This window comes from Jaculus jaculus, chromosome 11, assembly GCF_020740685.1.
Source record: "Jaculus jaculus isolate mJacJac1 chromosome 11, mJacJac1.mat.Y.cur, whole genome shotgun sequence".
In the NCBI taxonomy this organism is placed as follows: Eukaryota; Metazoa; Chordata; class Mammalia; order Rodentia; family Dipodidae; genus Jaculus; species Jaculus jaculus.
Window position 1 is genome coordinate 4,942,276 of NC_059112.1, and position 116,351 is coordinate 5,058,626.

General features: G+C 39.7%; 3 protein-coding genes and 1 pseudogene across 4 annotated transcripts; all 4 read left to right on the plus strand.

Annotated features, from left to right (window-relative positions):
• The first annotated feature begins 21,781 nt into the window (after positions 1-21,781).
• Positions 21,782-47,578, plus strand: LOC101605548 (UDP-glucuronosyltransferase 2A1). 2 transcript variants are annotated; one of them, XM_004665365.2, is made up of 6 exons: positions 21,782-22,496; positions 38,082-38,230; positions 41,819-41,950; positions 43,549-43,636; positions 44,089-44,308; positions 47,299-47,578. In XM_004665365.2, the coding sequence occupies exons 1-6, from the start codon at positions 21,782-21,784 to the stop codon at positions 47,576-47,578; spliced, it is 1,584 nt and encodes a 527-aa protein (XP_004665422.2). The 2 variants fall into 2 exon arrangements, with proteins under 2 accessions (XP_004665422.2, XP_012805811.2); XM_012950357.2 differs by having other exon boundaries at positions 22,172-22,247.
• A 12,415-nt stretch (positions 47,579-59,993) lies between these two features.
• LOC101606017 (UDP-glucuronosyltransferase 2A3-like) lies at positions 59,994-77,818 on the plus strand. Its single transcript, XM_004665367.2, has 6 exons — positions 59,994-60,731; positions 68,751-68,899; positions 72,438-72,569; positions 75,228-75,315; positions 75,734-75,953; positions 76,416-77,818. Exons 1-6 carry the CDS (start codon positions 60,011-60,013, stop codon positions 76,693-76,695), a joined length of 1,590 nt encoding a protein of 529 aa, XP_004665424.2. The 5' UTR covers positions 59,994-60,010; the 3' UTR covers positions 76,696-77,818.
• A 6,015-nt stretch (positions 77,819-83,833) lies between these two features.
• Positions 83,834-97,145, plus strand: LOC101615565 (UDP-glucuronosyltransferase 2A3-like). The gene is made up of 6 exons (XM_045161340.1): positions 83,834-84,560; positions 87,247-87,395; positions 90,683-90,814; positions 92,775-92,862; positions 93,299-93,518; positions 96,318-97,145. The coding sequence occupies exons 1-6, from the start codon at positions 83,843-83,845 to the stop codon at positions 96,595-96,597; spliced, it is 1,587 nt and encodes a 528-aa protein (XP_045017275.1). The 5' UTR covers positions 83,834-83,842; the 3' UTR covers positions 96,598-97,145.
• Positions 97,146-99,629: 2,484 nt separating this feature from the next.
• LOC123453291 lies at positions 99,630-111,514 on the plus strand (annotated as a pseudogene).
• Positions 111,515-116,351: the final 4,837 nt, after the last annotated feature.

Here is a 116,351-nt window from a genome sequence, read left to right on the forward strand (position 1 = left end):
GGAACTAAGTTTTAATTTCTCTGCTAGAGCCCCTTGGCTATTTTTCTACATTTGGTAGGGAAATTATTTAAATTAGTTATGTATAAGTTATTTAAGTTAACACCATTTTTTTGAGAATGCCTAAGTGGGCCAAGGTAATGTGAAGCCTCTTTACTTACTACTTATTTTATATGAGCCTCTCTTTTCCCCTCAGTCACTTGTTCCCTGTATGATGCTTAGCTAATAATATTCTCTCAACCTTGGAGAAGAAGCCAAGGTTCTCCTACTGATATTAGCCATGGATATTCCTATTGATAAAAGCAAGCTTCACACTGTCTTGGAAGGTCAACAGAGGTTTGAGAATTCTAATCCTCCAATAGAGCTCTGAGTTAAAGACCAATTGACCTCATAGTCATGTCTGGGATACAAGCTTTCAGGAAAGTCATCAGTGGAAAAAAGAATGGTGATGAAGGAGAGAGGTAGTATAGCACAGTGTGGAAGGAAAGTACAAATTCTTGTATCACATTACTTTGGATACTATCTCTTCCATGTACCAATTTCTTTATCCTACATATATTAATTTCTCTCTTCTCTCTCTCTCTCTCTCTCTCTCTCTCTCTCTCTCTCTCTCTCTCTCTAAGCCACAGTTTCCTCTATTGCATGAAAATCAGAAAAATGATATCTATGAGGGAAAGATCTGAGGACTGCAAGTCGTTATTGAGATTATGAAATGGAATCATGAAATCCCTCACTCCTTCTTACATTCATCTTGGCTGGTACTTCCCCAGCTGTCTCCCTTGCCTGACTGAGATTGCCTCTCCTGCTATTTAATCGATTTTGTTATACCAGGGTTTTCTTCTGTTGTGACCACTCATTGTGAATTATTTGATAAATCTTATTTTTCAATTGATATATCTCTAAAACTTTGTTCATTGGCAAGTTTAACTGGAGCTCTATGTAAATTCTTTTTAAAAAATCATTTATTTATTTTATTTATTTGAGAGATAAAGAGAGGCAAATAGAGAGAGAGAATGGATCTGCTAGTGCCTTCAGCCACTGCAAATGAACTCCAAAAGCATGTACCACCTTGTGCATCTGGTTTAGATGGGTACTGGGGAATTGAACCTGGGCTTTTTAGCTTTGCAGGCTAGCACTTTGGCCACTAGGCCATCCTTCCAGCCCATAAATTATTTTTGATAAGAGAATGTATCCATTATTATTTGATTCTTTTGCTATTAACCTCAATTTCTCCATCATTAAAAAAAATACTTAACATACTGCTTTCATAGGAATAACAATGAAGACAAACATCTTGAAGAAAGTCACATGGTTTTTACAGTTTATGCACTCTCTCTCTCTCCTTTTTTTTTTTATTTTTTTATTTTTTTGGTTTTTCAAGGTAGGGTCCCACTCTAGCCCAGGCTAACCTGGAATTCACTATGGAGTCTCAGGGTGGCCTCGAACTCATGGTGATCCTTCTACCTCTGCCTCCCAAGTGCTGTGATTAAAGGCTTGTGCCACCTCGCCTAGCTTTATGCTCTCTTTTTATCTGAGCCCTTTTGTTAGATCATCTCAGAAGATATTGGATCTTTTCAATATAAAATTGGTACTAGATTTTTGATAATAAAAACCAGCCTTCCAAAATTTAGTAGCAGCGGGAACACAGTTACCATTTGCTTTAGAACTCCTCCAGCCCATGATGCCAACACAAATGTGCTTCTGGTACTTCTAGGAAAACACCAGAAACTTCTCCAGCTGTGTAGTCCTTTCCATCTAGAGCAAATGTCAAACGGATGAGAACATTGGCTACAACCCGCATTGAGCTGTTGATCAGAGAAACCTACGAGGCCCCCAAAACAAGATAGGCTTCTGTCAAAGCCTATCTGTCTCAGGTAAAAGACACTATTGCTGAAGACATCACATGCTGCCTACCAAGAACATTGAGAGATCAGGCTGGAATCTGGAGGGAAGCCAGTTCCCAGGTGGTCTGCCCATATAGTGCTGGAAATGAGTGCATGAGCTGCTGAGGGAAAATGGACAACAGTCTTATGTGGTAACAAGGGACACTCCTCTACAAGAATAAGCAACCTGACAAGATGGACACACGTGTGTAATAGTGTCACTTAGCCTACATGGGTAGCCAGTAGATCTCTAATTGGCTAAGAGATCTGCACAGTGGAAAGGAACCCATAGCTGGGGAACTTTATCAGTCTTCTATGGAGACCAAAATCATGGACTCCAGTGAGAAGGTCCCTCTTTGGCCCAAAGAGGGGCTACACCCATCAAAATCTCTCTTAATTAACAATGCTTATCCCATGAAACCTATTCTCACCTCATTCTCTGTTGGAGAATATTTTGCTTTATTCAGTAGGCAGAAAGAACAAGTGAGATGAACTACCCCTCACACATCATCTAGGGCCCAGGTGAAACCACAGAGGAATTGGTAGGGAAGCAAGAGTGCTGCTTCCACAGACAGCCTGACAACCTGTTCCGTGGTGACAGAGACAGACACTGAGGACACTCAAAATGCACCAAAGCAGAGATCCAGAGCCTGCTGAGAACAAAACACTAAAATTAACTGAAAACATGTCCACCATGGCTCAGAAAACTTTGTGCAGGGGGCAGGGGGAGATTGTAAGGGCCACAAACTGGAAGGGAATGTCCAGAGGCATTGCACTGTTTTACAATGACTGACGGCTGGTCTCACATCTCATAAACCATAACTCCATGGTGAATGCTGGTAATCCTGGTAAGGAGGGGCCCTGTGGAATGGGGGCAGGGAGGAGGAATGTGATGGTACTTATACATGATATGTCCATACAAACTCTCTACATCATAAACTATTAATTAAAAGATTTAAAAAAGAAGAGGGGAAATGAACAGAGATTTCTCTGGGATATACAAATGCTTCTCTGATTTTTTCCTCTCAACAAAAATAATCTCATTGTTTTATTTCTTTACCCTCTTTTACTTGTGTACTCATGTTGCTCCTAAAATGATATGCTGTAAAATATCACTGGGAACTACAGAAAAAAAAAAAAAGCTATTATTTCCTGCTAAGCTTTCTCCTACTGGGAAGACATCTGGGCTCTTTTTCGGAGGGCATGTTCTGCCCAGTTGCAGAGAGCAGATTCTGTGACTTAGATATGAAGCTCCATTTCTGTCCTTAGTAATGGTCACTCTTTGCTTTGTCTCTAACTCTTTGTAATGTTTCTCAGGTATTCTCTCTGTTTTCACCTTCCTGTCTGTGGATGCTTTCTCACCAGCAGCCTCTCACATGCCTGCCACTTGTCCTGGCCTCCTGTGATAAGTATTACCCTGTACTCCTAAGATGGTCAGGGTTATAAAATATCAATGTCCTCCCACAGTGACACACTTCCTTCAGTGAACACCCATCTCCTAAAGATGCCACACCCTCTCGAACAACACTACCTGTTAGGGATCAAATATTCAAACATGATTCTGCAGGGGACATTTCACACTCAAACCATAACCTATGACACAGTACCCCTGAAGGGTGTCATAGTCCATTTATATGCTATAAAAAATACGACAAACTAGGCAGTTCATGAACAATAAAATTGGGCAATTCATGAATAATAAAAAAATATATTTCTCATAGTTCTTAAGGTAGGGAAGTCCAAGGTCAAGGTACAGAAGTCTTTTTGTCTGCTGACCATGAACATCTATCATATATGTCATTATTTCACCAATAATGAATTTGGAGGGGTACTAAGTCCCTAGCAGGCAACCCTGGCCTTTCAAAGGCTTGTCCTTTTTATATGAAAACTCCATTCCATTACTGCATCAACTCAATATTCTAAAGTCTAGTGTCTCATATAAATTGGATATGGGTACAATTTAAGGTAAAAGTTCATCCCTGTGGAATCTCAAAACATAAAGATGGGTCAAGTAGGGCATGCACAGAACAGACATGCCTGTATTGAAAGGTTAGGTAGAAGGAAGGTATGAAATTTCTTAATTAAATCTAAGCTCCGTCAGAAACTTGTCCAATCTTAAGGGTTTGGAATTATCTCTGACTTGATGTCCTGCCAGCTGAACACCTGGGGCAGGGATTGGGTTCCCAGAAATCAGGGGAGCCTCCCTGCCACAGCTTTGCTGGGTGCAGCCCACAGAGCCACTCTTATGGATTAGGGATTGTGTCTACACCTCCGTCATGCTACAGCTGTGTGCTGATGACTCGGCATTTTAGGTCTCAGGGGTGACCCTGCCCCCCACGGTGCCACTTGCCATTGCTGTAACGGGCCTGGCACTGTGGCGCCAGGGCATGACGGCAAGTCCAGGTAAAGGTGGCCATGCTTCTGCAACTCACGCTCGCTGAGTGCCTGCGAAGTCAGCACCATATGGTCCCTGCAGAGGCTTGCTGCTTGTGCCCCAAGTCCACCGGTCCAAGCTCAGACATCACTAAGAGAACCAAGGAACAACGCACTGGAAATTGGGGAGCAGAGTCCTGACATGGTCGTACGAGTGAGCTCCCTCCCAGGTCCCATGCATGCCCTGTCCCCTCCTTTGAGAAGATTCTTCTCTGAATGATCCCTGACAATACAAACATCTAGTCTGAGACATCCTCAAAGATATCATGGAGGGTTTCTGTTTATTTATTTATTTATTTGGTTTTTCAAGATAGGATTTCACTCTAGCCCAGGCTGACCTGGAGTTCACTGTGTAGACTTAGGCTGGCCTTGAACTCATGGCAGTCCTCCTACCTCTGCTTCCTGAGTGCTGAGATTAAAGGCATGAACTACCACACCCATCTTAACATGGCAGTTTTAAAATGAACTTAATGAGTATTATCTAGATTCCTTCTGTCTGTACTAATCTCCTTGCAAATAGCAGCTTGAGTATACATAGTTATTTTTTCTCCCTTCTTTTTGCATGTGTAAGTGATGCGTGTGTGCTTGTATGTGTGGTCTTGTGTGTGTGTGCGCGCAATCTTGCACATGTGTGTGTGCATGTATGGTTTTGTGTGTGCATATGTGTGTATACATGTGTGATCTGGTGTGTGTGCACATGCATGTGGAGGCCACAGGTTGATGTAAGGCATCTTCCTCAATAGTTTTCAACATTCTTCTTTGAGACAGGGTCTCTCTGTGAAGCTAGAGCTCAATAGACCACTAAATTAGCTAGCTAGTTAAGCCCCAGGCATCCCCTGTCGCTTCTTCCCCAGTGCTGGAATTGCTAGACCTGGCGTTTATGTAAGTGTGAAGGATCCAATTTCAGGTCCTCAGACTTGTGCAGGAAGCACGTTGGGCATTTCTCTCTAGCTCTTCCACATTCTTCTTGCAAACCAGTTCCAAAGCCTTACAAACCTCATGGTCAGATTTATTCCATAATTCATGATTAATTTTTTAAACTGTACCAGTTATCATGTTTACATTCCCCACACTTTCTTTTACTAATATAATTTATGGCTTCATTTCTCATAAAAAAATTTCTCAGAGGAGCAAAGCAAGCTGTTTAGCTGTCTCGATACCATTAGATCAGACTTTCTTGCTCACTTAACAAGTTTATCTTGATGTTAAATTTAAAACACGTGCACCACAAACTCAGCTAAAACATTTCTGGAGAAGTACAGAGATGTATAATAGAAGGTTACAGCCTTGGGACCATACTAAAATTTGAGGATATAGTCAGTGAAGAGAGTTTGCCTAGCACATGTGAGGTGCCTAGATTCAGTCCTTAGTACCATGAAATATCATATGTATTTCAAAGATTTACATATCATGCTTTGATTGTGTATAATGATATTCCTCTGTTGAAGTAAAGGCATTTTTATGAGCACTAAATATCATGCATTGACATATTGCTAATTTAATTTTCTAATAAATTAAATGTGTACCTTGCTAATGATGTGTCTTTCCAATTTCTAGCACAGAAAAGTTAGAGTAGTCACAGAGTGATGGGCGGATCATTCATGAAAGTCAAAAAGTTCTGTACAAACATAAGTTGATGATATGATTATTACTACTATTCACATTGTAATCCTTTGGTATGTGTAATAATTGTTTTTACTTTGTTTAATGAAATCTCAAAAATACAGCATATTTTTTAAATTATTTATTTGTCTGGAAGCAGAGAGAGAAAGAGAGAAAAGAAACTGATGGAAAGAATGGGTCTACCAGGTCCTCCAGCCACTGCAAACAAACTCCAGATGATGTGCCACTTTGTGCATCTGGTTTCATATGAGTATTGGGGAATCAAAACTGAGTTGTTAGGCTTTGCAGGAAACCTCCTTAACTACTGAGCCATCTCTCCATCCAAATATAGTAATTTTTCCTAATAAGGATAATATATGAGATTATAATTTACCAATTGGAGGTTTTGTCTTTGGAATTTATTGGCTGGGGTATTAAGAAAACACAAACTCCTAAATAGCACTCAAAGATCCTTTTCACTATAAGAGAAATCAAAAAGTAGTATACATACCTGGTGAAATGTGAGCAATCAGTAAGTTGTCTGCTTGGGTTGCTATAGGAATTAAATGATTTTAAAACACATGCACTAGTCACACAGCTTTCTCAGGAAGGGAACAGTCATAGCACAGCACAGCTCTTTCATGAACAATGGCTATCAACTGCAGGATGAAGTGAATTTACGTACTGCAGGGGAAGTGTCAAATATATTGCCCTTGGTTCCTAATGTTTGAGCTTCACAATAAAATGATAAGTAAACCTGAGGAAATTCTTCGTTTCACCCACTAGCATACCTACTACAGAGATTAGCAGGTATCGGCAATTTGGGGAGTGTTAGTTTAAGATGTATATAGAAAGTAGTTACCACTTTGGTTTTATCAGAAACAGACAGACTACCTCTGTGAGATGGAATCGGAACAGGAAAGGGGAAGCTGGAAAAGGATCATAAAGCCTGGGCCTGGGCTTGGGACACAGGCCATGCCCACAACACCCCCCAGTGATTTCCAGAAAACTCCTGGAGGAATTGTAGGGTAAATGAACATGTTTCTGGGTAGATAAAACAAAAACAGAAAAACAAGTATTTTCATATTGCATGTAATTTACCTCTCTGACATTGCAGCCCAGCTTGATTATAAACTGTATTTATAAGCCTCATTGTATTATACTTCCTTTGACAGTTTACACAGCTGCCAGCATTGGGTGCCTTGTTCTTGCTTTGAAAAGTAATAGACACAGGTCACATTTAGTGTGAAGTCACATGACTGGTTCTCTGTACTTTGAAGATCTCACCTACAAAATGTATTTCAGAAATCTTCACCTTGGACTTGAATTTAATGTATCAATTCACTTTTGAAAATGAAGGTTTTTTTTTTTATTAGTTTTCTATTCAGCAAATACAGGCAGTTTAGTGCCATTATTAGGCTCATCCATGACCTACCCCCTCCCCTTGGCCCCTCATTGTTGAGGTATATGGGTCATGCATTGTGGAGTTAGCCCTCAGTTGTTGGTATGATAAATGTCTCTGCATATCCTAACCCAACATATGCCTCTGACATTCTTTCCACCCCCTCTTCTGCAAAATTTTCCTGAGCCATATTGGGTTCATTTTTGGTTTGCTTCAGTGATGAGGTGTTGGGGGCCTCTGAGGCTCTGGCTCTCTGATTTGGTAGGAGTTGATTTTTCTCTATGTTGGTCTCCTTCCCCCTTGTGCTGGTATCCAGTTCATCAGGAAAACAGCACCCTTGCTTGTTTTGCCAATTTTCCTTTGTTTCAGCCAGGCCCTTTTGAGGTATGATGTGGTGGCTCTCTCCTTAGGATCTGCATCTATCTGAAAAAGAGAAGCAGATTCTCCAACGGAGAGTAAGTTAGCTCCAGGACAGATGGAATAACCCTTACTTTTTTTTATAGAGAGTTTAATAGGTGTAGGCCCTCTTGTAGCCCATGATTGATGGTAGATTGATATTGGAGAGAGGGCTTATGTTTGGATATGATTCTGACTTGTTTCCCAGCTCCAGCTATGGGTCCCATACCACTGAAGGGATCAGTTAGCCAAATCAAAAGCAGTTGGTTCCCCACCATGGCTGTGTGCCACTATTGCACTTGTGTGGGCATCACAACTGGTTATTTGTTGCTAAGTAGGTTAGACCATGAGTTGCTTGGACAGATATTGGTCATTTCCCCCAGTTGCCCATGTAGCACCTTCTGGCAGTAGGTACGCTGACTGTCTGGGGACTGACTCTCTCTCCTGGCTTCCAGCCATGCCGTTCCATTTTACATGTCACTGTATATGGTGTCTTCAGCAATAGGGTCTTACCACTAACCTTTGGTGGGTCATAAAGTACTCTGACAGAAATCTGTCATTCTTTTAGGAAACCTTGTAGGTTTCTCTGATCAAAAGCTCATTGTGGATGACAGCCTCATGCTGGTACTGGGAGTTACAGGTCAGTGCCCACTAAGAAAATGCAGACAAGCATACAATAAGCAAAGCCAATAGATTACCCACAGAATGGGAGAAAATATGTGCGCGTTATTCAACTGATAGGGGCCTAATCTCTAGAATCTATAAAGAACTCAAAAGTCTAAACAGTAAGAAGTCAAACACCCCACTCACAAAATGGGGCAAAGAGCTGAATAGGCAGTTCACAGAGGAAGAAACACAGAAGGCAAACACACACTTAAGAAAATGTTCATCATCCCTAATCTTCAGAGAAATGCAAATTAAAACAACTATGAGATTCCACCTTACCCCAATAAGGATAGCAAACATCAAAAAATCAAATGAAAATAAATGCTGGTGAGGATGTGGAGAAATAGTAACACTCATCCACTGTTGGTGGGAATGTAGGATGGTACAACCACTTTGGAAAGCAATATGGAGACTCCTGAAAAAGCTGACTATAGAGATACCAACAGACCCAGTTATTCCCTTACTGGGCATCTACCCTAAACCCTTCAAACCATAGGCCAGAGAGATTTGCTCAACCATGTTTGTAGCAGCTCAATTTGTAATAGCTAAGAGCTGGAATCAACCCAGATGTCCATCAGTAGAAGAATGGATAACTAAGATGTGGTATATTTACACAATGGAATTCTATACAGCAGTGAGAAAAAATGACACAAAGAAATTTGAGGAAAAATGGGTGAACCTGGAACAAATCATTCTCAGTGAACTTACCCAATCACAGAAAAAAAATCGCTACATAGTCTCACTCATCTACAGCACCTAACCTGCATCTACCCAAGATACCTTACATACCCAGCAAGCATCTCATGGACTAGACACTAGGATGGACGGGGAGGGAGGGGAGGGCATTGAAGGGGTGGGAAACACTAATCTAGACCCAAATGGCAATGGTATCATAAAAATCTACTTCCTAAAAGGCAGATCATATGGTTGAACCTTTACCAGGCCCTTGCAGGAAACACCTGAACCACAAGACACTGGAGAGGGTAGGATCGAGTCTAACCTAAATCCTCTACATGTTCCCTCTCTCCCTCCCCCCCCCCAACACTTGTATAGTAGAAAATGAAGTTTTGATTATGGTCTTCAGTGAATTTACAATCTGGAATTTCCTGTTACCAGTTTGATTTTGAAGTATTTGTTTGGCAGCATATTTTGTACGTCATTACTGGTATTGGATTTCTTGCTTGATTTCCCAGTATATTTTTAAAGTATTTGAACAATCTTCACTGAAGCGGATACTGTCCAGATCAACACATGCCCTATTGTGCCTTCGTATCATATTGCTATGGACATGTTGGTGTCCGCACCCCTGAGAGCTTTTAAGCTTTTCATTGCTTCAGAAAACTTTCTCATAGAATGGCATACAGCTTCTCTGTAAGCGTGAGAGTCAAGGAACCCCGTAGCTGGTCAGTCCACGTGTCTGGATGCTTCGGCAGTCCCTATCTAGCCCTGAAGGACTGGAGGCTCCTGGAGAGCCGCTGGTCTTCAGTCCATGTGGAAATATTAACTGCCGTGCTACCTATTGGTTCAGGGCAGGAACAAGTACATTCAAAAGCAACACATTGTCCAAGTTTTTGTGTAGTATGTTGAATCAGTAAAGTCTTAGTGGATTTTAATGAATAGATATGTAGTTTTCCCCTTTAAAATTTAGTGTATAAATTAACATTTCAAACTACTTGATAAAAATGTCAAGATCTATTAGTTTGGAAAAGAATTGAGAAAACCAAATGGCAATGAAGGAATAGATAGAGTAAAAAGGACTTGTGGTTATTCCTGTCAAATCTATCTGCAGTATGTATATATATGTGTGTGTGTGTGTGTGTGTGTATGTAAAACTAAATATGATTGATTGAATGCAAAGATATATTCAAAACTACAGCAACAAAAATAAAGTAAAAAGGAAGAAGAGTTTTGGAAAGAAGGACTAACTCAGACAAACCTGGAGCTGGCAGCAAATCACAATTTGTGCTGTCTTAGGCCACACCTTGTTGATTTTGCCCCAGGTAATTCTCCCAGCTATGTTTCTTACAAGGTTTTTGCACTGTGAAGTTGCCAGATACTGACAGTGTTCTGACTCGGGCAGTGATGGGTCTCAGCTGCCAAAACCCAAGCTACACAAGCCAGCTCTTGAGGCTGTCACGCAGGTCCCCTAAAGAGTAGATGAAATGGATAGAAATAAACAAGAATCTAATTTTATGTTCCATGGCTTATTGCGGACAAAAGAATCCCCAGGTCTTGGAGACCAATAAGATATTTCTTTTTTCTGAAGTGAAAGAAAGCTTAGACCATATCCCAGCACTAAGAGGGGTAAATAATTTTCAAACTGAATCCAGACAGATTTTCTAATTTTGTCCTGATATCCAAATACCAGGGAAATTTATCAACAGCACCAGAATATAACCAAAAGATTTTCCGTAATTTTAAAAAATGTCTTCTTTATTGTTCTTTGGTTATTTTTATTTCATAATATTATTTCTTCCACAATATTAGTATGATCTTGCCTCTTCTTCAAACTTGTTAGGTTTTTAAAAGCCCTAGTAATATTTACATATATTCCAAAAAATTTTAAATTAAAGTTAATCTATGAAAATATTATAGAAAATAAATTTGAAATCAGTTCCCTTTAAACCTTTTTGACACATTTTAGAGCTTATAAAATTTGTGAAATTAAACACCATATGACTATAAAATTAATGAAATTTTGATTTTTTTAAATTATAATTTTGACATTCAACTTTTATATAATTTGGCTTTGATAAAATAGTTTGAGTTCAAGATCAATAAAGTGTTTGTGCTGATGGATTTAAAGAAAAATTCTGGTTTAGGAAGATGACTCAGGTAAGACCCTTGCCACAGAAGCATGAGGGCCTGTGGACGCCTGATTTCCCTGAGTTCAGTCCCTGAGGCTCCATGTAAATAGTTGGGCAGGGTCATGCTTCCCTTAGCCTCAGGCCTGTGGGAAGCAGGAACCTGGAACACACTGAGGCTAGCTGGTCACATGGAAACCGAAGATAGCAGCAGCCTGAGGTTTAGTGAGAAACTGGCTCAAGGAAACGCACATGAAGGGCGGCGGAGGTCATATGACATTCTCCTCTATTCTCTGCATTCATGCATTCTTTGTATACCCAAGGGCACAGTACACGCATGAGCCATACAATATGACACATGCAATTACTTTTCTCTTGGGCATAATCAAGTAAGAAAAACTGAGTGAGAAAATGAGCAGCATGACTTACACATGAGCGTTTAGAACTAGAATCTGCTGCCCAGTTCTGCCACGTGGCCACGGCCAGACTGCAGTCCTCTCCCGTTTTCTGTCCCTGTTTGCATTCCTCACGACGGGGTTGATGGCGTCTTGTCTGAGTGTGGTTTTGCACAGTCACACCTTGTTCTCATCATTGAGAAGAATACAGAAATCAACGAATGCGCTTCTTTTCTAAGCAGGGTAGCATCTAGAGGGAAAAAAAAGCCCTGGCATGCCCATTCTCTCTCTCTCTGTCTCTCTCTCTCTCCCTCTCCCTCTCTCTCTGTCACTCTCAAATAAATAAATAAAAATGAACAAAAAATATTAAAAAAAAAAGATTCAACACATGGGCCAAGGAAAAAGGTAGAAAAGGCTCTCTAGCAAATGTTCTGCCTGGATGTGAAAGCTAAAGTCTCTGTTGATTTGACGAAACCCCAGGCAAAAATTTCTGTCATGGAAAATTCTAAAAGTGAGTAAAATTTACCCCAGAGTGTGTTTTACTCTTTTCCTCCAAGAATACAAATTTCCAGTAGCCGGTAGCATGCCGAAAGTGAGGGAAAACAGAAAATGTAGACAAAATGTTAAGAAAAAGTAGCTGTCCATTGTGGAACATGCTGATAATCTGCAAACTGAAGATCAGAGGAGACTCGTGAGTTCCAGACCAGCCTGGGCTACAATTTAAATATTGGTCTAAAGGTACTAGATTTTTTTTTAAATATGTTTTTATTCATTTTTCATTTATTTATTTGAGAGCGACAGACACAGAGAGAATGACAGATAGAGGGAGAGAGAGAGAATGGGCGCGCCAGGGCTTCCAGCCTCAGCAAACGAACTCCAGACGCATGCGCCCCCTTGTGCATCTGGCTAACATGGGACCTGGGGAACTGAGCCTCGAACCCGGGTCCTTATGCTTCACAGGCAAGCGTTTAACCACTAAGCCATCTCTCCAGCTCGAAGGTACTAGATTTTAAGTGAGACTGTTTTGACTATATTCCCAGTCACTTCTAATGAACTCTTCCTTTATTTCTTTTCTTCTCTTCTCTTCCCATTCTTCCCTTTCCCTTCCCTTTTACCTTCTCATGCCTTCCCCTTTCACTTGCTTTCTTCCAACTCTTTCAAATTTGGTTTGGCCTCTCTCACCTCTCTCTCCATCTCTCTCTCTCTCTCTCTCTCTCTCTGTGTGTGTGTGTGTGTGTGTGTGTGTGTGTGTGTGTGTGTGTGTGTGTTTGTGATGAGAAAGAGTCATTCTATGTAGTCCAAGCTTGCCTCAAACTTGTGATCATCCTGTCCCTTGAATACTGGTGTTCTCTCTCTCTCTCTCTCTCTCTCTCTCTCTCTCTCTCTCTGTGTGTGTGTGTGTGTGTGTGTGTGTGTGTGTGTGTGTGTGCACATGCCTGACTTCCCTGTTTCTTTTTATATAGCATAGAACAAGATAGTTTCTTACATACTATGCAGGGGAGCTGTAAGACAATGGCTTTGTTGTAGATAAAGAAAAACAGTGTCTTGGTGAAAGGATTAGTTAATGTAAAAATAGGAACAAGAAGGCAAACCATTTTAACACATCTAGGAAAACTTTCGGAACAGAAAGACAAATGAAATAGTCCTTACTGCCTCAATCAACTCAACATATTCCTACCTGACAGGGCATTCGTGATGCTACATTTCTTTACATTTTGTGTTTGGCCCTCCTTAAGTGGATGAAATATATTTCTGACAACTACTGGCGGCAGCCGTCACTTTAGGGTGTCCACTCTGGCCGTTAGCCAGACTTCTTACCGTGGTTCTAGGACAAAGAGTTGAGGGATCAGGGACTGGTCTGCAATCCAAGCAAGTGAGCAGATGTTTGAAAACCGAGAATCAGGGCTGGAGAGATGATTTAGTGGTTAAGGCACTTGCCCGCAAAGCCAAAGGACCCAGGTTCAATTCCCCAGGACCCACGTGAGCCAGATGCTCAAGGTGGCATGTGTCTGAAGTTGGTTTGCAGTGGCTGGAGGCCCTGGCACAACTATTCTCTCTCTCTCTTTCTCTCAAATATATAAATAAAATTTGCAAATATTTAAAAAGCAAACCTAGAATCGTGCCCTCAAAGACTGGCCTCCCAGCAGCTCCATCTTGCCAAGGGTAGAGCTCAGACGCACTCACAACCTCAAAGGCCGATCAGGGGTAGATTTGTGTTCAAAAGGAAAGGTGCAAATGGTGCTCGTTTGTTGCTTGGACTGTCCAAATGTATTTTATGTGAGTCTTTTCTGGATGGTAAATGCAGTTGGGTAGGACTCCAAGCCAAGATTTCCAGTTATCCTTTGGTTCTGACCTTGAAAACTTTAGGAGTGGGATACTTGTAGGCCATTTATTTAGTTAAAAAAAATGAAAAGTAGTAAATTATAAAATGATTCTTACTCCCTATTCTTCCCTTTGAATCCTAAATTTATTTTTCTGACACATGAGTCAGTAAGGATGGAAAGATTAATTTATTCCAGCCCATGTTTGTTAATATCTCTCTGAAGGGAAGGTACGTGGTGTGCATCCATTAGCAGGAATGCTTCGCATCCTTGGCACACACAGTTGGAACACTGAGCTCTCACTCTAGAGAGATAGTGTTGCACAGCCACAAGGGCATATAGAATAGCTGCAGGACCACATTTTACGGATTTTGTCATCTGTAGGATCATTTTTTGTTTGGGGTTTGTGACAACAATAAAATCAGTAAAATTAGAAAATACATTCCCCAATATATGACATACAAATGAAGTTCTGGGCCAACACGCTGAAATAGAAAGTAAATCAATTCACTACTTAAAAATTATTCTGGGCTGGAGAGAAGGCTTAGCAGGAAAGGTGCTTGCCTGCGAAGCCTAAGGACCCGGGTTCGATTTCCGTGTACCCATGTAAGCCAGATGCTCAAGGTGGCACAAGCTTCTCAAGTTAGTGCACAATGGCTAGAGGCGCTGGCATACCGATTCTCTCTCTTATCTCCTTTTCTCTCTAGCTCTCTCTCTGTCTCTCAAAGTAAATAAATAAAAATAAAATATTGGGCTAGAGAGATGGCTTAGTGGTTAAGCGCTTGCCTGTGAAGCCTAAGGACCCCAGTTCGAGGCTCGATTCCCCAGAACCCATGGTAGCCAGATGCAAAAGAAGGGCCACACACATCTGGAGTTCGTTTGCAGTGGCTGGAGGCCACTGGCCCTCCCATTCTTTCTCTTTCCCTCTTTCTCTTTCTGTCACTCTCAAATAAATAAATAAAAATAAACAAAATAAAATAAAATATTTTTAAACATGATCTTTATCAAATGGTATTATGTACTTTGAACTTTTTTATGCATAAGTTTTTAAGAAGCCTTAAATACAAAAGTGGGAAAAGAAATAATGATACAGGGTACAAGCCAGTTAGATGCCCCTGGGCTCTGAGAGTCCTCTGCAAGAGGCAGAATTATCAGGGTTGAATACTTAGAGCTTTCAAGGTCATTGTAATTGATCAAGTTAACCTGGTTTTTGACAAATGATTGAAAGTCTTACCTTTCTGTCTTATTAAGTCATGTACTTCCTGAAAATGCTAAAGCTGAGCCTGAGAAATTATAAGCTAAATGTTTATTGATAAAATCAAATGCCTCTTTAAAAAGATGAAGAAAGAATCATACTTTGAAGGTGTGCAGATGTTTTGGGTTAGTTTGCAGAACAATGTTCCTACAGAAAGCAATGGGGAGAAACACACTCTCCTCTATTGTTTCACGACAAAGGAAGGAGTAAGGTAGCTCTTTTGTTTTCTTTTAGAATTTCAGGTGCTGTCATTTTCACCTTTATTTATTTTCACATCATTCTCTCTAGGACTTTGGAATTTAATAAAGGGGAAGGGAAGCTTGGTGTCTGAAGGTTGCAGCAATAAGGCAACTTTGACATCCTTATCTACTTCCAGAATAGTAACCTTTAGCCATAATTTATATCTCTGGTGTACTACAAATTATTTTTGTCCCAGGATCAATATACTTTTTAAAAAATTCTGACCAATAGTTCTAACCTGCTTTGCCAGTTTTTAATATTTCACTTATTTATTTGAGGGAGAGAGAGAGAGAGAATGAAAATGGAAATGCCAGGGCCTCTAGCCACTGCAAACCATCTCCAGACACATGCACCACCTTTGTGCATCTGGCTTTAAATGGGTGCTGGGAAATGAAACCTGGGTGGGTCCTTTGGCTTTGCTAGCAAGTGTCTTAAGTGCTAAGCCACCTCTCCAGCCCTGCAGTGTCATTTTAAATCATGTAAGAGGCTTCACAAAATTGAACTTGAGTAGGTTTCACTAGTAAAAACACATAAGTATATTAACCACATTAGTTTAGTTCACCTTCCCAACCGTTTGAATAGCTTGTGTCTAAAAATTAACATAAAGGAAAAAGAATAGGAACTTAAAAATGAGACAGAAATAAATGCAAAGAAAAATAGTAAAGGTAAAGAGATTGCTAGAGAGATTGCTCAATCGTTAAAGGTGATTGTTTGCAAAGCCTGCTGATCAGAGTTCAATTCCCCAGAGGCCACATAAAATCAAATATACAAAGTGCACGTGCATCCAGAGTTCATTTGCAGTGGCAAGAGGCCCTGGTGTGTGCATTCTCTCTCTCCCTCTCATAAGTTAAAAACAAATATAATTAATAAAAATAGCAGAGATAATGCAAAATGCCACTTTCAGAAGAAGATAATGATAGAGAACTCTCAGAAGAGACTATGGTAATGGTCATTTCTCCAGCATACTGCATTTAGGCAAAAAGTAGGTCAAAAGTTGACTTTAACTACAGTTGAGGTTTTGAAAAATGAATATGATGGAGGCTAAGAGAATTAAAATGACTTTTTATCCAATGCTTTTCATCCAATGCTTACCATACAACATCTCTGGGATAAAGCCAGTGAAATAATAACTATGATAATTCACCATGATAATTTATATGTGCCATGTGCTAAGATAATTTCATGTCATTTTAATTATTTGTTAGAGAGGCTGGCTATGTGTTTGAGAAAAGCCTGAGACTACATAGTGAATGTTTTTTTCATAAGGACATCTGATAATCAATGAGGAAAAATAGCTAAAAGATTGAAGTGATAAAATATTTCATATGAAACTTTTAAGTGTTTACTAAACATACAAAAAATATACTATAGCACACAGTATTATTGACTTAAAATCCTTCATATTTGTAAACATCATTCTAAAGACTGGTCAGTCTACTTTATTTGGTGCCAACTCATGAAATAGCAAAGAAAAGTGCTACGTGAATTAGATTACTGAAAATGGAATATCATTGACTGCATAATACACACATGTTGAGTCTCTCTCATCAATTTGAGAAGTATTTTGCCCAGTAGTTCTAAAATTAGTGACTTGAATCATACTTCTGGGAGTTGAAACGAATGTTTAGCTACTTGGAGCAAGTAAAATTCTGGATGAAGAGAAAACAGACTTCTTCCACATGGCAGTTAATATAGTTAAGTAATGAATGGTGATGGTATCATACATCTTTAAAGAAGAGTTTTGAAAATATTTTATTTATTATTTATTTATTTAAGAGAGAGAGGGGGAGGAAGAATATGGGTATGCCAGGGCCTCCTACATGAGAAATGAACCCCAGACTCAAGGGTTACTGTGCATCTGTCTTTATGTGATCAAACCCAAGCCAGAGGGAATTACAAGCAAGCAGTTTTAATTGTGAGCCATCTACCCAGCCCATCTTCTTTTTAAATGTTTTATTTATTTATTTATTTATTTATTTATTTATTTATTTATTTATTTATGAGATAGAGAGAAAGAGAAAGAAGCAGAGAGAATGGGTATGTCTGGACATGTAGCCACTGCAAAAAAACTCCACATGCAGCTGCCAACTTTATGAGACTGGCTTTAAGTGGGTACTCGGTAATCAAGTGAGGGTCCTTAGGGTTTATAGTTAAATGCCTTAACCACTGAGAAATCTCTTCAGTCCTGCATCTTTTTGATTTCTTATGAATAAATATGACAAAGTTACAACACCATGCCAAAAGACTCTAAGCACAGAACTTTCATCTACCTATAAATATTTGCACAAAGAAATGTATAATGGAAATGTTTATTGTTCAAGAAAACTGTGTAATTTAAATATTTATTGATCTAAATATTGCTTTTTTAAAAAAATGACAAAGACATAAAAAAAATCACCCATGATCATTATCATAAGGTTAGATAAAATTAGTTAATGGCATTTTATTAAAATATTTTACAGCTTTGACATATTATATGGTTGAAATATAATTTCATGTTGAATGCATTTGGAAGATATTAATGCCAAAATTATCAATCATAGTCTAAAATAATTTCTGACATTATTATGATAAATGTGAGGGCAATATTCAACATTACTAGTTTTCAGGATACCCATAACAACATGTTTAATTGATGTAGTGGATTAGTGTAAACAAATATATTTAATCTTTCCTACATTTGAGATCATATTCCTCATCATATCATTTTACCCAGCTAGGATTTATTTAAATTCAATTTCTCCCTAATGGCAAGTAAATGATACTCACACCAGACTACAAAACATCAGGTAAGACTTTGGGAACCTCATGGTTATTAATATGAAATGTGTGTTTCATATATGATTCTAAAAGAAATACCTATATAATCTTTTGTTTAAATTTCATTGATTCCCCTAGAAAACTTTCTGGTCTTGTAATAATTTGAGGAATTTTTATTTCCACTCAGATTGTAAATTTCAGAATGATTTTATAGCTATTGAGGTAGATGCATCCTAGGGTAGTTAATTTATCTATGTCAGGATTTACCTCATCACACCTCTAATTCTTTCCACAATTAACTTGTTCCTACATTAAGTAACACATAAAGTAATAAGTGAGTTCATTGTAAAAGAATGACTCCCACAGTGACTGCTATGGTCATTATGAAAGCTGTGCTTCAGTGGATTTGAAGTATTATTCTTGGTGGCACTTTATTTTCTTAATGTTGTCTAGTGGATTTAAAAAAAAACATTTTTTATTTATTTACAAGCAGAGAGAGAGGAGAGACAGGAAGAATGGGCATGCCAGGGCCTCCAGCCACTATAAATGATTTCCAGATGCATGCACCACTTTATGCATCTGACTTTATGTGGGCACTCGGGAATCAAACCCAGGATGTTGGGCTTGGCAGGCAAGCACCTTAACCACTGAGATAGCTCTCCAGTCAGCCTAGAGCATTTAAAAACAATATTTATATATTTTAAATTTTATAAGCTTCAAATATAGGTGAAGTAAGTTTTGTGCATTCAGAAATTATTTGAAAAAAGAAAGCAAAGTTTCCATAAAGAAAATTCAGTTGTGAAAGTATTCATCATGCTTGCTTTTGTATATATTCAAATTACCCTGTTATCGTTGTCTAAGATAAAAAGTTTCAATTGTCTAGCTTTTTTGCAATTATGTTAATTTTCTTTCTGAACTTACAAGATTTCAAAATAATAGCAGTCATTTTTGTTTGTTTGTTTGAGATTGGATTTTACTATTTAGCTCAGGGTAACCTTGTTCTATCATGTGCTAGGAACATTGGCATACACAACTATGCCCCATTAAATTATAATCTCTTTCTAAATTTTTCTGGAAGGCACAAGTTAACTTTTAGGTAATCAGAAGACTAATTAAAATAATAAGTTCTACACTAATTTGTGGCAAAAATTATAGCCACAATATCCTATTCTGTTTTCAGTTTGATTCAAAAATACAAGTAACACTAAAATATAATGTCCATAGTCTGAGAAACTTCTGAATACTGGCTATATTCTGAGATGCATACACAAGCATCACAGGTAATTTTTATGGCATGTCACTGTGGCATCTGTTAACCATGCTAATTTCACAGGTTAAGGCACTGCACACAACATAGTCTCATATCATATATGGCATTCCTGTCTCCTGCTCCTTCACTATATTCCTGCAGAACATAATATGGGAGAAAGCCCTATTCTGTAGAAATCTGGAAACATCGCCTGTCATGAAGGTCAAGACCCTGGACAACAAGAAATTGCAGCATAAATATAATACACTTTAAGTCTCTTTTTACTCTAAGCACTATATTTTTTACTTAATAAATATGACTTTATTTTTGTATAGGCACAATTTCATGTTGAATAAAAATATTTTGAACCTTAGAGTTATTTTCTTGCATTAGCACATTTTATACTGATTTTTATCATAGTTATATTCATGACAACATGGTAATATTTTTTCATTTTCCATTTTAGAGTTCTCATTTACATAGTACTGAATAGTACATAGTTACATAGTAATTGAATAAAATACTATTCTAATCATCTAAAGCTGGAGCTGATTTCCTGCTGTAAAAATAAATGAATCAAGTAATAGTAGTGATTCACTATCAATGGTCCATTGTAGCTCATTATTATAATTATATTTTTAGAGATTCCTCCCATGTAAGTATGGATCAGGCTGGAAAAGTGGAGAACATTTTGCACAACAGAAAGTCTGCACAGACCTTTCAGATTGAAACTTAGTACATGAATTATATTACTGACCACTAAACATTCAGGACACATTGTGAATTTCCCTGTGGTAATAAAAGTCACTGTTATTAACAATCTCCATTGTGATACAGGAGCTCAGAAGACACAGTTTTAAGAAACCATTGACAAGAAATTTATCATTTCAGATCATCTATTAATATAGAAAAATCATTTTGGGTTTCTTTATGGACACATTCTTGGAGATGGAGAATTTTCACAAGAATCCCTTTACTTAGGTGACAGGCCTCTATTATCTAATAGCTGATATAAAATCTCACACTGCACCAGCATGTGTGTGGAAGTCTGTAGTAAACAGTCTCCACATAGTTGAGACGAGGGATTCTGGTTTAATCTGATGGGGGGATCCGTCCTCACAGCGAGTAAATAGATTATGAAGAGCCAAAAAGTAGGGATGCCAAAAGTAGCACCACTTCTTTTCTAAGTTTGCTGTAAGAATTTCTGAAGCTTTTAGGTGGTAGTTCTCCATCTGATGTGAGAATAGCTATAGAGCTCAAGTTTGAAACTTTTCAACATGAGAAATGTTTGAAGTTAACATATTCAAAACACTGTTCAAGGCTGGAGAGATGGCTTAGTGGTTAAGCGCTTGCCTGTGAAGTGTAAGGACCACAGTTTGAGGTTGGATTCCCCAGGACCCACGTTAGCCAGATGCACAAGGGAGCGCACCATCTGGAGTTTGTTTGCAGTGGCTGGAGGCCCTGTTGCGCCCATTCTCTCTCTATCTGTCTCTTTTTCTCCCTCTCTATCACTCTCAAGTAAATAAATTTAAAAAATGAACAAAAAATATTAAAAAAAAGAATAAAAACACTGTTCAACGTAAGGTATTAATAAATCCTAGCTATTACGAAAGGCTGAGTCTAGATGTAAGAGTGTATTATGTACCCAAGCTAGCTATCTTTCTAATGGAATTTTTGGCATAATAAGCTTGAATCAACAATAATGTTCAAATATAACCTATTTGACCAGTGACATTCTCCACAACCCACTACATATATTTTATTACATATTTTAATCATTTAGTTATGGTATTTTCTCATTAATTAACAAAAGAATTTATCAACTATATTGGCAAAGTAGGAAAAATATTACACTTATTAGATATATTTGTGCTCCATGATGTGCTTTCTGTCACATATATTACTACTGCTCTAACAGTGTTTTATTATCACTAATGCAATCATATTAAACAACTACAATCAAAAAGAAATTTAGCACTAGCATCCTTCTGTGTGTGAATTGATTGTGATCCCTTTTGAGCAGATATTATCTTGAAATGAACTTAGAGTTGGAATGTACACAGATTCAATTGACTTAATGGGGAAAATTGTGAAGTGATCAGTTTTGGGAATTGATGAATTTGACGTGAAAATAACAAGTAGAATGCATTCATAGTGCAAAAGGATCAAGGAGCAGAAATCACAACATAGAACAACAGTGTGAATGACGAGACAGGTCACTCCACAAACGGTGATGGTCAGAGCGTGTGGAGCTGCTACAGCTCTCCCATTTGGTGGAGAGGTTATTTGGGTATCAGTGGCTGGTATCAATCCTGATCAATGTTTTTGTCTTTCTTCTGTACTTGGAAACCAGAGAAATGTGTGCATCAAGCCTCATCATGTGGAAAAAATGTCTGCTGTGGTCTCTTCAGATGAGCCTCCTTGGAGCCACTTTTGGTGGGAACATTCTCATTTGGCCCATGGAAGGCAGTCATTGGCTAAACGTTAAGATAATCATAGATGAGCTCATTAACAAAGAACATAACGTGACTGTCCTAGTGGCCTCTGGCGCACTTTTCATCACACCAACAACTAACTCATCTCTGACATTTGAAATCTATCAAGTGCCGTTTGGCAAGGAAAGAATAGAAGGAGTGATCAAGAATTTTGTTTTGACGTGGCTGGAGAACAGACCATCTCCTTCAACCATTTGGAAATTCTATCAGGAGATGGCCAAAGTCATTGAGGACTTCCACATGGTGTCTAAAGAGATCTGTGATGGTGTTCTGAAAAATGGGAAGCTGATGGCCAAGCTGAAGAAAGGGGCGTTTGAAGTGCTGCTCTCAGATCCGGTATTTCCTTGTGGTGACATTGTAGCTTTAAAGCTGGGGATCCCATTTATCTATTCCTTGAGATTTTCCCCTGCATCCACAGTGGAAAAGCACTGTGGGAAGGTACCATACCCTCCTTCCTATGTTCCTGCAATCTTATCAGAACTCACGGACCAGATGTCGTTCACTGACAGAGTGAGAAATTTCATCTCCTACCATCTCCAGGACTACATGTTTGAAACTCTTTGGAAGCCATGGGATTCCTATTACAGTAAAGCCTTAGGTATGTGGCCATTTTATTTCAGTATTTTGACATAAAAACAAAACCAAACAGTTCACTTTAATTCCCATTCTGTAATTTCCGTTCCACCTATTGGTGTACTGTTACTACTGCTATCATGTGACAGAAAGATAGTATATTTTAGATGACACCATTCTGCAGAATTACAGGATGCTATTTTCTGATTTTATGGGCTTAACGATATCAACTATTCCATGGATAAAATTAATTGATAAATGGTATAGTGTGCTTGCACTGCTCTGGCCTTACAGGTGCAAGCCACCACACCGAGCTTTTATGTGGGCACTGGAGTTCAAAACACAGGTAGGTTCTTGCGCTTGTGGGGCAAGCACTTCAGTCACCGAGGCACCTGTTCAGCTCCAAAACTATCAATTAGGGTTCACGGAAGTCATCATAGTCTCTGGGTATGTTAACCACTCTCCACAAAACTCAAGAGCAGCTCGTTGTTCCCTGCATGGGAACGACCATCTTGTTTCGGTGTCGTGGAGATCACCAGCACAGGTCCAATGATGGCACATGAGCCTTGAAGATACAAAAGAACGGAGCACATCACACAGACCAAACTGGATCTTATTAACGATGAGGAGAGATAAAGAAACACAGAAATTCATAGAAGAATGAAGCTGCAAAGTTTACTAAAGCTCCTTCATGTCTCCAGACACGTAGTCAACTAACGTATCTGATTATGAACCGTAGCTCAGTTACTATCTGGGCTGAATGTCCACGGAATATTCCTGGGTCCTTTTGGATTGCTACCTCTTTATGTTGTCTCCTCTGTTTTTAACAACTGCTTCTCAACTTTGTGGTTATAACTCCCGTGATTAAATGTCGTCTATTCTATGTTGTAAGATTATCCCACAGTTAACTTTCCCAGGTTGAGTTCTCAGAGTCACAGTCCTCATTGTATTTTTTCCTGTAAGTTAATGCTGGCGATAGAAGACTATTCTAATCTCAAGACATGAGCTAATCTTTCTTAACAATGTGTTCATGAGAATGTAATGAAGATTTCTATAGATGTTCTTACATGTGACTATTATACATGGCACCATCTTGCTAATAGAATTACACTCTTCAGACTTGAATAAGTACATAGATCTGTTTGTACAAAAATCAGTCATCTTCGTACCTGTGACATGAACACTCATTTTCAAATAAATCAGGTAAGAAGCCAACGTTCTGACATGATGGGGTTAGTAATCCTTTCACTGCCTGACACTGGCGTGTAACAGGAAGAAGGACAGTGGGTGCATGCAATGGACTTGCGAGATTTTCCATCTAAAAGCCATGTAAATTTATCATCAGCTTTTCATTAATTGCTATAATTAAAGTATTTGTAATAAATTCGTATCCATTTGGCTCTCAAATTATCACTGATAACTAATAACAAACCACTTTCTTCTAAGATTGCATTGCTGTGGTATCATATACTAAGAGCCCCAGAGTCCTTAAGCTCTGCTACATAATAACAATAGGGTATGATAATGTTAAAATTACTTATTTTGCCTCATGGCATGGGTATTTTGTTCAAAATCATGGATGCCATGTATATTGATGGTATTTGGTATTTATTGATCTTTTCTGATGCTCCAGAAACTGTTACAATACCTGCACATAAATTTTGTTAAAGAAATCCGTACAGCTGATTTATTCTAATTGAAGAAAATCATTATCACAGGTACAAACATATAGGTTTCAAAATATTCAGCAGCAAGAAAGAATATCATGTGATATAGTGTGAAAAAATATATTTAAACTTAAATTTTCTCACATCGAAACTTCAATGTCCTTGAAATTCTATGATTTTTCTTCTCATTTTAAATTTCAAGTGGAAATTTTAGTTATTTGAAATATTTCTAAAACCTTTTAGATAATAGTAATAGATAATTTATAATTTATTTGTGTTTAATTTTTTTATTTATTATTTCTTTGCAAGTAAAGAAAGAGGGAAGGAGAGAGAGAGAGAAAGGAAAAGGGAGAAAGAAGAGAAAGAAAGAGAGAGAAATCACCCGGACCTCTAGCCATGTCAACTGAAGTTCAGATGCATGCACCATTTTGTGCATCTGGCTTTATGTGGGTCCTGGGAAATCAAACCCAGACCATTAGGTGCCGGGCTCAGCCGGCGGGGCAGGTAGTGCTGAGGGAAGGACCAGGCCTGCTGGTTCCTCCCAAGGGGTTAAGGAGGAAGATGAGCATTGGAGGACTCAGACCTCTCCTAACCACGGTAGAAAAACCACACTGAGTCGGGAGTCTTTTCGAAGCAGGAACTCACAGGAACTCTCTTTCTTGCTATGAGCAGTTGCCTATATAATGTTGAGGATGAAGGCAGGGATTTTAGGACAGGGAGTGGCGGTGGGGGGGGGGGTGCTGGGAGAGGTAAGGGCCAATAGTAAACTGTGACTATTGAGATGGTAATTTCAACTCCTGCGTGGAAGTAGCAGGCCAGAGCCATTAGGCGTCTCGTCTCGCTGAGTCCTAGCTGGCCAGAGACAGGTCGCCAAACTTCAGCTAGGCTCAGGAATTTTCACACCTGGGCCATTCAGGGCCCAACAATTAGGCTTTGCAAGCAAGTGTCTTTAACCACTAGCCATCTCTCCAGACCTCAGTTTGGTTTTTGAAATCTGTTGTTCTATCTTTTTGTCCTTAATCTGATGCATGATGTTTCACTGGGCCCTGTAGTAATTAGTTACCTTGCTACCCCTTAAGGCATAGCTCCCCTTGTGACTCTGACATCTGAGGTGTGTTGTCTGGGGATATTGTTTCTGGATCTTAGAGACCTGTGCCATTCATCTCTAACAGAAGGAAAGAAAAATCTGTGAATATGTCAAGTATGTTAGTTTAAAATTGAAAGGTAAAATTTCCTTTTATTTCCACTGACTTTGTACACACTTTTAAGGAGAGTTAGTTCAAAATTTGCATGGCAGTGTTCAGAGACTATAAGCATTGTGTATAGTTAAGAAGCAAGTTTCTTCCTCTGACAACTACCAAACAAGTAGGTTTCTTAAAGAAGCACCCTTTACATCATAAATAAGTATATATTAGAGCATTATATATGAAAATTAAATAAATAATCTCTCCTAATGAAGGCAATTTGAAATAACAGCAAACTATCTTTTACTTAAGTGTCATTTTTTAATTTTAACAAGTTTTACTCTTTTATCCCCTCACCCCTGCTCCCATTACCTGAGGGGCCCTTCTCAGTGGGGCGCATATTCCCTGTGGGGGTCATGAAGGCCCTGGTCAGTCCCTGTGTGGTAGCACTGAGGGGGGTGCACAGTGCCTCAGGGTGTTCCTACTCCGTGGCTCTTACAGTCTTCCTTTCCCCTCTTCCACAACGTTCCCTGAGCCATGGCAGGCCTGTTGGCAAGCGGATTTCATGTTAAACTCTCTGTAGCCTCAAGATTCTGCTTTGGTAGGTTTTGATTGATTGCTGAGCTGGTTGTCAGGTTAGCAGTAAGAGCAGTGTTCATGTCCAGGCTTCCTCGGCAATTTCTCCTGGACCCCAGCAATTGTAGTAAAAGAGGCATGTCTCATGGTGGGCAGCCAGCTATCTTCTTGTCTCATTTTCTCTCCACCATCTATAAAATAAAGCAGATACTATAAGCAAGAGTGAGAGCAGCGTGAGTTATAAGGGGTGTGCAAACTTATGTGAGAGACTTTTTGGGTGTGAAAGCTCACGGTTCTTCTCCAGAGGGCCGTGAGAGGTTCTCTGTGAAGTCCGAGTTTCCTGACCATGGGATTCTGACTTGGCTTCCAGTACCAGGTATGAGGTCTCTCCCACTGAGTGGGCCTTGTGTCCAATCAGAGAACAGTTGCTTATCCACAGAGGTTGTGTGCCACTATTGCACAAGTGTGTGCCTCTGGTCCAGTTGGTTGATTGTGTAATCTGCAGGGTTTTCTGTTTGTTTTTGCTGTTGGTGACCATGTCCTGCAGTGGCTCCAGTAGGGATTTCCAGCACTGTGAGAGCGAGCCAGGAGGGAGCTCATTGCCCTTTCCATTGCAGGATGATATCCGACGTCCTGTGACAGCAGTCTGTGGTGTCGTCAGCAATAGGGTCTTACATTTTAGCTCCGGTAGGTAATCAAGTGTTTTGGCCTACATTGTTTGGGGGATCTCATGGGTCTCCTGGGCTTACAGCTGTCTGTCGGGCATAATCTAATTCTGGGCCTGGTATTTACAGCAGCCAAAGCCCATGATTTTAGGGTTAAGCTTTATCCACCTTTTGTCCAGATCGTTTCCCTCTCCTTCTGTACTGGTGGTTACGTCTTATAGAATGCTATCCAGAATAAGGATTTCTGGGGAATTGATTCATGTTGCTGAAATGTAATTTTAAAATATTCCTGTGGGCTGAGTACTAACTGAGCCCAAATGCTTACTATAAAATAAAGTGCTAGAAATGAATAAATAATTATTTCAAGTTACTGAGCCCCATTTATATTCTTAACTCAGACATATTTGACATGACATTCTTTTACCAATTATGGAAGCTTAAATCTCTAAGATAACATATACATGCATGTATAAACATATAATTTATTTGTTATGCTTTTATGCATTTTGAATTTTCCATCAGAATATTTCAGGCATATATGAAACTAGAGAATATACATAGCACATATCTGTTTTGATACTAATGGGATTAAATTCTCTTTACCATGAAAGTATAATTTCAAAACAAACACATGTCTACTGTATCAGCAATATATCATTTATTATTCATCACAAATAAGACAATTGCTCTACTGTGCAGCATGGGCCACTTAAAAGTAGCAAACAGATTTTTTGAAAACTTTGCCAAAGATCAAGTAGCTGTAGCTGCTTGAACCAAGGGCCAGGTCTCCAATTCTGCCCCAGGGGTCTGCTCTGCATGGCTGTGTTTACACCACTACCACGCTGTTTTTGTTACTGTGGCCTCGCATTACAGATCTAGATCAGGTAGGATGATACCTGCAGAAGTGTTTAGTTTCTTGTTTAAAAAATACCAAGCATTGAAAAGTTAAGTAAGTGCTGCAGTGCCATTTTTGAGATTCTAAGGTACATTTTCATAAGTTTTTAAATGATCATAATTTTTAGTAAATAAGTAAATCTTACATAGCTTTCGATGGTTTGCTATCTCTAAAGAGTCTGCCTTTTACTTCCATATCATATATACATACATGATTTCATGAGTTTATATAAAATCAATCACAAGTAAGACAAAACATGTCTGTCTTTCTGAGATGGATTTGATTTCATTAATATGGTTATCTCTGGTTACATCCATTGTCCTTCAAGTTACATAATTTTATTCTTCTTTATGGTTGAACAAATCCATTGTGTATATATGTGCCATTGTGCATTTCGATCCCTTTACGACTGCGCCCAACTGCTCTGTCAATACGGACTTTCTACAAAGAGCTAGGAAAGCTTCTAGATTCCGAGGATGGCACATTGCATAATTTAGCTGTTACAAATCATGCTGCAACAAACATCAGTGTGCTTTGTTGATGTAGAATCCGAAAGAAGCACATTTTGTAGTGGCTTTGCAGATAATTCCAATTTAAACAGTAGTATAAAAATAGAGTCATCTCTGATTTACACCTAAGAAGAGTAAGGACGACAGGGTCTAGATAATTCTTCAGAGTCCAATATTGGTAGAAGGACCTTTTTTAAATTATTATTCTAAGACTACTGAACTCTGGAGCCCTGCTTAATCTACTAAAAGATTGAGAAACTGACCTGGGTTGCTTCACTGTGTCAGGAGTTATCTTTATTCTTTTGTATAAAGATGCCATATAGAATACCGTGGTTCCATGAAACAAGAATGTGAGAGACAATAATACTGTCAGAGAAAAATCCAAAGGTAGTGATTTCCTCTACCAACAAGTCTAAAACATTAGGAAATATTGGTGAAAACTGCCACTAAGTGAAAGTTGTTATTTTTCTTGGCTTCCTAATGATGAGTGATAATGCCGTCCATAATGATATGATTATAATCCCATCCACATAACTTTATCATGTCAGGCAGCTCAATTTTGGTTTGGTTATCTCGTAAATGAAAGAAACCGCTTTGGTCACATAACACTGAAAATGTCTAGTAAGAAAATACACGTAAACGTGTTTTACAAGGAGGGAAATAGTCTTTTGACAGTATGGGATTGCTATTCTTACTTAATCCTAATTTTAGGAAAAGAGATTATATTGAGGATACTTTTGAAAACTTCAGTTATTATGAAGTACACAGACACCAAGCTTATAGCTTCTTAGTTTCCTTTTCTTTATAATAGGACTAGATTTCTATCTATACTGTAATCGTGTTCATGCATATAAAATTTGATTTATACTGTTTTCCTTTAAGCCTATAGATCAGGGACTAGAGAGATTTCTCAGTGGTTACAGACCTTTGCCTGTGAAGCCTGATTGCCTGAGTTCAACTCCCAGGACTCATGTAAAGCCAAGACGCACAATGTGACACATGTATCTAGAATTTGTTTGCAGGGCTAAGAGACCCTCGTGCACCCATTCCCTCTGTCTTTGCTCTCTCCCATTCTCCCCCTCTCTATATATATTTTATATATAAAGTCTGTAGATCTGTTGATCCATGAATGAGTATAGTCACCATATTCAATATAATTTTATTTGAAACTCTCCACCTAAATGTATTGAAGTTTTCTTTTCATCTTAAAATGTCCACAGTAGGATGATTTCCACAATGAATATCACCATGATGATATTCCAGCTGCTTTGTATTAACTTAACTCTGACTGAAATTGTACTCAGTGGGAATGTGCTTGTTTGGCCTACGCATGGTAGCCACTGGTTAAATATTAAGATCATTCTAGAAGAATTGATGCAGAGAAACAACAGTGTGACTGTACTGACTTCATCAGAAACTCTATTCATGAACTCCAGTGCTGACAATCTTATGCATTTTGAGAAGATACCCATTTCTTTCCAGAGGAAAAATGCATATGATATCATTGAACAAATGATAATGCTATGGTTGGACCACAGGCCAAGTCCTCTCACCATGTGGACTTTCTCCAGAGAACTAGGGAAGCTGCTAGACTTTTTTTTCCAAATTAATATAGAGACCTGTGATAATGTGCTGAACAACCCTACACTGATGGCCAGACTTCAGAGAGGCAGGTTTAGCGTGCTGCTGGCAGATCCAGTAACAATCTGCGGGGAGCTGCTGGCCCTGAGGTTAGGCGTTCCATTCGTGTACACGCTGCGCTTCACTCCAGCCTTCACAGCGGAGAGGCACTGTGGGAAAATCCCAGCACCGGTCTCCTACGTTCCTGCCGCCTTGTCAGAGCTCACTGACCACATGACTTTGGGTGACAGGGTCAGAAATAGCCTATCTTACCTCCTGCAAGACTATATATTTCAGTCCTACTGGGGAAAATGGAATTCATACTATAGCCAAGTTTTAGGTGAGTCTTGAAAATGTTGTTATTAATGTTATAAAAATTGTTATCTAGAACAATGTTCATTCTTTTATAAATTTTAAATTAGCTTACAATACAAGGTAATTTCCTTTACTGGGTAGAAGCTTTTAACTTTGCATAGTCCTATTTTTAAATTCTTGGGGCTACTTTCTGGGCTTCCGGGTTCTATTCAGAAAGCTCCCGCCTGTTCCTATACTCTGAAGTATTTTCTGGGATCCTAGGTCTTATTCACAAAGTTTCCGCCTGTACCTCTATCCTGAAATATTTCCTGGGCCACTGGGTTTCATTCAGAAAGTTCCTACCTCTGCCTGTGCCTCTCTCCTAGTGTTTCCCCGGGCTGTCAGTTAACAGCTCAGAACATTCCTTTTTAAATCTGCCTGAACTGATTTCTATGCAGAGTGGAGGCTGTGCATTCTCCTGAGGGTGGATTTCCGGTTTTACTAGCATCATTTCTTCAACAGGCTCCCTCTTCTCCAGTGTGGGTTTCTCACACGTTAATCATAACATGATGTGCTTTGCTCATTTAGCCAGTTTTCTATCCCATGGCACATGCCAGACTGAGGGTAATGTGCTGTCTCCATTAATTCTTTGATTATTGCCTCTAGATAAATTTCTTAGAGGAGGTTTTGAATTGCCTTATTAACTGCATGCACTCATCATTGAATGAAAAGAACTGTGTACTTATGTAGGTAATGGCTTCTCATTGTAAAAATATTTTTTCAAATATAAATAAAAGCACCTTTACAAAAGTACATGATGCCAGAGTTCAAACAGATACAATGGAAAACAGTCCAAGATGACATGTAAATTGCATCTTCCTTTTGCCCTTCATTCTTTACTTTGTTCATAAAAAGTAATTAAAGAGCATTAAGGCAGTCATGAGAAGCCTGAAGACTGAGGCTAGCGATGTGGCTTAGTGGTAGAGTGCTGGCCCAACATGCATGAATCCTTATGTTCAATCGCCAGTAAAACACACACACACCACCACCACCACCACCACCATGAGAGGTGGGAGAGAGAGAACAGTGAAAGAAAAAGTTCACATCCTGCCCCTTCTGTTTACTATGTGTCTTTGGCCTCAGGTGGGGCCACTCTCTCTCCATGGTGATGGCCTTCAGGAGCCTAAAGCTTTCTTACCTTAAATATTCCTTAGGAGAATCAAATAAAGTAATATCCATAGTGGAGGCAGGTTCTAGTTGGTTGTTTATATTGCTTCTTCTTTTGGTTCTCATGAGATTTTCTTCCTCATGGTTTTCATTCCTGAGTGATGTTCCTGCAGTGCTGATAGTCCTTATGGGGTTATTGAGCAGCACAGATTAATATCAGATGCTACCATGGATACCTGCTTATAGAAGTTAAGTGCATAATATTTCCCTCTTATACATCTGATACTCCCCTTTTTTATTTCTCCACATACTGTACTTCCTTCCTATTCTCCTTGTATACTAAAAAAAAAATTTCCCGGGCATGGTGGCTCAAGCCTTTAATCCCAGCACTGGGGAGGCAGAGGTAGGAGGATCGCCATGAGTTTGAGGCCACCCTGAGACTAAGTAGTGAAATCCAGGTCAGACCAGGCTAGAGTGAGACCCTACCTCAAAAAAAACAAAAAAAGAAAAAAAAATGGATTCACTGAGTACCAATTCAATGCTTGTCATTTTTTCCAGGATTTACAAATGCAATAACCAATTCTGAGAAAAATCACCATGGTAGAGCTTATAGTCTAAGAATTAGAGACACATAATACATAAATACATAAAGTAAGTGTAGTGTATACTAAAATAAAGGACTATTTGTTCTAAACTTGTACTTTTAATATTTTATTTATTTGCAAGCAAGCAAGAGATAAGAGAGAGAAGATTGATGAAGGGGCACACCAGGGCCTCTAGCCACTGCAAACCAACTTCAGATGCATATACCACTTTGAGCCTCTGGCTTTATGTGGGTACAGGGGAATTGACCCCAAGACCTTAGGCTATGTATGTGAGCACTTTTTTCTCTGAGCCATCAAGCCATCTCTCCAGTCCAAAAGTTGTGCTGTTAAATAGAGGGGTCATGGATGTTCAAATGAGAGGGTAACATTTGAACAAGGACCCAAGGGTGCCGAGTGCTTTACCTGGGGCAAAAGCAGTTCATGCTTAGAAAAGAACAAGATAGGCTACGGGCATAGGAATACAATGACTGTAATTTGACTTTGATCTTCCCTCTCACAAGTAAAATGCATGTGCTTTTTGTTGCCGTCCATGCTGGAATATTGTTCATTAAATTTCTATCAGTAAAACTTTTAAGTTTCATGGAATTTGTGTGGTGGGAAGATATTACACATCTCACATATATAAAATATATGAAATACAATTAAATTTTGTGATGATATTTGAAAGTATAATTAGAAATTGCTAAGAAACATGTGATTTTATATTCTTTATAATGTAACAGCTATATTTGGGAAAGATTTTAAGTTTCATATGCCTTGAGTCACATTTAAATATAAATTTCAATGTTATGCATATTTTATTTCTGAAGGCATTTGAAAGCTGTTTCCATAATAATTCCCACTGCTCATGTGTGCATTATATACTCCCTGTAACAGGTACTGCAAGAGGTGAAAATGTGCTTTCCCTAAGTCAGGAGATTACCAAGTATGATGGTGAAGATTCTGGAAAGTACACATGTTTATGGGTTCTCTTTTCACTTGTTCCCTGTCTGGTATCAACTTAACGACTTACTTCAATTCTTTGAGTCACAGTTATTTATTGGGATTTAATAATTTCACTGGGCTCTGGGAAAATTCATTGTGAAGATGCTAGGCCATTTGTAAAAGCTATATTAAATACCTTTACACCAAAGTAGTATTGTTTAGTGGAAAAAGGTTAATTACACTATCAATGAGGTCTATACTTAGCAACTGTCACGTACTTCCTTCTTAAAGGAAGCCTTGGCCATTATATAATGTGTGAAAAAGCCTTTGTAAAACAAAAATAATAACAACAAAAAAACTTCCCAACTTCTCCTTTTACAGTATAATCTAGAACCAGAAATCATACCCTTTGAGAAATTAAGTACTTCGTTTAAATCCTTGTGCTCCTTGTGTTACTAAACAAGTTTGAACAACCAATATTTTGTTTGGAGTACAGTGAAAAGAACTAGAAAAGTTTAGTTCCACTTTTTCATATGTTTATACAAAGTATTAAATGGCAGCACCCGGTGTCTTTATGTGAACTGGAACAGAGTAGGTACATTATTTTTATATTATATTTGGACACAGTAGATTTCTGTGTCACTTCCGTTACAATGGCCATTCTTCAGTTCCAGTGGGGTGTGGGGAGCCAGTAGAAAAATGACCTGTTGAACTATGGCAAAGAAAAGCTCCCTGTGTCTTGGAGATAGAGGTAAGTACAAGAAAATACCCAACCAGTGTTCCGTGAGCCTGCTTTCTGCCCCGCAGGAAAGATTGTAAATGTCATGAATGGAATGACCAGCACTGGGGCTGCAGCATCTAGCAGAATCGGAATGTCAGGGAACGTGGGCTCCTCCTGCCTGCATTTCTAACATGGTGCCATCCACCATGCTGTGTTATATCCAGAAGACACGTGTGGCTGGCTACCGCACCTTGGGTTTTAGCAGCAAAGCCTGTGAGAGTACTAAATCCATTGTCTTCATATGCGATTAAACTCAATGGCCTGTGCTATGGCAATAACATACAAAATTAAGTCATGTCCCATACTGTGCCTGGGCTCAACTCTATCTTGCTGTAAAAACACGTGACTTTACTGAATGTAGTATAGGTGGGCTTTCAAAAATGTAAGACTGGGGCCTGGAGAGATGGCTTAGCAGTTAAGGTGCTAGCCTGCAAAGCCTAAGGACCCAGGTTCGATTCCCAGTACCCATGTAAGCCAGATGCACAAGGTGGCCCATTCTTCTGGAGTTTGTTTAATGTCTGGAGGCTCTGGCACACCCATCACCTCTCTCCCCACCTGTTTCTTCCTCTCTCCCCCACTCTTGAATAAGTAAAATATTTTAAAATAACTTCAATACTTATTATGTCAAGGGAAATCTTTATGCTTTGTTTAAGTCTGTCTTCCACGAAGAAACAGAGATCCCCATGCTATGAGCCACCAATGACAGCAGCCAGACTCCAACAGAACATGCAAGAGATGGCCTGTGGGAGCATTTCACCCCTGCCTGGCCCATTTGCACATGAACATGAACAAGAAAAAGTTCAGTAGATTGGCTCTGCCTATCCTAGTCAGAATCAGGAGCAGAAGCATGACCTAAAGGTTCTTTAAAGAAAGTTCTTTAAAGACAGGATTTGGGACTGGGGAGGTGGCTTAGCGGTTAAGGCTCTTGCCTGCAAAACCAAAGGACCTAGGTGGCACATGTAACTGCAGTTTGTTCACAGTGGCTGGAGTCCCTGGTGTGCCCACTCTCTCTCTCTATCTGTCTCTCTCTCTTTCTCAAATAAATAAATGAAAATTATGTTTACAAAGGACAGAACGTGGGCAGCTTTTCATGCCATGGGGACCCTGTGAAAAGACTTCTAGCCCAGAGTAACCCCATTTGACAAAGAGTTCTATTTTCCCTTCTGTAAAATTACTCAAATTCCGTAGTTCACTATCCAGTGGTATCTTTCAAATGTGTGACAATTCACTCTTTACAATAATAGAAATAATAATTACAGTTGTGAAACAGTTGTATTACTATTCCTCTTGGTTTATGGAAAACCTCTGATATAACTTGATTATATGTTTAATGGCACAACATTAGAATTATGCTACTTACAAATTAGAAAAGAATCCCCACTGAAGCAAAAAAAAATGATCACTAGAACTCTAGGTACAATCCTCTCATTATCCTACCAAGCTGTTTTCTTTAGCATTTCAAAATTATGTTCTAGATTCCTAACAATAGCTAATGTAAATGTTTACATACATATCAAATGCCTTAGATTGTTCAATGTCCTTCTAAATGTGATTATCTTTAAATTTACAGACCAAACTAATTCATAGAGATAAATATCAAGACATGTATGTCCCATTTTTACATCTCTTTTAAAAGTAGGGAGATCACAGACATCATGGAACATACTCGCAATCCCAGTTGCAGGAGGCAAAAGGAGAAGGAAGGATATGGCTAACCCGGGCTATGCGGTGAGACCAAATCTCCAACAGAAAGTCAAAACACAACTAAGAAGAAAGTAAAGTAATAAAAATGAGCACAAGAGGTATAGTTCTAAAAGTGAAAATGTTTAGGGTTGAAGTGGATCAATGATGCGATGTGATATGCCGTTAGTTTCACCCCAAACAGTGAAACTTGTGTCTTCTATGTCTAATTATCTCATTTTGCTATTTGTTTCATCCCATTTTCTCTTTCCCTTACAGAAATGCTAATGAGAAATGGCATCCTTGTCTTAGATCAAGAACTGAATTCCATCAACCTTTGTTTTCGGATGACCTGTGACTCCTGAAGGCGATGTAGAGCCTAAATTAGCACCAGCATCAGAAGGGCCTAGTCATATTCTAGGTCAGCCTGGGCTAGAGTGAAACACTCCTATGTAGAAAAATCAAAAAGTAAAAATTTTAAAAAGCAACAGAGGGGTTGTATAAGCTACTTTTATCATTTCTATGCCAATATCTGACAAAAGCGGCTTAAGGAAAGGAGAGTCTCTTTTTGGCTCACAGTCTAAGGTAAAATCCATCATGTCAAGGCATTTCAAGGAGAGAGGCTCTAATTCTGACAGTAAGGGCCTGAGGCAGCTGGTCACACATCCCCATTCAGGGAGCAAAGAATGATAGATGCTGGTGCTAAAGTATTTTCTCTTTTTAGTCAATCCTGGGGTGTCAGTAACGGGAAAGTGTCACCCACATCTAGGATGTGTCTTCCCAACTGAGTTAAACCTCTCTTGAAACCCTCACAGGCACACTCAGAGGTGTGTTTCCTAAGCTATTCCAAATCCTACCAAGTTGACAGAGAAGAATCACCATGATGGGGATTACTAGATTTACTTTAGTGACAGTACACATTTCTGGTAACCTATCGCACTATAAGGAAGTAGAACTTTACTTAGTATTTACATATTTATGATTTATGTATTTATGTTTGTCAGTGATAACACTATTAAGTTTGCATAATTTATAAATTTCATTGTTTGAAAATTTAAAGGTATGCATGTGCATAATGTCTTAACAACTCATGTACTTATTTGTTTGTTTGTTTATTTAGAAAGGGAGAGGCTGAGAAAAAGAATGGGTGCATCAGGGCTTCCAGCTACTTCAAATAAACTCCAAACACATGTGCCTCCTTATGCATCTGGCTTCATGTGGGTACTGGGGCATTCAACCCAAGTCCTTAGACTTCGCAAGCCAGTGGCATAGCTGCTGAGCCATTTCTCCAGCCTCATCTATTTGTGTAGATGCACTACTGCTTCGTGTGATTTCCTTGTTATTGTCTTCTCCATTGTGCATATAGTGTACCTCTTTAACTCTTTCTTCCTCTCTCATTTGCCTCTGCTCTGTGTTCCTCGCAGGCATACACTGCATGTAGCGAGTATCCAATAATCTACTTATTTCCTGTGTAGCCCATCATAAATTTGTTCTTCCTGCATACTTCAGAAGGAGTTATCTATAAACTGGCCTGAAGGATTTTGCTCTTAGAAAATGATCCATGAATTGTCCCTGTTGATTTTCTCTCTTGTCATTGGAAAGAACTGAACATCGGGAGAGCTTAGCAGAGTTATCTATACATATGAACTTAGCCGCTGTGGCTTGTTACCTCTGAGAGATCAGTATTCTCTACCTGATAACTCTTCTCTTGTCTACAGCAACCCCAGTTTAGGCATGTGCCCCTGAGTTCATCCAGACTCAACTCTATCTCATTAGGTCATCATGTACCCTTAAGTAAGAAATTAAATAGATGAAAGACGTTATGTAGTAGTTATACTATTTATTAATTGTATATTCTTTACATAATTATGTACTGTTCTTATAGTTACTTATATGAAAATATAACTGAATAAGTATAATTATGAGGTAAATATTAATTTAGAATTTTTGTTTCATAAGCCATTAGCCTAAAAGTTAAATTGTAGATAATTTATTGAAGTTTTGCTAACATTTGTATATATATTGTTTAAATTTATTGTCTTTATGTTTCACTGGATTCATAATTGTAAGGGTGAATCAGTGCTTTCAATATAGACTTTTAAAAGGATAAAGAAATGGTTTAGTGATTAAGCCACTTGCTTGTGAAGCCTAAGGACCCAGGTTTGATTCCCCAGTTCCCACATAAGCCAGATCCCCAAGGTGGCACATGAGTCTGGAGTTTGTTTTGCAGTGGCTGGAAACCCTGGCATGCCCATTCTCTCTCTTTATCTATCTAATAAATAAGTTAAATATTTTAAAAACGTATAGACATTTTGAGACTGTTCTTTTCTTAAATTTATGCACATAAAGTTCACTGAGAGAATTAGTGATGAAGAAGGGAAGTAGCATCCGAGGCCTTCATGAATGCGTGGGCTGTCCTTTCACATTCTGTGACCTCAGCTCATGCTTCTCAGTCATGAGACTAAGACTGAGGACGTGTGTGCACATTCCGAAGCGCCACCTAGACAGGCCTGTAAGAAGAGGCTACTCACCTGGCTGCATGCCATCACCAGTTCTCAGCTGCAAAACACGTGTTCTGTGTGAATTGTTTGAGGTTATTATTTGAAAATACTCCGTTTCTTCAAGTAGCTTCTAAAACTAATACTTAATCTTTTCCCTTTCAAAAAAAAATCATTTAATGGACATAGTGAAGAAAATACCTGATAATAGTTATATTTGTATCTCACATGCCAAAGTGGGCTGTAATGGCTAAGAATTCATCAACAATTTTTTGAGGAAAAAAAATAATGACCAACCACTTCAAGGATGGGACTGACTCTGGAAGAGAAGATGGACTGAGTTTTGGGGTTCACTACCTCCCAATGCTCTCTTCTCCCATTCCACATTATCCTTCTTCACTCCCTTTAACATATAGTCACAAAAATTATCCTCGAGGATCTAATATTTCTTCCTAATATAAAAGAGTATTGTCATTTTTTTTTCAGAACTACTCAGCAAACCTTTCTGCTAATTTTCTCCACCCAACTTCCTGTATGTTCTTCAGGGAGACCCACTACATTATGTGAGACAATGGGCAAAGCTGAAATTTGGCTCATGAGGACATACTGGGATTTTGAGTTTCCTCGTCCATACTTACCTAATTTTGAGTTTGTGGGAGGACTGCACTGCAAACCTGCCAAACCATTACCTAAGGTAGGTCTGTGATGGTGGAGATTTTAGGTACTTTGTAGTCAAATACCTGATTTCCCCTCCACAGGTACAGATTCAGTCACAGGTTTCTTTTCCTCTTCATAAGTGAGTCTTTCATGATTCATACAGGATCGTTTGGACTTTAAGAACTTGTGCTGCAGAATAAAATAATTGAGGAGGGGTATAAAAAACATGCATCTGTAGTGTGGATACTGGGTTGAAACAAGGGAAGCCAGAGCCACCGAGATCACCAAGGACATGGTTACAGGTTTCCTGATGAGCCTGACAGAGCCATGCACAGGGTCACGTGCCCACCTGCTGCATAGAGAAAGAGGCCTTCATCCAAGCAGGCTGAAGGCCATCACAGTCTGCAAGTGCCCACACACGTGGATGCAGGGGATGACTGGACAATGCTGACTTCTCCTGTCATAGGAACAGTCAGTGGAAAAGCTCCTTTAAGTTGTTGATGATGAGTTCTGCTTTGGCCTTAAGGATCAAGGCAATTTTTAAAATAATTGTTAGAAAACATTTGGTCATTCTCAACTGAAAGTATTTCAGATAGGTTGAGAATCACCAGCATGAAGTAAAAGTAATAAGATGGATAGATAGACTGAAATAAAGCATTGTTTATTCATAGGCGTAATGTTGAGATTTTCTGAGTAAAAATGAAATTGTATATCACATTCTAGTATTGTTTCTATGTGGGTGCCTGTATGTGTGCACAGTCACCTGTGTGTGTGTGTGTGTGTGTGTGTGTGTGTGTGTGTACAGGCTAGAGGGTAACCTTGAGTGTCACTGCTCAGGAATGCCACTCACCTTTTTTATTTTATTTTATTTTATTTTATTTTATTTTATTTTATTTTATTTTATTTTAGAGAGTGACAGACAGAGAGAAGGAGGCAGAGAGAGGAAGAGAGAGAATGGGTGTGCCAGGGCCTCCAGCTACTGCAAACAAACTCCAAACACGTGTGCCCCCTTGTGCATCTGGCTTAAGTAGGTCCTGGGGAACTGAGCCTCGAACCAGGGTCCTTAGGCTTCACAGGCAAGCGCTTAACTGCTAAGCCATCTCTCCAGCTCTTCACTCACCTTTTTTGTACTGGATCTTTCACTGGGCCAGAGCTTTCCCAGTAGCCTGAACTTTCAGTGAGCTCCTGGAATCTCCCTGGTTCTGCCTCCCTCCCATTTTACAAGCGTGCAGGCGAGCGCTTGACCCGCTGAGCTGTCTACCCCGCTCCACAGTCAGTGTCATTGAGGAAAAAATTTACAATGCTAGGGATGTTTAAAAGAGAAGCATTGAAAGGAAAAAGAAAATTGATAAATTCACAAGAACACTATTTATTTATAAAAAGGGAATGAAAAGACAAACCTTTGCTTTTTAGCCATCAAGCATGAACACTTTTGAAGGTTGCATATTAAATGGTGCTAGGAGATTTCTCTTTGGTTGGTCATTTTTGTTTAGGCTGTGTAAGTTTTATTTGAATTTATACTTTTTATTTTAGTATTCTGAATATGCTCTATTTACCAATCAAGTTACTATTGTGAAGGCAAGCCTTCCTGATTCATTGGTAATAATAAATATTGATGTAAGATACAGAAAGATAAATGGCATCTATATGGCTCACTGAATAATGCTGCACACCTCATCACTATAGTTACACTCCTTCATCCACACACATTCTCTTTTCTCTCTCTAAAAAAGAACCCTTAGAATTAAAATATATATATCCATTTGCAAGCAGAGAGAGACAGAGAGAGGAGAGAGACAGACAGAGATAATGGGCACATCAGGGCCTTCAGCCCCTTCAAAGGAACTCCAGATGCATGTGGCTTTACATGGGTACAGGGGAATCAAACCCTGGTCACCAGGCTTTGTAGGCAAGAGCCTGAATCACTGAGCAATCTCCCCAACCACAATTTTTAAAAATATTTTATTCACTCATTTATTTGAGAGAGATACAGAGACAGGAGGCAGGGGCAGAGGGGAAGAATGGGTACACCAGGGCCTCCAGCCACTGCAAGCAAACTCCAGATGCATGTGCCACCCTGTGCATCTGGCTTACATAGTTACTGGGGAGTCAAACCTGGGTCCTTAGGCTTCACAGGCAAATGCCTTAACTGGTAAGCCATCTCTCCAGTCCCACAATTTTTTTTTTGATAAACAGAAAAATGATCATATTCTAGACTCAGTTTGACTAGCAACGTAGTCTTTTACCAAGTAGAGTACCAGCCCTAGCTTACGGCTTTATTGTGGATACAGAGTACAAGGGCAGCAAGACAGTTAAGTAGAAATTCAAAAGAAATGTGGTACAGATGAGTGTGTGTGTGTGTGTGTGTGTGTGTGTGTGTGTGTGTGTGTGTGTTACAGTCAGTGGACCTCTGTTGAGGACCTGAGCGGAAGTGGCCGTGTCCTGGCCTGGTGTGGCCGTGCAACGTGCAGCTCCAGAGGGGAAGATCCAGTGCAGGAGGCTGTCCTAACCTCCCCACTGAGAGGTTTCCTGAAAACTCAATCAAGCGCAGTGTAACAATTGCTGACATGTTAGAAATCTTCTTCTGATATTAAGTAAGCTGATCATAGCAGGTCACATTCACTTAAGACAGCTAAGATATCCCCCTTTCTTTAATTTTATATCCATAATTTGAAAAATATAGTGATGCCAGGGTGACCACAGAGAATGCAAGACACATTTCTAGAAGGTCATATTCTCATAGATTATTAGGTTAAAGGTCCTAATTCAGGAATTAGTGGTCACTCTCAAAACTAAATGAGGACTCAAGGAATTTTATTTGAAGAGAAATTTATAGGGATTTTTAGCTATGGCATTTATATATGCATATAAATAGTATTACAATTGTATGGGATCTTATCATCATGATATGAAGAAGTAATGTTTTATAAATTCTATTATAATTATAGTGTAAGGTTAACTGTGTTATTTTCTTCTAGAATACATTACTACATGTTACAACCTTAATACATTCCCTAGATATAAGAATCAAGTTTATCAGTGGTGTAGCCCTAGTAAATTGCACATTCCATGGTTAGTGGGAGGGGATAAGAGAGAGAAACTGAGGGGAATGAGATTGAAATACTTTAAAAAAATGCATGAAAACAGAAAATGAAAAACAGTTTTAATATTGAAAGGCAGAACACTTGTCTACAGGAAGGTGGATCAACCAATTAATAACTTTGTGTGTAGCAGATATTCAAGTAGTTTCAAACACATGACTCTTATGCTTCATTTCATGGTGTATTTTCTCATTTGCCATAATTCTGTGTAAGTTGGGAACATTAAACATTGAGAGTGACGACTGCACTTACCACGAGAGGCGCGGTCTCGCTGCCTGCTCCCTTCTATGATTTGGTGCCACATTTGTTCTTGGACGTATCTTCGGCAAGCTTCAGAGATGCACTGTCTTTTATAAGGACTAACTGGTCCTACATGTCACAGAACCAAACCAGTCTAAGAATCTCTCGGACACATCTTTTCATTTTTCTACCTAGACCTATGTGTAAAAAAAAAATCTCCCCACACCTTAAGATACTGGATTGAGATTTTTTTTTTCTTAATAAAAAGGATGTATTTGCTGCAGGAAATGGAAGAATTTGTCCAGAGCTCAGGGGAACATGGCATTGTGGTGTTTTCTCTGGGGTCCATGGTCAAAAACCTCTCAGAACAAAAGGCCAATCTCATTGCCTCTGCCCTCGCCCAGCTTCCCCAGAAGGTCAGTACAACCTCTGATTCTCAGAGCAACGCAGCTTCTACTGATGGGAATGATTGCTGCTAATGACGCCCTTTGCAGACCGATGTTTAAACCCATTTCTACTGAGTATAACTAAAGCCAACCTTAAATAAATATATAAATGGTGTATTGACACATTTATGTGTGTATGACACATGCATTCCTATGAGAACACAAGCTTTTGTTGTCATTTACTTTAATAGAACAGAGATGAAAAGCTTAGGTCACTTAAAATCCTATATCCAGCATCAATTGCTACCAGAAGCTCTGATGTGTGGTTCAGTGCCAATGTCCAGGATAAGAGGAGGTTAAACTCAGAGAGATATTATGTTTAAAAAATAACTCCAACATTTTAAGTTTCATTAAAACTTTATCAAAATGTTTCTATAGAAGTATAAACCTATATCCAAATGTGGTGGACTATGTCTTTAATCCTAGGCAGAGGTAAGAGGATCATTGTGAATTGGAGGCCAGCCTGGGGCTACAGAGTGAATTTCAGGGAAGCCTGGGCTAAATGAGACCCTTCCTGAAAACAATAACAAAAAGGATGTAGAAGTTGGCAACTATAAACTACACTTTTTTAAATTAAATGCAGTTAAAAATAAATGCTATTTTAAATATAGTATGCATCATTTTCTGATATATAAAATTTAATTAACTGATGCCTATAATAATTCTGAATTTTTATTCTCTATATATTCCTATTGTTAATCAAACTAGAATGTTTCATATTTATATGTTATTCTAAGTGCCTGAAATAATATAGAGTTATTTGCTAATTAAGCATCATAAACTGTAGATTTTAATTTCTACACTTGAATTTTACAGCTGTCCATATTTAGTAGTAATTCAGTTGGAAGCTTATATTCTTCCCTCTCAATATTATGCATTTTGACCTCTTAAAATGTTTTATTTATAAATTCACATGTGTGTATGTATGCATGAGTGTGTGTGCAGATGCATGTGAATTTGCATGTGCATGCATGTAGAAGCCAGAGGACAACTTTGTTGTTCCTAAGAAAAGCTGTCAATGTGTTTTGCTTTTTGTTTTGCTTTGTTTTTGAGACCAGGTGTCTTGTTGCTCTGGAGCTTGCCTGTTAGGCTATAATTGCTTACCAGGAAGACCCAGAAACATTCCCGTCTCTCCCTTCCCAGTGCTTGACTAGAGGCACCAGTACCGCAGCCAACATCTTTACAGGAGTTCTGGGTATGAGTCTCAGTCCCTTATGCATACAAGGAAGCATTCAGCTGCCTGAGCTATCTCCCAGCCCCTAACAAAATGCTTTATAAGAAATGGGCTCTGAGCAACAAGTATTATATGAAAAATAGATTATAAAAAGAACATTACCCGCTTCTCACTGTATCCCAAACCAAGACATCCTAAAATCTATTAATAGAAGCCACTGTGAACAGGTGGACATGAACAGTCCTGCTATGTATTTACAAACTGCTATGTCTATACCTGCACTGTAGTCACTCCTAAAGTAGGCAGGTTAGGCTCATTCTAAACAATTCTCCATCCTTTAACACACCCCCACTTTGAGATTTTACTTGCAGAACTACAGCACTGTCTTCCACAGGTTTTGTGGAGATACAAAGGACAGAAACCAGCCACACTGGGATCCAATACTCAGCTTTTTGATTGGCTCCCCCAGAATGACCTTCTTGGTAAGACCCCTCCCCCCACCCCATCCCCCAGGAAGAAAGACTATGAAATCTGGCAACAGATTATCTAAATAACTAACATCAAGTGGGTTGAACATACTTAATAAGTAGATATCCACTTTTCACTTCCAGTTTTAGGGCGGAGATAATTAAATTAAAAGGCCATTAATTTCATAGATGTGTGCTTCCCCAGGCTCATTAAAATCATCTTCATTTAAGAATCTCATCCCACTTCAAGTCTCGGTCACATTTCTCCAGCTCAATAATGTCTCAGACAATGAAGTTTGGGACGTCTCTCTCTCGTGCTTGAGACATTCATAGAAAATGTAGTCTTAGTAAATGTCTTGCTTGTACTGTAGATTTTTTTTTTTTTTTTTGCCAGCCTCTGCCTCTGAAAGTCTACCACTGTGATAACTTGAAATCCATACCTACTTCTAACTCTCTCCTCAAACTAGGACACCCCAAAACCAGAGCTTTCATCACCCACGGTGGAACCAATGGGATCTATGAAGCCATTTACCATGGGGTCCCTATGGTGGGGGTCCCCATGTTCGCTGACCAGCCTGATAACATCGCTCACATGAAGGCCAAGGGAGCCGCCGTGGAGGTGAACCTGAACACCATGACAAGTGCAGACTTGCTGGGGGCCCTGAGGACAGTCATCAATGAGCCTTCGTGAGTGCTGTGGCTGGGAAGCCCTCCTTCCCTCCGATGAGGCTGTCCCTCATGCGGGAAGATTCCCAGCATCTCATGCCTTGTAAATGGTTTACTGTCCAATCATTAGCTGAGACTAGAGTCTACCATATTTATTTTGTTCCCAACTACTGAAGTAATTTCCTGAAATTGGAAAAAAAAAAAACCCTGACTTCAAATATTCTATCAATGTTTCCCAGATATAATAATATGACTATATAAAGTATTCTTTAGTTTTCATAAGTCAGTACATAAATACTTAAATATAAAACATTAGTTCCAAATTGAATAATAACGTGCTCAATGCTATTCATTCAGAAGTAATAATTAATATTCATAGTTATTAAACATTACTTAATATCTATTTCTGAATAAGTCACAATTTTTAGAATAGTATGGAAACTACAATTCATGAACTGGGTTGGGTGTTAGGAACATCAGTAAATCTTACTGTGATTTTATTATTTTCCATTAATGTTGACTTCAATATCTAATTATCTACATTCTCACTAAGTTCTTAGTTTCTGAACATTGATTCATTTAATAAATATCAGAGTATGAAAATTCTATGATTCCTCTAAACTCAAGTGCATGGAATGTTTATCAGATTTCCTGCTCAATTTTAAAATGATTGATTCCAGAAAACAGAGTCAGAAATATTTTTTTAAAAATTCCAAGTAAATACATATCATTTAAAGTAACTTCACATCAACTCTAAGCCTAATAAAGCCTCATGAGAGTAGCTGAGAACACAACTTATGGTGTTTATATTCCATTCTGATTCCAAAAACAATTAAGGAATATTAAATATCAGCAAAGTGTTTGACTTTCAAGCAGAGGACTTGACCTTGGATCTGTAGCACCTACATTAAAAAAGAAAAAGGGGGCTGGAGAGATGGCTTAGTGGTTAAGCGCTTGCCTGTGAAGCCTAAGGACCCCGGTTCGAGGCTCGGTTCCCCAGGTCCCACGTTAGCCAGATGCACAAGGGGGCGCACGCGTCTGGAGTTTGTTTGCAGAGGCTGGAAGCCCTGGCGCGCCCATTCTCTCTCTCCCTCTATCTGTCTTTCTCTCTGTGTCTGTCACTCTCAAATAAATAAATAAATAAAATTAAAAAAAAAAAAAGAAAAAGGCATTATGATGTCACCCAGTGCTGGGAAGGTGAAGACAGGAGGGTCTCTCAGCTAGCTAGTGCAGCTCAAGGTTCAGGCATAGACCGTCTCAAAAATAAGGTGGAAAGAAATTGAGAAAAATACCTAGTTTATTTCTGGCCTCCACACACAAGTATGCACACATGCATGAACAGCTGCACACAGACACACATGTACAGGTTAAAAAATGACATTTCATCTTAGCCATTATAGCAATTTTAATTACTCAAACTCTTTTAATAGTCATATCACTAGTGCCTGAAGTAAAAATATGAATATTGTCTGTGATTAGCCTGCCTCATTTATTGAAAATAGCATAGATTTTTAAATTTGATGCCACAAAGAATTTTATAAAACATATGTAAGTTTAAAATCAAAATCTCTAACTATAGCTATGGAGAATTTGATTTCAAAATACTTTCCCACCACTATATTTTGCCTAAAGTACATTGGCATGATCATGTGAAAACTACTATGTTGATTTCAACTACATGCAGTTCAACACATTTTAACTTTTATTTAACTATGTATGAAGATTGCATGTGGATAGCCAATCCCCTGCTGCTGAGTCTAGTGGCACACCCCATGTGAATGAAGACCACATTCACATTTCTCCATTCTCGCAATGTCCTGTCATGACCAGGACCATCTCTTCACAAACTATGTCACTCTGTCACCCCCATGAATGCACTCTAGAAACTGACTCTTAGCAGAAATGAAAGTGAGACAATAATTCTGCCTAAGTTACTAGGAACTAAGCGAATATATGTCTTGTCTTGTACGTACACTCAGGTTTCTTGCAGATATCATTATAACTGTTAATTCGTTTTTTAAAACTTTATTTTCACCTTCCATATGTAAACAATATACTATAATCCCACCCCACCACCTTCTTTCTACCCTCCCAAATCCCCCCACACTGCATCCCTTCTTCTTTATAAGTAGCATCTCTTCTGTTTTAATGTCACCATTTTTTCCTCCTATTATGCAGGTCTTGTGGAGGTAGCGTCAGCTAGTGTGAGATCAAGGCCACTTTGTGTCTGAGAGACCATACTGTAAACGTTCCTCTTATAACTGTTAATTCTTTCTATTGTGTTACTGAATTGATTAGGGACTATAGTTCTAGGGAACTATTTTGATTCCTGTAAATATTCAAAGTTCATGTGCATGGATATGCCTTCACATTTTTTATTCAGTCATCACATTGCCAATAGAAGCAATGTGTACCAAAGAGTAATTATCACAAATGCAACAATCTCAAAAACCTAATATGACCCACAGACGTTAAATATTTGTTCCCTATGTCTCTCATATGAACTACTCAGAAGCTAACGGCCATGCATGTATATTACTGGTTAGTCACCATCTTGATCTTGGTACAATATTGTACAGATAGTTCACATAACATCCAAACTCATTTGTAAGCAATGAGGCTATATATTCCCATCTATTAACTTAAGTTTTTCTATTTCTGCATTTCACCACATTGCATTAAGGGTACTTCTTCCACACTTTACAACTTAAAATCCTATGAAATGGGTAAAGTTCAAGAAAGCATTTTGCTGAGCATGGTGGCACATGCCTTTAATTCCAGCACTTGGGAAGCAAAGGTAAGAGGATTGCCATTAGTTCAAGGCCACCCTGAGACTACAGAGTGATTTCCAGGTCAGCCTGAGCTGAAGAAGTGAGACCCTACCTTGAAAAAGCAAATAATAATAATATTAATAATCTTTGTCTAAACACAATTTAGGCATTGACATAAAACATGGATTATATACTTACCTACAATAAAAATTAACTTCTGCCTATGTATTTGCCTTCTAGTTATAAGGAGAATGTCATGAGACTATCCAGAATTCACCATGACCAGCCAATGAAGCCCCTGGACCGTGCAGTCTTCTGGATCGAGTTTGTCATGCGTCATAAAGGGGCCAAGCACCTCCGGGTGGCAGCCCATGACCTCACCTGGTTCCAATACCACTCTCTGGATGTGCTTGGGTTCCTGCTGACCTGTGTGGCAGCTGCTATATTCCTGGCTGCAAAATGTTGTTTGTTTTTTTGTCTAAAATTTGGTAAGATTGGAAAGAAGAAAAAAAGAGACTAGATCAAGAAGAAAGAGGGACAGATCTTCCTGTGTTTGGCAAAGTCCTGAACGAGGCATTCCCATAATTTCCATCCATAAGGACTATGCCAAACACCCACTTTCATCCTATATTCAAATACCTCTCCCTCTATCTTAGCCAGGAAGTAAAAAACAGAATTCAACACAATCACTAACTACCAAGTGGGTCTTTTCTTCCCCTGTCAGTTCCCAGATGGCTTTACCTCTCAATTTCCCTGCATGAAGGCACTATTCACTCCAAATATGTTATGCTGAAAGCATCATTTTAAATGTAAATGACATGGTGACTAACAGTATGGCTTGGGAAGGTGCACAGTTTAAAATAAATTGTCAGGAATGCTCAAAGGCCAAATTCACAGAGCCCTTATGGATCATACACCCAAAGAAGATGTGTGCTATGACAGGATTCATAATTTCCTTTTGAAATAAATTTTTACGATTTTCCAATATTACACAGATTTAGATCAAAAATTCATAACTCTGTGGGTTATCATAGTAGAAAACGTCTTTAAAATTTTGTTAATCAAATTTAGATAACCATAATTATTTCCTATTTTCCCGCCTTTTTCACAACCAGTATACTTTTGTGTAATCAAGTAAAAGGTCTTGATAACTGTTTGTAAGAAACAAATCCATGGGCTGGAGAGATGGCTTAGTGGTTAAGTGCTTGCCTGTAAAGCCTAAGGGCCCTGGTTTGAGGCTCAATTTCCCAGGACCCACATAAGCCAGATGCACAAGGAGAGGGGGCGCATGCATCTGGAGTTCATTTGCAGTGGCTGGAGGCCCTGGTGTGCCCATTCTCTCTCTGCCTTTCTCTGTCTGTCACTCTTAAATAAATAAATAAAAATAAACAAAAATTTAAAAAAAGAAACATAGCCACCATTTTAGTTTCTCTGATAAACACCAACATATGAAATATAGTCCAATTTTCCTAGACAAATCAGTAAGGAATATAGAATGATATAGTAGTTTTATGAAATTGTAACCTGTAGTATCATTGATAACTTCTATTCCATTATACTGAAAATGCCATTGCTCACAGCCTGTAATCACTATTTATAAATAAATTTTATTTTTCTGCTTAAAATACTTTTACAAAATTTGATAGCATTGATTATTTTCCAGTTTCTATCTTATTTAAATTTAAGTTAGTCATTATTTGTTAGGTAAGAATATATTAGCTTACCAGCTTGACCAAGAGAAGAGAATTTGCCAATTGTGTGTATGCCGTAAGTTTGATCTTCAATGTTGTTAAAAAAAAAGTAAAAATTGACAGAGATATTAAATATACAAATAATCAAATGAAAATGTTCATATATGATGTAACTTTACATTAACTTTAGACGTATTAAAAATTTCACTTTCTTAACTAATAAACTTAATGGAATTTTTAAAAATTTTATTGCCATAGTTGATGTTTAACTGAGGAAATAAATAACATTTAATGATCTTAGTAAAAATCACTGATCTTTGTGGTTGGGTTTTAAAATCAATACACTTTCATATATCTCATTCTCTCTCCTGTAAACACAGCATTGTCTGTCATGACCCATTGTGCCTGGAGAGTGCAGACACAGGCCATATTGCTGAGTGATGAGATGTTGAAGATCCCTATGCTTATGATAAAATATTAATATCATTATGAGCTATACATAATGAGTATTTCTTTGAACCACCTAAATAAATCTTTACAAAATAGCTTTGGTAGTTCAGAAAACACAATGGATTTTCTCTGTATGAAATTTGTAGTTATTTAATATTTAGTAAATCTACAAGGTCAAGGAAAAGCTATCAAAAGCAACAGAGTAAAAAGAAGGCCGATGATATTCCTAAAATGTATAAACCAGGAATAGTGATTTTATATCTTAGAAATAATTAAAGGACTTAATCCCAAACTTTCTTTTGTCACTGTACAGTTCAATGTATAAATGTTTGTTTTTAGAGGAGGCATGGATAGGAAAGTTTCCATTGCTAGTCATCAAAGAAAAAGACTTAATAGTTTTTCACAGGACAAGCAGGTTGATGTAATTGATGTAAGAATATTGTACTGTTTTAATTTCCTTCTCTTGAAATTCTGCAGGAATTTCCAAAGGCATAAAATCCTGCATAGTGGAGAATATAAACATTCCACCTCAGTGAACACAGGACTCTCTCTCATGTCTGGTAAACTAAGTACAGATATAAACATTACCTTAGTTGTAATTTTCTTCATTATATCTGATTTTTATCACACATTTTCAAATCTCAGGCAGGATTGATATGTTATATTAAATATATAGTAATCTCTTCTTACTTGGTGTTAAGTATGCAAATTTGATCATGAGAAAGAATTATTTATGAGGCCACCAAATACGACGTGATTATTGAAAATGCATGGCACAGTAGACTATTGCAACATGGTTGCCTCTATTACCTCTCCACTTTGACTCCAGTCTTGTGTAGCTTTCTCACTGCTGGGACAAAACAGCAGAGCAGGAGCTGCTTATAGAATAAAAAGTGTTCATGTCAGGATAAAGAATGTCAGCCAGCTCACATCATCTCTCAGCTAGACTCATCAACCTCAAGGCCCACGGTCAGTGACCCACTGATGCAACAAGATTCGGCCTGTCAGAGGTTCCATCAGCTGTGGACTAAGGAGGTGGATTAATCACAGGCCCTTGAGCCTATGGGGGATATTTTACATTTAAACCTTCACAGTAACTAAATAAGTTGGCGAAGTGTATGAAATCATTGGAAACTTGTAAAAAAAATTAGAAAAAATGGAGGGAAAAATCAGCAACAAATTTGAAACTATAAAATAACCAAGTAGAAATGGAAATGTATCAATCAAATAAAACTCGTGGTGGAAAGGGCATCATCAATATGAGATCAAGCAGAGGAGAGGATTATAGAGCTGGTTGGCAATGTAGACATAGTACATTCACATACATATGCAGAAAAACAAATATGATGAAGCTTTCCAAGAATTCCTGGACATATCCAAAGCATAAAAATTCCCGAGAACCAACATAGTAGAAGGCAGTGAATTAAGATCTAAAGTCATCGTTATTTAATGGCATTACAGTAGAAAAGTTCTCAAATCTAGGAAAAGAAATGGACGTGTAAACATAAGGGGTATTTGAAACAAAATATGAACCCCATAACATATCATAATAAATGTAAGTCATACACACAAATCGAAGGAACACTACTGAAAGATGCTAGGGAAAATCACCAACACAAATACAATAAAAACTGCTGGAATAATATCATGTAGACTCTCAGCAATCTTAAAATCCAAGAAAGCATGAAACACTATATTTCAAACCTTGGATGTTAATAACTGCCAAAGATTTCTATACCTTCAATTGATGGAGAAATAAGAATATGTCAAGACAGGAATGAACCCAGCTAATTCATTACAACCAGTTACCACAGCAGAAAACTCTTTTAAAAAGTATTTAAAGCCAGGCGTGGTGGCACACGCCTTTAATCCCAGCACTCGGGAGGCAGAGGTAGGAGGATCGCCGTGAGTTCGAAGCCACCCTGAGACTACATAGTGAATTCCAGGTCAGCCTGAGCCAGAGTGAGACCCTACCTTGAAAAACCAAAAAAAAAAAAAAAAAAAAAAAAAAAAGTATTTAAATATAAGTCAGTCTCACTATTATCTTCAATGATAAAAGAGTTCAGAAAAGATAAGTTTAAGAAATCATTAGGGCTGGAGAGATGGCTTAGTGGTTAAGCACTTGCCTGTGAAGCCTAAGGACCCCGGTTCAAGGCTCCATTCCCCAGGACCCACGTTAGCCAGATGTACAAGGGGGCAAACGCATCTGGAGTTCGTTTGCAGTGGCTGGAGGCCCTGGTGCGCCCATTCTCTCTCTCTCTCTCTCTCTCTCTCTCTCTCTCTCTCTCTCTCTCTCTCTCTGTGTGTGTGTGTGTGTGTGTGTGCCTTTCTCTCTCCATCTGTCGCTCTCAAATAAAAATGAAAGCAAAAATTAAAAAAAAGAAATCATTAAAGCAAAGAAATTCTTAATTGTAAAAACAACTGACTGGTATATACTCACTGTAAATAGCACAGTTTCTTCAAAACAATTTTTAATTAACTTTATTTCAGCGAAGGGGGGGATAGACATGCCAGGACCTTCGGCCACTGTAAACAAACTCCAGGTGCATACAGCCCTTGTGCATCTGCCTTACATGGGTTCTTGAGAATTGAACTGGGTCCCACGTCTGCAGCCCTGCAGTGCAGTTTCTTAAGGACATTTGTGCACAAATATGCACTGCACTTTGACCATGCCCCTCATGTCCACCTGCCTTCCACTTTCCCTCCCCTCCCACTTCTCATTAGTCCCTTATCTTTCATGAGACAGTTTCATTTTTACTTTTATCTCATATCTAAATACATGACTAATATCTACATAAAATCTATGATCCAGAAATGAAAGTATGTAGTATTATCATTTGTTTCAGTTACTTTGCTTAACATACCAATCTCCACTTGCATTCGTATCCATGCAAAAGACATAATTTTGTTTTTCATTATAGCTGAATAAATTCTATTTTATAATACACCATGTTTTCGTTATCCATATCTATGTTGATAGAGAGTTTGGTTTGTGTGATTCCATTAACAATAATGAAACATTAAATAAGTAGTAGCATGTAAGTTTAGGATAAAAAGCAATATATTATTCGTTTAATAGTATAAAATAAAAATAAACAAGAATAAAGTAGTTATTACTATAATTATTTGGCATAAACATCTTAAAATATGCAGCATTCAGTTATATAATTTTCCTTTTTACCTGTAGACCAATTGACCTATAAATGAATACAATCTTCACATTTAATATTTCATTTGAAACAAAATATACCTAAACACCTTAAAGTTTTCTTTTCATCTTAAAATATCCACAGTAGAATGATTTCCACAGTGGATATGATCATGATTAAAAACCTTATATATCTGCTTGTTGTCACTTGGTTTTAAAATTGTTCTCAGAGGCAATGTGCTAATTTGACCTACAGATGGTGCTATTGGTTAAATATTAAAATCATTCTAGACAAGTTGGCATGGGATGCTAACAAAACTTTGCCAGAAGAAAAATCATTTCATTTCAGGCTTAGAGGCTTTACAGCATGCCATATGTATAGGAATAATGTGTCTCTAACTAGACTCAAAGTTCCTTTCACAAGGAAAACTTGTTCATTTTTTTTCTTCTTTTCATGTTGGAGTAGTTGTCATCCAAAATTTCCACCACTAAAGCTTTTAAACTTCATAGAATTTTGCAGACAGGAAATATTGCGTATCTCACATATATAAAATAAAATATATGAAAGGCAATTAAATTTTGCATATGATGTTTGAAGACATGTTAAATAGAACTTGTTAAGTAAACTTATGTGTTTTTATACTCCTTATTAGGTAACTTAGTTATATTTGTGGGATATTTCAAAATGCACTTGCCTCAAAAACAAATTTTTATTGAATTTTAGATGTTAGCTATATGATTATTTTGAAGATGTTTGAAACATATTCTCCAATGACTCCCACCACGCATGTGTGCACTAAGTACTCAATTGTTGCAGGCCCTCAATAAGATGTCAGCCTATCTCCCCTAAATCAGAATATTGCAAAGAATGATGGAGATGGTTCTGGAAGAGTATAAGAAGCTGGGTTCCGAGTCCACTGCACACTGTGGTATCAGGCAAGTGACACTCAACTTCGAAGTCACCATGCTTCCTTCTGTTTAAAATGGGCTTCGAAATGCCACTGGACTCTCAGAGGATGTATTTGTGGATGCGAACAATTATATTAAATATTATTTACTCCAAACTACTCACTACCTCCTCAACGACAAAACCCCAACCATACTACCAAGGGGTCTATACATAAAATTTTATGTAGCCTACATATATCTGAAAAATATATGGTCCTATGTCCTGAATCTTCCTTCTCAGTGGAAGTCATGGTAGTTACAAAATGTGTGAAAAAGTCTTTGTAAAGCAAAAGAAAATTCCCCAATGTTTATCTTTACAGCAAAATAAACTAAACTTAGAAATTGACAGTCTTGAAAGATTAAGCATTTTATTTTTGGAAATCTTGTGTGATGCTTGTGGTACTAAACAATTGAGCTACAATACTATCAACAACTAACCACAATGCAATTACTACAATCAAAGAATTACCAGAAGTAATAGTTTATCTATTGCTCTTTGTCAAATTTCTCTGATTTTTTTCTCAGTGTATTTTAAACTGAAAGAGAAGAAACAAGATTTTTCTCCTGTTTATGAAACAGTGACCAAAACAGACAAAATATTCCATGACTATCTCAGGCCAATAGTCACTTGCATGTACTTTCTCCTATCCTAGGCCTAGCTTGGCCAGAGAAATTAAAAATCTCACAACCAATCATTTTCCAGGGCCTACGCCCTATACCAACGTTAGCCCCACCCAGGCCACGCCCCTGGGCGGGGCCACTCCCCAATTACCACGACAGACCGCGCCCCCTGCCGGAGCATCTTCCCATCGCTCTCCCCAGGCCACGCCCTCTGCCGGAGCATCTTCCCATCGCGCTCCCCAGGCCACGCCCTCTGACCGAGCATCTTCCCGTCGCGCTCCCCAGGCCACGCCCCCTGCCGGAGCATCTTCCCATCGCGCTCCCCAGGCCACGCCCTCTGCCGGAGCATCTTCCCATCGCGCTCCCCAGGCCACGCCCTCTGCCGGAGCATCTTCCCATCGCGCTCCCCAGGCCACGCCCCCTGCCGGAGCATCTTCCCATCGCTCTCCCCAGGCCACGCCCTCTGCCGGAGCATCTTCCCATCGCTCTCCCCAGGCCACGCCCCCCTCCCGGAGCATCTTCCCATCGCTCTCCCCAGGCCACGCCCTCTGCCGGAGCATCTTCCCATCGCTCTCCCCAGGCCACGCCCCCTGCCGGAGCATCTTCCCATCGCGCTCCCCAGGCCACGCCCTCTGCCGGAGCATCTTCCCATCGCGCTCCCCAGGCCACGCCCCCTGCCGGAGCATCTTCCCATCGCTCTCCCCAGGCCACGCCCTCTGCCGGAGCATCTTCCCATCGCTCTCCCCAGGCCACGCCCTCTGCCGGAGCATCTTCCCATCGCGCTCCCCAGGCCACGCCCTCTGCCGGAGCATCTTCCCATCGCGCTCCCCAGGCCACGCCCTCTGCCGGAGCATCTTCCCATCGCGCTCCCCAGGCTACGGCCCCTGCCGGCGCCCCGTTCTGAGCAGCCCTGGCTCAGCCCTGGCCCACGGATATTTGCCGCGGAGCTGCTGCCTCCCCCATCGCCCGCACTCAGCCTGATGCGCACAGGTTCCCCCTGCCCTCCTCCGGTACCACTGCAACGGAGTCTTAACATGTTTTAATCGACTTTTAAAATATATTTTATTTATTTGAGAGAGAAAGAGAAAAAGAGAGAGGTTGGGCACACCAGGTCCCGGGGAATAGAGCCCAGGATCTTTTGTCTTTGCTGACAAACGCCTTAACCGCTTAGCCATCTCTCTCCACCTCCTTATTTTACAATTTGTTTCCTCGTATTTTTCCCTTTTCCCTACAGAACTGTTTACTAAACAGTGGCGTGCTCACGCAGACATTCTTTTCTGGACATGGGTGACTCCATCAAGGGACATACCCGCGCCAGTGCAAACTAGTAGCAGATCAGTACTATTCAATCCCCGCACGTCCTGGGGCGGGAACTAGGTTTGCTCTCTTGCACACCTGTGTCTGCTCCTTGGGTATGGGCAGCAGGAAACTCGCGGCACCTCTCAATGTCCTTTGTTAGGAGTATGAGAAAACAAAGTTTTTAATGTCTGTTAAAATATTCATAGCTATTTTTGTTCATTCTTATTTATTTATTTGAGAGTGACAGAGAGAGAGAGAAAGAGGCAGACAGAGACAGACAGAGAGAGAGAATGGGTGTGCCAGGGCTTCCAGCCACTGCAAACGAACTCCAGACAGGTGTGGCCCCTTGTACATCTGGCTAACGTGGGTCCTGGGGAATCTAGCCTCGAACCGAGGTCTTTAGGCTTCACAGGCAGGCACTTAACTGCTAAGCCATCTCTCCAGCCCACATACAATTTAAAACCAATGTTATATATCCAAATATCATTTTAAAAAACCCAGACATTTCATTGACATCTTTTTAGAAAGCAGAGAATAACAGCTTTAGTTAATTCCCAAATCACTGAGATCGCTGGAGTGTTTTCAATGAAATTAGTTACATAGACTTTTGATGCAAACAGACATGCTGCACACATTGTGCAAAGTCGTGGTTTTCAATGACAAAATATTTTCCCCAGCTTTGGTTGTATAACAAATGAATATGAAATTGATCCAAATATTTGTTAACAGATTGCAAAAATTAGTAATAATGACCCACATGTTTAGAAACATGTTTCAGTGGAGGGTTTAAGTGAAATATATGTATATATTTGAATCAAATCTAAACAGTAAAATTATGTTCTAGCTTCCATTTGGACTAAAAGTTCACACTGGTTACTGATTGCCAAGGAGGAGTTTTTTTGGTTTTTTGTTTTTCTATCACATAGAACCAAGGCAATATTGGCAATTCCCCTTGCTGTAAACTATGGACTACATGTTACTTGTAAAAAGAGAGGTTACATACATCAAATTCTCTGTAAATTACTAATTCTTATCCCATTTAAACTATGCTTACTTCACTCTTGGTTAGAGAATCTGTTCTTTTTCAGAAGGTAGCAAGACTGAAGGAGATAAACCACCCCTCACACTTCAGCCAAGCCACAGCTGAATCCACAGAGGAACCGGGGAGATGAGCAAGAGTGCTGCTTCCATGCTGAACCTGACAATCAGCGCCAGGGTGAAGGAAGCAGACCCAGAGGATGCTCAACACCTACCAAAGCAGAGATCCAGAGACTCCTAAGAGCTCATCACTGAAGTAGACTTAAAACTCACCCACCATGGCTCAGGGAATCTTGTGGAAAAGGGGCCAGATTGGAAAGATTGTCAGAGCCACAGGTTGAGACATCATACCCAGAGCAGAGGCATTTCCCCCTCAACCACCACCAAGTAACTGACGACTGCTCCCACAATGCATAAACCACAACCCCATAAGGAATGCCTGCAACCCTGCGGAGGACTGTCTCCAACAGTATGGGGGCAGTGAAGAGGGAAAAGAGGATGCCAACACCTGGAGTTAATAATAATAATAATCAACATTAAAAAATATTTTTAAAAAGTGAAAGTAGAACTTGTGAGGAAGCCTCAGTTTTTCATACTTCCTTATCCCTAGAGTTTGCTGCATAGCCTGTCAAGAAACAGCTCAAGTTTTGTTAAGCATTATGCCTCAGGATACCTGTATTTATTTTTTGAGGAAAGTTTGTTGATAATTATTTTCTTCCAATATTAAAAGATGAATAGTAGGGACTGGAGAGATAGTCAGCATTTAAAGGCACTTACTCACAAAACCTGACCACCCACGTTTAATTCCACCATACCTACATAAAGCCAGATGCACAAAGTGGCTCATGAATCTGAAGCTATTTTGCACTAGCAAGAGGCTCATGAGAGTGTGCACGCTCTCTCTCTCTCTCTCTCTCTCTCTCTTTATCAGTGTGTCAAATAAAAGATATTTCTAATTTGAAAAAATAAATTTTAAAATAATTTTATATTTCATCCAGAAATTTTTAATGTTTTACTTTACTAGGTAAGACACCTATTCTTTTAAATGAATCCTATTGCACAAAGAGATAAGAAAATAACAGGTTTTTCGTTAGTAATATCTATATTTGGGAACTGATGTAAAAAGTTCCAAGTGGTATATTCCTTGGCTCTTTCTTTACATGAAATATTTTATAACATCTCATAAACATTATCATATCTATTGTTTCTAGACTACTTGTCATATTTTAAAAGACTTTATCCTCTGAGATAACCATGTTAATATTTTCTTCATAAACTTAGTTGATCCTGTCATATATTCTTTGTTTCTGACTCCTGTTGTTTTGTGTTCTATCAGCAACTACAGATATTACACCAGTCACACTTACATAATGTGACATAATCCTCTAAACTTTTCTGGTAGTTTAGGTTCACATCTCAGTGAGGACATATACTGGACCTTCTCATTTGCAAACCAAAGATAATTTAAAAATTTGAAATTACAATTTTCTTTCTCAAAAATGTTGTGGCTGGATATGATCTTTGATATACCTTATTTCACACTACATCACTGAACATGTATTAGTATTCTATTTCAAAAGATACTTTTCAACTTGGTAAATGACCTATTCTTAGACATATTTAAAGATTATTTTGCTATTCCCTTCCACCAACCAGATATATTTATTCTAATTTGTGCTTCACGTATTTGCTACGCAAATAGATCTCATCATACTCTCGTTTGTGAAACTATAAACTGAGATTTCACTTTGTTGAGTTTTTTAGGATCTGGGTTCTCCTCTGTTTTCTCTGCCATATATAAAGTAAAACATATTTTCCAACCAAGAGGGACAGCAGCTTGGGTTAAAAGGGGCTGTGCAAAGTTATTTGAGAGACTTTTCAAGAGACTCTTCTTCTCCACAGAATAGTAGGGGCTTCTTTCTGAAGTCTGTGACTATTCTGGCCATGGAATTTTGACTTGTTTCTCAGTACCAGATAGGAGTTCTGTCCCACTGAGTGGGCCTCATGTCTAATCAGAGAACAGTTGGTTACCTGCAGAAGCTGTGTGCCACTACTGCACATGTGTGTGCTTGTCTGGCTGGTTGATTCTGTAGTCCCCGGGGTCTTCTGCTTATGCTTATTCAAGTTGTTGGTGACTGTTGTCCTCCAACAGCTCCCGAAGGGCTTTCCACCAGTATGAGGGCTAGGTAAATCCTCTTATTCACTGGAAGTTTCCTTTCATATCCTAAGTGCTAAGTGCTCTTCCAAGAAGGATTCACTGGTGGAGGATGGCCCTTGCAGTGGCTGTGTATCCATAAAGAGTTTGCCCTTGCTGACCTGGCTACTTGGCTGGTGAGGATGTCTACCCTGTTGCTGACATCATTCACAGACGTCATCAGAACCTGGCTCCTTTAGCCTTCCAACATGGAGCTAAGACCAGTGGCTGTCCAGGATTCTGACCACCATTCAATGAGCAATTGGTACTGCTGAATCAACCAGCCTCATGAATCCAGCAGCAACCAGGTTTTCAAATACTGCAGCCCAGACTGCCATTGGTGGACTTCCCAACATACATTCTGTAAGCCAATGGAATGAAATTCTTTATAACAGAGGTTGAGACTGTTCCCCTAGAAAGCCTTAACACACTGTTTATCACACAACTTTGCTTTTTCTATTGAGAAATTAAAATAAAATAAAATAAAATAAAAAATAAACATATTGCAAATGAATCATATACCCATTTGTTTATTACCTTATGTCTCCTCTCCTCTGTCCCCATTACAGGGAAGGTTCTCCTCCCTGGGGTTATCTGTAATCACGGTGAGGTCCTGAATGTGCCAGTCAGTCTCTGTGCATTGGTGGGACAATGCACTGTTTCTTATACTCAAGTGAGATGTCTGTGTCTGGAGTTCATTTCTATGGCTGGAGACCCTGGCATGCCCATTTTGTCTCTGCTTCTGTTTCACACACTCTCTGCCATAGGTAAAATATTTAAAAAGAGGTTAATTTTAATCCCCATCACATAAAAGAGACAGTATCTTTCTCTGAGGTTCTGACACAGGGTAACCATATGAGATATGAAGAATATTTCTGTTTTTTTTACAATGTTTTTTCAATGTACTAGTGTGTAACCAATCATAATTAAAATGTCTCATCATAATATTGCCACCCATATTGTCAATAAACTTGTCCCATCGAATATCTCATACAATTTTATGTTATTTAAATAGGTTCTCCTATTATATTAAGAAATTACTAGATTTAAAAATCCACTTTTTAGCCAGGCATGGTGGTGCATGCCTTTAATCCCAATACTTGAGAGGCAGAGGTAGGGAGGATCACCATGAGTTTGAGGCCACTCTGAGACTACGTAGTGAATTCCAGGTCAGCCAGGGCTAGAGCGAGACTGGACCTCAAAACAAACAAACAAACAAACCCACCCACTTTTTGCCTTTTTAAACTGTATAAAGTAAATCAAAAAACTAAATCCAAGTCATCACAAATATTTCAATGGCTTTAATCTCTTAAGTATTATCCTAAAGTTGCTCTGCCTAGACAAGGGCACTTACAGTTATCTGTCCACTTCTGTGCTTTCAAAAATGAAAGTTGATGTTTGGTGTCATTTTCATCTAAGTTGTTACCTATCCAGTAAAGAATTACCTTGTTCACCAATGTGCTTTCATAACTCTGGAAGTTAATGTTTGATTTCCTTTTCATTTAAACTGTTACCTGCCAAGTAAACACTTCACCTCTGCAGAGCAGTGTGGAGAGACGCCTCATGGGGCCTGAGAAACGGGCTGTGGCGATTTTACTTCTGCAGCTCTGCTGTGTTGGCTGTGGGCTGTGTGGCAGGGTCCTGGTATGGCCCTGTGAATGGAGCCACTGGCTCAACATTAAGACTATTCTTGAGGAACTGACAGAGAGAGGGCATGAGGTGACGGTTCTGACTGCGCACAATATCCTGAAGGGTCACAGCAAACATTCTGAAATGAACTTTGAGGCAATTCCTCAGCCAAATGAGAACAAACTGACCGAAGAAAAATTTGATGTGCTTCTAGAACCAATACTAAATGTCATGCCAACTTTGTCACTTTGGCAAAAGACAATAAAATTGCAAGAGTTCATGTTTAAAATAACTGAGCAATTTGAAATTCTCTGTAGGAGTGCAGTTTACAATGAGACTTTCATGAGGAAGCTGCAAGAGTCCAAGTACGACGTGATGGTGATAGACCCTGTGATTCCCTGTGGGGAGCTGGTGGCCGAGTTGCTTCAGATACCGTTCGTGAACACGCTGCGGCTCAGCATGGGAAGCACCATCGAGAAATACTGTGGCCAGCTTCCAGTGCCTCTGTCCTATGTTCCTGTCAGTATGGGAGAGCTGACTGACAGAATGACCTTCACAGAGAGAGTGAAAAATGTATTACTTTCAGGTTTCTTTGACTTTTGGATCCAGCAATATGACTATGAGTTTTGGAACAAGTTTTACAGTGAAGTATTAGGTAAGTGAATCTCCTTTTACATAGTAAATTGTTTGCCAAAAGGCACTTTGAAAGTTCAAGAAATGTCTAGAAAAAATAAAGTCATTTTAGCAAATGATTTTTATATAAATCTCTATGAGTGGATAACCAAAAATATTTATTAATAATTCTCAAAGGAAAGAAGACAGCACTTGCTTTACCCAGATTATACTCTGTTTATACCTAAATTTTTCTATGATGATTTGAAGTTAAATCGCTTTTGCTCAAAACAAAGAAAAACTACACAAAATTAAAGATCAGTCTAACAAGTGTTTACTTTTTTCTCAATACAGAAAGGATACTTTTCAGCACATTAAATTGTTTTTCTAAGACAGTCAAGCTCTTACTGACAAAGAAGGTACCATTTGTTACAACAATAAGAAAAAAAATGCCCTGACTTATTTCAGTCATAAACTGAAATATATCCTGTTTCAGGAGGAGGTTATATTTGGCATATAATTTACTTTATCTTAATTTCTCCCATGAATTTATTCTTTAAATTTACAGTGTCATCTTGTCATGTCAGGGTAGCTGCCATGTTGTGTCATGAATTAGGAATGGAGCACCATTATCTCTGTGTGAATGGCTTTTTCATAGAATGTTACAGTGAAATGTTTTCTAGGATGGTTCTTACTTCAGAGAATGTAATACAGATCTGAAAACACAAAAGATTATTTCCTAAGACCTTGAAAGATAGCAAAATTTTACTTCATTGCTAACATTCACTCACTATTTGCAATCTCTTGTGTATTTTGTATTGAATTATTTATGTGGCTTTGCAATTTGACATACAGTTTTCCCCTGAATCTGTCAGGCTTCTACTCCAACTGTTCATGAAACTCTAGAAGAAACAATAAATAAGAAACCAAAGTTCAGTCTGAGTAGTAAAATATTAATTGGCTTAACATTCAGATTGTGAGAGTTAGGTAGGGTTGTGAGAACTAAATGATATATATGGGTAAATTTTAAAATGGCATTTTCTTTTCTTCTACCTCTGGAAGTTAGAAATCCAACATCAAGGGTTACTAGTGCAATTTCCTTTGAGGGCTTACTTCCTGGTCTTGTAGATGGCTATGTTCTTATGCTTCACAGAGCCGCATCTCTGCACCAGAGCATCCAGAGGCACAGCAGCCATATTGGCTTAGGGTTACACCTTTCAATTCATCAACCCAAATTGCATTGAAAGTCTCTGTCCACAAACATAATCAGGCTTCAACATGTGGATTTTGGAAAAACACAACTTATTGTCTAATTATGATTTTCTAGTAAATACCTATTTTCTATAACAAATACATTAAAATGATGGGATTGGGCTTGAGGGATTGCTTAGTGGTTAAGGCATGTGCCTGCAAAGCCAAAGGACCCAGGTTTGATTCCCCAGGACCCACATTAGCCAGATGCACAAAGGGATGTGCGTGTCTGGAGTTTCCGTGGCTGGAGGCCCTGGCACGCCCATTTGCCCTCTTTCTCTCTCTGTCTCCCCCTCTTTCTCTGTCAAATAAATAAATAAATATAAAATATTTTAAAATGGTGGGATGAGCTGGAGGGATGGCTTAGCAGTTAAGGTGCTTGACTACAAAACATAAGGACCCAGGTTTTGTTCCCCAGGACCCACATAAGCCAGTTACACAATGTAGTGCATGCATCTTGAGTTTGTTCGCAGTGACTAGAGGCCCTGGTGTGCCTAATCTGTCTGTCTTTCTTTCCCACCCACCCTCTCTCCTTGCAAATTAATAAATAAATATTTAAAAATGTAATAATAAAGTTTTAAAAGCTGAATGAAAAGATAGCTCAGTGTTTAAAGACACTTGCTTGAAAAGCCTGCTGATCTTGGTTCATTACCCAGTACTTATGTAAAGCCAGATGCACAAAGTGGTACATGAATGTGGAGTTTGTTTGCAGTCCAAGAGGTCTTTGTGCACTCACTCATTCCTGCTCTCTGTCTGTCTATCTATGTATCTATCTCTATCCATCACTTTTTTATTGCAAATAAATATAAATAATCATTATATTTATATATAGTTTTAAATTTATACAATATTGGTTTTAAAGTAAATATTTTTACGCTGACCTTAGTTTAACACTAATTTAAAATTATTTATGTAATTTTTTTGGAGAGACAGAGGAAGAGAGAAGCAGATGTAGAGAGAAAATGGGTGTCCCAGGGCCTCTAGACACCAGAAAAATAATCCAGACACATGTGCCATATTGTATGTGTGGCTTTTCATGGGTACTTGATTATCAAACCTGGGTTCTTTGGCTTTTCAGGCAAATGCTTTAACAGATAAGCAATTTCTTAAGCCCTTAAACTCTTTTTAATTTTTTTCTATTTATTTATTTATTATATACACTGTGTTTAAGCCATGTTGGTGCCATCGTTAGCCTCTTCCCTGTACACCCCCTAATGCAGGGACCCTCCTTGTTGGGGAATGTGGGTTGTGCATTGTAGGGTTAGCCATTAGTTAGTTGTGGGGAAGAGGCCATGTCTCTGTGCATAATGAACCAACATGTGCCTCTAACAATTTTTCCACCCCCTCTTCTGCAAATTTCGCTGAGCCATGTTGGTTTGTTTTCGGTCTACTTCAGTGATGAGGTCTTGGGAGCTTCTGTGTCTCTGGATCTCTGGTTTGATAGGAGTTGAGTGTCCTCTGTGTCTATCTCCTTCATTCTTGTGAGGGTACCAGGTTCACCAAGAAAGCAGAACTCTTACTCATTTCCCCAATTAATCTTGGTTTCAGCTGGGGCCCTGGTGAGGTGTGATGGGCTGATTCTCTCCTCAGGATCTGCGTCCATCTTAAAAACAGAAGCAGGTTCTCTAATGGAGAGTGAAGTAAGCACCAGATAAATGGGATAACCATTATTATTTTAGAGAGAATTTAATAGGTGTAGACCTTTTTATAGCCTACAATTGGTGGGAGCTTGATAGTCAAGAGCAGGCTCATTTTTTGGATATGGTTTTGACTTGTTTCCCAGCTCTAGCTATGGGTCCTTTTCCAAGGAGTGGATCAGTTAGCTAAATAAAGAGCAGTTGGTTACCCACCATGGCTGTATGCTGCTGTTGCACCTGTGTGAGCATCACGTCAGGTTGTTTGCTACTGAGCAGCTTAGACCAGAGTTGCTTGGGCAGTTGTTGGCCATTTTCTTCCAGTCGCTCTTGTAGCACCTTCAGGCACTAGACGAGCTGACTGTCTGGGGACTGACTCTCTTCCAGATTGCAGCCATATCTCTCCATGTTCTGTACCAGCAGAATATGGTGTCTTTGGCAGTAGGGTCTTACCACTAACCTTTGGTGTGTCATCAAGTACTCTGACAGAAATCTGTCTTCTTTTGGGAAACCTTGAAGGTCTCTCTGATCAACAGCTCATTGTAGATGTTAATCACATGCTAGTATTGGGAGTTACAGACCAATGCCAAGGAAAAGAAGGAAGAAAAAGATAGGTAATATAAAAGAGATAGACAGAGGAGGGAGGGAGAGAAATAGAGAAGAGAGAAAGAGAAAGAGAGAAGGAAAGAAAGAAAGGAAGGAAGGAAGGAAGGAAGGAAGGAAGGAAGGAAGGAAGGAAGAAAGAAAGAAAGAAAGAAAGAAAGAAAGAAAGAAAGAAAGAAAGAAAGAAGGAAGGAAGGAAGGAAGGAAGGAAGGAAGGAAAGAAAGAAAGAAAGATGACAAGATTAAGGTCAGTCTTCATCATACCCTCTTCAGGGCCCTGTGATTTAGGTATTCCCATTAAGGACTTGAAGGTTCAACCGTTTAGTTTGTCTTTTAGTATGTAGAATTTTATGGTACTATTGCCATTTGGGTCCATTTTGGTGTCCCCCAATGCCAACCCCCACTCTTACCCTCCCTTCAGACCCCATCTCCCCTATTGTCTGGTCTTCAAGATTCTTATCAGATATGCCAGAATTTCAGGTAGATTCAAGTCAGGAGCCACAGATGAGTGAGACTATGCAACAATTATCTTTCTTCGATTGGGTAAGTTCACTGAGAATGATCTGTTCCAGGTTTGACCATTTTTCTTCAAATTTTATTGTGTCATTTTTCCTTACTGCTGTGTAGAATTCTATCATGTAGATATACCACATCTTGGTTATCCATTTGTCTAATAATGGACATCTGGGTTGATTCCAGCTCTTAGCTGTTATAAATTGAGCATCTATAAACATGGTTGAGCAAATCGCTCTGAACTTAGGCAAAGAGCTTTTAGGGTAGATGCCCAGTGAAAGAATAACTCGGTCTGTTGGTAACTCTACAGTCAACTGTTTTAGGAGTCTCTTTGTTTCTTTCCATAGTGATTACACCATCATACATTCCAACAAAACCCCAGTATCTCAGGAACTTAAACAATCATTCGACCATTGGGATCTCATGAAGTTGAAAAGTTTCTTCACAGACCAACATACAATAAGCAGAGCCAATAGATTACCCACAGAATGGGGGAAATTTTTTCTGGCTATACAACTGACAGAGGCCTAATTTCTAGATTCTACAAAGAACTCAAAAACCTAAACAATAAAAAGTCAAACAGTTCATTCACAAAATGGGGCAAAGAACTGGACAGGGAGTTCTCAGAGGAAGAAATACAAATGGCAAACAAACACTTAAGAAAATGTTCATCATCCCTAATCATCAGGGGAATGCAACTTAAAACAGCTATGAGATTCCACCTTACCCCAGTAAGGATAGTAAACATTAAAAATCAAATGAGGGCTGGAGAGATGGCTTAGTGGTTAAGCGCTTGCCTGTGAAACCTAAGGACCTCTGTTCAAGGCTTGATTCTCCAGGACCCACATTAGCCAGATGCACAAGGGGGTGCATACATCTGGAGGTTGTGTGCAGTGGCTAGAGGCCCTGGCATGCCCATTCTCTCTCTCTCCCTCTCTCTCTATTTCCCTCCCTCCCTCCCTCCCTCCCTCCCTCCCTCCCTCCCTCCCTCCCTCCCTCCCTCCCTCCCTCCCTCTTCTCTGTCGCTCTCAAATAAATAAAGAAATAAACAAAAAAAATCAAATGAAAACAAATGCTGGTGATAATGTGGAGAAATAGGAACCCTCACTCACTTTTTAAATTTTCTTATTGACAACGTCTATACTTACAGACAATAAACCATGATATTTCCCTCCCCTCCTCTACTTTCCCCTTCCCAGCTATACTTTCCATCATATCCCCTCCTTCTATCCATTATTCTCTCTTTTATTTTGATGTCATAATCTTTTTCTCATATTGTGAAGGCATTGTGAGGTCATGGGTATCCAGGCCAATTTATGTCTGGACAGTTTCATTGTAAGGAGTAGTACCCTTCCTTTGGCAAATGCACTACATCTTTATTATCCATTCACCTGCTGAGAGACATCTAAGCTGGTTCCATTTCCTAGCTATTGTGAATAAAGCAGCAATAAATTTGGTTGTGCCAATATCTCTAAGGTAGTGAGAAGAGTCATTAGGATATATGTCTAGGAGTGCTATAGCTGGATCATATGGGAAATCTACTTTTAGCTGTCTCTGGAACCTCCACACTGATTTCCACGATGGCTGTACCAGACTACATTCCCACCAACAGTGTAGAAGGGTCCCCTCTTGTCCACATCCTCTCCAACATTTCTTGTCATTTGTTTTCTTGATGATAGACATTCTGACATGAGTGAGATGGAATATCAAAGTAGTTTTAATCTGCATTTCCCTGATGGCTAAGGATATAGAACATTTTTTAGATGTTTATATGCTATCTGTATTTCTTCCTTTGAGAAGTCTCTATGTAGTTCCATAACACTTTTTTTTTTCTTTTTGGTTTTTCAAGGTAGGGTTTCACTGTAGCCCAGGCTGACCTGAAATTCACTATGGAGTCTCAGGGTGGTCTCAAACTCGCAGTGATCCCCCCACCTCTGCCTCCTGAGTGCTGGGATTAAAGGTATGTGCCACCACACCCAGCTCATAACCCATTTTTTAATTAGTTTTTTTTTAAATTTCTTGTTGTTTTATTTTTTGAATTTTTTGTATATTCTGGATATTAATCCTCTGTCAGACATATAACTGGCAAAGGTTTTCTCCCATTCTGTAGGTTGTCTCTTCACTCTATTCACAAGGTTATTTTCTGTATAAAAGCTTTGCAACTTCATGAGATCCCAGTGGTTGTTTAGTGGTTTTATTTCCTGAACAATAGGAGTTATTTTCAGAAAGTCATTCCCTATGCCAATATGTTGAAGGGTTTTGCCTACCTTTTCATCTAGCAGTTTCAGAGTTTCAGGTCTGATATTAAGGTCCCTGGTCCATTTGGACTGGATTTTTGTACATAGAGAAAGACAAGGTTCTATTTTCATCCTTCTACATATAGATATCCAATTTTCCCAGCACCACTTGTTGAAGACTGTCTTTTCTCCAGTGAATAATTTTAGCATTTTTTAATGAAAAATAAGATGGCTATAGATGCTTGGATTAATATCTGAGTCCTCAATTCTGTTTCATTGATCTACATGTCTGTCTTTGTGCCAGTACCATGCTGTTTTTGTTACTGTGGCTTTGTAATATAGCTTAAAATTGGGTATGGTGATACCATCAGCCTTATTTTTGTTACTCAAAATTATTTTGGTTATTCGAAGCTTTTTGTGCATCCAAATAAATTTTAAAATTGTTCTATTTCTGTGAAGAATGCCATTGGAATTTTAATGGGGATTGTATTAAGTGTATAGATTTCTTTTGGTAAGATTGACATTTTCACAATATTGATTCTTCCAATCCAAGAACATGGGATGTCTCTCCATTTCCTATTGTCTTCTGGAATTTCTTGCTTGAGTGTTTTAAAGTTCTCATTGTAAAGATCCTTCACTTCCTTAATTAGGTTTATTCCAAGGTACCACATACACACACATATCCCCCCCAATATATATATATATATATGTGTGTGTGTGTGTGTGTGTGTATACATATATATGTATGTATATATATATACCAATTGTGAATAGGAGAGATTCCCTGATTTCATTCTCCACATATCTGTTGCTAGTTTATAGGAAAGCTACTGATTTATGTGTGTTTATTTTGTATCCTGCTATGTTGCTAAAAGTGTTTATCAGCTCTAACAGTTTGTTGTGGATTCTTTAGGAGCTTTTATGTATAGAATCATATCATCTGCAAATAACGATAATTTGATGTCTTCCTTTCTAATTTGTATCTCTTTTATGAGTGTCTCTTGCCTTATTATGGAATGCTGAGGCTTAGAATGAGATATTGGGAAAACCGCAGTGTCTCTCACCCCAATTTAAGTTGTCTAGGGTGTGAGTTAATCAGGGATTCCTTGTGGGGAAATTAATGACAAATAAATTTAAGGAATTGATTTTGACTCATGTAACAAAGATACACTGGGTTTGTTGAGACTTTAACATAATGTGTGTAACAGAGGACATAACAAGACAGAAAAACAATATATTTCTTCCTGGGTAAACACTGGAAACAGTCGAGAGTTGGCAAGAATCTTAAGTGATAGAAGTAATATATCTTCTGAAATGTACTTAAAGGAATAAAGACTGTAAAGTTTATCAGTAATTATGGGTATACTAAAACTTTTGATTTGTTGTTATTAAATACTAACATATTACTTTCAGCTCCCTGTGCTTCAAACCCTCATTGCCTCTGTTACCAGCGTCCTTCCTCCTATCCTTTTAATGCTTATCGCGGACACGTGACGTATGTCTATTAATAGACATCTAGATAGGACAAGTATCCTATAGGACTTAAAATATCACCTGAGTTGCTTATAAAGAATCCCTGGGCTGGGCATTGTGGCGCACTCCTTTAATCCCAGAACTTGGGAGGCAGAGGTAGGTGGATCGCCATGAGTTTGAGGTCACCCTAAGATTGCATAGTGAATTCCAGGTCAGCCTGGGCTACAGTGAGCCCCTACCTCGAAAAAAAAACCACAAAACAAAATGAAAAAAGAATCATTGGTACATTTTTCCTCAGTAAATCTGTGTTCGTGGTAATGTACCCCACCTAACATCCTGTATGCTCTTCAGGGAGACCCACTACATTATGCGAGACTGTGGGCAAAGCTGAGATTTGGCTAATCCGGACGTACTGGGATTTCGAGTTTCCTCGTCCATACTTACCCAATTTTGACTTTGTGGGAGGACTGCACTGCAAACCTGCCAAACCATTACCTAAAGTAAGTTGGAAATGGTGGAGATTTGGGGCAATTTGTAATAAAATACCTGAATTCTTTTCAAAGGTTACAGCTTTAGTTACAGTGTGTTGCTGAAAATCCTCACTCTGATAGGAGTTTGTTTTTTTTTTTTTCTTTTAATCTCATCATAAGTTAGTCTTTTACAGGTCATATTGGATCCCTTGGGGTTGTTTGAGCATTCCAGCTGAAGAATAAAATGATTGAGGTTTTGTGTTGAAAGTGTCTATGAGTCTGTAGTGTGGATACTGGTATGGAAGAAGGGAAGCCAGAGCAACAGAGGTCACCAAGAAAGAGGCTATAGTCTTCCTGCAGCCCGACAGAGCCATGCACAGGCATGTCAGCCTAAGTGCTTGATAAAGAAACAGGTCTTGGGCTGGAGAGATGGCTTAGTGGTTAAGACACTTGTCTGTGAAGCCTAAAGACCCAGGTTCGATTCCCCAGGACCCACATAAGCCAAATGCACAAGGTGGAGCACACATCTGAAGTATGCTTATAATGGCTAGAGGCCCAGGTGTACCCCATCCTCATATGGAGAGAGAGAGGTATATATATATATATACACTTTATGAGTGAGAGAAATATGTACTGTGGCCAGATACAATCGAAAATACTCTCATACATTGATGGAGGGGATTTTTCGACAGTGCTGACCTCTACTGTCATAGGAACAGTCAGTGATTTTTGAAAAGCCCCTTTGAGTTGATGATGAGTTTAGCTTTTAACCTATTTACTTTAAGGAATCTGATCAATTTTTAGGTATTGCTAGAAGACATTTGGACAAATTCATCAGACAGCATTTGATACACAGTAAGAATTATCATAATTTATAGAATAAAATAGACTAAAATATATTAATTTTTTCATGAGGACAATGTCATGATTTTTTGGAGTGAAAAAATTCTGGAGTCCTATAGCAGAATCTTTATTTATTAATTTATGTGTACTAATGGTCATATATGTGCAGCTGTGTGTGTGTGTGTGTGTGCGCACATGTGCACAGGTATGTATCTGGAGACCAGAGGTCAATGTCATGTGTTTTCCTCAGTTATTCTCCATCCTAGTCTTTGAGACAGGATAGTCCCACTAACCAGCTAGCCATGAAGATCTGGCTGTCTCTGCCTCCTGATGCTTTGACTACAGGTGCAAGAACCCAGTTGGCATTTATAGGCGTGTTGAGATCATCCCCAATTCTGCATGCTTGTGAGACAAGAATTTTACTGAAAGAGTCATCTCCCCAGCCCCATGTTGCAGGATATTTGAAGAATGAATTTGGAATGCCATGAATAGAGAAAAGTAAAGGTTGAGAACCCTAATAAGATGATAGATAAACATGATGAGTACACTATTTCTTTATCAGTGGAAAGTAAGGAGACAAACAATCCTTTACTTGGTTTGGAAGCCTAAGATCACAAACCCTGTAGAAGGTTGCTGGTTCAATGGTATTCCCAGGAGAATTTTTGATTTCTATCTAAGCCATGTACAGCAAATATAAAATATGATTGTTATTTTATTTATTAATTTTTACTATTTTAATGTGTGTACACAAGTATATGGTATAGAATGAGTCCCTGAATGTATAGGTACACACAGATGCATACACTCTCTGGGCATGCCTGTGGAAGCCAGAGAAGTGTGTCTTGGCTCTTCCTTTCTCAGTCTTCTGCCTTATTTCCTTGAGACAGGGTCTCTCTTTGAACCTGGTGCTATCCATTTTTTGTCCATTCAAGACTGGCTGTGGCAACTAAGCCCCAGTGACCTTCCTGTCTGTCTGGGCTCAGTGCTGTGTAGCCCAACCTGGCCTTTTACGTGTATGCTAATGATCTAACTCTGGTCCTCTTGCTTGTAGAGTAAATGCTGTTATACACTAAGCCATCTTTCCATATTTAAAATTTAATTTTAGCATTCTGAATATGCTGAACTTATCAGTTAAGTTCTAACTTTCAGCATGCTATTAAGGTTGTTGTAGCCAGGCGAGGTGGCTCACGCCTTTAATCCCAGCACTCGAGAGGCAGAGGTAGGAGGATCGCCATGAGTTCGAGGCCACCCTGAGACTCCATAGTGAATTCCAGGTCAGCCTGGGCTAGAGTGAAACTCTAACTCTAAAATCAAAAAAAAAAAAAAAAAAAAAAAAGATTGTTGTATAAGAGGTTAATGATCAAATGTCTAAATAATAAACAAAAGACACATAGCATGCAGAGCTCACTAGGTAATTTGGCATCTGACACCACGATATGTATCTACTTATGCCTCTACCCACACAGAACTTCACAAAACAACTCAGACATACTTTATGAGAGGAAAAATTCACCTTGTTTATCAATGTAGACTTTCATTCATCAAATGAAGACCAGGCATGATTTTCCTACTTATTCTAGATATATCACAAAAGAAGCAATGAGACTCAGTCCACATCAATATTGTAATTATGTGTACTTAAACATAACAAATATCTTTTGGGGCATGTTTGTATCAAAGTGCAATCCCAGTACTTGAGAACAGGGTGCAGGAGAGACTTGAGTTTCAATATAAGCTGAACAACATACTGAGAGTCTGCTTCAAAAAAACAAAAAACAAGAGTCAAACAAGCATAGTGACATTTCTTGAGACTTTGGAAATATTCTCTTGATATTAAAGAAGCTGACAGTAGCAGTCTACTTAGCTTAAGATACTTATTCTCTATATTTTTCTGCTCATCAATTGACAAATGTAATAATTCAGAAGCCATAAAGAACACAGGACTCATATATAGAAAGTAGACTTCACATAAATTATGACGTGGTAAGACTCACTTTCACTAATTTCAGTGCGCAATTTGGAAAACCAAGAACTCAGGTAGTCTTATTTGCATAGGAATTTATCATTTAATTTCTTCTGTAAGGCTCAAATTAACAGATCACAACTAGAGTCAGAGTTTAGGGGACTTAATGCATGCAGAGAGCAATAAACAATGTTTAAAAAATGCCTTTTAAGAGGAGGATATTGCCAGCTATTTTAGTCTGAAATGCATTACCATATTACCATTCCTAACAATTTTTTTCTAAGTATACGAAAATAAAAGGGTCATCCTTGAGAATAAAAGTCTTGAATGTGTATTTCATGGGAAGGAAGGTGATTCCATTATTGAGTTTTGTTGCATGATCATTTTAAAAGCCTACCTTGGTACTCTCTTAAGTTACCATCCATTGATTACTTTCGCAAATTTCTGAACAACGTTGTCTTAATTGTGAAAACCAAACCTGCAGAACAGCAATTCCAGAAGGATCAGAGCTTCTTCCCCTACTGCCTGCTCTCTCCTCTTTTGTCTTGGTGCCACCTTTGTTCTCATGTGTATTTTAGGCCAGTTTCAGAGACGTTTACTCTTATGGAGAATAGCAGGTTTCACATGTCTGGAGACAGACCTAGTCTCCAAATTTCTCTGACACATCTTTTAAGTTTTCCCACCTGGAACTATAAATAAACACTCCTCATCACGAAGATGATGCTTGCATGTTTCTCACACAAACTATGTTTATGTCTCTAGGAATTGGAAGAATTTGTCCAGAGCTCAGGGGAACATGGCATTGTGGTGTTTTCTCTGGGGTCCATGGTCAAAACCCTTCCAGAAGAAAAGGCCAATCTCTTTGCCTCTGCCCTCGCCCAGCTTCCCCAGAAGGTCAGTACAACCTCTGATTCTCAGAGCGGAGCAGCTTCTGACTGATGAGAAGGGTTCAGCCAATGCTGTTCTTTGCACACGGAAATTTAAATCTGTGGTCCGCTAAGCATAACTAAAGTCAACTTTAAATCGATATTAAAGAAATGAATGGTGTATTTAGGCATGTCTGATCATTTGCCTACTGAAGTATCATGGGAGCACATGATTTTGTTATCATTAACTTTAAGAGAATACAGACAAAAATCACTAGGCCATTTGACATCATGTGTCCAGCACTGACTGTAACCAGGAATTTTTGACATATGGTTCTAGCAGCAGAGTCCAGGAAAGAGGGAGGTTATAAACATAGAGCAGAGAGACATCACGCTTTAAAAAGCACTATAAATCTCTGAGTTTCGGGCCAGGAGTGGTGGCGCACACCTTTGATCCCAGCACTCACGAGGCAGAGGTAGGAGGATCACCATGAGTTCGAGGCTACCCTGAGACTACAGAGTAAATTCCAAGTCAGCTGGAACTAGAGTGAAACCCTACCTTGAAAAAACAATTCTGAGTTTCATCAGGACTTTATGAAAGAGGAGTTTCCGTAGAAGTGTAGGTATTTTATTGTTTCTAACTTAACTATTCTACAGTTAAAAAATAAATACTTAGGGGCTGGAGATGGCTTAGTGGTTTAGCGCTTGCCTGTGAAGCCTAAGGACCCCGGTTTGAGGCTCGATTCCCCAGGACCCACGTTAGCCAGATGCACAAGGGGGCGCACGCGTCTGGAGTTCGTCTGCAGTGGCTGGAGGCCCTGGTGCGCCCATTCTCTCTCTCTCTCTCTCTCTCTCTCTCTGCCTCTTTCTCTCTCTGTCTGTCACTCTCAAACAAATAAATAAAAAATTTTTTAAAAATTTAAAAAAAATAAATACTTAGGTATTATTTCAAAGTAATATGCATCTTCTAATTTATGGCATTCAATTTATCTTGATGTGTGTCATTATAATTCTACATTTTTACCCTCCATATGCTGCTGTTCATGAAGTATGCTGATTCTTTTCTAAAATTTTTTTTAATTATTTTGTTTTATTTGAAAGAGAGAAAGAAGCAGATAGTGAGAGAAATGGGCACGCCAGGGCTTTTAGCTGCTGCAAATGCACTCTAGACACATGGTCACCTTATACATCTGTCTTATGTGGGTTCCGGGGATTCGAACCTGAATACTTTGGCACTGCAGGCAAAAGCCTTAACCACTAAGCAATCTCTCTGGGCCTGCTAAGATTCTTTATACTGTGCCTTGGTTAGTGCACATAAAATTGTGTGAAGTAGAGATTTCCACTTCGGCATCTGTGTTGGCTTGACTCAGATGTCCCCATTAACTCATGTGTTCTGAATGCATGGGACCAGATGGTGACTATTTGAGAGAATGTAGCCTGGCTGGAGGACATGTGTTGTGGGGGCCACCTGAGGGGTGTGACAGCCAGCTCAGTCTTGCTAGAGCTTGGCTCACTCTCCTGCTGCCGTTTTCCACATGTGGTGGTAGAAGTGATGTCCAGCGTCTTCTTATGCCAAGCTTTCCACTGTCATCATGGAGCTTCCCCTCAAGGCTATTTGTGAAGTAAACACTTCTTCCTATCAGCTGCCCAAGGTCAGGCTGTTTAATCTCAAAACAAGAAGATAACTTGAACAGCATCTCAAAGCTTTGGGTGTTTATTTCTGTAGTTTTGCCTTGTACATTGCCATTTTGTATTTGGCGTTTGTCTCATAACGCCCACCCCCCACAAAACAATGTTATGCAAAAATTGTTAAAATCATAACAAAGTTCTTTATTTAAAAGTGGAATATAGTGAAACTTTACCTAATACTCTACCACAAGAGAAGAAGAAGGAGAAAGGGTGAGATGTAAGAGGAGGAAGAGGTGAGCTGGATGAAGGAGAACATGGAAGCAGAGAGGGAATAAGAAAGAAAAGAGGGAGGGCTGGAGAGATGGCGTAGTGGTTAAGCACTTGCCTGTGAAGCCTAAGGACCCCGGTTTGAGGCTCGATTCCCCAGTACCCACGTTACCCAGATGCACAAGGGGGCGCACACATCTGGAGTTCGTTTGCAGTGGCTGGAGGCCCTGGCATGCCCATTCTCTCTCTCTCTCTCTCTCTCTCTCTCTCTCTGCCTCTTTCTCTCTCTATCACTCTCAAATAAATAAATAAAAATGAAAAAAAAAAAGAAAGAAAAGAGGGAGGCAGATAAAAAAGAAGTGGGGAGGAAAACCAAGAGTTAACCAATATACAAATGAATAAATAAATTAATTAAAATCATCACCAAATTGAAGCTAGTTATAGCTTTATAAAATTTATATGTGAAGCATGATGGTTTCGGTTACTGAATCACATGAAATATACCATAAAGTCTTTAATCCCTGTGTTCTTACTTATTCAGCCAGCCCTAGTAATGTTCTGCTGCTTTACCAAAGGAACAGTGCTGACACTGTGAGGAACAGGCAGGGGCGACCTACTGCGCGCTACCGCGCCCTACTCTGCACCTCAGTGCTCACAGACTGCCTCGTAAAGCCTCATCCAAATTCACCGCGAGGTCGGCAGGCTATGCCCATGCAAGATAGTTCTCCACCCTTTAACACACCCCCACTTTGAGTTTTTGCTTGCAGAATCACAGCATTGTTCTTCACAGGTTTTGTGGAGATACAGAGGACCGAAACCAGCCACACTGGGATCCAATACTCGGCTTTTTGATTGGCTCCCCCAGAACGACCTTCTAGGTAAGACCGCAAGGCAAGCAACACTTGGTTTAAGTAACTGCCTAACATCAAGTGAGTTAAACATATTTAATTAGTAGAGCTCCACACTTCACTTTCACTTTTAGGTCAGATATTGTTAAACAGTTAGCCATTAAGGTTACAGATACATCCTTCCGCAGCTCACTTAAACCATCTTCACTGAAGACCCTCATCACATTTCAAGTTGCCATCAGATGCCCCAGCTCAGTAATAACCTCCCAGACCATGCACTTCCCGCCTCCTTCCTGTGGGATGTCAGGGTAGCTTTGTCCCCCACTTGCTCAGCGTTTGCAGGAAACATTGTCTCCTACTGTTGGTTTTTGCCCTCTTCTGCCTCTGAAAGTCTACCACTGTGATAACTTGAAATCCATACCTACTTATAACTCTCCCCCCAAACTAGGACACCCCAAAACCAGAGCTTTCATCACCCACGGTGGAACCAATGGGGTCTATGAAGCCATTTACCATGGGATCCCAATGGTGGGAGTCCCCATGTTCGCTGACCAGCCTGATAACATCGCTCACATGAAGGCCAAGGGAGCCGCCGTGGAGGTGAACCTGAACACCATGACAAGTGCAGACTTGCTGGGGGCCCTGAGGACAGTCATCAATGAGCCTTCGTGAGTGCTGTGGCTGGGAAGCCCTCCTTCCCTCTGATGAGGCTGTCCCTCATGCGAGAAGATTCCCAGCATCTCATGCCTTGCAGCTGGTTTATTGTACAATCGTGAGCTGAGACTAATGTATATATATGTGTAGGTATATATATGTATGTATATATATCCATAATTATTTTATACTTATTTTATTGCCAGCAATAGAAGTTATTTCCTGAAATTGAAAAAGAAAAAGAAACACTATACAAAGTTCAACTAGTCTGTAAGACTTGAAAATATCTTTCATTTGTATTTTCTACATACTTTTCCCTTTAACAACTCTGAAAATCAGTGTGACTGGCAAATTTTAAGCATATATTAATCTTTTATTCAACACCACTATGGCCCTTAACTTATATAACATATAACAAATATGGCATACCCACCTCCAATAGATAAGTAATTTCTTTGTATGTATTTGTCTTCCAGTTATAAAGAGAATGCCATGAGACTATCGAGAATTCACCATGACCAGCCAGTGAAACCCCTGGACCGCGCCGTCTTCTGGATCGAGTTTGTCATGCGTCACAAAGGGGCCAAGCACCTCCGGGTGGCAGCCCACGACCTCACCTGGTTCCAGTACCACTCTCTGGATGTGCTTGGGTTCCTGATGGCCTGTGTGGCCACTGCTATATTCTTGGTTGCAAAATGTTGTTTGTTTTCTTGTCAAAAACTTGGTAAGACAGGAAAGAAGAAAAAGAATGAATAGATCAAGAAAAAAAAAAAATTCTTCTAGGTTTGACAAAATCCTCAATAGGGCGATCCTATTGTTCCATCCACAATGAGCTCGTCAAACACACATTTTCATCTTATTTTCAAATAGCCATTGCTCTGTCTTAGCCTAGGATGAATACTGGAATTCAACACAATATTTATCTACTCTGTTCATTCTTCCTCTGTTAGTTCCCAGTTACCATTGTCCTCTCACCTTATCTGCAGAGAGGGACCACTAATTCTTAAATTTATTTTATACAAATTATTAATTTAAAATTTAAGCTGAAATGATATGATGGCCAACAGTATGATGCAGATGCTCAATGAATGGCATTGATGTTTGTAAGGATCTCACAAAGGTGGAAGTCACAACCCCTATAAATTCCACAGTAGAAGACACTCCCAAGAATGGGTGTGTTATGAGAAAATTCATGATTTTCTTTTCAAGTTCAGGTGAACTTTTCTGTTTCTCCAGTGTCACAGGCATGCAAGCATGAGTTCATAATGGATAAGGGATTACAGGGAAAAAGGCATGGAAATCTTTGCTAAGCTAATTTACAGAATCATGGTTTGTCTTTTCTCAATAAACACCCATCTCTGCCCTCTCATGGGAGGCTTTGGGCAGTGTATCAATGTAATAAAGAGATGATATCGTAATCAGCTTCATGTTGCTGATGTGAGCATCCAAGAAGACTTTTGATAAAAACTTTTGATAAAAACTATGGGGATCTTTAAAGTTTATCCAAGTTCAACTTGCTTGGAAGATGGTCATGAGTGTATGGCATCCAGGGGTGGAATGGGACAGTTTGACTGTGAATGTATGTCGCCTGTAGGCGTGGGAATTTTTGATTGAAGTCAAGCTTCCTGCTTAAATCTCCAGTAATGTGCCGGAGGAGGTGTTACTGGGGATGGATGCTGGAGTCACATCCTAAGATGTGTTTGGGGAGGATCTGATTCTAGCCCGAAGGTGTGGATGGAACAGTTTGAGCTCTGGCTCTTTGCATTTGTATTGGCTATTGAAGGCTTCTCTCATTTCGGATCTCTGTAAGTAAGTGGCTTCTGCCATCATTTATCGAAATTGGATTTTTAAGCTGAAATAAACTCCTTCTTCCCATAAACTGTGTTCTCTCCTCGTTTTTTACAAGCACTCATTTAAGAAAAGTCAGATCCTTGGCTTTGTAGCAGAAACACTTTCTAATCAAGCTAGTATGAATCAGAGGTGGTGTCTTCAAAATAACATCAACCTAGAGCATTTCAGCCTTCCGTGAATCAGAAATGAAAGCAGAATCATGACCTTCTTGTAAGGCAGTGAGGGTTTTAGGGATTTGTCATGTTATAATGGAACCTGTGAAAAGACTTCTGCCATTGAGCTATACTACCTTTGGCAATCCTACCACTCTATTTTCACCTCTACTTAATCACTGGTTCCCATTCTTCATTTTCCTCTTTGTGGGGGAAAAAAAAAAACTTTAGACCATTAGTTCTCTGTAATAAAAGAAAAAAAATCTTCAATTTTGAACCAATTTTATAAATCTTCTAACCATGTTTGACTGTAAACTATCTATATATGTGGCCTACAACTACAAGTCTAATTGTGTAATATTAGAAACAAGCAACTTATAGATTGGAAAATAATCTCCCTATGTACAGTAAAAAAAAAAAAATCACTGGGCTTTCAATACAAGTCCAAAATTATCCCAGTGTTCTGACACAAGTTTTGTAAGAGATGGCATTCTCTAGTAGTTGAAATGTGTATTTTGCAGCTCTGAGGTAGGAACTCTGAAATCATTCCTTCCATGTGTTTACTGAGAGTGAATAACTGAGGACACACCACATTTCCCATTGCGAAGACTTTGGCATGAGGACAGTGTAGATACACTTATGTGTGTCCTTGTGGGTAACTATGCCTCCAACCTTTGTGCTCTGAATAGGCTTAAAACCCCAGTAGTTACAAACATGCATTAGCAGAACACTAGGTTTTGTGATATTCTCTAAAATATGAAGCAGCATTTCTTGGAGATGTAGCTCATTTCCAGTCTTGAGCAAGGGAATTAGAGGGGGGTGTATAAAACATCTTGAGGTGCTCAAAATAATAGGGCCATGTCAAACAACAGAGGAACCAATGTGCAAAAGGATACAGAGTCAGAGCAACCTCTAGCTACAAAAATAAGCAATCATAATACCTGGGGTGAATATATAAATGAATCAATCTTTTTATTCCATACATCAGTAAATAATTTAGTATGTGTCATTTTAAGTTCCATTTTATAAAGAAAGAATGGGGGAGAATAAAGTATGAGACAAAGGAGATGAGACCATGGCTAAAGTGTTTGAATGTGAGAATGAAGACCTGAAATGGCATTCTTTGTATCTATATAAAATGATGTGTATGGTGGCATGCATTGATAATCTCAGCAATGGTGAACAAACACATTGAACCCAGGGCTAACTGTAGTTAGCCCTACTGAATCTTGAGCTTCAGATTAAGCAAAATATCCTGTCCCAAATAAATAAATAAAGATGGAGAGCTACTGAGGAATCCAATGTTGACATCTAGCCTCTATGTGCACATATATCCACACACACATAATTCATAAACATACAGAAAAAGAAATAGTAACAGTTTAAAAATTTATGTAATATTATGTAATATTAACATTTTTATGCTCACAGTAAAATAACAAACTGGGAAATTATATTATCTTAGGAAGTAATATCTCCTAATATCTTTTCTTTTCCTTTCCCCAGATTGCATTTATCAAAATGTCTTTACACATTTTACCATCTGGTGAAAATGCCAATATTCTCTCTGTGACCTTTTATGATAAGTTGGGGCCAAATATTTCTTTAGAACATCAGTCTATTTGTATGTTTCTAATATTCTTTCACGGGTCCACATTGTGTAATTTATGCCTGGCAAAGCAATGCAAGGGAAGAGGGGCTTGTTTTGGCTTACACATGGAGATGTGGTTTGCCATGAGGAGCAGGACGTGCTCACAGAAGTGGTTTGCAGCCACGCTAGCAGATTCAGAACGCTGCTTGCTTACATGTCAGCTGGTGAGGAGGGAGACGGGGAACTCCAGCTGCCAGCTCAATTTCCTCTTTTTCCTGTTGATTTGGTTCTAGACTCCATCCCATTGAAGGTGCTGTCCATGCTCAGGTCCTCTTTGGTCAGACAATCCTCTGGAGAAAACCCATCCCAAAATATCCAATCTTTTGCCTTAATCCAATCAACTAAATAATCAAAATTAACTCCCACACAACCGTAGGAGCTAGACAACCCCACGTAGGCAAGATCAACCACAAGATTCAGGCACCTGAGACAATTCTCCAGAGGGCTTAGACATTCTGCCACATTTCTTCCTCCATTGAAAACCTAAGTCTAGGTGATGACCTCGGATTTCTGTTCTGGGATGTCGTTATTTTAGCAATTTTTAGGTTACTTTAACTATTGACATTTAAATTCCATTTATTAATTTTATTTTTATTTATGAAATTTTCTTAGGCAGTTGTCATGGTTATTCTTTTTTATTGTTTCTTTTTCCTTCTTGCTGTTTTCAGATTTCACTTTAAGCTAAATTTTTAAGCATATCTTTAAGCATAATTTGACAAATAATTCATGTTTTATGTTGAAAGAGCTATTGTCTCAATCATTAATACTTCCTGACTCTTGCTTATACTGTTTCTAATATGAAATTTCATCTCAAGGTGAACCCAGTTACTTGTCTATTTACTATCTGCTCTCTGAGAAAAGTTTGAATCAGGTTTAGTTTCAGCAAAATTATATTCTAACTTCTGTTTAAACTAAAAGTTCACACCTTGACTGATGGTTAATGATTCTCAAGGAGTATATTTTTATTCCACGCAGAGCCACGCCAAGCCCCCAAATTCCCCTTGATGTAAGCCTCTGTTTACTGTAGGCCACCTGTACAAAGTGAGAGTAGAACTTGTGGGTCAGCACCAAGGTTTTGCACACTGTCTTATCCCTAGAGTTCAATGCATAGCTTCTCAAAGAAAAATAGCTCAGATTTTGTTAAAAATTGTGCCTCAGGATAACCATTTTTACTTAAAAAAATTATTAGCAAGCAGAGAGAGGGGGCGGGAGGGAGAGAGAGACAAGCAGAGCACAAGCCCACCGTGGTCTCCTGCGACTGCAAATGAGCTCCAGACGCATGCGCCACTTTGCGCATCCAGCTTCAAGTGGGTGCTGGGAAACTGAACCGGGAACATCAGGCATTGAAAACAAGCACCTTTAGCTGCTGAGTCACCTCTCTAGCACTTGGTTTTACTTTTTGAGTAAAGTCAGTTGATCTTTATTTTACTGCTAAATGAAAAAGAGGGCCTGGAGAGATGGCTTAGCAGTTAAAGGTCTTTTTTTCAATGCCTGAAGGCCTTGGTTCAATTTCTCAGTACCCACATAAAGGCAGATGCACAAAGTGGTACATGCGTCTGGAGTTCATTTGCACAGAAAGAGGTCCTGGTGCACACCTTCTCTCTCTCTCTCTCTCTCTCTCTCTCTCTCTCTATCATATATGTAATTGCTATTTTTTAATTTATTTGAAATATTTTATAGGAACTCATAAACCTTGTCCAAGTATGTGGGTAAATTCTTCTCTTCTATTATTTCTGGGCTATTCATCCTATTTTAAAAGACTTCACCCTCTAAGACAGCCATGTTGATATTTTCTTCATGAACATAGTTGGCCCTGTTGTGTATTCTTTATTGTTTCTGACTCTTGTTGCCTTGCAATCTATCAGCAGCCACAGAACTACACCAGTCATACTTACTTAATGTGGCATGATTCTCTAACCTTTGCTGGTAGTTTAGCTTTGCATCTTCTCAGTGAAAACATATTCTGGACCTTCTCATCAGCAAAGCAAAGATGATCAAGAAGTTTAAATTTTCAGTCGTTTGTCTTTATCACCAAATGTTGTAGCTGGATATGACCCTTGATATATCTCATTTCACACTCCATTATTGCATGTATATTAGTATTCTGCCTAATTTCAAAAGATACTTTTCAACTTGATAAATTACTCATTCTTAAAGACTTTTTTTGAGGTAGGGTCTCACTTTAGCCCAGGCTGTCCTGGAATTCACTATATAGTCTCAGGGTTGCCTCAAACATATGGGGATCCTCCAACCTCTGCCTCCCAAGTGCTGGAATTAAAGGTGTGCACCAACATGCCCAGCTTTTAAAAGACATATTTAAAGATTATTTTATTATTTCCTCCTATCTGCCAGCAAATAGCTATTCTAGTTTCTGTTTCATGACTTTGCTGCAAATATCAAACTATAAGCTGAGTTCTTACTTTTTTAGTGGTGATCACCTCTTAATTCTCATCATTAATAAGAGCCTTAATCTTATGGTTCCAGCCACAAACCATTCCCCCTGGCATATTTTCAGAAATTAAAATTGAGTACCACATTCTAACTTCTCTAGATGTTCTTATTTTTTTTTAATATTTTTTGTTCATTTTTATTTATTTATTTGAGAGTGACAGAGAGAGGGGGGGAGAGAGAGAGACAGATAGAGAAAGAATGGGCGCGCCAGGGCTTCCAGCCACTGCAAACGAACTCCAGATGTGTGCGCCCCATTGTGCATCTGGCTAACGTGGGTCCTGGGGAATTGAGCCTCAAACCGGGGTCCTTAGGCTTCACAGGCAAGTGCTTAACCAATAAGCCATCTCTCCAGCCCTAGATGTTCTTATTTTAAGTGGCAGTTTCCTTTCATAACCTGTGTTTATGTTACCGTGGGCTCCATACACAGTGGCCTGGCAGCCCTCCACTCCTGTGGCTTCAATCTCCATGTCATCATTCATTCTCCCATTCTCTTGAGACCCTCAAGTGCAGGTTAATTTCTGTTGTCAGTTTATTCAGAACAGGAATCAAGTAAGATCCAAGGCCCATGGGCAGGTCTGTGAGTGCTTTTCTACGGAGTGTTCACTGATTGAGGAGGGCAGCCCTTGCAGTAGTTGTTTATCTACAAAGAAGTTGTCCTGGCTGCCCCGGCTACTTGCTGGTGTGTCTGCCCTGTTGCTGACATCTTTCCCAGACATCAGAACCCAGCTCCTTTAGCCTTTCAGTGTGGCTCTTCAGTGTCAGACTGTAACTACTGAGGCATCCTGCCTCCTGGCTGGAAAAGCTATCAAATTTAAATCAAATGCAGCAGCATGCAGACAGCAATTGATGGACTGTCCACCTTACATCCTCTAAGCCAGTCTAATGAAATCGTTTATGATACATACTGATTCTCTGCCTCTACAGAATCGTGATTAACACACACTTCTTCACCCAGCTTTGCTTTTCCATTGAGGACTGGAACATATACATGAGCATGTTGCTAATTGTTTGCATTGCCATTGGGGTGTCACCTGATGTCCCCTCTCACGCGCCCCCCACTCCAGTGAAGGAGCCCCACACTGGGCTTATCTGTGCCCACTGTGGGGTCAGGAGTGCACCGGCCATGCTGTGTCCAGGGGAGGGGCAGTGCTTCTGCTCAAGCGAGGTGTTTGCTCCTGTTAAAACAGGTTATTTTTCCTTCCCTTCACATAAAAGAAGCTATTTTTCTCTGAAGTTTTGACACAGGTAACCATAAAAGATATGAAGAATGTTCATCTTATCATATAGTATTTGACTACATAATAGTATGTAACCAATCTTAAGTAAAGTGCCGTATCCTAAAGTTACCACCGCGTTGTCAACCTTCACGTCCCACACAATGATGCTTCACAATAATTGCTATGTGTTTGAATGGATTCTTCTACTACATTTAGAACACATTAGATTTTTAAAAATCCATTATTTTGCCTATTTAAGAAGTGTAAAATAGAGCTATCATAAAACTAAGCCCGATTACTTATAAATATTTAAATGGCTTTAATCTCTTAAATGTTGTCCAAAGTTTCTCTGCCTAGATAATGGTACTTACATATATATGTCCACCTAAGTGCTTTCATAACTCTGGAAGTTAATGTTTGATTACCTTTTGATCTAAGCTGCTATCTATCCAGGAAAGAGATATTTGTCCATGTATGGAGCTTGTATAACTCTGGAAGTTAATGTTTGATTTCTTTTGTAGGCACATTAGTACTTACGCAGCACATATCCCTACTCTGCAGAGCAGTATGAGAGACGCCTCATGGGGCCTGAGAAATGGGCTGTGGCGATTTTACTTCTGCAGCTCTGCTGTGCTGGCTGTGGGCTGTGTGGCAGGGTCCTGGTATGGCCCTGTGATATGAGTCACTGGCTCAATGTGAAGACTATCCTTGAGGAACTGGCAGAGCGAGGGCATGAGGTGATGGTTCTGACTACGCACAATGTCCTGCTGGGTCGCAGCAAACCTTCTACATTGAACTTTGAGGCAATTCCTCTGCCAAATGAAGAAGTTGCTGAACGTTCGTTGAATGACCTTGTAGAGCTAATGGTAAATGTCATGCCAACTTTGTCATTGTGGCAAAAGACAATAAAATTGCGAGATTTCTTTCTAAAAACAACTGAGCAGTTTGAAATTCTCTGTAGGAGTGCAGTTTACAATGAGACTTTCATGAGGAAGCTGCAAGAGTCCAAGTACGACGTGATGGTGATAGACCCTGTGATTCCCTGTGGGGAGCTGGTGGCCGAGTTGCTTCACATACCGTTCGTGAACACGCTGCGGTTCAGCATGGGAAGCACCATCGAGAAATACTGTGGCCAGCTTCCAGTGCCTCTGTCCTATGTTCCTGTCAGTATGGGAGAGCTGACTGACAGAATGACCTTCACAGAGAGAGTGAAAAATGTATTACTTTCAGGTTTCTTTGACTTTTGGATCCAGCAATATGACTATGAGTTTTGGAACAAGTTTTACAGTGAAGTATTAGGTAAGTGAATCTCCTTTTTCATAGTACTATTCACCAAAAGACATATTGAAAGTTCAAGAAATGTCCAAAAGCAAATGAAATGGCATCATATTATTAAGTGAGTTTCACCTAGATCTCTGTAAGTGACAGCAATATAAAATGTATTGATAAGAAAGAAACAGTAATCATTTTTCCATGATTACACTTTGTAAGCAGGTGGCTTTATTATAGTTTGAAATTTACTTGAATATTCCCAAACCAAAGACAAACTATGCATGAATATATGTCAATCTAAGAGAAGATGGCTTTTTCCCCCCTTAGATACAGGATACCTCTCAATACAATGAATTTTCCTTTTCTAAGGTGTCCTGGTTATATTGATAAAGAGTATATCATTTAGCCAGGCGTGGTGGTGCACGCCTTTAATCCCAGCGCTCGGGAGGCAGAGGTAGGAGGATCGCCATGAGTTCGAGGCCACCCTGAGACTCCATAGTGAATTCCAGGTCAGCCTGGGCTAGAGTGAGACCCTATCTCAAAAAACTAAAAAAGAATTTTAAAAAAGAGTAGATCATTTGTTGCAAGAATAAGAAAAAAAAACTCTATCTTATTTCAGTCAGAAACTGAAATGTGTCCTGATTTCCGAATGAGAACTAAATGCCATCCATGGGTCAATTGTAAGAATGGCACTTCCTTCCACCTGGATGCTGGAAGTCCAACATCCAGGGTTGCTAGCACAGTTTCCTGTGGAGGCTTATCTCCTGATCTTGTAGATGGCTACCTTCTCTTGCCTCACAGAGCTGCATCTCTGCACCAGAGCATCCTGGAGCCTCCCTCCTCTCAGAGACACAGCAGCCATATTGGCTTAGGGTTACACCCTTCAGTTCTTTAACCTGAATCGCATCTGAAGTCTCTTTCCACAAACATAGTCAGGTTTCAACGTGTGGATTTTGGAGAATAACAATTAATTGTATAATAATGATTTCATAGTAGATACTTGTTTCTATAACTAACATAAACATACATTATGTATAAAAATCCTGGGCTGGAGAGATAGCTGAGCTGTTATAGGAACTTGCTTGCAAAGCTGGAAGGTCTGGTTTTAATTTTCCAGTACCCATGTAAAGCCAGGTGCATAGAGTGGCAGATGCATCTGGAATGCATTTTCAGTGTAAGAGTCCCTGATGCACCCACTCATAGTCATCCATATAGTCTCTCTCTCTCTCTCTTGCTCTTAGAAGTAAACAAAGATAAATAAATAAATAGTAAGTGAATCCTTAGCTTTGCACATAGTTTTAAATTTCTACTATATTTGTTTCAAAGTAAATATCATTGCATCCGAAATACAGTATCTGGCATTGTTCCAAGCCGGCAGTGCTGGACAATTTTTATTTAAGGTACATATGAACAGTGTCTTGCACTCCCCACACAGGCTTTGTATGTATGCATGTGCCCTGAAACACATACATGCATACATATACAAATAAATAAATAAACTATCTCATTAAATTCATCCTGAACCTCTAAAATTATATACTCAATCATTAGCACTATATGTAGAATGCCTCAACAGTAATAATTAATATTAATTATATAATATTTATGAAATTAGTCACCATAATTATACCTAGTTTATAAGAAAATATAATTATAGGAAAATAATTGCATTATAAATATGAATTCAGTATTGTTGTGCTATAGTCCCTTAGTATAACATTTAAAACGTAGGTAATTCATGAACTTACTTACCACCTTTTGAATATAGGCCATTTCCATGTTGGTGTGAAGCTGTGAGCAGGTTCTCATGTGGTCTGTGAACTTCAAGCTCAGTGCCCTCAGACAGGGACGTTACTGAAGCATTGCCAGGTGGTGACTACTAGCAGCTATCCAGCCTGGCTCCATGCCATCACCAGTTCTGATTATAACTCTTTTTAAGAAAGGGTTTATGTCATAAGTTTTATGTTCTCAGTTGAAAAACATGTTCTCTGGGTATGGAACTGGGTGCCAGTGTCATTTAAGAATACTCAGTTTTATTCACAAATTTTTGAAGTTATTGATAATTGTCTTCAGAACATAATGATGAGAGTGAGTATGAAATGTTGGTGACACTTATGTATTTTTCATCCCAAGTTTAGCTGTCTAGGGTATGAATTAATCAAGGACTTCTTATGGAGGCATGACAAATTAATTTAAGGAGCTGGATTTGACTCAGGAAACAAAGCTGGGCTGAGTTTGGTGGGACTCTTTAACATAATATGTATAACAGTGGACATGAGAAAGTATAAACAGAGATCAATTCTTCCTGGGTGGACACTGGAAACAAGTGACAGATGACAGGAGTATTAGCTGATAGGGGAAATCTGTCTTCTGCAATGGGATTAGAGGAAAAAGTGAATGCTAAGTTTATCAGTAGTTGTGGCTATATTTAAATTTTTGTTGATTTGTTGTTATTAAATATTAATGTATTACTTTTAACTCACTGTCTCCTAAATCCTCATTTCCTCTGTTATAAGATGTCCTTTCTCCTGTCCTTAAATGCTTATCATAGATATGTGATACACATCTATTAATAGATATCTAGATATGATAAGTATTCTACAGGACTTAAAATATTTCCTGATCTGCTTATAAAGAATCATTGGTACATTTTTCCTCAGTAAATCTGTGTTCGTGGTAATGTACCCCACCTAACATCCTGTATGCTCTTCAGGGAGACCCACTACATTATGCGAGACTGTGGGCAAAGCTGAGATTTGGCTAATCCGGACGTACTGGGATTTCGAGTTTCCTCGTCCATACTTACCCAATTTTGACTTTGTGGGAGGACTGCACTGCAAACCTGCCAAACCATTACCTAAGGTAAGTTGCAGATGGTGGAGATTTGGGGAAATTTATAATGAAATACCAGAATTTCCTTCAGAGGTAACAGCTTTCATTACAGTGTGTTGCTGGAAATCCTCACTTTAGGGGTTTGATTCAAGTGTCCCCCGTAAATTTGGGGGTTTTGAACGCTAAGTGCCCAGCTGATGGAGACTTGGGAATTAGCGCCCCCTGGAGGCGGTGTGTTGTTGGGAGCAGGCTTACAGGTGTTATAGCCAGTGTCACCTTGCCAGTGTTTGGCACTCTCCTATGCTTTTGTCCACCTTATGTTGGCCAGGGGGTGATGTCCACCCTCTGCTCATGTCATCGTTTTTCCTGAAATCATGGGGCTTCCCCTTGAGCCTGTAAATAAACCCTTTTTCCAGCTGAAGAATAAAATGATTGAGGTCTTGTGTTGAAAGTGTCTATGAGTCTGTACTTTGGATACCGGGATGGAAGAAGGGAAGGCAGAGCAACAGAGATCACCAAGAAAGAGGCTATAGTCTCCTGCAGCCCAACAGAACCATGCACAGGATCACATGCCCACCTGCTACTTAGAGAAAGAGGCCTTCATCCGATCGTGATGAGTGCGAGAAATGCATGCTGAGGGCAGTCAGTCTGCAAGTGCTCCCACAACTTGATGGGGATGATTATTGGACAGTTTTGTCCTCTAGTATATTGGGAGGAATCAGTGGGAAAAGTCCCTTTGAATTGATGGTGAGTTTGGCTTTTAACCTATTTATTTTAAGGAATATGATCAATATTTAGACATTTCTAGAAAACAACTGGATAATCTTACCAGCAAGCAGTTTATTTCAACTGAGAATTCATATCATCTATGAACAAATTGGATAGACTCAAAGATTGCATTGATTTCTCATGTGTGTGATGTCAGGATCTTTTGGAGTAGAAAAGAAAATGGTATGTCATATAGCAGTATATTTATTTTTCCCATGTGAGCATGCATGTGTGCATGAATATATACATACTTTCATGGCTTCATTTGTGTATGCACACATGTTGAGGCCAGAAGTTAATGTCAGATGTTTTCAGCATTTGCTCTCCAGAATTTTTTTATTCAATTGCTTTTTTATTTGCAAGGAAAGAGAGAGAGAGAGAGAGAGAGAGAGAGAGAGAGAACAGGTATTCCAGTAACTCTTGTCACTGTAATAAACTCCAAATGCATGTGCCATTTTGTGCATCAGGCGTTATAGGGGTGCTGGGGAATTAAACCTGGGTTGTTAGGCTTTGCATACAACTGTCTTTAACCACTGAGCCATCTCACCAGCCCCATCTTGTTCTTTGAGAAAGTACAGTCTAACTAATAAGTCTAATAAGCCAGCCACATAGATCTGGCTATGTCAGACTCCTGAGTACTTGGCTTGCACGTGCAAGAACCGTATTTGGAATTTGGAATTACCTGAGCGTTGGGATCCTACTCAGGTCCTCAGGCTTGGGAGCCATGTGGTTTATAAGCATGTATGGCCGCACCTGGACTTTGATATGTGTGCTGATGATTGAACTCTAGTCCTCATCCTTGCAGACTGGATGTTCTTACACAGTGAGCCATCGCTCCGTATTTAAAATGTAAAACTTCATGCTAGCATTCTGAACGTGCTTTAATTATTAGTCAAGTTATAACTCTGAGCACTCTATTGGAGACTGTTGTATGGGAGGCTAATGATCCAATGTCTAAAGAATAAAGAGAAAGACACACAGCAAGCATAGCTCGCTGGGTAATATTACATCCTGCACTACTGTATCTACTTTCCTTTGCCCATATACATCCTCACAAAGTAACTCACACATATTTTACAAGAGGAAAACTCAGCTTATTAATAAATAGATAATTTCATCAAATGAAGACTAGTTGTGACTTTTGTGTTTATTCTGGATATATCACAAGAGAAGCAATGAGATTCAGTCCACGTCAGTATGGTAGTTATGTGTACTTTCAGTTAATACATATATGTTTGGGCACACTGGAATAAAACTGTAACCCTAGTACTTGAGACCAGGATGCAGGAGAATCTTGAGTTTGAGTACAAACTGGACAACATACCAAGTTTCTACTTAACAAAAGTAAAAAGTCAATCAAACAGCCATAGTGACATTCCTTGAGATTTTGGAAATATTCTGTTGGAATTAAAGAAGCTAACAGTATCAGTCGATTTAACTTCAATGATTTTTATTCTCTATAATTCTCTATCCATAATTTGACAAATATAGTAATTCAGAGGCCACAAAGTACATAGGCCTCATCTCTAGAAAGTGGCCTTCACAAAAATTATTGTGAAGTAGAATTCACTTCCACTAATTTCTAATGCCCAGCTTGGAAAACTGAGAACTCAGATAGTTTTATTTGTGTAGGAATTTATATTTAATTTCTGCTCTAAGGCTCAAATTAACAGATCAGCACTAGGTCAAAATTTGTGGGATTTTACACATGAAGAAAGTAAGAAGTAATGTTTCATAAATAACATAATGTTTCATAATAACAGGAGATTATCAGTTATTTTATTCTAAAATATGGTACCATATATAACATTACTCACAAATTTCTTTCTAAGCTTATAAAAATGGAAGCTCTTTGAGAAAAAATCATCCTGAATGAATTTCTAGTGGGAAAATAGATCAGTCCATTATTGAGTTTTTATGTAAGTGCTGTGATCATTTTAAAAGCCAACTTTGGTACCTTCTTAGGCTGCCTTTAGTCCATTAAACATATTCCAAATTTCCAACAACTCTGTTAGTTGGCACAGTCAAGCACAGACAGTAACAGTTCCACCACAGATCAGAGCAGCTGCCCCTATTGCCTGTTCTCTCCTCTGGTAATTCAATGCCATTTTTGTTCTTGTGTATATTTTATGCGACTTACAGAGATGTTTACTCTTACCAAGACAAACAGGCTCTACATGTCCTGAGACAGAACTAGTCTCAGAATTTCTCCTACATATCTTTTAACTTTTCTCAGCCAGAATTGTAAGTAAATACATCTTCATCCCAGAGATGATGCACATTTTGTTTGTTTTTATGAGAGAGAACGAGAGAGAGAGAGAGAGAGAAGAAAAAATGGCGCACCAGGGATTCCAGCCACTGTAATCAAACTGCAGACATGTGTGCCACCATGTGTGTGTGCAACCTTGCATGCTTGCATCATCTTGTGCATCTGGCTTATGTGGGAGAGTCGAACATGGGCCCTTCGTCTTCTCAGGCAAGTGCCTTAACTAATTCATCTCTCCAGCCCTATTTGTTTGTTCTAATGCAAACCATGTTTATGTCTGCAGGAAATGGAAGAATTTGTCCAGAGCTCAGGGGAACATGGCATTGTGGTGTTTTCTCTGGGGTCAATGGTCAAAACCCTTCCAGAAGAAAAGGCCAATCTCTTTGCCTCTGCCCTCGCCCAGCTTCCCCAGAAGGTCAGTACAACCTCTGATTCTCAGAACGGAGCAGCTTCTGACTATTTGAAAAGGTGCAGCCAATGCTGTTCTTTGCAAACAAAAATTAAAATCTGCAGTCCACTAAGCATAACTAAGGCCAACTTTAAATAGATATTGATGTAACACATGAATGGTGTATTTAGGCATGTCTGATCATTTGCCTACTGAATTACCATGGGAACGCATACTCTTGTGGTTATTAACTTTAACTGAGTAGAGACAAAACTCATTAGACCACTTGACATCATGGCACCAGCACTGAGTGTGACTAGGTACTCTGACAACATGGCCCAGGAAAGAGGGATTAAACACAGAGCAGAGAGACATCATGCCTAAAAAAGCACTCTTAAACCTGGCATGGTAGCACAAGCCTTTAATCCCAGCACTCACTCCGGAGGCAGAGGCAGGACGATTGCCATGATTTTGTGGCCAGTCTGAGACTACAGAGTTAGTCCCAAGTCAACCTGGGCCAGAGTGAGTCCCTAACTTGAACAACAACAACAAAATACACTCTAAATCTCTGAGTTTCATTAATATTTTATTAAAATAAAATGTCCATGGAAGTCTGAGTCATTATTGTTTCCAAATTAAATATTTTATGGTTAAAAAACAAAATCTTAAGTATTATTTCAAAATAACATTCATTTTATAGTTTATGATATTCAATTAACCTTGATGTATATAAATATAATTCTGTATTTCTATTTTCCATGCACTACTCTTCATAAAATATGTTAAGATTCTTTAGTTTTATACATTGGCTAGAGCACATAAAATTGCATAAAGTTTAGAGTGTTATTCAGGCATCTGTGGTGGTTTGAATCAGATGTCCCCATAAACTCATGTGTTCTGAATACTTGTGACTAAGCTGGTGGCTACTTGGTAGGTGGAGCCTTGCTGAAGGAGGTGTGTTTTGGGGGCAGTCTTAGGGGAGCTATAGCCAGCTCCCCATTACCAGTACTTGGCTTACTCTCCTGCTGCTAATTTTACACCTGCTATGGCAGAAATGGTCCAGCCTCTGCCCATGCTATGCTGTCCCGTGACATCAAGAGACTTCCCCCTGAGAGTATAAGCCAAAAAAAAACAAAAACCCACAAATTCTTCCTATCAGCTGATTTTTTGGCTGCTTTCTCACAACTATGAGATGATAGCTTCAACAGTATGTCACAATTTGGGGAGTTTATTTCTACAGTTTTCTATTATAGGTTGTCTTTTAATACTTGATTGGACATTTATTTCATTTTCCTCAAAACAAATATGATGCAAAAAATGTTAAAATACTAACAAAAGTACTTTGTTGAAAATGCAGTATAAGAAAACTTTATCTAATGCTCCAGCACAAGAGGAGAAGAAGGAGAAAAAGAAAGAGATGTAAGAGCAGAAAGAAGAGGAGAAGACAGAAGGAGAGAGGGAAATCTGAAAGGAAGGAAAGAGATAGGAAGAAGTGGGGAGGGAAGAAGAGTTGTCCAATATCAATAAACAATGGAAAGAAAACTGATCGTAGAAGCAACATCTACATATACGTATAAAATGTTACGTTTGAAGCATGACAGTAAAGGTTACTGAATCACAAAAACTAAATGAATGCACAAAGTGTATCTTAAGGGCTTTAAACCCCATATTCTCATTGATTACACTCACCTAATTTATGTGCTGTTGCGTTATTTAAATTACACTCAAGTTTTTTACACAAGTTTTTTAATAATAAACATAAAATTAACAATGGTCTGCATAGTAGATGTCTAGGGAACCTGTTATGAACAGGGAGGTGAGAGCGGTCTTACTATGTATGTCAAGGTTTGCAAAGTTCCACATATAAGCCTCATCTCAACTTCCTCCTAAAGTCGGCAGGCTATGCCCATGCTAGATAATTCTCCGTCCTTTAACACACCCCTACATTGAGTTTTTGCTTGCAGAATCACAGCATTGTTTTTCACAGGTTTTGTGGAGATACACAGGACCGAAACCAGCCACACTGGGATCCAATACTCGGCTTTTTGATTGGCTCCCCCAGAATGACCTTCTAGGTAAGACCCCCAGGCAAGAAAGACTGCACAGATAGGCAACACTTGGTTTGAGTAACTGTTTAACATTGCGTGAGTTAAACATATTTAATTAGTAGAGCTCCACACTTCACTTTCACTTTTAGGTCAGATATTGTTAAACAGTTAGCCATTAAGGTTACAGATACATCCTTCCACAGCTCACTTAAACCATCTTCACTGAAGACCCTCATCACATTTCAAGTTTCCATCAGATGCCCCAGCTCAGTAATAACCTCCCAGACCATGCACTTCCCGCCTCCTTCCTGTGGGATGTCAGGGTAGCTTTGTCCCCCACGTGCTCAGCGTTTGCAGGAAACATTGTCTCCTACTGTTGGTTTTTGCCCTCTTCTGCCTCTGAAAGTCTACCACTGTGATAACTTGAAATCCATACCTACTTCTAACTCTCTCCCCAAACTAGGACACCCCAAAACCAGAGCTTTCATCACCCACGGTGGAACCAATGGGGTCTATGAAGCCATTTACCATGGGGTCCCAATGGTGGGGGTCCCCATGATCGCTGACCAGCCTGATAACATCGCTCACATGAAGGCCAAGGGAGCCGCCGTGGAGGTGAACCTGAACACCATGACAAGTGCAGACTTGCTGGGGGCCCTGAGGACAGTCATCAATGAGCCTTCGTGAGTGCTGTGGCTGGCAAGCCCTCCTTCCCTCTGATGAGACTAATCTTTGTGCTGGAAGATTCCCAGCATCTCATACATTGTAATTGGTGTATTGGGCAATCACAAACTGAGACTAATGTATGTCATGCTTGGTTTATTGCCAACTATTGAAGTGATTTCCAGAAATTGGAAAAACACATACTGACTTCAATTAGTCTGTATAACTTAAAAAAATATATTGTGATTTAGTTATGTTTTCCAGTTAATAAATAAGAACTTACATATTATAGACAATTCAGTAAATACTAAAGGAAAGACATAACATCCTTAATTGTAATCATTTAGAAATAACTTTTTAAAAATTTTTTTGTTATTTTCATTTATTTATTTGAGAGCAACAGACAGAGAAAGAGGCAGAGAGAGAGAGAGAGAGAGAGAGAGAGAGAGAGAGAAAATGGGCGTGCCAGGGCTTCCAGCCACTGCAAACGAACTCCAGATGCATGTGCCCCCTTGTGCATCTGGCTAACGTGGGTCCTGGGGAGTTGAGCCTCAAACTGGGGTCTTTAGGCTTCACAGGCAAGCGCTTAACTGCGAAGCCATCTCTCCAGCTTTAGAAGTAACTTTTTAATTTGGGTGTTTTCAAACACTATTATTAGATGATATTTATTTCTGAATATGTTGTGATTACCAGGATATTATAGAAATTATGTTACAGGAGCTGTTTTGGAGGTTAGGAATATAATTCTTTCTATAATCCATTAGTTTTCATAAATGTTTACCTCAATATCAACTCAGCTGGAATCTTACTCATTTGCTAGTTGCTGATAATTTAATTAATTTTATTGATTATCAAACTAGGTACAAATATGACTTTTTCAAATCTAATGAATATTAATTTTATTTTATTATTAATCATATTATTATTTTAAAAACTATTAATGCAAGACCAGAAAAAACTTTTAGAAAACTCATTAAATACGTAAAGGTATTTAATATTAAGTAATTTCATATTAACTCTAAGGTGAATATTATTGAAATTATATGAGGATACAGAATATAGAATTTGTAGTCTTTCCCTGACTCAATAAACTACTCAAGAAACTCAAAGATTACATTTTTCCATAGTAATAATAATAATTATTCAATTATTCAATGATCAGAAAATACTAGTGCATAAACTGTTAAGTAATAAATATGTGAACATGTTCCTTGACTATCCTGTCTCCCTGATAAAAAAAAAGGGATACATATGTATGTGTGTGTTTAATTTCCATTCACAAAGTTTTCTATAAATAAATGTAAAATTTTATTTTTCCAAATAGAGAAATCTTTGACAAAAAATCTGATTGGGGAAACAAATAAAAAGGTTATTTTACAAAAATAGCTTGCCTTGGGAATTGCAGGAATGGTATGAAATGACTACGTTGCCATTGCTACAGTTCAGTACAGCTAAGCAAGGGCAGGACTGTCTCTAACGGTGCACACAGGATGCATGCAGGCAGCCCCTGCTGCGCCCAGCATGCACACGCCATGTGAATGACAACCGTACTGACCTTTCCCCAGTCCTTCCAGCACCAATCCCTCTTCAGACCGCACACCTCTGTTCTTCTCCACAGATACACCCTGAAACTTTTAATCAATACAGAAAACAAGGTTAGACCAAATTCTGGCTCACAACTTGTGCATCTGGCTTACATAGATACTGGGAGAATTGAATCTGGGCCCTTAGGCTTCCCAGGCAAGCACGTGAGCCTCTAAGCCATCTCTCCAGCCCTGATAAACATCTTTTTAAGTATCTTTTATAAAATTTATTTATTTGAGAGCAACAGACAAAGAAAGAAGCAGAGAGAGAGAGAGAGAGAGAATGGGCACGCCAGGGCCTCCAGCCAATGCAAACAAACTCCAGATGCGTGCGTCACTTTGTGCATCTGGACTTACATGGGTCCTGGGGAATTTGAGCCTCGAACCAGGGACCTTAGGCTTCACAAGCACGTGCTTAACCTCTAATCCATCTCTCCAGCCCCTGATAAACATCTTTTTTATTAAAAAAAAAAAACATTCTGGTTCAGTTATCAAGAATGGAAAAGGAAGGTGTTCCTTACCATTCAAATACATACAAGTCTGGTATATGTTATTTCAGCAAATATTATAACTGTTAAGCCTTGTTATTTTGTTACCAATTTGGTTAGGGGCTCTAATTCTTGAGGAATACTTTTATTCCCTTACAAAGTCAAAGTCCTTCTAAGTGCATATAACATATATTAAATTACGCTAGTAATTTTTATTCCTTCCTGACATTACTGATTGAGCCATTGTCATTTTCATCACAAGTGTACAAATATGTGAAAAAGAGCAATTATCACAGCGAACTATATCAAAACTCTTCATGACCCACTCATGCTGCCTACCATTTCCATATATATATATATATGTAACTATAAACTAATTACACATCTGTGACCATGCATATGGATGGCCCTATAATAGTTGATTACTCATCCTGGTCCTAGAACACCTTTGGACACAATAGTTCACATGACATCCAAATTCTCTCAAAGAAAATAAGTCTATGCATTTAATACAGAGCCTTCCAATTTGTTTACATCTGCATTTCAGCATTGTTTTAACAACATATTTCTTCCACACTTTTCCCTTTACAACTTTCTAAACTCCGGTGTAACTGCAAAAGTACAAGCAAATATTAAACTTTTAATCAATGTATCAATGAACATTGCCTTGTATAATTTATGATATGTAAAACATACTTACCTTCCATAAAAACAAGAACTAATGTCTGACTATATATTCATCTTCCAGTTATAAAGAGAACGCCATGAGACTATCGAGAATCCACCACGACCAGCCAGTGAAGCCCCTGGACCGCGCCGTCTTCTGGATCGAGTTTGTCATGCGCCACAAAGGGGCCAAGCACCTCCGGGTGGCAGCCCATGACCTCACCTGGTTCCAATACCACTCTCTGGATGTGCTTGGGTTCCTGATGGCCTGTGTGGCCACTGCTATATTCTTGGTTGCAAAATGTTGTTTGTTTTCTTGTCAAAAACTTGGTAAGACAGGAAAGAAGAAAAAGAAGGCATAAATCAAGAAAAAAATAATATTTTTTCTAGGTTTCACAAAGTCCTCAATAAGGCTATCCTGTTATTTTATCCACAGTGAATTCATCAAACACACATTTTCATCTTATTTTCAAACACCCATTATTCTATCTTAGCCAGGGTTGAAGACTAGAATTCAATACAATATTTATCTACTCTGTTCATTCTTCCCTTGTCAGTTCCCAGGTAGCCTTACCAATCTCCTCTCACCTGGTCTACACAAAGGGATCATTAATTCTAAATATGTTTTATACAAAGTATCATTTTAAAATTCAACCTGAAGTGATATGATGGCCAACAGTATGATGAAGACACTCAATGAATGGCATTGATGTTTGTAAGGTCCTCACAAAGGTGGAAGTCACAATCCCCACAAATCCTACAGCAGAAGACATTCCCCAGAATGAATGTGTTATGAGAAGATTCATGATTTTCTTTTTAAACAAAAATGAACTTTTCTGTTTCTCCAGTGTCACAGGGATGCATGAGTTCGTAATGGATATGGCATATCAGGGCAAAGGCCTGGAAATCTGAGAAAATTTACATAATCATGTTTTGTCTTTCCTCAACAAATACCCTTACTTGCTGTCTCATAGCAGGTTTTGGGCAGTGTATACAAGTAATAAATGGATTATGTCATCATTTTTTTCCTCAACTATCCTCTAGTATATTAAAAAATAGATATCTTTAGAAAGATTATCATAATCAATATAGACTAGAACAACATTGTAATTTTATGGAACATATGAGTAAAAAGAAAAAAAAATAGGTCTCCAATGCAGAACAATCACATTGAGATTTATTTATTTATTTATTTATATTTTTATTTATTTATTTGAGAGTGACAGAGAGAGAAAGAGGCAGAGAGAGAGGGAGAGAGAGAGAGAGAGAGAGAGAGAGAGAGAGAGGGAGAATATGGGCGCGCCAGGGCCTCCAGCCACTGCAAATGAACTCCAGACGCATGTGCCCCTTGTGCATCTGGCTAACGTGGGTCCTGGGGAATTGAGCCTCAAACCGGGGGGCTTAGGCTTCACACGCAAGCGCCTAACCGCTAAGCCATCTCTCCAGCCCACACATTGAGTTTTTTGGATAGAAGTAGAAACAGGAGTAATAACTCAATCTATGGAATAACCTCATGACAAGGGTAGTGGTCATTCCATCATATCTTAATTTTAAGATTTTGAGATATTCTTTTAGTGCACATACATGTATCTTATATATCTCATCCATATAGTTTTACTTTCAAAGACAATTTTGTCTTAAAACCAAGGGATTAAATGGACAAAAAAAAAAAAATAGGAAAAGTCAAAACTATTCCAGAGTGGCCAAGAAAGGCTCTTAAAGAAGCAACACTTAATAGAAGGCTTTAAAATGAGGGAGAATCAAGCCAGGAATGGTTTAAGGAAGAATGCCTCTGAAAGAGAGGGGGGAAAGTATAAAACACTGGTAGCTATCATCCTTTGAATATAAAATATCAGTGTTGAACCCTAGTCCCCATGTAGTGGAGCTCTTTTGGGAGTTGCAAAATTCAGGAGATGGTGTCTACCTGGGGGAAGCAGGTCACTCCTGATTATATCTAGCCTCTTGGCCCTTGTCTCTGCTTTCTGTCAGTCATGAGGGGAAGAGCTTTCTCCTCTGTTGGGTCCCCCTATGATGTTCTCACAAAGTCCATGGGCTCTAGCAGCTAAGTACTGATCCCTGAAAACAATAGGCAAAATGAAAAATTCCTCTTTTAAAATATTTTAGCTTTTTAAAAAGTTATTTGACGGAGAAAGAGAGAGAGAGAGAAAATGGGAGCCCCAGGGCCTCCAGCCACTGCAAACTAACTCCAGATGCATGCGCCACTTTTTGCATCTGGCTAACGTGGGTCCTGGAGAATCAAACCAGGATCCTTTGGCTTTGCAGGCAAAAGCCTTAACGGCTAAACAATCCCTCCAGCCCCACTTCCTCTTTAAATTGTTCCTGTCAGGTATTCTGTCACGGTGATTAATGACGAACACAGCAGGTTAAAGGAAACATGGAAAGGCAAAGTCCCTGAACAGGCTGCGCCTGGAAACAGGGCTGTGATAAAGCTTTGGCGGTGTAGGACCCTGCGGAGCCAAGAACACAACTGGAGTTCCTTACGCGGCCGTGGAGGGTGTTCAGGGGAGTGATGCGAGGGAGGGTCAAAGGAGGTAACAGGACGGGAATGCAACCAAATTGCAGTCAGCTCAGGCAGCAACACTCCCAATGGAACATCAGATGCTGGCTGGAGGCGCCAGTGGCTAAGAGCGCTTCCTCGCCTGAAGACCAGCGTCTGGGTGCGGTCACTGGCACTCCCCTAAGAGCAGTCCCACCAAGGGGAGCAAACAGACCCGGGAATCACCCAGGCTTGACACAGGAGAACAAGCTGTGGAATCGGGAAGAAACTCCCGCTGCAGAATGACAGGGCTGGGCAGCTGACATTCACTTCAGCCCCCACGGGGGGGCCCCCTGCTGCAGGGCAGCTCGAGGGCACGCAAGGGCACAGGGCTGTGCACATACCTCATACGTCTAGTGCCAGAAGGTGCTACATGGGTGACTGGGGGAAAATGACCCACATCTGTCCAAGCAACTCATGGTCTAAGCTACTCTGCAGCAAACAACCTGTTGTGATGCCCACACAAGTGCAATAGTGGCGCACAGCCATGGTGGGAATCCAACTGCTCTCGGCTTGGCTAACTGATCTGCTCAGTGGAACGGAACCCATAGCTGGAACTGGGAAACAAGTCAGAACCAGATCCAAAAATGAGGCTGCTCTCCATTATCAAGCTACCACCAATCGTGGGCTGCAAGAGGGCTTACACGTATAAAATTCTCTCTAAAAACATAATGGTTATCCCACTTATCTGGTGCTAACTTTACTCTCTGCCATAAGTGTATCCTGGGGAATCAAACCAGGGTCCTTTGGCTTTGCAGTCAAATGCTTTACCTGATAAGCCATCTCTCCAGCCCAAGATTCTGATAAAAATGGCTGAAACTTCATATCCAAGAAATGATGATTGTATGTGTCATTACTGTATTGAGCTGTGATCTGAGAAGATTGCAGACATGTTACCACTCATCTCTGACTGTTCTTGCCAGTGTTCTAAAATCCCTTATTACTTACATGGGTGGGTCATTGCTGAGTAACTGAGTGAAAGAATTTCATTACAAAAAAAGACATTAAACACACTCATTTAAATAAAAGGAATTAAAATTTGCTTTTCTGTCTCCTTTTCCCTCTCCCATCAGTCCACATGATCTGATTAGTCAGTTAATATGTTTCTTTCATTGGACCAACCCACATTATATTTTAACTCTGTAGTCAATTTGTACTTAGATACAAGCACAGGTGTGGATAGAAAGGAACACACTGAGAAGCGAGGAAGCATTGCATGTTCCCAGGGTGTCGACAAAGTGGATTGCCACTCTTCTGCTGCTACAGATGAGTTGTTACTTCAGATCTGGAAACTGTGGAAAGGTGTTGGTTTGGCCCCTGGAATTCAGCCACTGGATGACTCATAAAGCAATACTGGATAAACTCGTGCAGAGGGGTCATGAAGTGACTGTTCTGAGACACTCAGCTTCCATTTTTCTTGATACTATCAAACCTTCTGGTTTTAAATTTGAAAATTTTCCTGTATCCACTAGTAAAGATGAACTGAAAAACTTTTTCACACAATGGTCCATGAATTGGATGGACAATGTGCCAACAGATACTTGTTTGACATATTTTCCAATGCTGGATAAATTGCTGAAAGAATATTCTGATGTTAACTATAATCTCTGTAAAGAAGCAGTTTTGAATGATCTTCTTATGACAAAACTACAAAAATCAAAGTTTGATGACCCACTTTCAGATGCTGTTGGTCCCTGTGGTGAGCTGATAGCCAAGATGCTTAAAATTCCTTTTGCTTACAGTCTTTGCTTCTCTCCAGGCTACCAAATGGAAAAGGGTAGTGCAGGACTTCTATTCTAGTGCCTTCCTCTTATGTCCCTATGATTTTGTCAGGATTAAGTGGTCAAATGTCCTTCTGGAAAAGGGTAGAAAACATGATATGCAGACTTTATTTTGACTTTTGCTTACAGACATTTGAAGAGAAGAAATGGGATAAGTTCTATAGTGAGTTTTTAGGTAAGTCATATTTCTTATCAGTAAATTGAGAATTTATCTCTGGCATACTTTTAAAGGTATTGTGTGCATGTAAATAAAATGAATTTGTATTTATACATGAAATGGTTAAATGAATTTTATTTTACCAGGCTCCCAAAGACTGTGAATGAGCTGACATGATAGGGGCAGATGGAAGCAAGCAGCACAATGCTGATATCAGGTATTCCACATTATACCATTAAAAGTGAAGCATTTCTAAGCAGTTACATGTCGATTCGCTGTATTTTTTCTGTGTTTTAAAAGGTCACTAGATACCTCTATGATATCTTGATAAATATAGATTGGGAAGTGACATAATTTATAGTACCATTGTGCATATGACATTCAAAGTCTTGTTTTCTCTTGTGTAGATATGTGTCCTTATTTTAACTTAAAATGGATTGGCAAGATTTTTTAAATTACTCCCCCACTCTTCAGAGATATTGTGCTTTATCATAGACTCAAATAAATAAGCAAATAAAAACCAGTAACTTAAGGTTTCTAAGGATTCCATTTTGTAATGTTCCTTCATTATGCCCTTTCCAAACATCTATTTTTAAAGACCTAAAATCTAAGGAAGCATGGACAAAGTACATATGCATTCTGTCTCCATGGTTTGTGGTCATGGTTCTCCATCAAAAAACACAGCCAGAGGGCTGGAAAGATGGCTTAGTGGTTAAGTGCTTGCCTGTGAAGCCTAAGGACTCCGGTTCAAGGCTGGATTCCCCAGGATCCACGCTAGTCAGATGCACAAGGGGGGGGCACACATCTGGAGTTCGTTTGCAGTGGCTGAAGGCCCTGGTGCACCCATTCTCTCTCTCTTCTCTCTCTGTCTTTTGCTCTCAAATAAATAAATACCAAAAAAAAAAAAATTTTAAAAACACAGTCAGAGCTGCAGAGATGGCTCAGCAGTTAAGGCACTTGCCTGCAAAGCCTAACTACCCAGGCTTGATTCCCAAGTACCCACAAAAATCCAGATACACAAAGTGGTACTTGCACTTGGAGTTCCTTGGCAGAGGCTAGGGCCCCTGGTGCTCCCATTTTCTCTCTTTCTCTCTCCACTTGCAAATAAATAAATAAAAATATTTTTTAAAACACAAAGATAAAGATAAATTTCTATACTTATAATTTCTAAAAGAGATTTCCAGGTGATATTTTAGATATTTTATATAGTAATTAGTAATATTATTAAGCTGTGAATATTACATAATAGTACCAAACTTATGAACCAGAGCAGAAGTATTGTGAATTCGACCAGTCATAATATTCGGAGTTCCTTTCAAAACCAAGAGCCAAGGGAGACCTAGCTGCATTGCACAAGCTGTGGTGAGGACCCGTGAAGACACTGTGCCTGTAGTTCTCACGGGGCTTTAGCAAGGCCATGTGGGGCTGGGATCGCAGCCGAGACTTTTGGCAGGATGAGCCCCAGAGGTTAGTCTGAAGGCAAATGCATCGTGTTCCTTTACAGTACACAGCACCATGCTACAGGATTCCTGCACATACTTAACATCTTATCATGGGGGGGAGGGGCGGAATGAACATATCCACCTTCTCCATTTTTCATTTTCTCTACTTTAAAAAAATGTTCTCTACAATCTTATTATATTTAATACTTCCCAAATTTCTATGTCAATATTTTGATTACATTATTGATAAGTGTCAAAATAACTAGGGCTTTTAATTATACCAATTAATATTAATGAAAAAGCATACTACTTAAAAATATGTGACCAGGGGCTGGAGAGATGGCTTAGCGGTTAAACGCTTGCCTGTGAAGCCTAAGGACCCCGGTTCGAGGCTCGGTTCCCCAGGTCCCACGTTAGCCAGATGCACAAGGGGGCGCACGCGTCTGGAGTTCGTTTGCAGAGCCGGGCGTGGTGGCGCACACCTTTAATCCCAGTGCTCGGGAGGCAGAGGTAGGAGGATCACCATGAGTTCAAAGCCACCCTGAGACTCCATAGTGAGTTCCAGGTCAGCCTGGGCTAGAGTGAGACCCTACCTCGAAAAACAAAAAAAAAAAAACAAAACAAAACAAACAAACAAAAAAAAAAAAAAAAAAAAAAAAAAAATATATATATATATATATATATATATATATATATATATATATGACCATTCTTGGAATTCAGAGCTGTAGTTGTATTTTTTGACAACTTCCATAATTGTAAATAATATCCCAGATTAATTTATTATTTTTTTATTGACAACTTCCATAATTATAGATAATAAATTATGGAATTCCCTCCCTTCCTCTCCTTTCCTTTGAAACTCCACTCTCCATCATATCCCCTCCCCCTCTCAATCAGTCTCTCTTTTATTTTGATGTCATCATCTTTTCCTCCTATTATGATGGTCATGAGTAGGTAGTGTCAGGCACTGTGAGGTCATGGATATCCAGACCACTTTGTGTCTGGAGGAGCATGTTGTAAGGAGTCCTACCCTTCCTTTGGCTCTTACATTCTTTCTGCTACCTCTTCCACAATGGACCCTGTGCCTTGGAAGGTATGATCCTGAGCCTTGGAAGGTATGATAGAGATATTTCAGTGCTGAGCACTCCTCTGTCACTTCTTCTCAGCACCATGGTGCCTTCTGAGTCATTCCAAGGTCATTGCCATATGAAGAGAAGCTTCTCTAACCAAAAGTGAGAGTAGCATTAACATACGGGTATGAACATTAAGAGAAGTGCTCACTGGGCAGTTTGGTGAGCACAGCATATATATCTAGCCAGACACCAGCAGGTGTTGCACCCTGGGGCTCTAGACTAGCCCTGTTGTAGGTTTTCAGTATCAGAGATGTGTTCCCTCCCATGGAGCGGGCCTCCAGTCAAATAAGAGAGTGGTTGGTTTCCCCCACTTTTGCCCTTGTTGGCTCATTTGGCCTGGCTGGCCAAATATAAGGATTGCAGTGTCCAGTGTTGAATATCTCCACTGGTTATTTCTCTCTCTGTCCCATTGAACTGCATGCAGTGTGGCTTTCTCCAGCTTTCTGTCAGCTGGTCTACATGGAAGAGGTTTTCAACTCAGCTCCAACAGGATTTTTCAGTGATCTTGCAGCCCAAGCATGTGGTGTCTTCTGCAATAGGGTCTTACCATCTATTCCTGGTAGGAAACAAAGCGTTGCATTTTTTAATAACATTTTTTAAAGTTTTGAGTGTTCATGTATGAATGTGCCAGGGCCTCTTGCCACTGCAAACAAATATCAAAAGCTTGTGCAACTTTTGGCATTTTGTGTGTGTGACAATCAAACCTGAACCAGCAAGTTTTACAAACAAGTGCCTTTGACTACTGGCCCATCTTCCCAGATACTGGCAATATTAGTTTGAAGAATTATAAAGTTAAAAATAGAACTATCTTGAAAGAGATAAGTAGGGATGTGGGTAGTAAGTAAACATAATATCTAAAAAAAAAAACATTCCAAATTATTTCAGTATAGGCACTAATTTCAATCATTTCATACCATCTTACTCTTTGAATCAGAAACAGTCTGTATCCAATTCTCATTTTATTGTGACTTATAAATAAAATATTTCGTTTGGAAATTTATTAGTAATACAAGTACATATGTCATGATAGTTATTTGGTTTTCATAGTATTTTATCATTCAAATGCAGACTTGTTAAAACACATTTTATTTTAGCAATTTTGGGAAATTTTTTCATATGTTTATTTAATTAAATGAAAAAGCCTGAGGACTGGAACTCTGTCTTCTCGACATATCTTGGTCATTGCACTCATGAACTCCCAGCAGCTGTAAGTTTCTTGCACAGGACTGGACTAAACATTCTGTCTCAGATGGAAAGGGACACATGAGGTTCCGCTCCTTCACAGTAACCGCTGGAAGCTAATGGTTGCTGGTAGAGGGGGAGTCATGTTCTTCACTGGCATACAGCTGACAAGAAAACATATCACAATGTTAACAATAAAAACAAGAACAATGATAACAAAGCTTTAGTGAGATTCTATTTCATGTGGACAGCAATTCAAAGTGTTCTAAGAGGTAATACCTCATTTTGAACAATAATAGAGTTAACATCTAAAAACAGAAATTCAGAGCAGGCACAAGAAAAGTGTTGGAGCCAGTAACCCAAGTGGCCAAACCATCTTTATGGTGGCCATCATTAATCAACAAGAAACACAAACTCTTGGTCAACACGAATTCCTTTTCAGTTTTCTTCAAATATATATCACAGTGGAAACTTGACATGGGTCACATTTCTATTTCTAAATTGTGATGCTGTTCCAAAATTTATACGCTAGTTACATTATTAATGACTAACTCTAAAAAAAAATAAAAATTTTACCCCCTAAAATGAAAGCTGATTTTGATTTGGTTCACTTTAAATTTGGGGCTTAACTGTTAGTAATCTTGAGTTTACAAAGGGATTAGCTGTTTCTAGTCTTTATTAATAAAAATTCCAAGAGTTTTCTCAATATATTTTGAAGTTCTGGCTTATATAACTAAGAATTCTACAACGATGAGTGAATGAGCTAAAGTATTTTCCTTCCAATTTTGCACAGTCATGCTTACTGTCTAAACAAAATAAAAATACACATATGTGTTTTCCCATTCACTGCACAAGTCGATGACTATTTGCTTTCCCTCTAGCTATAAAGAGAATGCCATGCGGCTGTCCACCATCCACCACGACCAGCCTATGAAGCCCCTGGACCGCGCCGTCTTCTGGATCGAGTTTGTCATGCGCCACAAGGGGGCCAAGCACCTGAGGCCACTTGCGCACAACCTCACCTGGTTCCAGTACTACTCCTTGGATGTGCTTGGGTTCCTCCTGGCCTGTGTGGCAGCCATTGCTTTTCTTGTTGTAAAATGCTCCTTGTTTTTTTATCACAACTTTGTGAATACTGAAAAGAAAAAAAAAATGAGTAGAGTATTGTGAAGCCTATGGGTGTGATCTGAGGTCATGATGGGCAAGCCTTCCCTGCCCATTCCATCAATGAGAAGGGAGGTGTTGCAAGATTATTCTCCACGTGTTAGAAGACCCTGGCCATGTTCATATATATTACTCCTTAAATGTTAAGAATTGTACAATCCTAACTTAGGATTTCCATAAACAATTTCAGTTAGTCCTCACTCACGGTCAGCTTGCCTGCTAGAGAAGAGGTGGAAGACTGGAGTTTTTATTGTGTACCTTTCATAAATTTACACCCTTAAACAAAGGGAATCATATGTTGCGTGTCAGTCAAAGAAAGGAAGGGAATGGGGCTGGAGAGATGGCTTAGTGGTTAAGGCACTTGCCTGAAAAGCCAAAGGATCCCGTTCAACTCTCCAGGACCCACTTACGCCAGATGCACAAGGGGGCACATGCATCTGGAGTTCACTTGCAGAGGTTGGAGGCCCTGGTGTACCCATTCTCTCTCTTCCACCCTCCCTCCTTCTTTCTCCTCTCAAATAAATAGCATATCTTTTTTTTAAAAAAGCAAGGCAATGACCTCTTTGAAATGTGGCAACCAAGATTTTTATTCACATGACTGAAGTAGGGGAGAGAAACCTTAGTGTAGCTGAACCCGGAAGGTGACTGAGGTGATAGATATAAACAGGGGAGACATAAAAGTAGGGAAACAGGAATCACAAGGGGTTGCTTGGCTACTTGAAAGTATAAAATTAGAAAATAAGACTGTGAAAAATAACTGAAAATATCCTGGAAAGGGAGCTGGACAATGAACGTTTTGCAGTTTCACTGAGTCACATATGCTTGAGACAATGCCTTGCTGGTGATATCACCCCTAGAGACATGGATCATGACTTAATACAAGGAGAAGCCAGGAGAAATTTGGTCAAATCTCAGGACAGTGTTAAGGAAGGAAGTTGAAGTCATTTGTACACGCGAGAGTTAACAGTGTACAGCCCTCCTAGAATGTCCACTACTGATTTTTGTTTCTTGTCTTAATGCAGAATGGTGCTAATACATTTCCCACTAAAGCAAGAATACTTGATAGGTCATTGGTTAATAAGAAAAGAGGTTTTGTTTTACTATATGAGGCCTTTAATATTCTCCACTTGGTATTTTGGCTTCAGGGAATGATCATATACAATAAACAGTTAAACAACAAAAATGAAAAAAAAACTTAAACAAAAATGATAAAAGTCTATGTCCAGATAGCTCAGAATGATAGCTGGGAACCCGCAAGTTTAACTCGGTCTGCTCAGAGTACAATTTGATACTTTCTTCCTGTGGCAACACCATCTCCTCTCTCCTACATTCCTCGTTCTAGTCAGTCTCTTCTGGCTATACTAAATATGGAATAACCAGACAAAGAATACGTACAGGGGCTTCTAAAGCCCAGGCTGAAGACAGAATATTATAGGCAAAGGTCTCAAGACCCCAATTTTAAATATCAGCAATCATGATTTTCTTCTCTCTTTTCTCCCTCTCCCTCCCTCTCAAATAAATAAATAAAAATATTTTAAAACTCTACATAGATGCCATATGTCTCATGAAACGTTTTTCCTTGGACAGATGTGAACAGATGTCGATTCACCCCAGGTAGGGCTCCAGTGACAGATAAAGTACATTTGTGCCAAAAGCAGCTTTGGTGACCCGCCGAGCTTCCTGGTGTTCCGTACAGAGCTGGTGAAGGGTGGCTTACGGAGGCCGTGGTGACTCCAAGGCAGCTGCACCACTGAAAAGCCCACCCAGCAAAGGTGACTCAGGAGAACTGCATCCCTGGAGCTCACTGCACAGTTCACAGGCAGCTCTGCAGGTCAGTCTCCTCCCAAGTAGATGCTTAACCCTTATGTCACCATGGGGAGGGGTCTCACAACCTTTTCTTCCAGACTTCTGGACCTCCCAAGTCTTCTCAGCCTCCTGCTCTCCATGAGATGGGATGTTTCAGTTCAGAGAAAATTGCTAAGGAACGCTGCTCAGAGTCTGCTCCCAACAGCTGTTTACCACTTCCAGCTCCCATAACCTCGGGAAGTGGTCCTGAGACCTTTTAAGTTTCATCCCTGCTAGGTTTAATCTTCTGAGCCTCCAGAATCTGTCTCCTTCATTCCAGAGGAAATATTGTAATTCAGAGGGATTTTCTGCTGAACACATTAGAAATATTGGATTTTTGTTTCAGCAGTAACCAGTCCATGTTGGTTAGAGGAGTAAGTTCTGTTGCCTCATTAGGTTTCATCAAACACCGTCACTCTGCATACATACATGTCACACAAGAAGTGGAGAAGGAAGGTGTTTTGTGCCTCGTTTTAGTAGAGATTATTTATTCCCAACCCAAGTATAAATAAAGAAAATCACTGGTCAAAGTGGCAAATTCTTTTTTTTTAACTTATTAACAACCTCTCTACATGTACACAATAGACCCTGACATAATACCTTACCACCTCCTTCTTTTGTTCCCCTACTTTATGTCCTCTCCACAGAACCCCTGTTTCTTCCTAACTAGCCTGTCTTTTATTTATTTTTTTAATTTTTTTTTCTTTTATGTATTTGAGAGAGAAAGAGAATGGGTGTGCCAGGGTCTTCAGCCACTGCAGATAAACTCCAGATGCTGCAAATGAACTCTAGATGCATGCACCCCCTTGTGCACATGTGTGACATTGTGTGCATGTGTCACTGAGTCTGGCTGATGTGGACGTGGAGGTTCAAACATGAGTTCTTAGGCTTTGCAGGCAGGCACCGTAACTACTCAGCCGTCTCTCAGCTTCCTCTACGTTTTATGTCACATTGTCACCCTCCTATTATGCAGGTCTTACGCAGAGAGCAACGGCTTCTGTGAGGTCATGAATGCAACAGACTTTTGTCCAAAAGACAGCTTTCCAGAACGTTCCTCCTTGTCCTTTGGCTCTTACATTAATTATTTCTACCACCTCTCCTTTAGTGGTCCCTCAAGCTTAGAGTAGGTGATAGAGGTGTCTCAGTGTGAACACTCCACTGTCACTTCTCAGCACTTAGGTGAGTTCTGAATCTCTCCAGTTGTTGCCGTTACCTGAAAGAAGAAGCTTTTCTGACCAAAAGTGAGAAGAGCATTAATATATGGGCAGAAACAAAACTACTTAGAGGGAAATTTGATGGACATAATATAATCATTTAGCCAAACAACAGAAGTAGCTCCCTCTCTGTATATACAGCCTCAGGTAACTTGGATGAACTTCCAAATCAAGCAGTTATGGAGGAAGAGATATTTATTGAAGCTTACCGATCCTAGGGAAGTTCCATGATGGCAGAAGAAGCTGATTGCTTTCATAGTTCCAAACAGACAGAGTAGCCACCCACCAAAAGCAAGCAAGCACACATCAGGAGCTCCAGACAGAACTCAGGCACTCTGTATATCTTTAGCCTGGAATTCCACATCCACTCCCCGCCTTAGGGCCGGACCCTAGAATCCACCACAGTGACACTCCTCCAGCCAGCTGGGTGCAGACCTAAATTACAAACTTTAATAAAATTCTGAAGCTATAGAGGCAATCCATTCAAACTACCACACTCTACACAGTGTAAGAAAATATATAATTGGATGAAATGACAAATTATTTTTTAATTCCTAAATTACTTGCAAGCAGGGAGAGAGAGAAAGAAAGAAAAAGAGGAAGAGAATGGGCATGCCAGGGTCTCTAGCCGCTGCAAATGAACTCCAGATGCGTCCTCCACTTTGTGCACCTGGCTTTACATGGGTGCTGGGGCCTCAACCCCGTGTCATTCGGATGTTCAGGCAGCATCTTAACTGCTGACCATCTCTCCCACCTCAGAGTGGTAAATTCTTAATCTAATTGGACATCTTTCTTTGTGGAGTTTTTCTATTGACTTTATTTTCTGATAGATATTTTGGAGAGGTTAATATCATTATTGCCAGGACATTTAAGCTAAAATGAGCCATGATGACAGTGGTTCAGAGTCCCTCAGGGGGGAAAAAAGAGATAAAACAATGTTTAATAAGCTAATAATGGTTAAGTCACAACTGTAAGTCTGATAAGATGACATTTAAAATGATTATCATAGTGAGCAAAGGTATGTTATAAACTAGAAAAAAAAGTAAGATAACGTAGAGACAAACACATTGAATTATGCCACAAATTTTTCAAGAAAACACAAAAAGGGTGATTATGGCCAAGAAAATAACCATACAGACGATAGATTTAGACATAACTCAGTAATGGAGATGCCCATTATGTGAAGAGTTAGAATACAATATTGGGCTAGGGAATCGGATCACTGGATAAAAGTACTTGCTACACAACATTGAGAGCCTGAGTGAGCCCCTCAGACTTCATGTGGAAGCTGGTGGGGTCCCAGAACACCTATGGCCAGAAGAGAGGCAGAGAATTGACCACAATCTCACAGGCTAAGTAGCCTGGCAAACTAACTGATGAACAACGAGAGACTCTCCCTCAAAAAAAAAAAAAAAGGTGAAAGGTGAGAGCAAACTTGAAGGTGGTCTCCAACATACTCAGGTACCCTCTAGTAGACAGCCCCAGATCACTGAGATGAGCTTCCAGACCAAGCTGGAAGAAGGGATTTATTGATGATAGAGGGTAAGTTCCACAATGGCAGAAGTTGGCCCCCTTTTCACAGGACCAAGCAGACAGAGAGCAAAGTCCCAGTACCACCAAAAAGCAAGCAAGCACACGCGGGAATGCCAGGCAAAGAGCAGGCACTCTGCCTAATTTTGCCTGGAATTCCAAATCTGCCTCCACACCTTAGGGTGGGAGCCTGGGTGTTCCCCATGGCACCTGCTCCAGCCAGGTGGTTGCAGATCTCAATTACAACGTTATGAAGATGCTGAATGTATTAGGAGCCATTTACTACCAAATTCTGCCCTTGGCCCTCAGTAGACGGAGAATCATCTTGTTGTAAATTATATGTAGTCCAGTTTCGAAGTTCCCCATAATCTTTACCAACTGAAGGAGTTCAAAAGTCCCAAGTCACATCAGAGATTTAAGATAGTCTCTAAGCTATGAGTTCTATAAAATCAAAACAAGTTAAATACTTTTTCTTTTTGAGATAGGGTCAGTCTCAGTCTAGCCCAGGCTGACCTGGAATTCACTATGTAGTCCTTGGGATTCCTTCAGCTACTGACAGAGGTAAGTTCAGCTCCTCAGCAGTTAACTCCGAGAGTGACTTAGCGCATCAGTCCAGCCTTCAGCTTCTTTTCCACTGCATTTCCCTCCTCTTCCAGTTCATAATCCCTGATGATCTCACATGTAACTTTCCCATCTGGGTACACTAGGAAGACTGGTCGATACCATGCCCATTTTTTCCTTATATCCAGCATTGAAATTCCCAGGTTTCTTCCCTATCAGCTTCTGGAGTGACTCGAGCAGGGCTGTAGTCTCCTTGGCAGGGCCAGTTGTCCTCCAGAGCTTGGCCGGGAGGTGACCCTCTGGGTTCATGGTAATCTTTTAGCTGCTACAGTTGGCCAAGGACAGTGTCCTCTTGACTTGGCTCACGGGTACCGGGCCAATTTCCTAAAGGTATGTGTATCCCCTTGCATTACAAATGTCAAGGGCACACCATCAATGGCAGGAGAATCAGGCTTACTATAAATGTGAGTAAAGAGACACCTTTGAACAACCAGCACCACCCACATCAGCAAGTACAAACAGCTAGAACTCTAAATTGCTTTTGCACCTTAGGACTGGAGTCTAAGGTGTATCCTTAGTGACATACCTCCTTTAATAAGACATACCAGGAGAGATTGGACTAATGGAAATCAGTAAGTACAAGATAAGCATAAACACTGAGGATAATTTTTGGATTATTTTTCTTTTAAAGGTCAACAGCGGATGATTAGTCAGGGGTAGGCAGAAACATGAGTTAATGTAAGTCACATGTTGTGTTACAATTACAAGAAAACCCTGAGGCCATGGTTCAGAGGTCTATCCATCTTGCTCCCCATTCAAGGACCGAGTCATCTCCTCATGGCTGACTGGAAGTCCTGGCGCCGACTTCGGCAACAGAACAGTCAGGAAGAGCCCTTCTGCGCGCAGACTACTCCTGGGTTACCGATGGACGCTCCTGTGTTCACCACGGTGTCCTTGGAGCTGGATATGTGGCGATGCCGGACGTTTTTGAAGCCAGACCTCTGTCAACAGGGACGTCCGCAGAGTTGGCTAAGTGGATTGCTCTGAGGGGACACTTGAACCAAAGGTCAGCATCTGCACTGCCAGGTCGCTCTGTTTCCGTGCCCCTGCTGCCATCTGGAGGGAAAGTGGGTTAATAACAGTCGAAACACCTCCCTAACCCTAACCCCTTTGCAGCTTTGAAGTCTCCTCCTAAGGGAGCCTCATCAAAAGTCAACGCTGGGCGCTTGCTGGCTCCCCGGCCCTCCAGTGACCCCCGGAGGGCGCAGTCCCGGAGCGCGGCGGGGACTGGCGGCGGGCATCGCCGCGCGCGCACCGAGGACGCACGGGGGACTCCGGCTGGAGACGGCGCAGGGCACCGCGGGCGAGCCGCGCCCGGAGCTGCATTGGTCAGGGGTCTTAGCAGCCACAGTTCTCCAAGCTTTCAGCGTGCTGCAGAAGTAGCCCCAGAGGAGAGCGGGAGAGCCGCCGCGCACGGACCAGGAAGAGCCCGCGAGGGAGCCGCTGCTGTGCAAGCCTCGCTCACCCCGCTGACTGTCTCAGCACCGGGCGCTGTGGCAAAATAAATGCTATTGCACACGCTAAGATATACAGCAAAACAGTGTGGCGTGCGTGTAGACAGAATAAGAACTGACTATAGAGAGGTTAGTTAGCATCATTTCGTATGCTCATTTTGGTTTCTTACCTGTGTTTCCATAACATGTGGTGTTCTTTATTAGTTGTATTCACAGAAGATTACAGACGCGTTATCACTCATCTGTGACTGTTCTTGGCAGTATTCTAACATGTCTCATATGACAAATCATTTACAAAGGCAGATCATTGGTTCCTACCTAGGTGCAAGCACTTCATTACAAAAGAGACATTAAACGCACTCATGTGAAAGTTTGCTTTTCTGTCACCCTCGAGTCAACATGATCTGGCTGATCAGTTAACATGTGAACGACTTTGCCAAGGGTCTTTGTCCACGAAGTAGAGACTGGAAAAGGCGTGAGACCCCAGGCTGAGGCCTGGCCGACCTGGGAGCCTGTGAACAGCACCCTGACCCAAAGTCTCTAGAGAAGGGGATGGCTGGGGAGACTGGCTTTGGCATAGCTTGTGCCAATGCTACTGAGCTCCTGAGCCCTCGGTCTGTATTATTTTCCCAATGCTGGAAGTTGATCTAAAAAGTTGGGTGCTGAGGCGGGTCCCAAGACACCACCCGTTTCCTTGCAGAACCAAGAGGAACTCCTTATAGAAATGATGACAGAGCTTGCTGCAGCTGTTTCAGGTCCCATTGTCTCCCTGGGCCTGTAAAATGGACACTGGAGGTCCTGGGAGAAGGAGGCAGATGGCATAGCAGTCTCCCTGGGGGGCTGTGCTGTTTCACTGAGCTCCCCAGTGGTGAGGGCCCATCAAAAGCTAAACAGTAGGGCTTTGGGGGGGGGAGGGTCATTGAAGTTTCTGGGTTGTCAGAACAGTCCGAGAAAGGGAGGGGTGCTGATAAACTTAAACTTCTGGCCGTTTACTTGTTCTTGGGAGCAGATAATGTGAAGGTAGAGCCTTTACCTGTTGGTAGGGACAAAGCTGTTCCCCAAACAAGGCCAAACCTGGCTATCTTTGAGCTTGTAAGTTTTATGGGTCCAAAAGAGTTTTTCCTTGGCGGTCAGCGGTCCATAAACTTCAGTTATGTGAAATCCTGTGACAAGGGGGTAAGAGCATTCTAAGGCATTGCTCCCCCACAGAGACTGGCTGAGGCATTCATGACCCACTCAGTAAACAAAGGAAGAAAGACCAGAAACTGTACATAAGCAGAGATGGATCTTCCCAAGACATGACAGGAGAGGAAGATGCTATTGAACATCAGCCACACTAGGGTTGATTGGAAAAGGGAAATCATTACAGAATCTACAGCTGGGAAATATGAACTTCAGTGATTCTCTTTCAGTGTAGTTTCCTTTGGACCTGATGGAACATAAAACATTTAATTACACAAACACATGGACAAAAGGTCATCTTGAATCTGCCAAATATGGTACTTTCCTTTGTTTATTTGCTATTAAAATGTTTTAAAGGGACCCAAAGATCCTAACTGGTTTTATGAATTTAAAAAAAAAATCTATGAGAATTATAACCTAGAGCAATAGATGACTCAGTTGGTCCCAGAGATGCCAGGTTACATTAGTTAAGTGACCTGGAAACATTGTTCACACAATGGGTTGTGGATGGATGGATAATTTGTCAACAGATACTTGTTTGATGTATTTTCTAGCACTGGATAAAGTGTTTGAGGACTATTCTGATGCTAACTATAATTGCTGTAAAGAAGCAGTTTTGAATGAGCAGCTCATGACAAAACTGAAAAAAATCAAAGTTTGATGCCCTACTCTTTTTTTTTTTAATTTTTAATTTATTTATTTGAGAGCGACAGACACAGAGAGAAAGACAGATAGAGGGGAAGAGAGAGAATGGGCGCTCCAGGGCTTCCAGCCTCTGCAAATGAACTCCAGACGCGTGCGCCCCCTTGTGCATCTGGCTAACATGTGACCTGGGGAACTGAGCCTTGAACCAGGGTCCTTAGGCTTCACAGGCAAGCACTTAACTGCTAAGCCATCTCTCCAGACCGATGCCCTACTCTTGGTTGCTGTTGATCCTGTGGTGAGCTCATAGCCGAGATGCTTGAAATTCATTTTGTGTATAATCTTCACTTCTCTCTGGGCTACCAAATGGAAAAGTATAGTGGAAGACTTCTGGTGCCTCCCTCTTTTTTTTTTAATATTTTTTAAATTTTATTTATTTATTTGAGAGCGACAGACACAGAGAGAAAGACAGATAGAGGGAGAGAGAGAGAATGGGCGCGCCAGGGCTTCCAGCCTCGGCAAACGAACTCCAGACGCATGGGCCCCCTTGTGCATCTGGCTAACGTGGGACCTGGGGAACCGAGCCTCGAACCGGGGTCCTTAGGCTTCACAGGCAAGCGCTTAACCGCTACGCCATCTCTCCAGCCCAGGTGCCTCCCTCTTATGTCCCTATGAATTTTTCAGGATTAAGTGTTCAAATGTCCTTCTGAAAAGGGTAGAAAACATGATATTCAGGCTTTATTTTGACTTCTGGTTTCAGACATTTGAAGAGAAGGAATGGGATCAGTTCTATAGTGAGGTTTTAAGTAAGTCATATTTCTCATGAGTAAATTAAGAGGCTATCTTTGGTGTACTTTTGAAGGTGTTATATGCATCTAAAATAAAATTAATTTGTATTTGTATGTGAAATGGTGAAATGAAATTTTTTACCAGTCTCTCAAAGACTGAACGATCTGAGAGTAAGGGGTAGATAGAAGCAAGCAGCACAATGCTGATGTCAGGTATTCCACATGACACCGTCACAGAGTGAAGCATGTCTAGCAGGTACATGTCAGTGCACTGTATTTTTCTGTAATTTAAGGGGTCACTAGACACCTCTATGGTATCCTGATGTATATAAATTGGGAGGTGACGTAGCTTATAACACCATTGTGCACATAACATCAAGGAACTGTTTTCTCTTATGTAGATATGTATACATATTTTTTGGTTCATTTTTATTTATTTATTTGAGAGTGACAGAGAGAGAGGGAGGGAGGGAGGGAGAGAATGGGTGCACCAGGGCCTCCAGCCACTGCAAACAAACTCCAGATGCATGCGCCCCTTGTGCATCTGGCTAACGTGGGTCCTGGGGAATCAAGCCTCGAACCAGGGTCCTTAGGCTTCACAGGCAAGTGCTTAATCTCTAAGCCATCTCTCCAGACCCACATATTTTAAATTAAAGTGCTGGCTAAGATTTTTTAAATAGTCCTCCACTTTTCAGAGATACTATGTTTTATCATAGAGTCAAAAACAAAAAATAAAAATAAAAACCAGTAGCCTAAGGTTTTTAAGGACTCCATTTTGTAATGTTCCTTCATTATGTCCTTTCCAAACATCCATATTAATGACCAAAAACCCAAGGAAGCATGGGTAGACTACTCATGCATTCTGTCTCCCTTGTTTGGAATCATGGTTCTTCATTTAAAAAAAAGCAGTTAGGGCCAGATATGGTGGCACACGCCTTTAATCCCGGCACTTGGGAGGCAGAGGTAGGAGGATCACCGTGAGTTCAAGGATACCATGAGACTCCATAGTGAATTCCAGTTCAGCCTGGGCTAGAGTGAGACCCTACCTCAAGAAAGAAAAGCAAAAACAAATTAAAAACGCAGTTAGAGATGGAGATTTGGCTCAGCAGTTAAGGCACATGTCTGCAAAGCCTAATGACCTGGGCTTGATTCCCCAGCACCCATGCCAAGCAAGATACTAGAGTTCATTTGCAGAGGCTAGAGCCCCTGGTGCTTCCATTTTCTTCTTTCTCTCATTTGCTCTCTCCATGCAGTTAAATAAATTAAAATACTTTTGAAAACATGAAGGTGGCGGTGGGGGGAGGGAGAGAAATGGCTTAGCACTTTCCTAATGGGGCAACTCCTCTAACCAACATGGACTGGTTACTCTGAAACACAAATCCAATCTTTCTAATGTGTTCAGCAGAAAATCCCTCTGAATT

Bases quoted from the DNA above. Each gene is read 5' to 3' on its own strand.
- LOC101605548 (XM_004665365.2), top strand. From the start codon at position 21,782: ATGTGGAAAAAATGTCTGCTGTGGTCTCTTCAGATGAGCCTCCTTGGA. The intron at 38,231-41,818 runs GTAGGTCTGTGA...TATTTGCTGCAG, and splicing joins CTGCCAAACCATTACCTAAG to GAAATGGAAGAATTTGTCCA. The intron at 41,951-43,548 runs GTCAGTACAACC...TGTCTTCCACAG, and splicing joins TCGCCCAGCTTCCCCAGAAG to GTTTTGTGGAGATACAAAGG.
- LOC101606017 (XM_004665367.2), top strand. From the start codon at position 60,011: ATGGGGCCTGAGAAACGGGCTGTGGCGATTTTACTTCTGCAGCTCTGC. The intron at 60,732-68,750 runs GTAAGTGAATCT...TATGCTCTTCAG, and splicing joins GTTTTACAGTGAAGTATTAG to GGAGACCCACTACATTATGC. The intron at 72,570-75,227 runs GTCAGTACAACC...TGTTCTTCACAG, and splicing joins TCGCCCAGCTTCCCCAGAAG to GTTTTGTGGAGATACAGAGG.
- LOC101615565 (XM_045161340.1), top strand. From the start codon at position 83,843: ATGGGGCCTGAGAAATGGGCTGTGGCGATTTTACTTCTGCAGCTCTGC. The intron at 84,561-87,246 runs GTAAGTGAATCT...TATGCTCTTCAG, and splicing joins GTTTTACAGTGAAGTATTAG to GGAGACCCACTACATTATGC. The intron at 93,519-96,317 runs GTGAGTGCTGTG...TTCATCTTCCAG, and splicing joins ACAGTCATCAATGAGCCTTC to TTATAAAGAGAACGCCATGA.